Here is a 144,179-nt window from a genome sequence, read left to right on the forward strand (position 1 = left end):
TTTTCTGGAAGACCAGAAATGCTTTGGGCTTCCCATGTAAAGGCAGTATAGTCTACAGGGTTCTAATATAAGACAGACCTGGGTTCGACCTTGATCTGCCATTTTCTGCCCATGTTTCAAGTTATTTCACCTGTATGCACCAGGCCATAATACATGCTAAATCAATTGTTACCATAATGATTACGGTTGCTTACCTTCTCTCTGCATCATACTTGCCCCATCCCATCAATGCCAAAATAGAATCAAACCCATGGAAAGTAGTCAGCAAACTCTTCTTGCAAGTTGCTTAGCTAGAGGTCCAAATTGTAGTGTGTTCTATCAAATACATTCTAAGTGTCAACTTAGTATGTGTGTGCATGTGCTTTCATTCATTCATTCATTCATTCAATTATTCAATTGATTCAATTCAATTCACTCAATTCATTCAATTATCTAAGATGAACTCCTCTTAGTTTGCTTGTAAGTGAGCTAGTAACTATTCTCAGTTTAGAGCTAGCCAAGAATCAATCTTGACCTGGTTGCTAGGAAACTCTGTCTTTGGAGCAGAAGTTAAGAATCAATTTCCCCCTGCTTTAAAGAACTTATATTTAAGCAAATGACTTTCTCAGAAATATTGATTCGTTCCAAAAGCATTTAAATAATATAGAAAACAAGAGGAATTTTATGTGAAAGCTGCATCTTGACAGCAAAGTAGACATGCGCTTAAGAAAAACATATTTACACATATAATCTACATCTTGTTCAGAGAGAAAAGAAATTTAATGTAGTAATAGGACTATTTATGTAATGAACTCTCAGGGGTTGCTGCATAAATAATGATTCCTGAACTATATGAATGTTTTTATGTGAAAAGTGCCTTGCGAAATTTCAAAAAAATTTGGTTTTGTGATTACATCAAAGGCTGAATTCATATTAACAAATGAAGCTTTGTGAAGACATGAAGACATTTTCTAATGGAAACACCATAATTAGAAGCACATTTTCTCAATAGATGTCTCTGGAAGATGCTTGCGCCTCCTCATGGCCTCAGTGTCTTGCAAAGGATTCTCTTGGTCAGCCACTGGCTTCGCAAGCAATTCTCGGACCTCAGCGAGCCCTGCTCCAGGGAGGAATGCCAGCCAGCCTGTGAAATATTTCTGCAAGAACTTTTGGCTGCCTTAACTGCCTAAAGCAAATGTTTGTTTGCTGCAGTACGTGAATCAAATGCTTTTGTGTGAAAACACTTGCTAGAGAAACAAATGTTTGTTTTGGTAATCGACATTTGGACTGTTGGAACATTACCACTTAAGATATTGGTTTGAGAAATATACATTTAATTTGGAAAGCACCAGTTAGGATGTGACACAAATCTAGGCTGTAAGGAAATGAGGTTGAAATCGGACCCCAATATTTCACTTCCCCTTGTCAGATCTGACTAGGAAAATGGTGCCTTGTTTGACATGTTGCTGTATAATGTTACTGAGCAACAGCATAAAAGAAAAAAGTGATTTACTTCCTTCTAGAAGTGTATGACTTATAAATTATCAAAGATAGCAGCAAGAGTGTATTTATCTAGTATTAATATTTAAATGCCATCTTCCTATTGAATGTACCACATGCTCCATATTAATCTTTTAGATTAGACTTAGTACAAATTGATGTTTCCTAAATGGAAGATTTCTCCTTACAGTTCACTTTTGATTATCCATGCTAACTGGCAGGAGGAAAGGTACAGATACTCCAAAACAGCAGGTGATACAGAAATAAGCTTTGGCTTCAGAGAGCATTAAATTTTTTAGTAGCAGAAAGAAACTAATTACATTTTAAGGGAGAGAGATGTTCAGAAGGGAGTTTGATGGCAAGAAGTAGTTTTAATTTTAAATATATTTGGTCACAGAAAATCCATAAATAGAAAGTCAAATGATAGGATACTGAGCTCTAGTCTAAATACTAGAGTAAAAAATCTTAATTAAATATTTTATTTATTTCCCATACATTTTAAATCATATTTTTAGTTCTGACAAATGCAGGATTATATATAAATGTATTTGATTTTTTCCCCACTCTATTTGAGTTTTTCTATTTTGCGAAAGTAAACTACAGGACCCAGGTTCATCGGAAAATTTATGAGCTGAAACCTATAATCAAATCACTATGTACTTAATAATAAAATAAAATTATAGCCCACATTCTTTGCTGCTGGTCTTAGTCCTACTTGATCTTTAGCTGAAAAGAGAATCATATTTTTAAGTAGAAAAGGAAGCCAGTATCAGTTCAGAATAGCCAAATAGAAGGATTATTCACTAGAACATCAAGAAACACGACTTTGTATCCTGAATCTATCCATTGCTGTTTCCATTTGTAAATTTCATTCTACCATTGAGAAAGATAAGTGATATAATTCATATATATTTGAAATACTTTGAGCTCGCCAGAACTTAATAATTCAAAGTATTACAGTAAATTCCCATTTATTCTGAATCCAAACTACCAGAAAGCTGAAATAATGAGAATTTTTTTGTGTGCAATTTATAAAATGGTAATGTCCCTGGAGCATTAAAACATTCTAAATTCTTCTGAACAGTCATAGAAAGATTAAATTTTGTTCAGCATAATTTTGTGGTAAGATGTTTGATAGAGTTCTAGTTCTTTGAAGATAGTAATTAAACCATGCGTAGCCTATGGCAATTCTTCTTAACTTCAATATAGAAATAGTATCTTTGCATTTCCAGGAAACCTTGGCTTTGTCTTTCTAGTCTAATCATGCTCTAAAATGTAGCGCACATCATAAACTTTACAAAGTTTGATAACAGATCACATATGGCCTACTTTATTAGCTATAAATGATTCATGTGATTTCAAGTTAAGAGACAGCCACCCACTCAAGCTAGCTAAAGGAAAAGATATTCTTTATTTACTCTGATACTGGGCTCTTCCATGGAACCCACACTTGTGCTCAGGCACAAACAAAGCAAGGACTAGAGGTCTGTGGGAAACCTTGGGAATTTATATTTTTGCTTTGCCTCCCATCTCTATTCTCTTTGTTTATCTGTTTCATTCTCTTCTTAGTCTGCAAACCAATACCTGCTCTACTCCCTCCACTAGATGGAAAATTGGGCCTGATATGGTAACAGACATCATGTATTATGGGATCAGGCACTGGAGAGACACCAGAACTTTTTAGGTCCCACTTGAATTATAAGAGAATAAGATGGGTATCCACTCAGTACTCCACTTCCCAACCCTTCTCACCCCCAGGATACTGATGGGGAGGAGGGAAAGGATCACAGCCTAGGTAAATAATCACAACCCGTGGACAGAGGAAGGGGCAGTTATCAGAGAGGCAGGCTCAGTGTAAGCTGGGAGATATCACTACCAATCTCCTCTGAAGAATTTTAAGTATCAAGAAACTGTCACATTCATGGTGACAGATACAAGTTTTCTAAAATTCTAATTTTCACTTGAAAGCTTAAATTTTAGCATTGGCAAAAAGTACTGTCAATTGCATGACTGTGGTGACAAGCTGACTTCATTCATTTTTGAGAATATGTCTGCCAAATAACCAAGTCTAAATAACCATAATTTGTCTGTCAGTTATTCTTTTAAGTAAAAATGTTCCATTTAAAAAAGAGAGAGCGAGAGAGGCTAGTTGGGCTCACAACTCAAGCAACCACACTCCTGAAGGCAACCATCATACTTCGGTATACAGTGCTTTATACATACTTCCTATTTCATCAGATAGAATATTAAAAAATACATGTAATCAAGGGTCAATATTTAATACAAGTAATAATTTTTAACTGATCCATCAAGGGTGCTAAACAAAACTGTCTTCTTTTTCCCTCCACATGGTGGTTAAAAATATAATGACTATTAGCTGGTGTTCCTGCTAAGATGCCAGTTTTATCCTTTTTTTTTTTTTTTTTTTTTTTTAATTTACCATCAGTGCAAATGTCAATATAGTGAAGAAGGCAAATTATCTTTTTAGTGTTATTGTGAAAATTGCTTTGCTTTCTCATATTGCTGAAAGGGTCTCAGAGATATCCCCACTACCTCCAATAGCCAGGGATCTGTGGATCACACTTAGATAAACCTACTAAACATACATTCATATTAGCTGAAATCATTGAGCAAGAGAATCTTATTCTTCTGCTACAGTATTTTCTTGGCAACAAGAAAATGTACATCCATATTACATGGGACAATACCACATTTAAAAATTATAAACAAATTATAAGTTTTAGTAATCAATTTTGGGGAGAATTTTAAAAGACCAATAAAGTTGGTTGATAAAAACCACAGAAATGATGGAGTTCAACCTAACATCCAGTGGAAGAGTATTTAAAACAATAAATACCATGATTTTAGTTTGATGGATTACTTTCCAGGAACTGAGAATTTCATGCATGGAGACATGTGATACGACAATTTCCCAAATCATAAAATTAAAAATTCAAGGAAGTGCTGGAAGTCCTAGCCACAGCAATCAGACAGGAAAAAGGAATAAAAGGCATCCAAATTGGTAAGGAAGAAGTCAAACTTTCACTGTTTGCAGATGACATGATACTATATATACAAAATTCTAAAGACCACCAAAAAACTATTAGAACTAATAAATGAATTCAGTAAGGTCACATGATACAAAATCAATGTAGATAAATCCATTGCATTTCCATACACTAATAATGAAGCAGCAGAAAGAGAAATTAAAAAACCTTCCCATTTACAATTGCACCAAAAATAATAAAATGCCTAGGAATAAATTTAATCAAGGAAGCGAACGAACTGTACTCTGAAATCTATAAAACATTGATGAAAGAAATTGAAGTTGACACAAAGGGAAAAATATTCTATGCTCATGGATTGGAAGAACAAACATTGTTAAAATGTCCATACCACCCAAAGCAATCTATAGAGTTTTTTAAAGATTTTTATTTATTTATTTTAGAGAGACAGAGAGAGAGAGCACATGTGCACAAGCAGGGCGAGGGACAGAAAGAAAGGGAGAGGCAGAGAATCTAGCGACTCCATGTGTGCATGGAGCCTGATGCAGGCTTCTATCCCATGACCCTGAGATCATGACCTGAGCCAAAACCAAGAGTCGGACACTTAACTGCCTAAGCCACCCAGGTGCCCTACAATCTATAGATTTAATGCAATCCTTATCAAAATCCCAACAGCATTTTTCACAGAACTAAAACAAACAATCCTAAAATTTGTGTGGAACCACAAAAGACCCCAAATAGCCAAAGCAAACTTGAAAAAGAAAAACAAAGCTGGAGGTATCACAATTCCTGATTTCAAGTTATACTACAAAGCTGTAGTAACCAAAACAGTATGGTACTGGCACAAAAATAGATATATAGATCAAGGGAACAGAATAGAAAGCCCAGAAGGCAAGAATATCCAATGGGAAAAAGTCTCTTCAACAAATGGTCTTGGGAAAACCAGACAGCTACATGCAAAGAAACACCATACACAAAAATAAACTCAAAATGGACTAAGGACCTAAATGTAACACCTAGAACAGAGAACAGGCAATAATTCCTCTAACGTCAGCCATACAAACATTTTTCTAGATCTGTCTCCTGAGGCAAGGGAAACAAAAGCAAAAATAAACTATTAGGATTTCATCAAAACAAAAAGCTTCTGCACAAGGAAGGAAACAATCAGCAAAATGGAGAAGATATTTGCAAATGATATATCAGATAGAGGTTAGTATCCAAAATATATAAAAAAACTCCTGCAACTCACTACCTAAAAAAAAAATAATAATAATAATTCAGTTAAAAAATGGTCAGAAGACATGAACAGATATTTCTCCAAAGAAGACATCCAGATGGCCAACAGACACAGGAAAACATGCTCAACATCACTCATCATCAGGGAAATGCAAATCAAAACCACAATGAGCTATTTTTTCACACCTGTCAGAATGACTAAAATAAAAAACACAAGAAACAAGTGTTGGTGAGGATATACAAAATAAGGAACTCTTGCGCACTGTTGGTGGGAGTGTAAACTGGTGCAACCACAGTATGGAGGTTCCTCAAAAAATTAAAAATAGGACTACTGTATGATCCAGCAATCACACAACTGAGTATTTACCCAAAGAATATAAAAACACTAATTCAAAAGGATATATGCACTCCCGTGTTTATTGTAGCATTATTTAAAATAGCTAAATTATGGAAGCAGCCCAAGTGTCCACCGATAGATGAATAGGTAAAGAAGATGTAGCATATATAAAATGGAATATTACTCAGCCATAAAAAAGAATGAAATCTTGCCATTTGCAACCACATGGATAGATCTAGACAGTATAATGCTAAAAAAATAAGTTAGTCAGAGGTAGACAAATACCATATGATTTCACTCATATGTGGAGTTTAAGAAACAAAAGAAATGAACAAAGGGAAAAAAGAGACAAACCAAAAAACAGACTTTTAACTATAGAGAACAAACAGATGGTTACCAAAGGGGAGGTGGTTGGGGGGGATGGTGAAATAGGTAAAGGGGATTAAGGTAAGGGTACACTTACCTTGATGAGCACTTAATAATATATAGAATTGTTGAATCAGTATATTATACACCTGAAACAAATATAACACTGTATGTTAACTATACTGGAATTAAAATAAAATTAAAATAGAAATAATAAAAATAACTGCATAAATAATAAAACACATTATAACAACTTAATTATAACAAACATTAAAAAAATTCAAAGAAATCTTTGATGCTTAAAATACCATAAATAGGTTCGTGAGTTAAAATAATAACAAAACAACACAAAATAAAATTTCAAATGAAGCAGTTACCATGATTTGAGATCACTACTTTGAATTTACTAAGATTCAGAGAGCCAGGGTTAAGGAAAGAGTGGTTTAATTTACTAGCTGTGTAACCTTAAGCAAATGTCTGTGAAATTCTTAGGACTGTTTTCACAGTTTTGTTGTATTGTATGAGTAAATGTATTTAAAATGCTGAACACTATGGAACACATAGGAGACATCCAAAAATGTAATTTCTGTAAAAGTTTTAAGAGATAGGCATTATATAGCAGAGAAATCCCATTGCATATCTAAAAAGATGGTTTTTACTATGCAATCTAAAAGAATCACTAAAACAAGAGTTACAGCTCATAAATCAAAAAGCATAATAAAATGTAATAATTATTGTTATTATAATACTCAGTTAATCTAAAATAGGGCAAAAAAGAAGGAAGAGGGGAACAATGAACTAATGGAACAAATAGAAAAGAACAAATGGGGTTAAATGTACAAGGATGTAAAAGGCTAAAAAGAGATGTGTCATGCTAACATTAATCGAAAAAAGCCAGAGTGGCTATGTTAATATCAAATGAGGTAGATTTCAGAGCAAAAACAATGACAGGGACAAAGAAGTTCATTTCACAAAGCTAAAGGGATCAGTTCATCAGAAGGATATGAAAATACTAAACTTTTATGAATCTATTAACAGAATTTCAAAATATATGAGTAAAATTGATAAAACTACAAGGAGAAATCCACAACTATAGTTAGGGATTTCAATATCCATCTCTCCCTAATTGACTAAACAGGTAAATAAAAGGTAGATGACAGGTATATAGAAGACTTGAACAACACAATCAACCACTGGACTTAACTGACATGTAAAGAACATTCCATCCAATGACAGAGGATAGATGTTCTTTTCAAGTGCACACACGTGAAACATTAATCAAGAGTGACAACATTCTGGGCCACAAAGCAAATCTCAATACATTTAAAAGTATTCAAACTATACAATGTATGTTTGTTGACACAGTGGTATTAATTAGAAATCAATACCAAAAAGATCTATAGAAAATCTCCAAATGTTTAGGAAATTAAATAACACTTTTCTAAATAACTTATGATCAATGAAGGAATAAAACAGTAAATATAAAAGTATTTTGAACTGAATGAAATGAAAACACAGCATGTCAAAGTTTGTAAGATGCTGCTAAAGCCAGGCTTAGAGGGGAATTCGTGCACTAACTGCCTATAATAGAAAAGAAGAGCAGTCTCAAATTGGTGAACCCAGCTCCCACACTAGGAAACTAGAAAATCAAGGGCAAATGAAACTCAAAGTAAATAGAAGGGAAATAATAGAGAATTAAGTGGAAATCAATTATCCTAGAAACAAAAATCAATAAAGAAAATCAATAAAATAAAAGCTGGCTTTTTGAGAGCAATAAAATTAACAAAGCTCTAGCCAGATTAATCAGGAAAAAATCAGAGAAAAAACAAATAATCAATATCAGGAATGAGAAAAGTGACACTAATAGAGTCTACAGATATTAAAAAGATAAGGAAAGAATATTACAAACAATGTTATGTCAATAGATTTAACAATGTAGATTACATGCCTAAATTTTTTGAAGGACACAAACTGTGAAAGCTCTCAAGAAGAAATAGATAAGCTGAGTAGCCCTGTATTTATTAAAGGAATTAAGTTTTTCAAAGAAACTTTCAAGGGAAAAAAATCCAGGCCCAGAAGCTTTTATTAGTGAATTTTATGAAACATGTAAGGAAGAAATAATGCAAATTTTATACAAGTTCTTCCAGAAAACTGAAAAGGATGTAATACTTCCCAACCCATTGTCTGAGTCCTCAAATTAATCTATAGATTAAATGGAATCTCAATCAAAATGCCAGCAGGGATTTTGTAGAAACTAGCAAGCTGATTCTAAAACTCATATGGGATTGCAAAGGATCTCAAATAGTCAAAACAACCTGGAAAAAGAATAAAGCTGTAGGACTAACAATCTGATTTCAAGACTTATTACAAAGCTGGAGTGTGGCCTTGGTGTAAAGACAGAATAGATCATGGAACAAAATAGAGAGCATCCAAGTCAAAATGACTTACAAATGCATGGGCTGATTCTCTACAAATGTGCAAAGGCTGTTCAGTGGAGAGAGAGTAGTCATTTCAATAAATGGTGCTGGAATAACAGGAATATGCATATAGAAATGATATGTCACACTATATACAAAATAAATCATAATGGATCAGAGACCAAATGTGAAACCTAAAAACTATTAAGCTTTTAGAAGAAAACATAGGAGAAAACCTCAGTGATCTTGGGTTAGGCAGACTTTGTAAATATGACACCAAAAATATGATTCATAAAATTAAAAAAAAAACCTGATAAATAAACTGCATCAACACTTAAATCACTGTTCAGAGAATGAAGAGACAAAGCACAGACTGGGAGAAAATACTCGCAAACCAAATTATCTTGGGAAAGGCTGTATCCAGAGTATATGAAGAACTTTCAAAACATAAGAAGAAGAAAACAAACAATTCAGTTTTTTAAAAGGGCAAAAGACTTGAACAGATACATCACCAAAGAAGCTACACTGATGGCAAATGAGCACAGGAAAAGATGTTCAATATCTTTAATCATTAGGAAGATAGAAATTGAAACCTCATTAAGATACTACTACCTACTCATTACAATGATTAAAATTGAAAAGATGGGCTGCCACGATACACGTACACTGGAATTGAACAATTACGTTAATTGATGGTGGAGGTGGGAGCCAGGTTTCTCACTATTTGAGTGGGAGGTTACAAATAATCAAGGGGAAGTGGCTAGACTGATCTCTGAGGTAATGGTTTTGAGCTGGATATGTAAGTTTAAACTCAGGTTGAGCTTACTATAAATACATGATTACAGATAGAAATATTTATAGGTATGGATACATTCATGTGTTCCCATTTTCTTGCTCTGTCAGCAGAGAGATCTAGAAGCAAGAATACTCAGTAACAATGAGCAAAAGGAACCAGAGTTCTTTGAAGAAATGGCTGATTCTAGGACTAGGGCAGGAAATACACAGATAGCCTGGAGAATTCTGTAGTACCAGAAACTAAGAAAGCACTCATACAAAAACACAGGCACTGGGGTGTGTCAAAGAAACACAGGGGCCAAGGAAAAGAGCTCACATGGCTGAGGTAGAGTTTGTCAAGTCTCACAACTGTGAAGTTACTCTCTTTCCTCCTCTCCATACTGTTCTCTCTGGAAGAAAGTCACTCTGTGTAGCCTCAGCCTAAGGAGTGAAGGGTTATGCTCCATCTCCTGGAGAAGGAAGTATCTACATAAGTTGTATACATGTGTGTGTGTGTGTATAAATATATATATAAATAAATATATGTATCGCATAAATGAAGATATATTAGAATTCTTCTCTTGTTATTTATTTATTCAATCATTTATTGATAACAGTATGGATTCATGAATATTTATTTTATATTTTGTGTTATAATCTAATTCTACTTGGTTTTGTTGCTCACATGGTTCCAGCTTTGGCTGTTGGGACACTTCCATACTTTCTGGTGCAACAAGGTGTTCCAGACTCATCTTGTGCTGTCCCTATCCTAAACAATAGTGTCAGCCATTTCTACAAGGAACTCTGGTTTCTTTTAGTGGAGAAGAGTATTTAGAACCAAGAGCTGGGCACCAGGTATACTCACTGATACTGGTATGTCATGATATCCAGGCCTTCGCAGTGGATAGAACTAGGATATAGATACACATATGTAAGAAAAAGGAGTTAATTGTGATACTTCCAATTTCAATCCAACAATGCAGGGTATATTCTACTCTTCCCCTTCTCAGACTTGTAACCCAACAGTAGAAACCTGGATCCCATTATCCTCAGTATTTGTATAATTTGCTCAAGCCTAGAATGCATAAAAGATAGTTTCGAAATTGCTGGCTTCTTACTGCAATGGACCATAAGAGTGTAGCCCTTAAAGATAATGAGTTTGGTATCTGTGACAGAGGCAGTAGAGGAAGGAAGTTAAGAGTTCAAAGTCAACACTTTGGACAAGTTATGCTGCCTATTCAAGCCTCAATTTCCTCATGTATAAAATGGGAATAATGATGATGCCTACCTCACTGGGTTGTTGTGAGGATTAAATGGGCCATGGCTATAATAATATTCAGTACATGGAAGCTAAATGTTGTTTTAGACACATTCTGGGAACCCTCTTTTAATATACTGTGTAGAGGGAAAGCAAGTAACAAAATAAGGTGAATCTTAAGGGTTAACTTGTGCCTACACATTATTTTCTAGACCAATTACCAAGGGAACTGTTAGCAGAGGGATAAAACTGAGACTTGCTACCTTGTTTCAGGCATTATTGTAGGCAGTGCGGATACAGCAGTCAACAAAAACCAGTAAAAATCCTCGTCCTCACAGAACTTAACATTCTAGTAGGCATGTTTTGTACATCTACTGCTGTTTAATAAACTATCCCAAAACATGGTGTCATCAAACACAACTTTTTATTTCCTGAGTCAGGAATTCGGGGCCCAGACTGGCAGCTCTGTTCCAGATAGTGTTGGCCAGGGCATTCACTTGGCTCCATTCAGCTGATGACTATGATAGGCTAGGAAGGTCAAGAAGGCTTTATTTACATGTCTGGAGCCTTGATATTACCCATATGTGGCCTTGCAGCACTTGGCTAGCTTGAGCTTCCTTCGGGCTTGCTGGTCTGAGGGTAGTTGATCTTCTTACTTGTCTGTTGACTTCCAAAAGGAAGCACTCCAGACATCAAAAGCAGAAGCCCAGACCCGAGTGAGAGGAAGCAGACTCCATTTCTTGATGGGGAAGTGGCAATGTCACCTCAGAAAAGAGCATATGGGATGGCAGCTAATGTTGTAGTCATCTTTGGAAGCAATCTACCTCTGAGAGAGATAACAAAGATAAATCAGCGAAAATAAACTGTAGGAGAGAACTAAAGCAGGGAAGGGTGTAGTATGAGTTGCAATCGGGACTCATTGAGAAAGTTATGTTTACATTAAAACTTGAAGGAAATAGAGGAAACTGGGGCAAGAACATTCCAGGCAGAGGAAACAAGTGCAAAGGCCCCAAGGAGGAACATGCTTTGCATATTCAAGACAGCAAAAAGACTGATTTGTCTGAAGCAGAGGGATGAGGGGTCTCAAGAGTGGGAGGAGATAAAATCAGAGCGGTAAGGGGTCAGCAGTTCATATAGAGTCTTGTAGGCCATTGCAAGAAGTTTGGCTTTTACTATGAGTTAAATGGAGAGCCTTGGTTGTTTTTGAGTAGGGAAGAAATACATATTGTATGTTAAATTGTCTTTTCACAGGATCCCTCTTTCCACTACCTGAGCACACACAATAGGAAGCTAAAAGAAGTAGGGAGACCAGTTAGAAGACGATTGTAATAATTCAGACAAGAGATGATGGTGGCTTGAATGAGGGTAGAAGCACTGGAGAGGTGATAAGTGGTTGGATTCTGGACATATTTTGGACCTACATCCAACAAGGTTTACTGATGAACTGGACATGGAGTAGGGAGGAGCTAGAGAAGCCAAGGATGATCTCAAGATTCTTGACCCTCGCACCTAGGGGGATGGAGTTGGTATCCTCCAGATGAACTGAGAAGATCAGGACTGGGAGACAAGAGTAGAAGGTCATGTTAAGTTTGGAATGATTATTGGGCTTCCCAGTATAGCTATTTAATAAGAAGTGGGAGATGTAATTGATACATGCACCCACTTTTAGATACATAAGACATTTTTGGAAATATACATCAAAACAGTTAACAGCGGTTACCTCTGGGTAATAGGAATCTTCATAAATGGCACTGGGATATAAAAGGAGAGACTAACACATGTCTTTTGTTTGTTTTTAAATTTAATACCCTTCTATACCATGTATTACATGAATGTATGTATGCGTTACTGTGTCCTGTATTACTTTTATAACTAGAAAATCATACACAATTTGTGTGGTTGGTGAAATGAATCAAGTCATCACAAATAAATCTTATCAGAAAAGCCCACATTGGACCAGGGTCTTGGCAATGTCCGTTCAAGCTCTGACACTGATTTCTATGACTGGGAATTAACTGCTAATTCTTACCTTCTCTTCCTTCTCAGAGCTCTGTGAAATTTGGTGTGTAAACAGCCTCTCTAATTCACTTGCCTAATCTTGAAAACAGCACCAAGAGCTCTCAGCACTTACCTACCTCACAGGAAATTTGAGGTTGGATGAGATAAGGTGCTCAAATACTTTGAGTTACCACAAAGACAGGTGCTCATGTAGGAAGGTTATCATGAGTCCTGGAATATCAAGACATAGTAAAAAGAAGCTGTTTCTGCCCTTTGATCACACAGGCATTTTGATACTCTTGAACTATTACTCTTCATTTAGTCTGCCGTAGAATGAGTGTTTCTCCCCAAACAGTATTCATTTTAGCGTTTTTGTTCATGCCTTCTGTCAAACAAGATTTCCGCAGCCTTTGATTTTTATCAAGATTTACTTGACTTTATTCTTCAAAGCATTTAATTCAAAGTTCACTCTATCAGTGGGTGGATTAGTTGAGTAACTGAAATATCAGTGTTGAATGCCATAAGAGTTTGTTAAATTATTTCTCTTCACAAGAGATGTACTTACCAAAGTCATGTACTAATGAACAATGAAGTGACTGTCTAAATAGTAGACATCGTTAAAAGAAGTTACTGGTACACAGTGAATGAAAAATAATAAACAGTGACAGCTCTAACAAACGTTCATTCAATGCCCCTTAAGTATTCTTTTAAGGCCATTATGTGTCAGGTACTGTATTAGGTGCTATGAATACGAGAAGAAAACACATGTCTTTTCCCTCATGAAGCTTATATTCTGCCAGAGAATTGCCACATTGTGTTTTAAGTTTGGCGTCACCATTTTAATGAAGTATTTGAGATGCTATGTGAAGAGGAATTTGGAGGTTACAGGCTGTACCCGTTTCTGGAAATTGTGTAGTTGATTACTATTACTTTGAAAAAAAATCACCTTTAGTCCCACAAAGGTAAGGAGAAACCCAGAAAATCACCACCGAGCAGAATCACAAAGTACAGTCAGTGGAAAAAGTTGCAAGTCTCAGGAAAGATGAGCCATCTTTATATGTAAGACCTTTCTTAGAACTAGAACTTACAAGAAATTAGGCTGAATGTTCTAAAAACAATGTAAGATTAAAAAAAAAAAACACCCAAACAAAAACTTACGTCAAATACAGGCTAGAAATTCACAGATATTATGGACTCCTGGGAGTGGCTTCTGTCTCTGGAAGGTGGTTGAAATAGATTGCCTTTGAGATTCCTTCCTAGCTTGAAGGAACCTAAATAAGTACGATTGTGAAGTTGTATTTTCTCTAGAGAAAGATTTCTCAACAGCCAAATACACCCAAGATGCTAAGATCCTATTTATATTTTATAATTATTTAACAATGATCTCAAACCAGAGATGGAGCTAAAGAAAACAAACAGGCCTTGTTAATTACTGAAGAGAGTTAAATAAAAGTATAGATTTTACCAGATACTTTTTTGCCTTAAGTTCATTAGAAATCTTATCATTTGCGGGCCACATGTCTGTCAAATTTCATTGGTAAACCACCAAACTGGTCAACGATCAGTCCAGGGTCCCCTGCCACCACCAGCATCCCCAACTCCCCAGAAATCTTGCTAACGTCTTTCCCCTCGCTTTTGCCTCCTTGTTCTAATTAATTTTCCACCCACATTTCTGATTTCAGTGCCAACTTCAGATGACTCTTGTTTCATCTTAAAATTTAGCTTACCGTTCCTTGCTTCTATAATTATTCTTTAAAAAGACCTCCATAGTAAAAATAAAAACTCACATTTTTGATCGGCAGCTTCTCCAAGTTGACTGGCACTTAGGTGCACATCCTAAGCTAGTGAGCATTTGATTGCAACGGTTCCTCTGGCTCTGATTCAAAAAGGGCTCCTGGCAAAGCCATTGTCTCGCTTTCAAATGGTGGTGAGACATCAAAGGAGGAGTTCCTGCAGGAAGAGCCCGGGTTAACCGAACATGGGAATTCATGTTAACACAGTTAACGCATGACTACTGGCTCCTCACCTTGCAGCCGCCCCAAGCTGGGTTGTCTTCTAAGCCGTCTATCAGATGTTTCTTGTGTTTTGAACAACTTCAGGAGTTGGGACGGTAAGAATAGCCTTAGCAGCTAACATTTGTTGGACACGTACTATTTCCTTGGAACTTTGCAGATAGCTTTATGTGTAGTTTCCTCATTGAATCCTTGCAATGACCCTCTGAAGAAGGACCTATCATTACCCTTTTACAAGGTCTGCAGCTTAGCGGCCTTACGCTGACTGGCTTAAGGCCGGTGGGTGAAGGCAGCACCCCTCCCTGGGACTCAGTCCTCCGCTGGGTTCCTTCAGCACTGCGCTGGCCAGACTGTGGAGTGGGATTCCCTGTGGGAGGGAGCCGGGCCATCATGCCTTTGCTTTCTCTTCTCCGTGCCTGCCTCCCCTTCTAGGAGAGCTCATTCTTACCTTTTCTTGACTTGTACATTGTATCTTGTCCTTATTTTGTTTCACTTTGGGAAATCATCTATAATTCAGCTAAAGCTTGTACTTAATGCATGTAGATACTGTGAAGTTCCAAAAAGAGATCCCTTCTACGTATCTCAGTAAAGTTTTGTTAAAGAAGGACAAGTTAAGTGAGCAATTTACTAGAAACAGGATTGATGAAGGAACACTATTTTGATTTGAGGGGGACAAATACAGAGACCTTATGGCCATGGAGGAACAGAGCACACAGTGAACCTGTTGGCATCCTTCTGTCTCTTCACTGGGATGGGAGTTGGCACAACAGGGACTGTGGCTATCAGACCGTGAGGAAAGGACATGTGTCGTTTAATGACATATGTTCTCTCCTTAATTCATGGTCCCAGGAATCCGTTCAGGGCTCTTTTAAGCCCTTGGGAGACATGGAAGATTTGGGTGCCCCCTTCCCTCCACCGTATAGAATTCAAAAACAGGAGTACCATAAAACCCATTAAATTTAATCTTATATGGGTGCTGGAATTAATATAGTTTCTTTTTTTCTTATTGAAAAATCTGCCTCTCTCTCTCTCTCACTCTCTCGCGCGCGAGTGTGTGTGTGTGTGGGGGGGGGGTGTTGTTGGATTGAGATTTGCTGTTTTGTAAACTGAGTAATCCAGTACTGAGCAGTCCAAATGTAAGTTTCTAGAAGGTCCCAACTAACTGCAAAAAGGAGAAAGAGGAGTTAGTCTAAAGCTCATCAGTTTCTAATTTGAATGTCTAGCAGCACCTCACGAAGACTCAAGGAATGCATTAGACTAATGGTTTCCAAATTGCTGTGGGAAAGCCCAAGGTCCTAGAGAGCAGCTTCTGGGACTGCAAGAGTGGGATAGGTAGGAAGCAGGATGGGGAGGCCATGCGCTCCTTACTCCCTTTCCACTCCAGAGTAGTTGCACTGAGACCTGTTTTATTATTAAAAGACCCACATAAGATTTTGCTTGGAAATGGGGTCCCGCTGCTGCAACAAAAGCATAGTATTGTGTACTTGTCATTTTAATGCTGGTTAATGATCAGAAAAGTACTTGTGTTTTTTTCTGGCACTGGAACTAAACCCCATGAATCAATTCAAGTAATCTATAATCTCCTTGAGGACAGAGACTAGCCTTCATCCTCATCTTCCCCTGCCTGGGCAGCTAGCAGAGCCCTACATATGATGGGAACTACTAAAGTGTTGGCTGAATGCATGTCGTGTTTTCCCCATTACATTAATAATACAAGTCATCCGCTACTTCCCAAGAAGTTCACGGCAGAAAATTAAACAACAGAGTATTTTCACTGGTGTTGATCAGGTCTGTGGTACATTTAGTCCAACACTTTCTGGGCTCTCCACTCGAAGCATTTTATTTTAGTAATTGATTTGGGTTGAAATCAGTCTAAAGCGGCATCATAGCTCTGCATTTTTATTGAGTTTCATTTCTTGGGATGCTTTGCTGCATGAAATAGCAAAGGTGTGGAAGTATCCTGGGCACACCATTCTAATTTCCTGAAGAAACTTTGAATGACTCATTTGGGGATGATGTCAGCATTGCTCTCATAATTGACTATTTAAAAAGCACTTTTGGTATCACAAATTACAGAAAAAAAAAAAAAAGTACAGTTGCATTTCCCACAGAGGGGGGCAGGAATCATGAACTCCACTCAGAGGGCTTGGTATGGATGGACGCACGAGGCTTGCCCTGGGCCCGTGAACGTTTCCTGCCTTCAATCTGTTCATGGCTCTGGGTCCCTCTTCACAACCCTTCAGGCCTCTCCTTCCTCTTGCCTACTGAAAAGAGAATTTGATAAACTCAATCATGCTCAGATGTCGCAGAGAGAAGCAATTTAATGTGTCACCTTCTGCTTGTAAAGAGGCTGGTAGGTAAGAAGAATCAAGTCAATGGTGTCACGTTAGTGACCTGGATACATGTGAAAAGTTATTTTATCTTCTTAATTTTTTTTTTAATCAAGCCAGCGGAAGCTTGATCCTCTGAGCACCTTTGTATTGACAAAGCAAGACTCAAAACTAGCCCCTGCCATCCATGGACTTCACAGGTAACAGTGGCATGTACAGGCTACCGTTTTTCTTCTTCTAGAGACATGGCGAGCGTGCTCCCCCAATTCCAACTGTCACCACTCCTGCCCTCCTGCTCTAAAGAGAGTAGGTCACAGGTGATCTGGATGCCCTCAGCCCCCATGGCAGAGTTCTTCAGAAACTAAATGAAAGGCAAACACTTCAGTTCATCTGACATTCAAGGCAGTTCATCTGACCCCACTGCTTCATTCACCTTATTTCTCACTAATCCCCAGCCATGTGCAATTAAACCATTTCAGGCCCTTGGCATACCCTATATTTTCACGCTTTTTAAGGCCATCTATTGCTATGGAAACAAAGCCCCCAAAAGTTACTGGTTAAAACAAGCAGCATTGGGGCACCTGGGTGGCTCAGTCGTTAAGCGTCTGCTTTCGGCTCAGGTCATGGTCCCAGGGTCCTGGGATCAAGCCCCACATCGGGCTCCCTGCTCAGCGGGAAGCCTGCTTCTCCCTCTCCCACTCCCCCTGCTTGTGTTCCCTCTCTCGCTGTGTCTCTCTCTGTCAAATAAATAAAATCTTAAAAACAACAACAACAACAAGAGGCATTTATTATCTTACTATAAGTTTTTGTGGGTCAAGAATTTAGGAAGCACTTAGCTGATGGTTCTGGCTTGGAATTTCTCAGGAGGGTGGTCATGCCTGGGATCTGCTCCTGAGATGGCTCACTCAAAAGGTGGTGCTTATCACTGGGAGGAGGGCTCAGTTCCTCTTCAGCTGTGTCTCTTCCAGGACTGTCTGAGGTTAGCTGCTGGCTTTTCTCAAAGTGAGCGATCCAAGAGAGAGTGCTCAGGGGCAAGCTGTCCTTATAATGACTGAGCATCACAAGCTGCTGCACAGCATCACCTCCACATCGTCTGTTAACTAGGGCTGAATCATGAAGTCTACATTGAAGGGGAGGGGAATGAGGCTCCACCTTTGAAGAGAAGTGTCAAAGAATTTGTAGATGTATTTTAAACCACCATAATGCTCCTGCCCTACCATTTGCTCTGTTCCTTCTGCTCAGAATGCCCTTCCTATATAGGCAGGGCCCCAAAGGACATGACTTAATAGTTAGCAGCATCCTGGTCTCTTCCCAACAGATCTGAGTGGCACCCCAAATCCCAGCATGGCGATCAAAACTGTCTCCAAATATTGTCAAATGTTCCATGGTGAACACAAATGACCCCTGGTTTGGAACCACAGTTCTAGATGTTAAAAGTTCTGTGATTTATTTTTGTAACCCCGATACTAAACAGCTTTAATACGCTGATGTATTCACTACTCTAAAAGATGGTTCTAACAATCTAGAACGTGACTTTATTCTTTCAACTTTATGTTGCTGAGGACTCTGACTTGTCCTGTCCAACCATTTCCGGGCTTCCTTCACGCCTGACTCCAATAGCCTTTCAATAAATACCCCCACCTCCCCTGTTTTTTTCAAGGTCTGGCTCAAATACCATTTCTTCCAGTTCTCCCTGATTTCCTTAGATGGAATTTATCTTTTCTTCCCCTTCATATTTCTATTATAATGCTTTCCAGAGCTTAGTAGTCGATTCAAGTTTACACATACCCAAAGCAGGTCCCTCCTGAATGCCTCCTGGGGCCAAGCATCACGTCCAGAATAGTATATGCTGGATCTTATTGTGAATGAAATGGATTTTCATTTGGGGCTCTAATACAAAGGGATATACCCAGGGACCACATCACTAGGGGAGAAGTTTGGAAGCTAGTCTGGCAAAACTTGCCCTTAATGCTTTTTTGCTATTTCACATTTATTAGAGGCTGGGAGTACAATGAGGAAGTTGAGCACTCACTTTGGATCATGAATGATGACGTTCAAATCCTGTCTCACTCCCCATGAGACTTTAGGCAAGTTACTTAATTGTTCTGTGCCTTAAATCGCTCATTTGTAATATGGTGATTGTTATGATACCACCCTGAAGGGATAAAACGAGGCAGATCAACTTGGAGCTGCTCTAGCTGAATTAGCAGAGGGAGAACCAGAGGCTACTCTCTTGGCATCACTCTCTCTGGGTCTACCTCAAAGGTTATCAACTCAGGAGCCTAGGGCTCTCTAGATTAGTTTGAGATAAATACCATCAGCCATTCCAGTGGTTTTACTGATAGGAAAGTTGAACAGATGAATAAATAGCTTGCCCAGGCAACATGGCTAGTTAATGGTAAGCGAAGGACTAGAATCCAATTCTCCCAACTCATAAACTGAATACTCTTTCCACTAACTCTGCCAACTCTATTGCTGATGTCAACTATTCCTATTTCAGTTTGTCTTATTTTCCTGAACTGGCATTCAAGGTCCTGCACGTGGTCCAACATACCCTACCTTTCCCCTATTGCCAATTTTACTTTAGCCATGACAATCTTCACCATGTTCTGTGGATTCTTACCTTAAAAATAGTCTCACTGCCTTATCTAATCCATTCTTTTCCACAACTTTCATGACTACATTCCCCCCTTAAATTTGAATGCTGTAAAATTAAACTCCTCCAGGAACCTACTGGATAAACTGATTTCTATTTTACTTATTTCTCCTAGATTTGAAAAATCTTCCTATTACGACTTGCTCTCACATTGTCCCAAGATACTCATAGTACATAATTTTGCATTGCTTAACTCATTTTAGTAGTAAAAAGATACAAGGCATTTTGCACTTGTTGAAAAATTGCTTTGTAAAAGTTCTCATGCCTCTCTCTGATCTCTTATAACACTTAAAGTTAGATGTTTATGTTATACTGATACTCTTTTATATCGCCTATTGTTGTTTTATGTATTATCTTTTCAACTAATTTCTCAGGTACACTGGTGGTAGATAGGGATTGTTTTAAATGTCTGTGTACAGATATATTACTGTTAGATATGCAGAATGCAAATTCAAGCAGTAATTCACCTCAATATTCTCTAATATGGTTGATCCTACAAACTCTTACATGAACTTCTCAAAAATAAGTATTCTTTTTAATTTTGCAAACCCCAATGGTGCCTAACATAGGGCTCTAATATAGGGACAGTAAGTATTTGGATACATTTTTAGATATCTCTTAAAGTCCAATATTTTCACATGAAGTAAAAAAAAATGGGGCTGGGTTAAAATTCTTTTAAGAATATATGTATGTATGTGTATATATTAGCTAGATCTTCTCATTCCTTTCTTTATACATTTGTTATAATTTTATATGTCACACTATAGAGACAAGGTAAGAACTTATATGCCAGGCCCTGGGCTTTATGTTTGTTACCTGCATTATCTTAATAATCATGGCTATCGGGGCGCCTGGGTGGCTCAGTTGGTTAATAATCATGGCTATCCTATGAGGTAAATACTATTTTTACCTTAAAGATTAGAAAAACCCCAAATCCCAAATTTAGATAATGTTAAAAAAAAAAAAAAGTCCCAAATTACAGTGAGGTCGCACAGAGCTAGAACTAAATCCAGGTCTAATTCCAGAATCCACACTCCTAACTACCATGCAATTATGACCCCAGGCAATTCTTCTGTGTTTGCTTAGTGCGCTACTGAGTTAGTTCATATGCTTTGCACAATGCCCTACACATATTTACCCGATATTATTCCTCCATCAGCATTTTGCTGTGACAGGATTAAAAGGTCAATAAGACATGCTCCCTATCCTTGAAAAACCTAATTTGTGATAGGTAGAATTCTAAAATGGCACCCCAAGATGTCCTGCCCTATGAATATATCATGCCCATGATATTATATGCAAAAGAGATTTTTCCAGATGTAAGTAAGGTTACTAATCAGTGGATCTTGAACTAATGAAAAGGGAAATTATCCTGGTGGGCTACATCTACTCACATAATTCCTTTAAAAGTAGTTTTCCCCAGCTGGTAGTGGATGGAAAAGTCAGACAGATTTGAATTAGGTAGATTCAACTCCTCCATGAGGGGGATTTAATTCAGCAGACTTAATGAGTTGTTGCTATCTTTGAAGAGGGGGCCGTGTGCCAAAACTGGAGCGTGACCTCCAGTTGCTGAGAGTGACCCCTGCTCAATCCACAAGCACTAGGAACTGAATTCTGCCAACACCCGAATAACAGATAAGCCTAGAAGTGGATTTTCCCCAGAGGCTCCAGATTAGAGAGCCCAGGCTGTCCGGTACCTTCAATGTCGGCCTTGTGGGATCCCAAGCTGAGAGTCCACTGAGAGCCCATGCAGAATTCTGATCTAAAGAAATGTGAGATAATAAATGTATGTTGTTTTAAGTTGATAAGTTTATGGTAATTTGTTATACAGGGGACAAATTCACAAAACTAATATGTAAGGGAACACAAAACTATAAACAAGGGCTTGGGCTGTAGAAGTAGGAATAAAACACAAAGAAAGGAGTGTAATTATCCTGGTGGAGAGGTTGAAGAGGGCATGAAGTCTTGAGGAATTTAGAGGTGCTACCATTTTGAAGAACGAATAAAATTTGCTGGCTGTGGGCTGAGGGAAGAGTGCATGAAGAAGAGAGGGAGGAGAGATATTCTAGGCAGAGAGGAGAGCATAAGAAAATGACGAGCAAGCAGAAACTTGTTGCGGCCACGTCCAAGTGCTGAGAGCAGCAAGAGAAACGCGCCCAGCAGGGCGTGGCAAGTTGGAAGGGGGCTGTGAGGCTTTCCGTCAGCTGTGGAGAGGTCTGGACTTTTATCCTGCCGGCACTGGCAGCACTTACAAAAGAGTCCTTTAAAACTAATTGAAAATATCTGGATTGAAGACTTGATGGAGTATAGGTATGTGCCTACAATTTTATATTATATATATATAAACACATGGTTTAATGTTTGAGGTAAGTGGGTAGATAACTCTTCTTAATACTTTTTCTCCTCTTTAATATAAAACGAAAATTACCACAACTAAGTAAATTAAGATTTGTTTATTAAGATGGCTAAATTCAACAAAAATGTATCTACTCACAAAAACAGAAAGAAAATGGTTTTTGAGTAAACAAACATAAAAATACAACACTCAGAAAAGTACCCATTTTCAACAAAACCATCTGTTTAAAAAACACTTTTTTGAGTATAGTTGACACACAATGTTAATTAGTTTCTGGTGTACAACATAGTGATTCGACAAGTCTATAGGTTATGCTGTGCTCACCATCCAAGTGTGGCCACTGTCTGTCCCCATACAACACTATGGCAATTACCACTGACGATATTCTCCGTGCTGGGCCTTTATACTTATTCATTCCATAACTGGAAGCCTGTATCTCCCACTCTCCTTACCCATTTTGTCCATCCCCCCTGGCCCTCTCTCCAGTGGCAACCATCAGTTTGTCTTCTGTATTTACTGGTCTGATTCTGCTTTTTGTTTGAAACATTTTATTTTAATATCTTGAAACATGCTTATGACAGGGCATAATTATGTATATACAAGATCTTTTCAATCTCTCCTTCAGTAGTACATTAAGAGATTACCATATCTCTGAAGGCAAACTGCTGCGATTTAAAACACAATTTTCAGTAAGATTTGGAATGATTTTGCCTAGTTTTCTAATTATCAAACATGCCAGGACTGGTATTTTTCCTATATTCAGATAAACAAAAATATTTATGTAATAAATCTCCTCAGAGCATAGGAAGCTTTTTAAAAAAAAGAAATGTTAAATATTTCTGGTCATGTTTCAGACTCAGAAGTAAAATATTGAAATAATATAATTGAGCCAGGATTGTTCATTTCTCTCCCCCTCCCCTGAGGAGCTCCATGGGAATAAATTAAGCACTGAGGGAGGTACATTAGAATAAGGAGTCTTCTTGTGGCTAACAGCAACTGAGTATCCTAGGTCCCTAATTTATTATCAGAGTGACTTAAGCTCTGGGCAAATTCTGCATCAGTAACCTAAAACTAAGTTTATAACAGTGAATTTTTAAAAGAGTAGACTGTAAGAAAGATTATATGTAAACATTTTAACGATTATTAGTTATAGCAAGGTTATCTAATATTAGTCATAATAATTAGCAGCAGCTTTGGGTATGTCTTTCTCTGATTGAGCTGATTTCACAACAGTTTACTTCTATCAGTCTAGCACAGAAGAGGGTACCTAAAGAAAAAGCTAGCAAATGTCTTCATGAATCAGTTCCTTTAATGTATAGAAATTTTAATCACATGACATTGGCTTCCTTACCAATCTTTAAAAAATACATACCCATAATAGAATACTTTTTTTTTTTTTTTTTAGAGAGTGCCAACAGAGTCAGGGGGAGGGGTAGAGGGAGAGGGAGAATCTCAAGCAGGCACCATGCCCAGCATGGAGCCTGACGTGGGGCTCTATTCTCAGGACCTTTGCAATCATGACCAGAGCCGAAATCAGGAGTTGTACGCTTAGCCACCTGAGCCACCCAGGTGCCCCATGAATATGTTTTAATCCATATGCTTGACCTACATTTAATTAAAAAATAAAAATTACAAACAATGCCAATTATACAAGCATGTTATAAAAAATAACACCCCCTAGCGTATTTTCAAATGCAATCTTGTCTTTTAAAAATTCAAAGGTAACACCTTTTCTAGTGTTAACTAAAAATATGCATAATCCAAAATAAACTTTTTACATAGAACTATTATCAGCAGTGAAGCAGTTACATTAAACATGTAAACATTTAAAAATAGTGATGCCTTTAAAATGTAAGGGCACAAAGTCAACTCTCTTTACTTTATAGTTTAAGACTAACAGAACACTATACAAATGGTCATCAGTTAAAGTTTAATTACTGTTCAATAATTCATTCTTTAAAAAGACAAGGGCTTTGATAAATTCTGACCACAGGGACAGATATTTTCCCTGCCAAAGCACTATCTTCTTGTTCCTGGTAGTGTTCTGTCTGTATCTAGCACAGTTGTTCCTCATTCATGGTAACACAGGTGATTACATTCAAATGGCATTTACCATAAATTGAGCCAAACTGCCCTATAATTTCATTTTGGACTGAATTAATTAACTTCTCAGTAGGTGACTGAGGTGCTGAACACAAGCCTAAGGAAATACTTGACTGCTTAACCTACCTTATATGAATCTTCTCTAACACAAGGCAGCTTCCATTTTTAATAAACAGGACCAGAAAAATTTACTTAGTAGGATCTTAAAGGGTAAAGATAAGGCATTTATAATAAATGAAATTAGTTTTCCACATACATGCACATCCATTTAAAAGAAGTCAGGGGGCACTGCAGACAGTTAAGGAGGATTTAACCAAACTCCCCAAGAGTTGGCACACTTGATATTCTGAAAGACTGTGTTTACCTTAGGAGGTGTGTGTTTATAATAACAAAATGCCATCTTTGTCCTTGGAAAGATGTTTAAATAAAAAGCTCACCACTTTGTAGCAAGTAAAAATAATACTATCTTAATGCTGTTGTAAGTAATTTATGTCCCAGAGCTTGAAATGTAAATGTAATTTTCTAAGACATTATCTTCAGATCATCAGAATTATCATAATATAAAATATCTATTCTTTCTCTAATTATAATATTATTATCAAGATCTGACAGCTAACTCTTTGTTTTCGAGTTTATAGTCTTCATATATCAAGAAACAAATTAAAAGGACAAACAAGGAATGTGAAAAGGCAGCTCATAAAAAGCTGAAACATCTTTTATTACATGACATATTTTTATCTGTCATAAACTTCCGGTTTAGGAAATGAGAAAACAAATACTTCTTTTGACGAACTCCTTGACAAAGTGTTTAACTAAGTATTTTTAGATTTTTTTTAACTGTGGAAGGAAGGAAGGAAGGAAGGAAGGGAGTAAGAGGGAAAGAAGGAAGGGAGGGAGCCCTGACTTTGTATTATACCTTTTGGGGGAAGTGAGCTAACATTTAATGAACACCACGCTACAGGAAGTGAAGCTGAAGCCTTCAGCCTGATCCCAAAGTCTCTGTAGCATACAGCTAGATGGGCCCCCAGAAATAGCCTGAGTAACTGTGGTCCTTGGTCAGGCTTCACATAAATATTTCTAGGAGGAAGGACCTCAGCCTTGTTTTCAAAGTATCCCACTGAGGGCATGACTGCTAGGTAGTTTCTCTATGAATAAATTCTCTTTCCAGTACACCTTAAATCCTTCTTGATATAATATGCATGAGGAAATGACAAGAATATAATTTGGAAGTTTTAACACTGGTTGTTATAAGGAAGGCTTCAACTAAAAAAAAAAAAATGCTTAGATACCAGTTTCAGAAACAATTTTGCCTGCAGCATCTTCTAGCTCAATAATTTAGTGGCAATGACAGTCACAAACACTGTCAGAAACAGCAGTGAGGTTCAAAAAATAAACAGAAATTCAAACAATAATATCCTGTAGATTTTTAATACGTCATTTACTGAATTGGCAACCACAACAGAATTTATGAGAGCCTTCTCGTTAGAAAAACGAATTAATCCTACCTTTGCAGGTTTTCATGCATGTGATTGTCTCTACAATCCTCTAAGGCAGGCACATGGGGTTTCCTTCTCATCAAATACTATGTCTATCCTGGTGTCGCAGGTCACAAGAGACCTTTTGTGTCATTACTCCCTGGAGTTGCAATTCTTACTAGGAGTCCCCCGCAAACACAAAAGTAACCGGGCAGTTACATCATTCCATATAAATGAAGAAAGACTGCTATCTAAAAATAATGAAAGGCTCCATTTAAATTAATGTTACTTTTTTGTCAAGTGTTCATTTTACTTTGTAATAATGTAGTTCTGATCCAAATAGAGTTCTTGTGAGCTTTAAAAAGATCTCCAGAGATTAAACACAGGGCAGTAATTTAATTCTTAGATTTTTATTTCTTGCAATGACATTTAGGGTTCAGTGTGATTTCAGATTTTTTGTGCCGTTGCTGACACCTTATGGAAACTCTTTTATTTGGAAATTCTGATTTGATTTTTAAAACTGTTCAGCTCTTGTTTACAAGAAGTATTATTATTTAAAAAATGGATTTTTGTTCCTTTAAGGTATTCATCCTCTTGCTATTAATTCCTCACTTGATTTCATAATCCTGTTTGGGTCACTATGATTAGTTGCTATGGAAATTACCTCCTATGGAAATGATTCCGATGTCATTGTTGTAAGAATATGACTTTTAATGAATAATATCAATAGCAGACATCAACCCTTACTAGAAAAAGGAAATTTAATTAAAATGTTTTTAAAGGATTCATTCTGAAAATTATTATCATGGCTAACTTTTCTGATATTTTTGAATTGGCCATCTGCTTTTTAAATAAGTATTAAATGAACTTTAAGGTGTTAATCAGCTGCTCACTTCCCCAAATTCCAGTGTCACAATTGAAATTAGCACCATGCATAGAAAAATGGAAATAAAAGAACATTTCATTTACCTTTTCTCTAAACTAATAAATGTTAATGCTTCACTTACGAGAGTTGATGTCAACAGGATTTCAGGGCTCATCAAGGAAACAACTCTGAATAGCACATTATAAATTCCCTTTAAAGATGAAGGATTTAATATTCCAAAATTCATCTCAGGAATTTGAAAGGTCAGTGAGTTAACTAGTGAGTTAAACAACAGATGAGAGCCAGTGAACCATTAGATGAGAATTCCAGAATCCTAAGAAGAAATTTTCTTGGGTGGATTCTATAATTTGTGGTTTGTATAAAACTTTTGAAACATTCCATTACTATTAAAATTCTCACAATGAGAATATGGCTCATATTTAACACATTTTAAATTACTAGACAGTCTCTCCCCAAAGAAATTTTAATGCCTTCTTCTGCCTAGTGCTTGCTCACTGCTGGCACTAATTTAGGAATAAATTAACCCTTCCAACAAGTAGGATATTGTCTAGAAACTGCCTTTTGCACTCTACCAGGGAAATCACTTATATTCTGAAGATCAGAAGTAAAAGAGAAATCCATTTCTTCATTATAAAGCATTTTAATACCTAATAGCTTATTAATTATTGATGTAAATCACTATCATATTTACCAACATAATTACATATTACCACATCTCTAGTGCTTCTGAATTAAGCCCATTTGTTAAATGCTTTATACATTAAGGGTCTTCTATACTTGTGCCTGCAACCATGATCTAGGGTCCAAAATGTCTTTGATAGACTTCTGCCTTGGAGCTGGCACTGGCTTGGCTTCAAAATTGGTTTTAGTGTCTATGTGTTCACCATCATTTAAATGATTTTTCCTGGCAGGAAGAAGTTTTCGAGGAGCAGCCATCGGTTTCTGTAAGTGATGCATTAGGGTTGATAATTTGGTATCCAAAGGCGAGGTCCAAGACACACTTGTTTTCTCCCAGTTGTCCTTAACCAATTGATCTGTGTTGCTCTGGGTTTTTAAGCTGAATGGAGCTTTATCAGGAGGAGGAAGGGGAGCGCGTCTTTTTTTCCCTTTCCCATCATGTAACTGCTTGCTTGAAGGAGATAATACCTTTTTCTGGATAACCACTTGATGATTATCATCAAAGAGGCTGGCCCAAAGAGGTGGTGAGGATTCTTCATGCTGACTAATAAGAAACTGTCCATTTGTCTCTTCAAGTTTTTTTTGTATTGCATCAGTTAAACTTTCAAGTTTTACAGGTGAATCAATGCCTGTAATAATTTTGAGAAAAAATACATGGGGGAAAACTCAAAAGCTGTGTACATTTTGAGTTATTGTTTTCTAAACCAGTATCTGTAAGTCATCAAAAACACATTGGATAAGCAAGTGGTTTTGGTTTAAAAATAACCCTACCAACAGAACCAAAAAATAAGATCGTTCACTATGCACTGCACACACACACACACACACACAAATATATTCCAAATATTAAATGAGTAAAAGCCAGTTTTCAAAGGAGCGGAGTTACATCAGGTTTTTCAATCCTATCGATTAAATATTTATTAAATAACTTTTCTTGGATTTAAAATCTATTCTGGGGGCGCCTTCGTGGCTCAGTCGTTAAGCGTCTGCCTTCGGCTCAGGTCATGATCCTAGGGTCTTGGGATCGAGCCCCGCATCGGGCTCCCTGCTCGGCAGGAAGCCTGCTTCTCCCTCTCCCACTCCCCCTGCTTGTGTTCCCTCTCTCGCTGTGTCTCTCTGTCAAATAAAGAAATAAAATTTAAATAAATAAATAAATAAATAAAATAAAATAAAATCTATTCTGACTTCTAGGTAAGAGTGGATTCCCTTTTTATAAAAGCCTGATATGTAAACTTGGACAAGGGTAACTGGATTAGCATCCTTTCCTGTAGACTAGCAAAGTCTCTGTTAATAGGGGAAAATTCCAAAACCAGAAACCCAAGGAAACAGAGTGAAGCCCTGATACCAGTTTGGTGATAAGGATGCTGGATGAATTTTTCCTTGGGAGAAAATAAAAGAACAGAGATAAATGTCTATGAAATGAATTACCTGGTATTAAATGAATCACTGGTTGTATCATTTTTAATCTAACATTTTAAAGTGTGTATAAAGTACATGTTGTGGCAAAATAAAATAGAATTTAGTGTTGACCTGTGTTTGTTCACAGCACTGTTCACTCAGGCAATCCCACAGAGAAATAAATACCCTTCAAAGTGTGGGAAAATGGAATATTCATGAGTCTAGAAATTTAAAATTTTCCAAAGTGTTAAACTTAACCAGTTTTCTGACCAGAGATGAAAGCCTCCATTTATTAATACTCATTTATCAACATTCTTTAAAACAAATTTAATAAAATACAGAAAAAATTACAGAACATGATTATATTTTAGAATCTGCAAGTTTACATTTTCAGAATTTTCATCAGCTACTCAGCTAATATTTATTTTCAGTGCACCCTTATTCATTTTGAAGCCTTAACGTTTTGTTTGATCTGAAGCATTCAAACTATGAAAAATGTGTATTCATTAATTTTGTATTAATTCATCTATTAAACATGAGTTCCTTAGTCTATAATCATAGTCTTTTTTCATTCATTTTGACTGTGCCCTGAAAATTTTAGCATTTTAATGTCAATAGAATAAGCTGCTTGAGTATGGACAATGTTGTTTTTGTTACCCTGCAGCTTAGAAAAGACAAACCCCACTTACTCATATCATGGTAGACTGAGGTCGCCTCTTTTGTCAAGAACAAAGGTGGTTTCCGTGGTGACATAATCTCAATTTTCATAAGTTCTTCACAACAATGCTTCCATTGGCCTAAGAAAGACAGAAAAAGGCAGGCTAGTTTAAAACATAAATGTGAAGACATATACTTCATTTTCAATAGATATCAACATATTTTTTGCTGTGAAAAGTAAGAGTGAATTTATAAAGCATTGCCTTAAGGAAGCCACAAAAACCTAGTACTACCTATAATTTTAAAGTCCAAGTCTAAGCATAAGAGTAATCTATTTGGAAAATAAAGTTCTGTGCACAGATATAAGAAGCTAAGATCTCTAGGCTATTAAATACTATACTATTTCACTAAATGGTCCAGTAAATGAAATTTCTATTCATGGCAAAAATTTGTACAAGTTCTCCTCTTTTAAATATTAAATAAAAATATCCAGTACTTAAGACAGTTGAAAGGTAAAAATCAACTGAAATAGAGTTACCTAGAAGGAAACAGTGCTTCTCAAAAATGGTGTTAACTTTGAAAATTCTAATTAAGAAATAATAATTGTTTATTTAACAATTATTTCTTCAAATGATTATGCTTTTCAAAATTCGTATAACTAGAAAAATGCTGCATTTTCATTCAAGTAAAAGGTATATAAGAGCCTATTACACATCAGTCAAAATTCTAACTGAGTCTAATTTATTTTAAGAAGGACACTTTAATTAAAGCCATTAGTCATTTGGAATTAAAAAAATACTCTTAAATAAGTTGTTTTGATTTTTAAGTTAAAATTTGAGAGTGTGGACAACAATTAATTTTCTTTTAATTATGTTTTACTATTTTCATCTTAAAATGCTTAGGCTTTTTTCTTCTGAATGGATATAAAAACTTTAACCTTTCCATGTTTATTGTGCGCCTGTGTGCTGGATAACAACTGTGCCAGAGACTATGTGCCTCTATATCCATGTTATAAAAGTGGGTTATTGCACCTCACTATTCTTATACTCTATCTTACATCTGTAGAAAAGTAAATTTAATACACATGTGCCTTTTTGGAATGATTTAAAATCTATATTTCTCTTCCCTTTTATTATATTCTCAGTCTCCATAATCAATATCCAATTTAGTTATTTTCCATAGCTTAAAAATAAAAGACATTTCATGTTTGGTCAAGTTATCTATTCATTTTTGTTGTTTTAAATCTAATATACAGCCATGGTTATATGGTAATATGCATAAATTTTAAATCCATCACCTTAAATAGCTAAGAAACATAAAAAACCTTTTAGTATGTTTTATTACAATGCTAAGTATAGAATATGGTAAAAATTTCAAAATAGCCCACGTAGCATCTCATAAAGGGAATGAAATCTTGAGTTTGAGGCTTCAAAGGTTGCTCTGCAGAATTTAAATCTAGTAGGATCTGAGATCTGATAACTTATTCCTCCCCTCCACTTCCTTTTTTAGATAAATATATAAAAGCCAGCTTTTCCTTCTTGGGGGCAGAAAAAAAATAAGGTCTTATCTAATAGAAAAATAATGAAATACTTTGAACTGGCAAACATTTCTCCATCAAATCTTAGGCAAATTATGAAGTATAGTATTTTCTCTACATTGATAGATGAAAGCTTTGCATTGTTAAACTGGTAGCAGAATACTAATCATGTTGAAGACTGGAATATAAAGCCATATTATCCCATGCATTACTGAAGTCAGAGTCATGTGGTATGTTCACTGATCAGTTTTACAATGGAAACATTTATTTTATCAGTGAATAAATTAGTATGCGCTGTTATACCTGATACCAACATGCTAATGTAAAAATAAAGGCCCCGTATGAAATATTAAATGGCTATGTTGTGTTCACATAAAATCTGTACACTGAAGATGCTTACCACAATAATATTTGCTATAACGTTCCCAGTCAAAATGATCTGTTATGCTAAGCTGCTTATGTAACTCAATATTTATATTATTAAATACTTGGAAAAAATGTATCTTTGAGCCACCATTCCTAGCTCTACCCCTTTTGATCAACCAAAACAAGTGTCATTCCTCTTTTACATGTTCGTTAGCTCTCAAATATTAAAAATTAGCTATGACATCCCCCTTGCCTCCAACCTCCACCCCTCAGGTTGTTCTTTGCCAGGCTAAACAGACCTAGTACCATTAATGTTTTTTCTTGGTTTTTAATTTTCTCATTCTCCTGATTTTCTACTCTTAATCAGAGTCAAGTAATTGAAATTTGTTCTAAATATTAAATTACTCTGAGTTTATTCTAACCTAAATATCTATCCTCTACTTTGTTCTACACATCAGATTTCACCTAAGATCACAAGAGGCTACACTTACACTTACCACTTAAAAGTCAATCTTTAGGATAGTATAAACATTTCCATCTTTGCTTCATATCTTCATTCATGAATTCTAAAGTGCAAATCTAATAGAATTTATACTTTAAAGATTGGCAGATTTTATCCACAAATCATTAAATACTAAAGAATATGTAAGAACCTACTTGTCATCCCTTCCTTATTTTGGCAGTAATATCATGAGATTTGTATCCCTCCAACTCCCCCATTTTAGCATGATAAATTATTTTACCTAATCTGGCAAATAAAAACATAATACCGTCTAGTAGCAGTTGATATCCAGACCATAATATTCTGCATTTTTACCTCCTTTCACCCCTCGTTCCTGTTTTTATACACATAAAAAGTGTAAAATAGCAGAATCACTTCTAAAAATAATATAGTCTTTGTAAGACAGACTCTCTAGAGCAGAGCATTTAGGAAAGCAGTTAAAATTTCAGATGTGATCAGCAAACGAAAGGAAGTTGTTATCTTTTAAGTTACACATCTAAGATCAGCTGAAATTAAAAAAAAAATGTAGTGCATGCTGATAAGCATAGAACAAATATTTAAACATCTATTCAGTGCCTAGGGGGTAGTGCTTAAGGGAAACAAGTCCTAAAGAATTCCAGAAGGCTACGGAGGGAGTCCTCTGGTTTCCCGCAGTAAACCAGCAATCTCTTCAGGCCTCAATTTTCTCAACTTTAGAGCAGAGGGAAATCATTTCTGCCTTGCTGGGCTGTTGTGAGGAAAAAATGAAGCCATGTGGTATGTGGAAGGTAATCAATAAATTTAGTTCCCTTCTTTGCCCCCAACCCAAACATCACTATAATACTTGACCAGGCCATGGATCACAGTAGGCTTATAAAAATTAATCTTAGGACAGCAGGTATTAACTCTTTTATAAAGTTCCCCAAAACAGATCTTAAGAAGTCCTAAAATTTCTGTAGGATTATTTCTAGGAGTTGCAGAAACAACTTTGTATCGTTTGGAAATGGCTCTCTTTTGTAATTCTGTAAGAAAAGCATTCTGAAGACATAAAATACCAGTTGAATCTAATGGTGGGCTTAGTTTGACTAGAAATAGCCATTATCAATAGTCTACATTTTCAATATATGACTTCAATATTTTCTTGTTGATAAAATTCCTCCTTAAATTGAGGTATTAGGACCTCACATATTTTACATAGTAGAACTCTATTATTATATTACTATCACATTGTTTTTATAATCATGGGCTGTATTATTGAAACTGAAAAACCATATGTATGGTTTAAAAGAAATCTTTGGATGATGTCCAAGATGATAAAACAAATCTGGAATTAACAGAAGGTTACATGAATCTCTTGAGCATTTCAAATTTTAGGATCATCACTAACCTAGACAAGTTCTTCACTACTCAAATAGCTTCTTATCCCTTTGATCAAACACACTGCCTTAACTAGTTAAAACCCAATATTTTGAAAAAATGTGGTCTAATTATTTTAGGGACCAGAGAAACTTAAAAATAATAGGTAGGGATACGAGGAATTCAAAGGTATAATAAACTATAGTAAATCAGGCACTGGGGAAAGGTTGAGAGAAAAAGGCATCAACGCATTGATGATATATACTATCATTTTACTCAAGAGCATAAAAAAATCTTGATACAAACCATAAGATTATAATTTTAATATTTAGATTGCTTTGTGCATCCTTTCATGCTTCATGAATACATTACTAGCAAATCCAAACATCAACTTACTAAGATCAAAGAAATGTTGCCAGAAGGCTTCCATCCATTTCTGAAGATCTTCTCTATTGTCCACTGCAAAAATATGAGTTACAGCCTGTCCGGCAACAGGGTTGATGACAGAGAAATTATGAATTTTTTTCTTGGCATCCTTATCCATTGCCCGAATTCTGGTTTCCTAAAAATTAAGACAAAATTGGTGTTTTACAGGAGAGTATTTTTGTATGATCAAATAAATGTTTTACTGCTTAGCTACCATACTTACACCAGATGCAATTATAAATCTTATTGCTGATCATTTAAAATATGTAATTTTGAGAACTTTCAATATTCAGACTCAAATCGATAAAAAATGCTTTGTATGAAAAATACTGAGTAATGTTTCAAAGTATGCTATGTAGCGAACTTACTTTAAATTACATGAGATTAAAACATAACCTGTTTTGATCTGTTTAAGTAGGAGTTTGCTGTCTTTTATATACATCTTAAAATTTGCAATAAAACAAGTATAGCGTGTCATAACTGTAATGTGAATTATGTTAACTACATTTCCAACAGTAATAAAATAAAAGAATCTGTAAAGTATGTTTGTTATTCTAATATTCAGGCATTAGATACAGTGTTATCACTTAAAGCAGTAAAACCATAACTTAGTGTTTACTGCAGCAAAGCAGTTAGGTTTTCTCCATTAACATTTATTTCATATGTACCATTCATTTACAAAGCTCATAGCTAAAGATCCATGAAGTACTATAACCTTCGTGATAGTAACAATTATTTTTTTAAACGCTGAATGCACCGATCTACAACAAAGGCAATGGTTTCATTCATGTTGGTAGTTTAAACTTTTTCTGCATGGTACTAGGTATGACAGTGTGGTGCTTACTGTATCTACATGTAGAAAAGTCTTGTTCCCAAGTCATTCAAGCACCACCACACCGCATGACAAACTAGCATCTACATGCAGTTTCCAAGGAGTTTTGGGGAAAGATGTCTGGAATACAACTATCTATTTATGCAACAATAGGGATTTGGCTGCTTGGATAATGACTGATGTTATTCTAGAGCAGTGTTGCCCATTAGAAATATGTGAGCCACATATGTAATTTAAGAGTCTCTAGTAACCACATTAAGAAGGTAAAATGAAACTGGTGAAAATCATTATGTATTAATTATTACATTATTTTAAAATCATGTTTTTATGTAACCAACACATCCAAAATATTTTAACATGTGAGCAAAAAACATTTTTTGAGATATTTTACACTCTTTTTCATACTAAGTCTCCAAAATCCGGTCTCTATTTGAAACTTACAGCATATCTCCATTTGGACCAGGCACATTTTAGGTGCTTAACAGCCACTGGTGGCTAGTGGCTCCTGCACGGGGTTGAACAGCTCTAGACTCCTATGTGTAAACCTACTGTAGTGTGTGTAGAAGAGTAGTTAGCTGGCAGTTACAAAAGCTGATTAGGAGTGAGAAGAAATTCCTCACTTCTTTCAGTATTGAGTGAAGAGAGATTGTATGTATAGTCATACCCCAAAACCAACATACACATATAACGATGTCTATGTGGACTTACAGAAGTAGCAAAGAGTTACAAAGAAACGCTGTACGTTCCCTGAAGAATGGGTAACTACGGGCAGGTGAACACCATATACACCAGCTCCCCCTCATCCTCAGTTTGTGGCTTTCTGCAGTTTCAGTTGCCTCCAGTCAACTGCAGTCCAGAAGCAGATGATCCTCCTTCTGACATATGGTCCCCAGGTCAGTAGTAGCCTAACGCTACGTCACAGCGCCTACGTCATTCACCTCACTTTGTCTCATCACTCAGGCATTTTACCATCTCCCATCATCACAAGAAGTGTCAGTACAGTACAACAAGGTATTCTGAGAAAAAGACCACATTCACATAACCTTTATTATGTATATTGTCAGAATTATTCTATTCTACTATTAGTTACTGTTGTTAATATCTTACTATGCCCAATTGATAAGTTAAACTTTATCAGAACTATGTACGTATAGGAAAAAACAGCATAGCACAGGTTCAGTACTATCCACAGTATCAGGCCCCCACTAGGGGTCTTGGAACATATACCCTGCAGATAGGAAGGAACTACTGTATACTACAGAAGTTCTTTCCTGAAGGAAGGAATTCTTATTCAAGAATCACATGAGGAAAAAAATGTATGCTGCATGAAGTAGCAACATAACTTTGAAAGTTTTGAGCATCACAAAAGGTGAGGATTGCTAACCATCTTAGAGACAGTCTATCCTGTCAATTTTAAAATGTAGGAATGTGAATGTCTTCTGAGGGTTATAATGCACTTATGGTCAACATTGTAATTTAAAAGAACAGGGTCTTTTTACATTCCTATGCCATGGTAATTTGTGAATTAACTCTTTTAAGTAATTATTTATACAATATAAAAACAAAATGGTGCCCTAAATGGCATCCTTGGAGGCTGAAAATACATATAATCCATGTCTTTAAATAGAAAGCTTATTATCACTAGCAGAGAATGACTTAAGCTCTAGGAAGAATCTTTAATATGCTCTCAATAAGATTTATTGAAGGCTGACTCAGTGGGAGAGGAGGGCAAGAGAACCCTCCTTGCGGTTAGTATTAAAAACAAACAAACAAACAATGAAATATGAAGTATTCCTGTTGTTGAAATTGTGCTTCCCTCCATCCAAATCTATCTTTTTTTTTTTTTTAAAGATTTTATTTATTTATTTGAGAGAGAGAGAATGAGAGACAGAGAGCATGAGAGGGAGGAGGGTCAGAGGGAGAAGCAGACTCCCCACTGAGTAGGGAGCCCGATGTGGGACTCGATCCCGGGACTCCAGGATCATGACCTGAGCCGAAGGCAGTCGCTTAACCAACTGAGCCACCCAGGCACCCCATCCAAATCTATCTTAATGCAAATTTCTGACTACCTTTTGTATATAGGATTAAAATGGATTCAACTTTTAAATAAGGAAAGTGTGATTTTTACAGATGAATATGTACATTTTTAATAACACCAAGATATCATTTCAAATGAAAATAGCTATGTAGAAAATCTGATGAACTGGATCATTTATATCCTTCTAAGAGAATATAATGCAATAATATAAAAATACTATACATTATACACTCCATTAACTCTGAGAATCTTAAATACCACTAAATTTTTAAAACATGAGAAGCTATTAAAAGGTGCAAATGAAACACAAAATAGACCATTTGAATTAACTTACTATATTTTATCACCCAAAATAATTTAACTAATGGGAATTTTTTCAACCAAAAAACTCCATGTCAAAGAAAAAGTCATTAAACAAATAAAGTTTCTGATAATATCAGAAAGTCTATGCAAGTTGTTTTTCATTGTGGACAAAGTATCAATAAGAGTGCTTAAAACTGCACTTCTCAAACGAAGAATGAATTAGAAAACTCAAGGTGTGTTTTAGGGTATGAAAGCAAGAACCTTGGGTATTTTCGCTCCCCCTACTTCAGCCGCCTAAAATATTGTCTGTCACTCACTGTATTTGAAATATTTTTGAAGAATAAGTGAATGAGATAGGAGAACAACTCAGATAATGACAGTTGTAGGTTGACAGACTCCAATCCCAGAGATGATCCTAATCCTACTCTTTATAGATGAGGACACTGATGTTCCGAAATCAGTTTTCTATCCAAAGTCAGAGTTTTCTGCCCAAACCATCTAGTTGATTTGGGAGGGGTTTTTTTGTTTTTGTTTTTGTTTTTTAAGATTTCATTTATTTATTTGAGAGAGATCACAATTGGGGGGGCGGGGCAGAGGGAGAGGGAGAAGCAGGCTCCTGGCCGAACAGGGAGCCTGATACGGGGCTTGATCCCAGGACCCTGGGATCATGACGTGAGCCGAAGGCAGAAGCTTAACCAACTGAGCCACCCAGGCGCCCCTGATTTGGGAGGTTTTACAGTCAACTTTTATTGCTTTGTGGATAGATTTGAGACTATTCACTGTGAAATTTTAATCCTTGGCTGGATCTACTTTGTCAGTCAGCACATACCGAACTGCAACCTTCCACTGCGTGAGATGGTGGGTACTCAGAGAAGGCCAAGTGAAGTCAATAAAAATATAACCTGAGAAGTCAATTTTGTAACAAAATACAGTTAACTCTGAAATCAAAGGAAAGTTTCTTTTAGGTTGTTCATTATTTTGAATTAAGACTGTACTTCAACCTCTCAATTTCTGTGATAATGGAAAATTACTAAGCCAGGACTAGATTTATGAACTGTTTCTTACCTTACTTTTTGACTATATGATCTTTAAAAGACTACTATGTACCCAGATTATGGTTTCTAAATACTCTTTCCTGCTAAAAGGAATCAGATCTCTTTACAGAGATGCCTGATTCTCACCCTGGGCCAGGAAATGTACAGGATAATCCCAGAACATGTTCTCCTACCAGAAATCAAAGATTACTAGGGTTGTATCAAAAGGACTCAGGAGCCAAATTGAAGAGGCTTCCAGTAGCCAAAGATGGGACCATCTGATGTCAGTAACAATGGTAATGAATTGATGCAGGAAATGTCTTTAAATCTATAAATTCATAATGATATTTAAAAATGAACTCATTTGTCACTTTTTAAGGATTCTAAGGGAACTACCTCACTATTTTGGTAACTAGTTAAAGTCTTTATTCTGTCTTCCCTATAAGAATTGTACCTCAACCAAAGAGCTGATAAAGTAGAAGTTTCCCAGCTAATAAATAAAGAATATTAAAATATCACCAGTTTGCAATCCCTAATGAAATAAAGGATCTAAGCAATGCTCATCTGTGGATGTTAATATGAATAGAAGACTCAGACATATTAAATGCCTCCCAATATGGGATGCCTGGGTGGTTTAATTGGTTAAGCCTCAGACTCTTGGTGTCAGCTCAGGTCATGATCTTGTGGTGGTGAGATCAAGCCCCACGTCAGCCTCCACACTCAGTGCAGAGTCTGCTTCAGATTCTCTCTCCCTCCTCCAACTCATGCCCTCTCTCTCTTAAAAAAAAAAAAAAAATCTTTAAATGCCTCCCAATAAAAGTACAAAATATTTCCTAAGACATATTGTTACTAACCAACCAACCAACCTAAATCTGAGTCAAAAATAGAAGGGAAAAGGAAAAAGACAACTCAAAGATGCAAGCAACAAAATCCAGACTATGGAAAAACTCTGTAGGATAAATGACCTAATTTCTTCAATAAATTGTGTGTGTGAGAGTGTGTGGATGTGTATATGTGTGTCTGTGTGAGAGAGAGAGTGCTAGAGCATTCCAACAGATTTAGAGATTTAAATGACCAAATCAATTAACTGCAATATATAACCCTATTTCAAAATCCTGATTCAAAAACGAATTTAAAAATTACAAGACTGGGAAATTTGAATACTGAAATTTTGATGATTGACTATATATATGACTATATATTTTTCTAAAGTATGATAATTGTTATATTTACAAGTTAAATCATACAGTCTCCAAGATTTGCTTCAAAATAATTCTATGGTGGGGGCAATGTGTGAAGGCAGAGATAATTCTACCTTTCTCTTTATAGATTATCTTTAAATTTTTCCCCTCAAAAATTGAAAATAAAATACAAGTACAAAAAACTAAGTGCCTCCTTTCCTACCTATAACACAGAGATAACATTATTTCACTCACAGCTTCCTCATAAACATGTTGTAAGAATAAATGAGTTCTTTGAAAGGTGTTTGGTCTAAAGTCTTGTTAATCAGGAACAAAAACAAAATGTTGCTGGTCAAAAACAACCTTTAGACCTTATATATACTCTAATGACAAAGAAAGTATACCTTCACAATATGCAGCAAGGAATGCTTGAAATATGTAAACCATAACCATAAATTAAACCAAGCATTAGGAAGGATTAGTATTAGTGTGATATAATTATTTTCAATTTATGCCAATTAAATCAGATGTAAATTCCTAAAGGAAGAGGTTTGTTTAAATAATTATTTTTGCTATATTTAATAAAGGACAATCTAAATCATTGGTAGCATTGAGACATTAAAGGACTAACATAATCAGAAAAAAAAATCCCATGTGCTTCATAATAATCTGCTTGCTAGGGTCCATGACAAACATAATGATTAAAAGCAATTTCAAGACAATTTAACAAAGGCCTATAACACCAAGTAGTGATACTGATTTGTTTAGTACAACTTTTATTATTCATTAAATTGAAGTGATATGTAGTATTTAAATCAAGAAAAGACTTTTGATCACAAAGACCCACACCACTTTTCCATCCCACTCCCCACCCCACTGGCAATGAATAAAACTTTGGCTAATAAAATGTTTTCTGCAGTGTATAGAGGATTCAGTGGCTCTGTTAAGTACCCCTGATTGGGAATGTCTTGCTCAAGAACATTAATAGGGAAGTTTTTTGAAGTTGAAGCAATCACTTTGAAGTAAACCATCCTTTCAAATTTGGATTGAAAAGAGGAGGGGAATAGCTTAGGCTTTTCTTTCCTTCATGTGACTCTTTCCATAGATGGCTCCCTATGAAAATTAATAAACTGACTTAGCTTTATAGGAAATGCCATTTAGAAGAACAAAAATTATGGTTAGAGAACAGATCCTGTGATCAAAATAACAGAACTATTATTTATATATACCTTAGCAACTGCAAAATTTATGTTTTTACATAAAGTGGCATTAAACAAAATTATTATTTTCTAAATCATGAGAGAAGAAGAAAGACAACCAAAAGAAAAGAACTCTGATTTGTATTTAATACTTCACATTATTAAGCATAAAAAGATCTTAGAGCCCCAGCATTGAAAATATACTAAAAACTGAAACAAAAGCACTATTCTTTAAAAGTTTTATTTGGTGCTTACCTGCTCCAATACCAAGTCGGCATTTATCAAAGATCTTGTTTATTTGAGAATATACTAATATCATGTGTCCCTTAGAATATTTCCAAAGTAAGCCAAACAATGAAAACATCTACCTTATATTTAAAAATCAAGTAATTTAAAACACTGAATAAATAAAACTCTATGAGTTTATCATTGATACGGGGAGAACACAACAGACACAACACGCATTTGCTTCTTCTGGAGGGAGGAGCAACTGCTCCAGTACAGCCTGTCAATATCAGTACAAGACCAGTAGGAAATACCAACTCCTTACTCTGAAAACTGGTCGTTAAAACAATGAGCTTTCATCCTGTCTTTTCAGGAGTGACTGGGATTCATTCATTCCTACTTGACGAGAAAAAGTCCTTCTTTACAAAAGAATGCCAGCGAATCCACGTAGAATGAGGGATATTATGAGAACAACATATGCAGTCTCCAGTGTAATAACCAATTCAGACAAGGGCAATCAGGTCATAAAACCATTATGTGAAAGACTATTGGACGACAGATATTCACACAGTTGCAAACTATCACCTCACTGACTACTTGCTAATAGTAAAGAGGAAAACTTACCTTTATGCTGAAGAGAGCTAGTGGTCACCACCTTAACCAAGTCATTAAACGTGACATTGCCAATAATGAGACAACCTGACATCATGTGCCTCTGAACAGAATGCCCTATAGAGTATTTGTCATTATGCATGAAACATGGTGGTGAATGATGTTTAAGAGTGAATCTAATCAAGCCTCTAGACCTAATTTACAGTTTAGTAGAATGCATAATCCTTGAACATTCCTAGATTGAAAGCAAAAGCTAAAAGGATGTCTTAGGGAAAATGGGGAAATGGTGAATATGGGCCAGATTATTAGATGATATAAGAGAATTACTGTTCATTTGGTTAGCTGTGATAATGGTATTGTAATTTCATTCACACACACGCACACTTTTGTTTTAGTTTCCTATTTTTAAGAGTTGCACGTTGAAGTATTCGGGGATGAAGTGTCAATGTTGGAGACTTATGTTCAAACGGGTCAGCAAAAAATATAGATAAGAGGCTTTACAGACTCACAGCTATAAGATAAATAAGGTCTGAAAGTGACTATAGTTGATGACACTACTGTATAATTGAAATTTGTGAAGCTTAAAAAACCTATAATCCAATAATGATTGTAGTAATGATTACACAACTGTATATTATCTGTCAAAATTATCAAATTGTACACTTACAATTGGTGAATTTTATTTTATGTAAGCTATACCGTCATAAAACAAATTAAAAATGAAATACAAAGAGCTTCAACTCCCCCCCGCCCCCCGAAGAAGAACACTTAGAGAGAAAGCAAACTGGACAGCAACAGTAACTGCTGAATCTAGGTGGCATGAGTGTCACTCCAGTATTGCTTCAACTTCTTCATAAATCTGAATCATTGTCTAAGTTGAGAAAAAATAAGTAAAAATGACTTTAATATAAGATATAACTACATAGCAGCCAGGCTTACAGAAGTAACAAACAGACTTCTCGACCCAGATAGTCATATTTAAATAAGGTAACCAGGGTGTTTACTGCTAAAGAGCAGTTTTCAGGTGAATGGAAGGGCTCAAGGGAAACCTGAGGTAGGAGTAGGAACTGCCAACAGGAGAGCTGCTGTAGAGAGAGGGCAGGGATCAGCCCTGGAGAAAATAAAGAGAGCAACATCACAAAGCTAGAGAATGTTGCACCTTGGTATCAGTTCAATCTTTGAGATCAGCAACTAAATTCTATTAATCTTTTCAACCTAACCCTTACCTCATGGTTTAATCTTAAAATCCTCTTTTGTACTTGAGACAAAAGTCATGCACAATGACAGTTTATGTCATCAGTCCTCAGGGTCAAATATAGCCCATGGTTGTCCCCAAGTCTAAGGTCGAGTCCATACAAATTACTAGATTAATCATTTTCCTGTGAATTTGTAATGGTCAGTTGTGAAACCACCACTGGGATTTCTAAGTATGGTGACTTCAGGCATCTTAATAATGGAGCTGATTGACTACAGAATCACATCAGTCACCAGGCCATCAGCTTTTATTAACACAAGGAAAAATGAATCAATTGAAAAAAGGTCAATTCAGCTGGGCCATGTAAACACTGTTAACTGCTTTTCTGGAATTACACCCTTGTCATCAGACAAGAAAATACACATACCCTGGTTACAGTAACAGAGGGGTTCCACTATAACTGCCCTCTTACATTTAAATGCTAAAGATTCAACACATGTCTAAGCCATTGCCAAGAGGTAGAAACTGTGGCTTCAGGCTCACAACCTCATTTCAGAGATACTTCTTACTTTCAAAACTTATTCAGAGTGGGTATGGAGATAGGAAAAAGTCTAATTTTGTCTTCCAAATCTAGTCTAGCAGTATGTCTGTAAGGAAACAGAAAAACAGTGAGCCATATAATTTTACTTACTAGCTAGACAAGTTCTATCTGATCTGTGAGTCAGTTTCTTCACTTATAAAACAGAAATAACATACCTATAAAACAGGGCTGACTTACCGGCTCTGCCTGCCATAAAGGACTGATATGGTAAAATGAATACCTTGAAAACTGTTTTCAAATAAAACAAATGAATTTTAAAATATCCTTTGTCTAGATTACATTTTAATTTGTTTTAGGACTATCCATATTCTATTGTATAACATGTAAGAGAAAAATTGGTAGAATTCTATTTTTACTACCTAGGTACCTAGTGAAAAACAGTTTAGACAAAATCATCTATCCAGAACTCTTGTCAAAAGCATCTACCTGAATCCTAGTGAAACAATTAGTCAAAAACAGATGTGGGGACTGGCATGGACTTTTCCAAAATGTCAATATAATAAAAGACAAAAAAAGAAAAAGAGGCAGTGAGTGATGCGTCCAATTTAGAAAAAAAAGGAAACAATCAAAAGACATGGTGACCTGCTACAATTTATGATCCCTAATGGGGGTCTTGGATCAAACAATAAACAAACATTAGCAAGAACACTGTAGGGACAACTGGGATAATTTGCTCTATATATTAGGTATTATTATTTTATCAACAATAAATTTCTTGAGTGTGGTAATAATATTATGGTTATGAAGGAAATGTCCTTGTTTTTAGGAGAAACATGCTGAAATATTTTAGGAAGAAACGTTATGCTGTTTGCTATTTATTTTCAAATGGTTCTGAAAAAAATCTCAAACTACGTAAAGAGAAAGCAAATATGATAAAATATTAACGATAGCTGTTCATTATTCTATTCTTTCAACTCTTCTGCACATCTGAAATTTTCAAAAGGCTAAGGTGGGGAAAAGTGGACACTGCATAAACAAAACAAAACACTGGCAAGTAATGAAAAAATTATATCAATTTTCCAATAATAAAAATATACTTTCATAAACCTAATTATCTAAACCAAAATAAATTCACCGTGTTGTAACATTGAGGTTTATTATTTAAGAGCAGCACTAATCTTCCTGATGCACAAAACAGATAAATTAAGTGGACTTAATTTAAAAGGTCTCACTGAAGAAATTCCTTCAAGAAAAAGCAGTATAATTTCCAAAAGCAGGATAGAAACAGACCAAATGTTATTATTGGAAAAGATCAGAGAAATTAACTCAAGTCCTTATAGATTAGCAAACTAGTATCCATATGTTTCTCAGGACATACAACTTTTTTTTTTCAAAAGATAATTTAAAGTCAAGTAGAACATGCACAGTTAACAGATGTGATGGCTCATACTTTACCATTGCCTTCAATTCAATCACTCCACAAGCAAGCAAAGTAAAACAACTAGAAACAATTAAGTACAGTCTATGGAGAGAAAACATGATATTCTGCTCTAGAAATGCCATTAAAGTACTCCAGAGTAGGAATGCCAAAAAGGGGGGGGGAGGGGGAAGCACTAGGCTTGGATAACAGATGAAGATAAATTTAAGATGATGGTATAAGTGTGTGTGTGCGTGTGCATGCATGTATGTATGTGTATGTGTGCTTGTGTGTGCATGTGTGTGCACACGTGTGCATGGCAGGGGGGTGGGGTGGGGAGGGATCAGGCTTTCCTGTTCTGACACAAGGCTGGACAACTGCCCATCAATCACATAAGAAATCAGGAAGTAGTCTCAGGAATGTCTTTTTATGGGTTCATTTGAATATTAACTACAAAAAGCATCACTGTAATATGAACTAACGATTTATGTTTATATAATCTCTTAAATAAATTCATGAAAAATTTAAATATCATGTTAATGTGGAGTTACATTCTCTGCTTTAAAACCTATTTACTGGTATAGATTTCCAATTACTATGTTTTCTTAGGAAATTTACAGTATTTCCTTTACTGGATAAGCTCTGTAATGGAGGAAAAATAAGAAGATCAATTTATCTTTATGAACTATTTTTAACTTTTTATTTTTTGTTTTTATTTTTTTAAGATTTTACTTATTTAGTTAGAAGAGAGAGACAGAAATAGCGAGAGAGAGCATGAGGAGGAAGGAGAGAGAGAAGCACACTCGCCGCTAAGCAGGGAGCCCGACTCAGGGCTCGATTCCAGGACCCTGGGATCATGACTTGAGCTGAAGGTAGATGCTTAACCAACTGAGCCACCCAGGCACCCCTGAACTAACCTATTTTTAGCAGTCCTTCCCTTTTGTCCATAAATGGTAACAATGTGAATTGTATAGAAAAGAACAAACTTTATAAAATGTTATATCTTTATTTTTAAAATAGCATTTTATTTACCTTGTTAATGGACACTACCAAAGCTGGTTCCACTTTAGCTTCAATTTCTTCTGGAGTGTAAAAACAATAAAGTTTACCCCCTCTTAAAACACAATACAACCTTCTCCAACTAATCAGGCTTTCTTCCATTTGCTGAAAAAAAATTCAAGAAACCATCAACCTTAATCATTATTTATCATCATTAAATTCAACAAAATACTTCAATTATCAAAGTTACATTAGTTAAAAAAATTTTTAAATGTGATAGAGTTACCCATTAATTTAGTGTGCAATAAGTCAACAGTCCAAAATCAGAGTAAGTTAATATCACAGAAGAAAGGTTTGGAATTCTCAAAAGCATTAAGCAAAATGGAGGTAAAGATTACCACATAACTTTTACACACATAAAATCATAAATCAATGCAGTTTCAGAAATGCTAGTCTATTCAAAATTAGTGCTTTAAATTCCACAGCAATCCATCTAATGACTCAAAAAAATTATAAAAATAACTCAATACTCAAAATGTAATTTCCCCTTACTGTTCTCAGAACACTGGAAAATGTTGACTACCCTGTAGGAATGCAAAATTTCTTTCCTCTTAATGGAATCTTTTTTTAAAAAGTTATTGATTCATTGAAGCCCATAATTAATTATTTACTGAATATAAATAACTCTGGTTATAAATAAATCAGGAGTAGGTGGCACAGAGGCAGCCCTGGAAGCCCAGAGGCCTAAACTGTGCCAAAAGCTGTCTGCCAGAAAGGCCCTTCTATGAAAGGTGTGGAGCAGTCGTCACCCGCTTCCACAAGGAGTCCTCCGCTGCTGACTATCCGGTTCCTGCGCTTCTGAAGCAGAGGAACCTGGAGAGGTAGCTCCTTAGCCATCAAAACTGCATCAGACCCCATGCTTCCCCCCTTCTCACCCCCAACCCCGTCACCCATCATTCTATGTCTAACATGGAGGAAACTGTCATTTAAAAGAAGACTTTAAAAAATACTTATTATCAGAAGGCAAAACAACTGCCAGTATATTAAGATCTAGATTGTAGCTATAATTGTAGGATATTTAAAGTCCTCCAACCTGCTGATTAAGAAATCCTGCAAATGCATCCTCAGCCATACAAGCTGGCTGGGCGACTAGGCGGCAGCACATGTTGCCATATAAGGGAAGCCAAAATGAAGACTCCTCTATTTAAACAAGATAGAAAAAAAAAAAAAATCAAGTTACAAACATGTTTATTTAAGGTCATTATACATTTTTATGTTTTTTCTTTTTGCAACTTTTTTTGCTTTATATAAGAACGTTCATATGTAAAGGTTCATCCTACTCATATACAAGTGCCATAGTTAATGACAAAATCAAATATGAGAAAGTAGATAGGATAAGATGATATTAAACTGTTAGTTTATAAAATCTTTCCCTAGAATAGACATAGAACTTTTAGTTTCTTGATCTCTCATTTGATCTTAAAGTATTTAATCAATGGAAGTAGTTCAGGGCATATAAAGAAGCTCATCTAATATAAAAAACATCTAATAAAATGATTTTCATACATCAAATTCTACTTTTTGCTCTGATTTTCATTATAATAGCTAGCAAAGTGATCCTCTAAATAAAACACTTCAGAGCACCATTTCATGATAATACTTTAATAAGCCTTTTGGCTCTTCTTCTTCCCCTTTCCTTACTGAACATTAGGAGAAGCCCTCCAACATGGGCATCTGCGCCAGGGGTTGTGGGGGGAGCTGTGGTGCGCCAGAGCAAGGTGCTACAGCAAGGCAGGATGGGGAGGGTGAGTAGGAGAGCTGCCAGGCACGAGGTGCCAGAGCCTGAATGGGCTGGGGAAGATGGGTGACGTGGGGGAATCTTTCTTCAGGGAGTAGCCTGGCGTGGGGGGTCAAGGCCCAAGCAGAGTGAGGAGTGTCTACATGGTGTGGCTGCCCAATGCGAGGTATCAGAAGCCAAAGAGTAAGGAGAGTGCACACATTCAGCAGGTGACTCAGCCATGGGAGTCAGAGTCCGAGAGCTGTGAGGACACAATCCATACATTCAGTGACCCAGAACAGTGTGTCAGAGCCCGGTGACAAGGGCATCTGAGAACAGGCACTGGGAATGGGGTATCAGAGCACAGGCAGGCTGAGGGGGGTGTCCACATGGCGTTAAGGGAAAGGGCAGCCAAGCATGGGAACTGAAAGCCTGAGGACAGTAGGCCTATGTGGGCTGTGTAAGCCTCAGCAAGGTAAGGAGTGGCCACATGGGGCAAGGGACAGCCTAGAATGAGTGAGAGCTCCAGCAAGGAGGAGAGAGCATCCATCTGGGGGAGATCGAAAAATGGCTGCCTTTAGGAAGACTGATCAAAGAAAATGCGTTTTTAAAGGTAATAGAAGACGGTTTTCTCTGTCAGAAAAAGGAGTTACAAATGTGTAGAATGAACTCTGCACTGTTGGGATTAGAATTGGATGCACTGGTGTGGACTCATGGTTTCCAGCATATAGAGATTAAGAAATACAAGACCGCATATGTGCATATGTGTTGCTGTGCCCGCTGAGAGGGCCTGGGGAAAGCAGCACCGTAATGGTGGTGCTCTCATAGCAGGGAGTGTACCTAGAGCCCAGACCATGTCTTCTAAGTATTACTTCCATTAAAAAGAACTGGCATTCCTTGGAGAAATGACTGGTTCCAAGGCTGGGGCACAGAAAGTACCTGATGAGATTGAAATATCTTGTTATGCCATAAAGCAAGGAAACTACTCAATGAATGATGAGAACACTGTCAAAAAGACAACAGAACCCATCTTGAATGTGCTCCCCGTGGCCAAACTGGAGACAACCTGAACCTTAAAATAAGCAATATTAACCGATTTTGATGCACTGAATAAAATAGGAAAACATGAGTCCATATTGATATAAATAAATCAATGAGTAAATTGGAAGACTAATAAGAAATACACCTACATAGTTTCAAGACACTCCCCTCCTCCACACAAAATATGTATTAATTGCAAAGGGGAAACAAGAATGACTGTACAGTCGAGAAGGTGGGCAGACACCACACTAATCAAGTGATCAAAGTGAAAATCATTAGTAATGGGATGAATCGAAATTATATGCCATTTGACAGAATGCAATGAGAACTTAGCATCACTTCCGTGATATTTCTGCCAAAGATGCATATCCTCAATCTTATCCCAAGAAAACATCAGACAAACCCAAATTTAGGGACCTTCTACAAAATAACAGACGATGATGTTTAAAAATGTCAAGGTTAAAAATGCCAAAAAAAAAAAAAAAAGAAGAAGAACTGGTCCAGTTTGAAAGAAACTGAAAGAAGCATGATAATTAAATGCAATGCAGGATTCTGCACTGGATCCTTTTGTCATGAAAGACATTATTGGGACAATAAGCAACAGTTTAATAGAGTCTGATGATTAAAGGTGGTAATGTATTAATATTCATTTCCTGACTTGGATAGTGGTAGTGATGTAGCCCATGTCCTATAGTAGGAAATACATACTAACATATTTGGGGCTAATGGAGAATCATGTAAACAACTTGCTCTCATGTATTTTCGTGGGGGGGGGGGAGATCTTGACATTTAACTTGTAATTTTTCTGTAAGTTTGCAATTGTTTAAAAAAGTTCTTTCAAAAAACATTAAGATATTCCTTTAATGTAGTGTGTAGGTGGGCATGGAGCTTTCACATTTGCACAATTCTCTGTATTAGGGTATAAATAAAAACCCAATATATGGCCTTTTGCCCACACTCGACCACACAAAAATGATTTTCAAAGTTTTTACTGCATCCCTGTTGGTTGACTATAAAATGGCTAGCCATCGGCTTTTACTATTATTGACCCAAAAGTCTTAATAATTCTGGAAAATAAAACATTTTTAGGTAAAAATACAATTATATTATATATAGATGCCATGCCAAGGTTTGGTACATCAGTTATATGAAAAAGACCAGCCGAAATGAAGTATATAAAGTAAAACAAAAAAGTTTTTAACAACCAGCTTGCTCATCATTCTACTATAGAATGGAGCACAATAAATTGCCTGGGACTATTAAAATCTTTTTTATTAATACCTTGGTAAAGCTGCTATCTTTCAGAAATAAAGGGTTTGACCTGGGAGAAATAAATGCATAAATACAATAAAGGCAATGATTCTAAAACACAGACATGAATAAATAAATATGTGAGAATCTCTTTTCCTAAAATAGACAGGAAATGAAATAAAAATTGCATAAAAGCAGGCATCTAAGTAATACATCTGAAATCAACTTTGTGAGTTACAAATTTAAAGTTTAAAAGCAAATTTCTTTATATAGCAATCCCAGATTTATGAACGGCTTATGTTCTAAATATCTGTAAGCTAGTTGTATTTAAGTTAAGATGCACTTTCTAAAAAAATAGAATCATAAATTATGATTAGTTTTTCAGATGAGTTCATAAAGTTTCTCCAATCAATAATGTATCTGGAACCTAAATACCATATGTAACAATGGGCTTCTCTGGTAAAATAAGTTTAGATTTCATAGCATGCAGAGAAAAATAATTTCTTTCTGATTGCAGTCCTTAAAAAGGGATATTGGATGTAGAATTCCTTTTTCTCCAGACCCCTTGCCACATACTCTGCAATCACCTGTCCCTTTTAACCTAGGTTTCTTTACAGCTCAGGACCCCTGTGGAATGAAGTGTAGAGTCACAGCTGCTTCTCTTGACTTCTGACAAGAAATATGGCATCTAGGCTAGTCACTTCAGCTACCTGAGTATCAAGTCTTCATTTTTAAAAATACTACCTTCTTAGGTAGGAGGGTTGTTGTGAAAATCAAGTAAGATAAAGTGTAAATGGCATCTATCATTGTGTCTGGCACACAGTAGCTGCTTCTCATAATTTCATATCCAGGGCAGTCTCACTCTCAAAACTACACCCTTTCCATTTTCAGAGCTGTCTCCATCCTTGTGCAACATATCTAATCAAAATACTTAATTCTTCTTTTCTAACCAAGGGCGGCATTAGGACAAGATGAAACAGGAAGTGAAAAAGCAATTTGACTTTTCACTACTTAAAGATTTTATCTAATTCATTTGTAGTTTCAAATGGGGAACAAAATGGTGTTTAAAAATGACAGCAACAACAAAAACAAAACACAGGCAAGGGAAAGAATCCAGATAACATCTCAGTTCCGTGTGAGTCAATCTTCACAATGTGGTTTCATTGTTTTATAAAAAGCATAAAAATTTCTTGATGACAAAGATATCATTTTAGCTTTTCCTTTCAATTATCAAGAATAATAAAACTGAGTTACAAATTTTTTAAATTCTAGTATTTCCTCTTGATTTTATAGACATATTTAGGAAAACCCACTGTATTAACGTAGATTTATATTAATGAATAAATTTGAGGATGGCTTTTTGCTGTATAAAATTGTTTCCTTTAAATTACAATATTTCTTATTTTTCAAAATATGACTGATTTCCAGGATTTTAATTTACCCACACTCCTAGGAATATACATACGTATTACATAAAGAGTTAGACACATACGTTATTATTTCTTAAAATTTTTTCTGTGGAGGCTAAAAGTTCCAAAGTCAATAGTTTTTGGGTGTTATTATTTTAGGCAATCTTTACATCACAATCTTTAATATGTTAGTCTGGACTGTGTTTCTCTAAAACAGAGCCATACCAAACAGTTCCCATGCTGATCTACCCATGAGCATTTTATTAAATAAGAATCTAGTACTATCTTACAAAACACTGAAGACAACTGAGGAATCACTGCTAAATTAATGCTTCCTTTATGAATTGTATTCCTTTCTTTTTTTTTTTTTTTAAGATTTTTTTATTTATTTGACAGAGAGATACATAGCAAGAGGGGAACACAAGCGGGGGAGTGGGAGAGGGAGAAGCAGGCTTCCCACCGAGCAGGGAGCCCGATGTGGGGCTTGATCCCAGGACCCTGGGATCAGGACCTGAGCCGAAGGCAGACGCTTAACGACTGAGCCACCCAGGCACCCCAAGAATTGTATTCCTTTCCACAACTTTTCAGATGATCTGGTTGAAAGAATGGACCCTTTCATCATCAATTCCATTATTCACACATCGATAGTATTTTGAGTCTTTAGGTGCTTTAGCAGTCATCATCCCTGACCAGAAAGCATAGCAGAAAGAGCACAGCCTGTCCTGGATTATTTAAAGTCTGGCTCACCCACTTCCTAGCTACATGATCTAGCATGTTATTTTCTCTAGGCTGCAATTCACCCATCTGTAAAATGTAAATGACAATAAAATGAGGAACTTGTGAAGGTCACAGAGCTAGCCAGTGGTAGAACTAGAATAGGAGTCCAAGGCTGATGGCTCCACAGTCCAGACTATTAATCACTTCATTGTAACATATCTTTATAGATATATCTCACAGATACTAGGAATGAAAACTGCTACAAAGTATTTATTTATTTACATTTGTTGTGGTAAGAACACCTAACAGGAGATCTATCCTCTTACCAGATTTTTAAGTGCACAATACAGTACTGTTAACAATAGTGCATTATGCAGATCTCTAGAACTTATCCACCTTGCATACCTAAAATTTTATACCCGTTATTTAGCAACTCCTTCTTTCCCCTGGCAACTGCCATTCTATGCCTGCTTCTTTGAATCTGACTATTTCAGTTACCTCATATAAGTGAAATCAGGCAGTATTTGTCCTTCTGTGACTATTTCAGTTAGCATGATGTCCTCAAGGTGCATTCATGTTGCCACATATGGCAGAATTTTTTTCCTTTTTAAGGCTGAATAATATTTCACAGAACAGTGTCTGACGCATAATAGACACTCAACATATGATGGTAATTTTGATAATTTGCAGAGAACTGACACAAATGAAATGACAATAAACTCCATCTGCCAGATTTTCTGATGAAACTGATAATGCTAATACTATTACAGACTTCAAGTTTTGGGTGATGGAAGTCTAGATTGTTCAGACCAAACTTCCCACTGAAAACTACTGAAAATGCTGAATCAATATATTTAAAATTTTTTCCCAGAGCAACAAAGAGGTAACAAGACTATAAGAAATTACCAGTACAAATTTGATAGATAAGAACCAGTGAGTTAAGTGAGCACAGAAGCTGTGTTTGTCCTGAGAGCATTTGCCAATCCCAGCAAGTCTGAATTTATGATTTAATGATCCTGCAAAATGAGGAAGCAGAAATCAAAGTCTAGGACCTGAACAATGTAACTAGTTTAATGGGAGATCCTCCTCATGCTAGGCTGATATCCCGAAGGAATCACCAACAGGGTAGTGGTGAACTAGAAATAATCCAAGCCCAGGATTCTTAATGCCTAGAGGCGGGGGGATAGGAGGGGCCAAGAGAAACTCAGACATGATCTTTGGATAAAGCGGGCCTAGATTGATAGTCCCCCCCGCAGGTGCCTGCCAGAAGCAAACAGAAACATTAAGCGTCAATTTATTCCTGTATGTAAACTTTTGATTATGATAACAAGTATATGAAGACATTCAAGGAATTGAAACATCATGAGAACCACTAGAAAAAGACAACAGAAATAGACCCAGAAAGACATTATATATCTGAATTATTAGTCATAGACTATAAAAGAGCCTTTTTACTAAAAACCTAAAAGATAACATTGACAATGCATGCAGGAAATACAAAGTTCCAGAGCAAATCTGAAAAAGTCAAATAGAACTTCCAGAGCCAAGAAATACAAGAACAGAGATGAAGAACTCTTGGGAGGCTGGGTGATAGACATTGGGGAGGGTATGTGCTATGGTGAGCGCTGTGAATTCTGTAAGACTGTTGAATCACAGACCTGTACCTCTGAAACAAATAATACATTATATGTTAAAAAAAAAAAAAAAAGAAGAAGAAGATAGCAGGAGGGGAAGAATGAAGGGGGGAATCGGAGGGGGAGATGAACCATGAGAGACTATGGACTCTGAAAAACAAACTGAGGGTTCTAGAGGGGAGGGGGGTGGGAGGTTGGGTTAGCCTGGTGATGGGTATTGAGGAGGGCACGTTCTGCATGGAGCACTGGGTGTTATATGCAAACAAGGAATCATGGAACACTACATCAAAAACTTATGATGTAATGTATGGTGATTAACATAACAAAAAAAAAAGAAATGAAGAACTCTTCGTATATAGGTTTAACAGCAGATCAGATGGAGCTGCAGAGAGAATAAAGGAAATAGAACATAGTTCATAAAGCAATCCAGAAAAGCATTAAAGACAGACAAAAAGATGAAAAATACATCATAAAGGGTAAGAAACATAGAGGATAAAGCCAGAAAGACGGACACAGGTTTAACAGGAATGCTAGGAGAAAAGTAAGAGAATGGAACAGAGGCTCTCTGAGTAGAAAAGTGAGATTTTTGTTCAGAACTAATGAAAGACACCAATCAGTAATTTTAAGAAGTTAAAGGAGTTCCAAAAGCAGCATAAATGAAATTATATTCTACACCTATATCATAATGAAACTTCAGAAAACCAAAGACAAAGAGAAAATAAAGTTACCTTCCCGGAAGCGACACACTGACAAATGATTTTCAATAGCTAGTAAAAGAAGCCAGAAGAAAGTGCAATTATGTCTTTAATATTCAAAAAGAAAAAAAATTGAAACTGCCAAAATCCTATATCCTATAAAAGATACCTTTCAAGAATGAATCAAAATAGAGTCATCTTCAGACAAACACAAGAACAAAGTAGTATGGTACCAGTGGAACACACTAAATGAAATTCTAAGGATTATACTTCGAGCATAAGGAAAGTAATCCCAAATGTGAGATATAAGGTACAAATAGTACACAGAAACTTACAGGTAAATCTTAGTAAATATAAAATGTATAAAACATCTTGTGAACTTTAAAAATCAAATAGAATTATAATATATAACAATAGCACACCGGTCAGAGAAATGGAGTTTAACTGTTCGAAAGTCCTTGCATTGTCTAAGAAAACAGTAAAACCATCTTTTAATTTTAGACTTTAATAAGTATGATTAATGACATTTCTAGAAGTAATTTCTGAAAGATGAGAAAAAGAATTATAACTTTACTTAGAACAAGGAAAAAGTGAAATGATAAGATTATCCATCCTTAAAAAGGCAAGACAGAACAGAAAAACACATGATATGTGTAAGATCAATAGCAAACACAGGATATAAAGGGAGATTTAAGCCCAAATATTTAATATCATATAATATGGCTTATAAACTATTTGGTATTAAATGTAAAATGACTAAATTCTCCATTAAAAAACACAAAGATTAGGGGCGCCTGGGTGGCTCAGTCGGTTGAGCGACTGCCTTCGGCTCAGGTCATGATCCTGGGGTCCTGGGATCGAGCCCCACATCGGGCTCCCTGCTCCGCCGGAAGCCTGCTTCTCCCTCTCCCGCTCCCCCTGCTTGTGTTCCCTCTCTCGCTGTCTCTGTCAAATAAATAAATAAAATCTTTAAAAAAAAAAACACAAAGATTGTCAAATTGGATAAAAATTAAAATCCAGTATATAATCCTGTTTGAAGAGGCATATCTACAATATAAAAATAAGCACAGTTCAAGATAAAAGAGTGGAAGAAAATGCACAATTTAAAAATTGTGCATCAGGGGCTCCTGGGTGGTTCAGTCAGTTACGTGTCCAACTCTTGATCTCAGAGTTGAGTTCAAGCCTCACATTGGGCTCCAGTGTGGCATCCCCTTAAGAAAACATTGTGTGCATCAAATAGCAAAGGCTCAAATAATATAAAGCAAAAATAGATGTAACTGTGGGAACTAGGAAAATCTACAATCACAGCAGATTTTATCACACCTCTCATAGTAATACAGAGTATATAGTCTACAATAATTACTTCTAACAAATAATTAGAATATATAAAACAGACAGCTGAATAAAAACACCGACAAGCCTACTGCAAGAATGATAATAAAAAGACAAGAGAACATACAAAAAGCCAGTATCAAATAGAAAGGAGGAACATCACTATAGATGCTGGGGAAATTCAATAAAACTATCATTAAGAAGTTAATGCTTATGAACCTCAAACTTTATTTTATTTAATTATTGTTTTATTTTTTGAGAGAGCATGCACGTGTGCAAGTGGTGGGGGGGAGGGGGAGAGGGAGAGAGAGAATCTTAAGTAGGCTCCACTCTCAGCAAGGAGCCCAACACGGGTACAATCTCACAACCCTGAGATGACCTGAGCCGAAATCAAGAGTTGGATGCTTAACCGACTGAGCCATCCAGGTGCCCCAATGAACCTCAAATTTTAGATAAAATAGACGCATATATATATATATATATATATATATATATATATATAAAACTTACTAAACCTGACTCAAGAAAGAGTAAACCTAAAGAACCCTATAACTATTAAAAATAATTGAATAGTGATATAGTGATATAACCATACAATGAAATACTATAAGCAATATAATACTGAAAGAACAAAAACCAAGTTGCTAAAAAGACATAATGTGATTTTATCCATATAAAGTTCAAACCAGATAAAACTAAATTGTATTATTTAGAGAAGCACACATAGGTGGTAAAACCAAAAATAAATGCAAGGAAGTGAATACCATAAAAACTGGGATACATTTACACCTAGAATAATTAAGAAGTAATGTTGGCAATGTTCTTTCTTGATATGAAGGTAGTTATGCATATATTCATCTCATAATTATTTGTTACACTGTACATTTACGTTTTAAGAACGTTTCTGTATTTTTAATGTAATTTTTAGTGCAAAATCTAAAAAATATTGTTGTAAAATCATCTATTTCATCAGTATGGAGTCACCCATCTTTACAACAATAAGTATAAGTAAGGTTGTACATAATTTTATATATTCTGCTTCAGAAAATGGACAAGAATAACCCAAGTTATATTTCTAAACTACTTTGCCATCACCACTCTGTATTTTTCCTCATAGGTAAAATAATCTGGGAGAATGGACAATACTCTTGTTAAATTTTACAAATCTTTCTAATCACTTAGCTCCCTTCTTCAATTTGTTATATTATTTTTTTAGATAAACTACAACTACCAGTATCATCCAGAGAGAAAAGGGTTCAGATTAATTCAGCCCTACCTTCTCCTATATTCTCTGTTTCTACCAACAGGAGGGTTGGCTTCCTCAATTTCAACATCAAAAATAAGACAGGTCTTTGATTGCCAACTAGAAGGGTGGTAAAGTAATCAATTTCAAGTCAAAGACAAAGATTCAGAATACACAAAACCTTTCTATCCTCACTAAGCTAGCCTCACAAACAAATCTCTGGCAAATGGCATGGAAAAAGGAAAACAATTTTTTTTTCTCTTTAGGGGAAAAGGGATAGACATATTAGAAAGAACCCACAGATAAACGCATGCCTATGCTATTTAAGCCAACATCCGCTTCAGAGGAGCATATTAAAATTAGAAGTTATTACTGTCACCACATTATCTATTAACACAACATATGTAATAAGTAAAATATAGACTATACTCACCATTTCCATTAATAGACAGATTATGGGTCTTGAAGCTATCCTCAGCACTTTCCAAGGTCAGAGTAGCATGAGCCAGCAAATTATACTTTGCACCACTAGTAATAGGGAGAAATAAGACATACTTTGAGTATTTTAGTATATTTTCTACTACATAAAATATTTAGATGTTCAATAACAGAAAATAAACAACCTGATTAAAAAACAGGCTAAGGTCTTTAATAGACATTTCTCGAAAGAAGATCTACAAATGGCCAATAAAAACATGAAAAATGCTCAAGATCACGAATCATTAGAAAATGCAAATCAAAACCACAATTTGTGGGGCGCCTGGGTGGCTCAGTCAGTTGAATATCTGACTCTCAGTTTCAGCTCAGGTCATTATCTCGGGGTTGTTAGATTGAGCCCCGCATCCAGCTCTGTGTTCAGCACAAAGTCTGCTTGAGATTCTCTGGCTCTCCCTCTGCCCCGCCCCATGTTACATACAAGTGCGTGTGCTCTTTCTCTCTCTCTCAAATAAATAAATATTTTAATATTAAAATAAAAACAACAAGACACCACTTCACATCCATTAGGATAGCTTTTATTAAAAAAAAAACCAAACAGAAAATAATTGTTGGCTAGGATATGGACAAATTGGAACCTTTGTGCATTGCTGATGAAAAAGTAAAATGCTGCAGCCACTATGGAAAATGTATGCTGGTTCCTCAAAAAATTAGAAATAGAATTACCATATGATTCAGCAATTCCACTTCTGGGTATATACCCAGAAGAATTTAAAGTAGTGACTCAACTGGATATGTGTACACACCTGTAAAAATAGCAGCATTACTCACAAGAGCCAAACAGTAGAAGAAGGTCAATTGTCCATTCAAAGGATGAAAGGATAAATAGTGGTACATACATACAGTGGAATATTATTCAGCCTTAAAAGGGAAGGAAATTCTGACACATGCTACAACATGAATTAACCTTAAAGACCTTACACTAAATGAAATAAGCCAATCACGAAAGGACAAATACTGCTTGATTCCATATGTAAAGTCCCTGGAGTGGTCTAATTCATAGAAACAAAAAGTCGATTTGGAGGGGGGAACAGGGTGTTATTTTTTACTGGGTAGAGAATTTCAGCTTGGAAAGATTAAGAAGTTCTGGGGATGGTTGCACAACACTAGTGGTGAATGCACTTAATGCCATTGAACTATACACTTAAAAATGGTTAAAATGGTAAATTTTATATTATATATTTAACCATAATAAAAAATGAAGAAAAGCCACATTTAGATGTTATAGATGACAGATTATAAACATAAATGAATTATCAACTTAGTATGTTTATCTCTTTATGCTATTTTATCATAAGAAAATCTGCAAGTTATTTGGTTTAACTCACAAATGTTTCTCTGAAAGATCTCCATTCATTCAAAAATATTAACTGAACACCTAAAATGTGCCAAGTCCTATGCAAGGTGATGGGCATTTTGGTAAACAAGACTCAGTATTATATTCTGATGCAAGGGGGAGGGGGAAAAAAGTAAGCAGAGGGATAAATAAAATAATGGCATTTGTAAGTTATAATGCAACCTTTTCTATAAAACAAAGGGGATAAGAAAACTGAGGACCTGTTAAGCAGGAGAAACAGGAAAGGACTCTCTAAGGGGTAATGGTGATGATCTCATAAGAGGATGGAACCAAGCAAAGAATGCGGGAAAACATTCCAAGCAGAGAGGACTGAAAGAAGAGCAGTGTGGCTAGAGCATAGGGAGCAAGTGGGAACCGCCACCTTAGGACACAAGGTCAAAGATAATGGCAGGGATTAGATCCCTCAGACTTTGCTGGGAGCTTTGGAGAAGAGTGGATTTGATTCCAAGTGTAACAGGAAGTCATTGGAGAAAGTTAATAAGAAGATAGTGATGGGATCTGATTCATATTTACTTCCTGGGAGTAAGAATGAATCTTCTTCTGATTTACCAACTTCAAAGATTTGGGGTTTTCATCCATCATATGGGAAAATGGAGGACGTCATTACTAATTCCACTTTTTTTCATGATAGTCCCCCTTTATGCTACTTGGGTTAAAATAGCACTCTTGCCAAAGTATCTAAAAATTCTGATGCTAAATTTAATATCCTGCTACTTTGTGGTGATAAAAAGTGAATTTTCATTCAATAATAATTCTATTTTCTGTGCTAGTAATCTTAATTTTATTTCAAGACTTTTTCTTGGTTTTATTATTTATTTTCCAATTAGTAAGACCTCAACATCCAAAACATCAGAAAGCATGTTAAAATGAGACAGACAGACAGACAGTAATATAGACAAACTTTGGAGAAGAGAGAAGTATGGTGGGAATTTTTATTAATTGTGCCAAGTGATATGTTTCATAAACTTTCTTTTCCTCATACTAAATCCTTAATAGAATCTCTACTACAAAGAAAAAGTATGTATACATGTAGTAGGTGTGTAATGCATACTTCACAGAACGTTACTCCCTTGGAGAACACCTGTTGGTTTGTTTTCTTCTCCAGTTTTATTGAGAAATAATGGAAATACTTTATAAGTACAGCATGATGGTCTGATTTACCTTGGTTTTTAATATACAACCACCATAAACTAGAGAGATCTCTCAATACCCAATGTCTTTTGTCACTGTTTATATAGGGAAATTTATGTTTCTGTCTCTAAAACTCAACAATGCATGACTAAAATTTCAAGCTACAGTCTGAATAAAATTGGTATAATGTCAACTACTATGCAGACTTCTGGAAAAATTCACTAAGCACCAACAAATCTCCACTGTTGCAAGAGCTAAAAGGCACCAGCCTCACACTCAGTGTGGGCCATTCTCTGCTACTACTCACTTATCCTGGGTTTCTATAGTACCTTCCATAGTTAGCTCCTACTTTTCCCTAGCATTACACAATGAGTCCCCCCACAAAAGTTGAGAAAGTATGAATGAAAACTATGGAGAAAAAAGTCAAAGCAATTGAGAACAGCAGTTACAATGGAAGAGCAAATATGAATACATACAAAGTGCCTACTAATAATCACTAACTGTCTGGTGATCAGGGCCCAATATGTTAAGCATTATCTCAACATGATAATTTGTCCCTGACATATAAGTTTTACAGAACTACATTATAATTTCTCCCACTTAGAATAAAGGGGATTAGACTCCCTACCGGCATTTTAATGCAGCATGTTATCTTCAGGAACAGCTGATTGTCAATAAGCAGGGAAGTGGTGCGAGAGAAAGATGCTAGCTAGATGTATGTGACAAACCACAAGCCTGGTGTGGCTGGAGTACGATGAAGGAGAAGGAGAGATGTCCCAAAGGTAAGTAGGGGGCAGACACTGTACATGGCAGTGCTTTGTGGGGCATACTAAGGACACTGGATTTTCTTCTGAGTGAGATGGGAACAAATGGTAGGTTGTGAGCAGAGGCATGTACTATGATGTGACTTGTATTTCTAAATGATCCCTCTGTCTGCCATGTGCAGAACAGACAACAGGGGCCAAGAGTGAAAATGGACACCAATTAGAAAGCTTCTGCAGTTGACCTGACTGGAGGTCAAAAAAGCTGATGCAGGACTGGAATAGGGTGTTAGCTGGTGAGCTGGTGAGAAGTGGCAAGATTCTTGATCTATTCTTAAAATCGACCCAATGTGGACATGGGAGGTGAAAAAGAAAAGAGCTGAAAACAACTCCAAAGCTTTTGGCCTGAGCAACCAGAAAAATGGAATTGTTATTACACTGCAGTAAGGCTGACTAAGAGAAGAATAGATATGGGAAATATGAATTTAGTTGTGGATGAGTCAAGTTTAAAATTGTTTTAGATATCTAGATGGGTTGTAGGGTAGGCAGCTGGACATATCAGTCTGGAGTTAGGAGAAAAAAACATGGAAGAATTAAATTTGGGAGTTACCAGTAAATAAAATGAAATTTAATTAAAGTTAGAAAGTCAAGTGAAGTCCAAGGACTGAAAAATGAGACACACTTCATCATTTCAGATCAAGATGAAGAGCAATGAACAATGGAGGCAGGTGAGGAACACAGTCAGAGGTAGAAGAAAAAACAGGGAAGTGGATCCTAGAAGGCAAGTTAACAGAAATTGTCCAAGAGAGAGTAAGAAGAGAGGAAGTAGAGGTAGGGAATATAGAAAACTTTTCTGTAAAGGGTAGCTGTCAAATGGGGCAGTACAAATGGGAGATATTTCAGCATGTATTGTGTTGGTAGCAATGATGCAGTAAAAAAAAAAATTGATGATGTAGGGGAGTGGGGGACATGCGCAGGAGCTTACTTCTGAGTAGTTCAGAAAATGGGATCCAGTGCACAAGAAGGTGGCCTTAGATGAGGCAGAGTTCCCAAAGAGGGAAAGCAGCAAATAAAGATACAGATGCGGACAGGCTGACAGATTTGGCAGAAGGAAGATATGCATGTTCTCTCCTGACTGCTTCAGTAGTATTAGTGATAGGTGAAACAAAGTCATCAGCTTTGAATAAGGAGTAGAGAGGAGGGGGAATCGGAGTCTTCAGAGGAGACAGTAATATGATGTGACATGCTTTCCCTGAAGAGAGGTAAAGTGTAAGGCTATGGAAACTTAGTAGGATTGCTGTCACACTGAGAACTCACTTAAGGTTAGTGATCATGGGTCTAAAGGGAGACCAGTCATTATGACTGTTTTTCTCCAGCTTCCTCATCTATTTCTCATGAGTGCAGGTGCAGAGGAACTCAAAGGAGGATTTAACCAAGGTTGGAGTTTTTTCCAAGGTAAGTATGACATGAGAAAAATGCTAGGAAAGAATAAGTGGTAAATCATGGAGTCCAGGCTAATTTTGAGTCAGAGTACTGAAGGGAGCAAGCTGGAAATGTGGGAGGTGGTAGATAGAGTGGGATACTTGCTATAAAGATGGTAGAGGGTGTGAAATTATTCATAACAACAAAGTCTAGGGCACAATAATAGGTTGGAGGACTGAAATAGGCAGAAGGACAAGATCACTGGAGGCAGGGGGTCACAAAACTGATAGGTCAAGGTATTAGATGGATAGACTACATGTTTTTCTAAGCCATCAAGAAAAATATCTGAAATAGTGGGAGGCCAGGAGAGGGAGAGAAAGAGAATGAAGATACTTTTTATTTTTTGGAGTGACACTGTAATTTATTCTTACTAACCACTAAAAACATTTGACTATTCTTCACTTCAGGAATAGCATCATTTCAATACATAATATAATATAAAATACTGCTATTAGTGTGCACAGGACACAGCTGGTTATAGGCTGTGCATTTGCACCAAGTGCACTGGGGAGGCGGCATGTTCAGAAAGCAACTTCTGTGGCAGAACAGGCTAACATTATGTGATGAGCGAGGTATATGTTCGAATTTTTTTTCAGACCTTAAGAAATAATTGTGTAAGACTGATGAATCACAGACCTGTACCTCTGAAACAAATAATACATTATATGTTAAAAAAAAAAAAAAAGAAGACAGTAGGAAGTGAAAAATGAAGGGGGAAAATCAGAAGGGGAGATGAACCATGAGAGACTAAAGAAATAATTGTGACTAAGACATCTTTTCCTCAGCTACTTTCAGGTAAACACGGAGCATATTTGCCTCTATTTTCAATAAATAACACATCTGAAAATAACAATCTGAAGAAAGTTATTGATAACTTCTAAGAATGGTTAAATAAACTATGATAGAGCCAAATGATAGATAATGTGGTCATTAAAATGATTATGTGACGACTCTAATAACTCCAGAAAAAAAGCTGAATGTGTAGATAACTATGAATATCTAACTATCCCCCCAAGCTAGGTACTTAAAAACCTGAAAAAAAGTCAGTCCATATATAAAAAGTATTTGAATTAGAATGAAGTATGAATAACTGTTTTTTTTCTCTTCTAGATTCTATTTGATAATTTTTGTAATCAAATAATGTGGTGAAGCAGTAGTATGATGGAACTCTCCCGTAAAAATCAGAGACAGGTAACGCATTATAATACCACATATGTACAGTCTAAGGCATTTTGACAAGCAATATCTTTTTAAAGATTCACAATAACTACTTGAGGTAGGCAGAGCAGATAGTTTGGTCCATGTTTTCAGAGGAAGAAACTGAAGTTCAGAGAATATAATTGACTTGCCTCTGCTAGGCAAGTAGTATATTGGAAAGAAAACCCCACTATACTTACTACCTTTATACTTCATTAAGAAATAGTTTAAAATTATGGTACTTTTTTCTGTTAAAACAGATACAAGGGACCATATTTTACCACCGCAAGAATTTTGAGTTCAGGGAGCATGACTTATTAACCTTGGAATCCAATGTGCCATATGATATAACTGCTGAATAATCCTTTCTAAGATGATTAAATGAATGAATAATGAAACTACACCCAATGGCTGAGGAGCTCCTTAGTTACATGTGAACTCTGCATCATCTTTCACACAATCAAAACAGTAACTTCATTGTCCTCAAAACATAAATAATCCATTTATGCTGGACAAGTATTAAGATACTTGTTTTATAACTTCAATCTAATTTAAAATGCAGTATAGTCGCTTATTTTTTTAAAAAAATTAATATACCTTTTTTGTCTAATAATCACTCTCAATTTTACCAGTTTTCTTGAAATGATTGTTTAAAATGATGTATACTTACACAGTGATGAATAATGTACTAAATAAATAGTTCTCAAGAAGCATAAAATAGGGAACTCAGCTATTAGAGACACTGGAAAAATCTGACTAAAGGAATTTCAGTAAGTGAAATTCCACGAATAAAATGAATAAAGGAATCACATCAGGGAGCATGCTAAAAATTACCAAAAATGTTCACTGTCTTCTTTTGGATCAAACAATACTTTATGATGATATTTCAAGTTACTTCATTTTTAAACCATGACTAATTACAATGCCAATGCTTCCAAAACCAACAATGATCTCACTTTTAAAACATTCTTGTCAGGATAACATTTTCTTACTAAAACATTACACTCATTCCTTTTAGCCAACCCTAATATTGAGTTCCCAACAGTTTAATCAGCTACATTTTTTTAATCAAATAGGCCAATTGTTATAACATTGTGTGGGGGGGTGGATATTGGTCCAAAAATGTTATGAAAAAATAAATGACTACTTTAAATGGTAGTCTAAAAAACGCACTCTTTTGTCAGAAAGAACAGCTATATTTGGTCACATGCCATATTACTAGAGAAGATATATACAGCCCAAGTTTGATCTGTTATGACCATTTTGGTTGAAAATTAAAAGCTGTATTGGGAATCTTCTCATTGAACTAGATCACTATTAAAGAAACAAAACTGATCCCCTTATGCATTCTGATCACTAGTGCTATTCTCAAACTCCTATCATGGTGCTGAAGCAGTCAGTTAAGGAATTACTAGTTAAGAGTCGTCCTGGGCTATGAATTTAACCTAGAATATGCTGAATTCACACCTGAAGCTCAGCAGAATATAGGTATTAGCAGAACATGATTCAGTGAAATGTAAAAGATTTTACTCTTCCTTTGACCAACTTTAATTGGTATAAATAAGCAAATGACAGGCAAGTTGCATGGGGAATGTTCATAAAGAAAATTAGTGTTTGGATTCAGGTATAAACCAAGTAGAACAACAAATCTAAATAGAATGAACACTTCAAGACAAATAAGTCAGTTGTTATTTAAAAGAACTTAATACTGGGGTGCCTGGGTGGCTCAGTTGGTTAAGCATCTACCTTTGGCTCAAGTCATGATCCCAGGGTCCTAGGATGGAACCCCACATCAGGCTCCCTGCTCAGCGGGGAGTCTGCTTCTCCCTTTGGCCCTCTCCCCCACTCCCCGCTAGTGCTCTCTCTCTCTCACTCCCAAATATCTAAAAAAAAGGAACTTAATACCAACAATATTATGCTCAAAAATTCCTCCAGGCTTCAAAAAGAATATAGGTTAAATGTAAGTTCTAACATCACTTAGATTATGTTCTATGAAATTATAAGTAATGGTTTTAAATTTTAAAGTATCTGTCTGTATTTTATAATCCTATGTTGTTTTTAAATTGCAATGCTTTAGCATGAGTTTGAAAAAAAGTTAAGGAAAAGCACTAGTCTCAGAACAGTAAAAATAGCAACAATAATGGAAAGAGCTACAATTATTAAATTCCCACTATATTTTTATTTTTTTCAATTATTAATTTTTGAGGAAACCCCCATACTGTTTTCCAGTGGTTGCACCAATTTACATTCCCACCAACAGTGCACAAGGGTTCTCCCTTTCTCCACATGCTCACCAACATTTATTTCTTATTTTTTTAATAACAGTCACTGTAACAGGTATGAGGTGGTATCTTACTGTGGTTTTGATTTGCATTTCCCTGATGATTTTTGATGTTGACCATCTTTTCGTGTTTCTGTTGGCCATCTGTATGTCTTCTTTGGAGTAATGTCTATTCAGATCATCTGCCTCTATTCTAATTGGATTTTTTTTTTCCACTATTAAATCCTAAGAATCCTTTATGTATATGGATACTAACCCCTTAACAGATATATGATTTGAAAATATCTCATATCATTCAGTAGGCTGCCTGTTCATTTTGTTGATGGTTTCCTTCACTGTACAAAAGCTTTTTAGTTTGATGTAACAATTCCACTACTGGTATTTATACAAAGAAAATGAAAACACTAATTCAAAAAGGTGTATGCATCCCTATGTTCACTGTAGCACTATTTATGATAACCAAGATATGGAAACAACCTAAGTACCCACCAATGGATGAATAGATAAAGAAGATGTGGTATATTTATACAATGGATGACTACTCAGCCATAAGAAAGAATGAAATCTTGCCTTTTGCAACAACATGGATGGACCTTGAGGATATTATGCCAAGTGAAATAAGTCAGACAAAAAAGACAAATACCATATGATTTCACTTATATGTGGAATTAAAAAACAAAACAAATAAAACGAAACTAATAAATATAGAGAACAGACTGGTGCCTGTCAGAGGGGAGGTGTGTTGGGGGGTTGGCAAAATAGGTGAAGGGAGTCAAGAGGTATAAACTTCCAGTTATAAAATAAATAAGTCATGAAAATGTAATTTATAGCATGGTGACTACAGTCAATCATATTGTATTAAATATTTGAAAGTGTAAATCTTAAAAATCCTCATCACAAGAAAAAAAATCTTTAACTTGGAATGGTGAACTAGTTACTAGGCAGTAACTGGACTTATTGTAGTGATCATTTCTCAGTGTATACAAAATTGAATCATTATTTTGTACACCTGAAGCTAATATGTTAAATGCAAAATAACCTGCCCTGGGTCACACAAATAATACATGACAGAACAAAAAATTAAGTATTCACTGCCAAACAATAAGGTTTTAAAATGAGGCTTGAGGCCCTCCTTTTTTTTTTTAACACAAGCTTTAAGGTGTATGAAACCCTAGAAATGTCTCTAAGGAGGCTCCTAATAAATGATTGTGTCTAAACATCCTTACCTTTCATATGAGAAAACTGAGACCCAGGGAATAATGTAACTTCTCCAGGACATTACTGGTCCTTTCGTTGTTTTGAATAAAGCAAAATAAATTTTGCTGCTTAAAAAAGTTTTAAAAACTACTGAACTCAATGGAAAATTTTTGACATATCTTAATCTAGAAAAGTTTTAAGAAGGCCTTAATTCTAAAGGAAGAAAATTAAAGGGTCCTTTACCTACTTTTCAATGATATTTATATGAGAAAAGACTTAACATCTTCTATGACTATTTTTCAGTGGAAAATGGGGGGGGGGGAACCCATCCAATGGATCGTGACCTCAACCTATGACTCATAAACTGCATTTTTAAAAACTAAAAATAGGGCGCCTGGGTGGCTCAGTTGGTTAAGCAGCTGCCTTCAGCTCAGGTCATGATCCCAGGGTCCGGGGATCGAGCCCCACGTCGGGCTCCCTGCTCAGCGGGAAGCCTGCTTCTCTCTCTCCCTCTGACTGCCACTCTGCCTACTTGTGCTCTCTATCTCTCTGTCAAATAAATAAAAACCTTTAAAATAAAAAAATAACTAAAAATAGAATAAAAAAGTCTGATACGTGTATTATAAATAGCTAGCGCCAAGTATTGCTTCATGAAATCTATGTTGCTTATGCTGCTGTACACTCAGTAATGATGTAAAATGTATTTCTTAGCATAGGCCTCAATCAAAACAGACTGAAAGCTACAATGCTAGAATCCCAAGACATTTTCCATATGTAATGTATCTGACATGAAAAGAGTTATATAATTATGTTGTGATGATTGACATTTCCAGGGTCTATATACCTGAAATATTTTGCTTTTTGTAATCATAGTAAAGTTATTGACATGCTGAAGAGCCAAATCTATCAGAACATGCAAAGAAATTCTAAGAATATAGACTGATCAACAGTTTTCCCAAGAAACATAAACATAAAACTTTGTGAAGGAACAACACAATGTTTAAAGAAAGTATCTGAAAGAAACCATGGCTCCTTGAAGAAATGGTTACTCCAAGTCTGGGTAGAAAAATACAAGATAAATGTGGAACATCTTGTGTCAGAAAGCAAAGAAGCTATCAGAGATTAGGTTATGTCAAAAGCTGCAGGAGTCAGCTAAAAAGCTTCCCCCTGATCATAGATGGGACAACTTGGCTTCAAAGAGAATAATAACTGTAACAGATTGAAACACAAACATATACAAAAATTCAAGAGTTCAAGTAAAAGAGTACACTGATTACCTCCATGGTTGCTGGGATATCAACTCATTATTCTAAAATTGGGTAAATAAAAGAATCCAGCCTTTTTTCTCCCTTTCCTCCAATTTTTTTTTTCATTTATATCCACAGTTCATGAAGGAAAGTTCCTCTTTGAGAAAATTCAAAGTTTAAAAAAAAATGCATGACAGGGGCGCCTGGGTGGCTCAGTCATTAAGCATCTGCCTTCGGCTCAGGTCATGATCCCAGGGTCCTGGGATCGAGCCCCGCGTCAGGCTCCCTGCTCCTCGGGAAGCCTGCTTCTCCCTCTCCCACTCCCCCTGCTTGGGTTCCCTCTCACTCTGTCCCTCTCTCTCTGTCAAATAAATAAATAAAATCTTTAAAAAAAAATGCATGACAAATTTAGAAAGTCACCAAACTATAATCCCTAATGAAATAATTATCAGTAATAGCTGTTAAAACCATTAGATAAAACATTGATAGGGAATGTTATAATGGATGAATTAGGCTGGCAACACCTGAACACACTGATCAATTTTAACATAACTGTAAGTGGGACAAGGCCTCCTAATGGGAGACAGTAGGAAGTACCCATAACCAATGTGAAGCATTACTGCCTAAAAAAGAACCTGAATCAAATCAGGCCTCTAGATTTACCAATTGTAGGAAACGGGGGATAGAAAAAGATGTTTAAAAAAACAAAGATGCAATTAGCTAAATTAAAAATATAGGAAATTCTACAAGATCTGATTTCTTCAATAAACAATGGCAAGAAAAAAGTAGACAGGAAATGATTAAAGATTAAAAGAAACTTAAAAGATTCACTTAAATGCAACACTGTAGACCTTATTTGGATCCTGATTTGCATAAACAAATTACAAGAGGACATTTTCATAATTGGGGCAATTTGAATACAGACTGGATACCAGATGATATTAAGGGCTTATTTTTTATTTTGTTAGACATGATAAAGGTACGGAGGTTTTGTTATACAGAGATAAAATATTTTTTAAAATCTGTAAGAATAACGCATGACATATATAGAAATCCAGTTAGTAGGCTGACAGGCAGCAAACACTTTGACAAATAGTTCCTTTTCAAGAACATTTCAGCTTTGTGGTAGGTACTGGAATTCCAAATCGCTAAAACACACTTCCTACTTTCAAAGGAAGGTATTAAGGATACCTCAACTGGGTAAATGTCAGTTTTGTTTCTGCTTCAGGATGTGTCTTCCATTTAAAATGTAAACTTATACTCTACATACAATACTTTAAAATGTCACAAATACATAGTAATACTATGTCACTATAAATGCTGTATTAAAAAACTTACAAAATAGCAGAACTGTAAGACGAGCATGTTTCATGATCTTCTTGAATCACCAAATTTATTTTCTTCCCTGTAGCTTTACTTATAGATGTCTTCAGTTTCTTAGCTAGTTTTTTTGGTGTGTTGGTTATAGAAGATTCTTCTATACAGCAGCTATATACCTCCACCTTTATCTGAAAGTCTGGCTCTGCTTCATTACTAAAATCAAGAGCATTCATAACGTTAGAAACTTAACTCAGTAGAAAATAAAACTGGAACATCCTTTGGTGTTTTCAGAACATTTAAAATCACAATTTGAAACAGGCTTATGTTAATATATGTTAATGAGACAGAATCTCCCTGTGTTTATTTAGTATCTAAATGACCTCAGAGAGTCAGTGTAACTTCCAGAGCTACCAGCTTCTAAAGTAGGGCCAAATTAACACAATGCGATCAATATACGTAGGCACAGTCCTAAAGAAAAATGATAATATGCCCTGGTCATCTTGTTGCCAATGCTATTTTCCTGATGTCATGTCTTCAGTTATACCTTTTTGTAAGGCATTTACATAATATGTGTGATTTCCTGAAATAACTATTCCTCCAAAAGGAAAAGACTTATAAAACGAAAGAAAAGGTTTTTTCTGCTGAAAACTTCAGTGTTCATTTCTTTTTCATAAAGATTCACAGTCCAATCACTACCATGCCCTCCCCACCCCACCTTTGTACCCAATAACTCTAAAATAATGCTGCACTGTTTGGTTATCTAGGGGAAAACAAACACACAAGCAAGAAGCGATACAAAGAGCTATATACTACAAGGCAGGAACTCCTTGAGGGAGAGTGCTGCCTTGGTAATCTCTGTATTCTTAACCTTGCATAAAAGGTCCTCAATACACTATTACACTCATATGCAAAAATTTTGCACTTTTAGCAAATGCTAAGTTTGGCTTTGCACTTTTTCAGACACAATGAACTACCTTTACCATAAAAGACTGTGGTGGTATTACTAACAAAATTTACTTAAAACCGCAAGAGATCCATCAGCAGTAGATGTTGCCTTACATGGAAGATCCATCAGTCTCAGAGATTTTAAATGGCCAATCTATACTTTGGATAAATCCAAGGAATAACTCCCAGATATTTTTATAATTTACTTGGCAACCTTTAAACATACAGTATTACTGGTAATGACTAACAAATGTCAATATTTAGAGAAAAACCAGAGATTCATAAATATTGAATACTTATTAAAAACAATCATAACAAAAGCACATTTTTAAACATTTAGAACATTTGTCAGCAGTTATTTTTGGAACAATTTAAAATATTTACAGAATTTTTTAAAAATTATAAATCATGTGGTGTCTTCCAAAGTAACTTGCATTGTTCTCTCAATGAAAAAAAATTATGATTTTGTCTTTGTGGTAAAAGCAAAGAATAGCAAAGTGATGTGAAGAAAAGAGCCCATTAACAGGACAGTTTTGGTAGAAAAAAATGTACTAGCAAAAGTTGATTATGGAAATAAAAGTAGTTAGATAACCAAGGAAAATTATTCTTTTAGTCTCAATTACATAAGCATTTGGTGATATTTTGAGGATCCTAAATAAATTCCTTTGGTTCAATAGTTTGTAAGAAGGCCTGAACAACTGCTAATAACTCAGAACAATGTGTTTTATTTTTCTGTGCTACACAATTATTTATGGCATACTGGACAGAAGCCACAAAACATGGTTTGCAATAGTTTTTCTAATGTTATGTGAGTGGCAAAACTACTCTCCAATCTCTACTGTTTAGCTCATAACTGAAAATGGCAAAAACCATGTACATTCAGTTTTATTTTAATAGTTAAGTAGCTATTAATATTGAGATACAAAGACAGTGTTTTTGAAACCCTGAAAGAAATACAAATCACACACTGATTTAGGACAATAGAACCTGTGAAAGAGGCCAGGAAAAACTTATGTTGGTTAAAAGTGATTTCTATGGCTACCTGAGGAGTTCCTTCTGGTTCTGTATTATGACCACAATAAAATGAGCCTGTAAAAGAGCAGGGGCAATAAAAACAGCCCTAAGGATCACCCAATTTTTTATTGTTTTGGAGTACATGAAAGAAGTACACCGTAAGAAAAAGAACATCTCGAAATTTTACCAAAGTGCTTTCCCTATGGTACATATTTCAGGACAATCTTATAAATAAAGTTGTTATAACTATTTTAGCATTTCTGTAACTAAATATCCTCTATGAGATGTAAGAACCTGTTTTATGCTCAAATTCACTTTATATAAAATAATGTTATAATGAGATTCCATTGTATTCACAGCTTGGTTAATAATGAAACTATCCATGTTTAAAGAAACTAATAAAAATTTATCATATCCAATGAGTCAAATATTTACTACTAATATTACATGATTTCCACTTTATTTTACATTGAAAAATTTCAAATGCAAAAGTGGGCTTCTTCTGAATAAAGTAATTTTCAAAATCAATTTAAACATTTAAAGATCTTAATGCTTCAAAAATAATCCAAAAACCCAATAATTTTGCCTTCCTTTAAAGGTAGAATTTTAAATTGTTCTCATTCTCTAAAGATTTAAACATACTTACAATATAGTTACATTTTCAAAACATAGATCTGTGACTGTTTTATCCACAATCACCATGTCAGTATCAAAAACTTGAGCTCCCATTTTGAATAAACAGAAAATGGCATACTGCTGTGATCCTAGGGAAAAAAGAGTGCTCCATGAGATGAATCATGCCTATATCATGTTAAAATCTACTTGAAAATGACAAATTAGCTCTAATATTTGTTAAAAGATTCTTATTTTTATATATGTTTTACACTGTAATCGTTAACTTTTTATAGGGATTGCTCTGTCAGTCTATGTTAACACCTTTCCCAACCAGAACAAAGCAATTAAACCAAGGAATATCAAAAAATAAAGCTGAAAATACAGGCCTCTCAGCAGCCTAAAGCAAGCATCACATTCATAAATTTTATTCCTAGAAACTCTTTAGACTTTCATTAATAGCAAATTTATTATTGTATATATACTATTACCACTGTCATTTTGGTTTCCAAGTCTATTTAAGAAGAAGTTTTCTATTATAAGAGGTTGGGGGCAGGCACGTTAACAACAGCAAAACATTTTCCACCAAACTGAGAGCAAGGGAGGAAACCACAAAAACAATAAAAAGTAGGCATGTGAACACAAAAAACATAGCTGCTGAGCCTTTTAATTTGGTGATGTTTTTTAGAAGTATTGGGTGATTAAAGGGCTAAAACCTCATTATTGAGAAAATGTAGCTCTTCAGAAAAACTTATTCTCTATAGTAATCAGAAAGATACGCTTAATCCCCACATGTATTCCTTTGTAAAGTAAATTATATTTCCTAATTGAATAACAAATATACTAACCTGACTTTGGATTCTTCATATAAAACTAATTATGCTCAATATGATTCAGTTTTTTAAACTATGAGGAACAAAGCTTTCACAATAGACAAGAAAGATAAAGGATTATCATAGCTTTTCCACTTTGCCTCTAGAAATCATTTGAGGTTAATTTCTATGACCTAAGCAATACACGGATTTGTGAAAATACATGGATTTGTAAATGCTGAAGGGGGAAAATCAGATCAAGCTAAAAATCTTTCCCTCTTACATCCTGTTAAATAATCTGAAGTAACAAAACAAGGCAGAAAAGATCTCCCAGATTCCGGTCAAAAAGAAATGCTGCCTTTACCTTTACTCCTTAAACATTTTCTTTTGTTGTACCTTCCCTTCCACACAACCTGTTACAGTCCTTGCATGGGTTCCAATGAACAACTAAAAGTACATTAGGTAGGTATTATCTTAATTAATATCAAGCAATTACAACATATTTGTACTAAAAATAGGAAAAAACACAGTTCAGCAAAATACAGCTTATTCTGCCAAATGACATCAATTTATTTCATGTGGAAGCAGCTTTTTCTCCCAATAGTCACAAATTTACTATACCCTAAAGAAAACATTTCAAATATAAATTAAAATCGTACATACGTTCCTTATTGCTGAAGTGATCAGAGTCTTTCCACATTAGTGGTATACGAATATCTATGAAGGAGGGGAAAAAGAAATGACAAGTAATAATCTTGATAAATTCCATTTCTTAGCGTGAAATGAACCTCTGAATTCCATAATGGATTCTGACCATTAAAGCCAATATAAAATTTATTATTTAAATATTCTAACACAGGCAATATTTTCTCAAAAATAGCTTAGACTAGGAATATAAAATCTCTTATAGTTATTTAAATAATATACTAAAAAACCCTACCAACTATTACTCAAGAAATTATTAAGTAAGGTCTGTAATAAGCTTATGCCATAACATTTTCATTTTGTGATTTATTGTTTTTGCAATAGATGAAATAGTTGAATTTCTATTTTGGGTAAGCGGGAGCAACAAATGTAGTTAAATACATTTCAAAATCATAAAATAGTAGGTAGAAAGGATGTCAGGACTTCCACTATGCAAAAGATGAAGAAAATTAAGTGACTTGTCTAAGATCATTGTTCATGACAAACAGATCCAAACTTTTTCATTAAGAAGATTTAACTTGTCTATGAAAGAATTTGCAGCTCTTTGTATATTCATGTTACAAACTATGGCATTTCCCTTAAGAAATAAAACTAAAAAAAGTAATGCATTCCTTCTTCAAGACCAAGGAAAGGGCATATGTTCTAAAAGTGATCAAAATGTATTTTCTCTCATTCACACATTCTTCAAACCTTAAAGTAATTATGTTAATGATCCTTACTCCAGATGTTAATCTAGACCTTCGACACAGTCAAAATTCTTCCTTCCTAGTTACCTCCATTCTTCCCTTTACTTTTTTTTTTTTTTTAAAGATTCTATTTATTTGACAGAAAGAGACACAGCGAGAGAGGGAACACAAGCAGGGGGAGTGGGAGAGGGAGAAGCAGGCCTCCCGCAGAGCAGGGAGCCCGATGCGGGGCTCGATCCCAGGACCCTGGGATCACCACCCGAGCCGAAGGCAGATGCCCAACGACTGAGCCATCCAGGCGCCCCCCCTTTACTTTTAATACTAGATTAACAATTTTCCTCTGACATTCTAACAGTATCTATATATTTTCAAAGAGAATCAAAGTTCTACCAAGTAGATTAAGATGTATGAATTACAGCATAACACAGCACAGTAGAAAGCTCAATGATAAAGTGAAATTAGTTTTAATTACTCAGAGTATAAATACCTCAAACTTTTGTGGAAAATTGCTCTGTTTAAGACACTTCCCTATTACACTTAGGGAAGTGTAATATGCATATTTTCATACCTATTAATTATGCCACTTTCAAATAATTACAAATCTTTATGAACATAAGCTGCTTGGCTACATTTATGTTGTGCTTCACTGTAAGTCCTATGATTCTTTGTCTACATATTCATTTGTTTAGAATCCTTTATGAGGTTCTTAATGCCTATTTCTAATTTCCTTTCTAGACAAGCTTTATAATACGCCTTCACCCTTACCCGTGCAACCAGGTATGTGTGCATGAGTGTCCTGCCACTGCTGCCTTAGCAGTTGTGGTAAAAAAATATTACTTACTGGGCTCTCTCCATGTGCCCAGCTAAACACCTTATATATATATCTCATCTAACCATAATTTTTAAAATATATTTACTAATTTAACAGACAATTGACAAATTTAGATTTGCATTTTTTTAATTAACAAGAAAAATGTTAGTACATTTATCAGCCAGTTCAGTGAATGTTTGTATCCATGACCCACTTTTCTTTTTTTTAACATACTGTTTATGCTTTGTACTTTTAAAAGTTAACTATTTAATCTATGTGAGAATTTGGGGGTATATGAGGTAAAATATTCTTCTTATAAAAATAATTGCTCCAGCTCCATTTATATATCTAATAGGCATTCCCTTCCTCACTGATTTAATGATTCGATGGATCTTTATCATATATGCCATTCTGAGTATCTGTCCTTTGGCTACATGCTTTACAGATCTAATTGAATCATTTAACAGTTACTGTCTATCCTAATAGCAATACCATACTATTATAACTGCTGGATCTTTATAGTATACTTTACCGTTTGCTAGAAATATAGCCTTCCAAAACATCTTATTCTCAATTGCTAATTTCTTTATGTGAATTTTAGAAATATATTGTCCAAATTCCCCCTCTAATGTATGGTGATTAACATAACATAATAAAATATAAATAAATAAATAAATAAATAAATAAATAAATAAAATATTTTATTAGAATTCTATTATCCAAATTAATTTGAGAACTGGTAACTTTATAATATTCTGTCAATATATATTCAGTAGCACTATACAGTTACCCTTATCTTTTTATTAAGGTTATTCTTGGGCTATTTAATATTTTTGTTTTTTGTTGTTTTTATTGTAAAAGAGATCTTTCTGCCATATTTTCTAACTAGATATTATTGGTTTTGAGAACAGCTTACCACTTTTTGTATATTTACCTTGAATCTAGCCACTTCTACTGATTTTTTTATTAGTTCAAATAGTGTTTGAGTAAATTTCCTTAGATATTCTAGGTCTGCAATCTATTACTTTAAAATAGTATTCAGTTTCTCTATTTCTTTTCAGCAGTTTCATCTTTCATTCTTGCTATTTTAGCTGCAATTTCTTAAATTGTGTCAAAATTATATTGATAATAATAGACATTTTTACTTTGTCCTTGATTTTAATGGGACTGCCTTTATTGTTTTATAATTATTACTTGGCTGATACCCTGTCAAAGAGCCTGCTTCTTGCTTGGCCACAGTTGCTGACTCATTTCATTTCACAACTGTTCTTGTTCACAGCTGTTCTTGTCCTATTAGGGTGGTATTAACTATTTACACTACCTTGGGAGGAATATGAACCCTGACTTCCTCTGCTATATACCAATAGCCTATGGGTCAGTCTTGCCTTTTCCCATGCCTACCTACGTCAAATTCTCAAGAGAAGGCACACATTTCTTATCTATTTCCCAGGTGGTCAGGTACTGTTCAGATGACAAAAGATGTGTAACCTACCAACTGTGATTTTTAATTCAGCTTCAAATAGAAATTCCTTCCAGATGCTTGCAAATGGTTGACTCAGTTTTAGCTGACAGTGCTCTTACCTTTGTCTCTTTTTATGTCTTCATTGACACTTTTATGATAAACTGAAAGAGACATACATAACACAATGGCTAACTTGATGCTGTCAACTCCTAAAAGTCTTTCTATCATTTTCAAAAGTAAAAACCGAGGCACTTTATGAACTGATTTGGCTTTAGATATTGAATAAGCAGAGACAATTGCCACAATGCAATTATTTGATATTTAGTAAGAACGATCAGGATATATCTGACTTATCTTTTTATTTTTATAAGGATCTGGCCATGAGTGGTGAAACTGGAAATGGAAAACCCAGGTATTGCCTGGTAATCAATGTAATCTCAGAACATTAGGAACCTTTGTTGCAAATACTCATTTTGATCAAAAGTCATCCCAATGTCAAAAGAAAATGTATTTATAAATGTGAATTAGTTTTTAATTTTCTTTGTTTTTATTTCTTACAAATAAAGGGACATGATATAATTAAGTTGAAGCAAAGTTGAAGAGAAATTACATATGTATTCCATTTTCTGAGGCTTCCAGTTCCTTAATTTAAAATTATCTCTTGGAAAGAAGGAACACATGCAGAAATAAGTTTAATTTCTGCACTTGAGTATTTGTGGTCAGGAAAATAGTTTTTTTCTCTTACTTTAAATGTTTTTACTTAAGTACTCTTCTAAATGTGCAGTAAATGTTAATATCATGAATTGCTGTAGCAAATAAACTATTATGTCAATAGGTGTTAGCTCTATCATGTCATTTTAGTCTTCAACAGCAATTTAACATATCTTACTCGTGTACTTAGTGGCACTAAATCAGAAGCAAGAAATGGAGGATTATGTTTAAGTATTTTTAGAAAATCTCCCTTAAAGATCTCAAATATTTTATTTATTCACATTGAAATGTATCGAACATAGTGCACAACTACTACGTAAAAGTACTGTGTTTGGCATCAGAAGCATATAAGGAGGAATAAAACAAGTTTTATTCCAGTCTTATAATTGGAAATATGAAGACATGAATATAAATAACTATAAAACAAGCAACAGATTTTATATAGTTCAGTTACTTTCCTGAAGAATTTTTTGCTGAGGGCAATTCTTATGATTTAGGACAATTACATCCTGTAAAATTCAGATCTATTCTTCCTGCATGAGAATTTTGTTTATCCATAAAGACATTTCTAAAAACAGTTCCTTGGGCAAGAGAGCTGAAATGCAGCCGCATGTTCCCTGGAGCTAAGAGAACAAGGCTTCCGGCCAATGAAACAAGCTAGTTATGACTTAAGGGCTGATGGAGGTCGGTTGTTCCCAAAATGTACCGATGAGATAATATTTGTAAAAGGTACATTATCTGGCTAGTGTACACGAGTCAGCCTGTGTTCACTTCAATCTGTGGCAACTCCAAGCCACTGTCTAGTTTCCTTAACACTTTGGAGAAACTGAGACAGCACAGCATAAGTGCCATCTAGTGGTAAAGGGTCTCCCATCTGGATTAGGAATTCAAAGAAAGAAAACATTTCCAGCTGGAATGGTAACAGGGAAGGTTCTATAGATGAGCAAACAGATCCTGAAGATAATATAGTTATTTCAAGAGCTAATTTGGTGTCAGAAGTAGGCAGTGTATTGACAGAAAAGGGAGAGAAATGTCTGGCTAAGCAGACACTTTATGTACAGGAGTAGAAGATATGGCTAGAAAAATAGTTGGGTCAGAATGGAAAACTCTTGAGGCGGGAAGTTTGGTTTTTATCCTATGGAAAACAAGAAGCAGTCATCCATCCAATCAATATCCAAGGAGCAATTACTATGTGTAAGCACTGTTTTGGCTTCAGGGTATACAGTGATGAACAAAACATAGTTCCAACCCTCATGGAACTCTAGCCTGGACAAACATAGAAATGCTATTGAAACTTCTGAGCAGAAAAGGAATGGAGTCAAAGATTTGAGTCTGTAGCCCAGCCCAACCACTTACAGGAAGTCTGAGTCTAGAAAAAGAGAACTATCCTACCTATTTCACAAAACTTCACTGAAGAGAAAACTGCATAATATATATAATACATATGAAACAGCTTTCTCAAACTGTAAAATCTTACATAAATGTACAGCAGAGTGATGAAAACAGTGTTTTAGAACAACTATAGATAGAGGCATGCAAAATAAAATGAAGGAAAAAAAAATGGATGCAGGGAGTTAAAAGCCCACGAATTCTAAGAAGGCACTTAATAGAATTTATTCAGCAATATAAAAACAATCCATCTATAGCATACCTGATATGGCAATCTTTCCTTTACATGCTGTCCGTTCTTTACTGTCAAAATTCACATCACTGTCAAAAGGAAAAAACCTAATGAAGAAAAGATCTTTTCTAATAAGCAATGTTTTAACAATCTTTCACAAATGCCTAAATATTAAAAACAGACACCTATCCGAACATAATAATGACTTCCAGTTAACATAAACTACTTCACTCAAACTTCACCGTGTTTAGTCAACAGCTAGCTGCCTTTGAGAGAAATATATAGAGACATTCTCTTTCATTTTTCATATAAGCTTTACATTCCCTGAAGATTATATACTGGCTTACCCTACAATGAAAGCCTTCTGTGAACACTTATTTATAAGCAAGATGTGCAGTATTTGTCCAGGTCCTAGGAAGTGTAATACCTTGGATCACCTTTCATAAATTACATTTCTAGCTTACCAGATTATAGTTGCCTGAAAAAGCTAAAGAGCTTCCCAACCATGAATTTGCTGCTCAGTAGTACTTTATCCTTATAAAAATCTAACAAATATCAAAAAATTTATCTCTGCTATATATTTATATGCAGTAATATATATCATTCCTTTGAAATTCAAAAAACTATATACTAAAACAATAAATTAACTCAGACACTAAAGGAAGGGAGTGGCTCTGCAGAGAATAAAATATGGAGTAAAACATTGTCATGACAACAGAAAAAGTCTCAAGTAAAATTTTTGGTATATAAGACACTCCCAGATCTGACTTTAGAATATACTATTACCATAAAAAAAATTCAAAATAGTTATCTCCTGGTAAATCAAATCAATCCCACCCTTGAATATTTTTCCAGTATCTTATTTCCTAATATCCCACATTTAGAAATTTGCATTGCCATTTCTAGAGCAATATTTCCCAGAGTATTCTGCTTTGCACTTTCTTGGGGGTGAGGATGGGTCTCGACTTAATTTGGCTAGCTAATTAACTACTGGCTAATTTAATTAGGTACTTCAAATAATGTTATAAGATTAAAACTTTTCATCTGAATACACTGTTGGATTCTTTTTTTTTATTATGTTATGTTAGTCACCATACAGTACATCATTAGTTTTTGATGCAGTGTTCCATGATTCATTGTTTGCATATAACACCCAGTGCTCCATGCAAAACATGCCCTCCTTAATACCCATCACCGGGCTAACCCATCCCCCCAATCCCCTCCCCTCTAAAACCCTCAGTTTGTTTCCTGAAGTCCATTGTCTCTCATGGTTTTTCTCCCCCTCAGATTCCCCGCCTTCATTTTTCCCTTCCTTCTCCTAATGTCCTCCATGCTATTCCTTATGTTCCACAAATAAGTGAAACCATATGATAATTGACTTTCTCTGCTTGACTTATTTTACTTAGCATAACCTCCTCCAGTCCCATCCATGTTGATGCAAAAGTTAGGTATTCATCCTTTCTCATGGCTGAGTAATATTCCATTGTATATATGGACCACATCTTTATCCATTCATCTGTTGAAGGGCATCCCAGCTCTTTCCACAATTTGGCTACTGTGGACATTGAGCTGCTATGAACATTGGGGTGCATATGGCCCTTCTTTTCACTACATCTGTGAAAAGGTAAATCTTTGGGGTAAATAACCAGTAGTGCAATTGCTGGGTCATAGGGAGCTCTATTTTTAATTTTTTGAGGAACCTCCATACCGTTTTCCAAAGTGGCTGTACCAACTTGCGTTCCCACCAACAGTGTAAGAGGGTTCCCTTTTCTCTACAACCTCTCCAATATTTGTTGCTTCTTGCCTTGTCCATTTTTGCCATCCTAACTGGTGTAAGGTGGTATCTCAATGTGGTTTTGATTTGAATTTCCCTGATGGCTAATGATGATGAACATTTTTTCATGTGTCTGTTAGCCATTTGTATGTCTTCTTCAGAGAAGTGTCTTTTCACGTCTTCTGCCCATTTTTTGACTTGTTTTTTGGGTGTTGAGTTTGAGAAGTCCTTTATAGATCTTGGAAATCAGCGCTTTGTCTGTAGTGTCATTTGCAAATATCTTCTCCCATTCTGTGGGTTGCCTCTCTGTTTTGTTTTTGTTGACTGTTTCCTTTGCTGTGTAGAAGCTTTTTATCTTGATGAAGTCCCAAAAGTTCATTTTTGCTTTTGTTTCCCTTGCCTTTGGAGACGTGTTTTGAAAGAAGTTGCTGTGACCGATGTCGAAAATGCTACTGCCTGTGTTCTCCTCCAGGATTTTGATGGATTCCTGTCTCACATTGAGGTCTTTCATCCATTTTGAGTTTATCTTCGTTATGGTGTTAGAGAATGGTCGAGTTTCATTCTTCTGTAAATAGCTGTCCAATTTTCCCAGCACCATTTATTGAAGAGACTTTTTTCCGTTGCATATTTTTTCCTGCTTTGTCAAAGATTATTTGACCATAGAGTTGAGGGTCCATATCTGGGTTCTCTATTCTGTTCCATTGGTCTGTATGTCTGTTTTTGTGCTAGTATCACACTGTCTTGGTGATCACTGCTTTGTAATATAGCTTGAAATCCGGCAACGTGATGCCCCCAGCTTTTTCTTTTTCAACATTTCCTTGGCAATTCAGGGTCTTTTCTGATTTCATACAAATTTTAGGATTGTTTGTTCCAGCACTTTGAAAAATGCTGTTGGTATTTTGATTGGGATGGCGTTGAATGTATAGACAGCTCTGGGCAGCATAGACATTTTAGCAATGTTTGATTCTAAGAGAGCTTTTGGAGAAAGATTGGATGGGATTCTGAAGTGTAACTAATTTTCAGAAGAGTATGACACCATCTCATCGCATTTCAGTAGGCATGTTAAAATGATTGCATAGATATTCTTTATTATACATCAAGATTTGAAGACAATATATCAGTCTACTTCTCTTACTCTTACTGGATTAAGCACATAAGCACTTTAGGGAAATATAGTCCATATGAGCTGAAATAATATACTGATATACTTAAGTTGATAAACTTACATAAGACATGTATATAGTATTTATAGAACTACATGTGAGGTATAACTGAAGTAATGTAGTAGACTTAAAACCATAAATTTCTCAGGGCACCTGGGTGGCTCAGATGGTTGAGCGTCTGCCTTCGGCTCAGGTCATGATCGAGTCCCACATCGGGCTCCCTGATCCTTAGGAGCCTGCTTCTCCCTCTGCCTCTCTCTCTCTCTGTCTCTCATGAATAAATAAATAAATAAAGTCTTTAAAAAAAAACAAACCATAAATTTCTCAAGATCCTATCTAATTTCTTTGTGGTCACATTAGTATTTAAGTTAAAACAGGGAATTCACTAAGTAAAAATAAAAGTACTCATTGATTACTTAAAAATAATATTTCATTGAATCATAAATTTTAAGTCAAGTTCAATATTTTATACTCAAGTTTAGTTGGAGAACTGAACTTGTCATGTTGAAGAACATTAGCTTGCTTATTAGTTCATCACAGAGTGAAAATTTCAATTGACTAGCCTACTCTAAGGCACACTAGAAATCAAACACAAATCTCAATTTCCTCAAATTGGTATAAGAAATACAATATATATACAGTTGGCTGGCACTTGTAAGTAATATTTCTAAAAACACCTTCTATATGAGCAATGCATAATATAAATTCCTAAAATACTTATTTCAATGAAGAAACACAAGAAAGCTCTAATATGGTGAGTAACTTGAGTATTATGGAATAGGTCATAGATTATGCTAAAGTTGAGATCCATTAGGTATTACTAAATTGGATTAAATGTGATGCTTTTGCAGGTAAGTGAAATTCTGAAATATAAGAACCACCAAAAGCAAACTTGCTGAAAATTTACCACAAAAAAAAAAAAAAAAAAAAAAAATCCCCCCAAATGATTTAACCACACGGCAGAGTACATACGGCTTTCTTCTCTGTAATCATAATATACTTGCATAGGCATTTCCAGGGCCAGCCAACAAACTTATTATACATAAATATTATCAAACTATAATTTAAATCCATTTAATCATATAATCTTACAGAATAATTAAATCTGTTTTTTTTTTTAAATGAGAGACACACTGAACTAATTCAGCCTCATTTTGCTGAAGCCTGAATTATTTTCAATTCAAATAACTCCTCAAACTGTTATTTAGGGTGCTAAAATGTGATGTTTTCCTAATTAATCCAAATTGACAATAAAATTGTTAAACATTCTGTTTAATAATGTGCTACTGTAGCTAATAGTTTGCTACAGTTAAATAAATACTTGTTTGAAAATCTGCAATGTTAATGCCAATTCTAAACGCTACAATTAGAGAGCCAGCCTGAGGAAAAAGCAAATAACCACAAAATTATCCAAATAGAGGCACAGCTAAATAGTAGTGTACCTTATTCTTATAAACCCAGTTTAGAGTATTATTTTGGTGAGACTTATAAATGTTAATTTAAAAGATAATGATAAAAATATTAAAGACAAACTTTTAATTTTGCTTTTTACTTAATTTCTGCCTGTAGGTAAATAAAGTGACCAACAGAGGGTGCCAATCAACCACTTTGTTGCTCAAAAATCTGTATTAAAATTGACTAAGTACAGATTATCCTATTTTATATTATTCAATATGGGAATTTAAAATAGCATTTATTTGCCAAAATTAACAAGGTATAATTAGAAATTAAACAACTATGGAAGTATTTTATATTTTCTTAATGAAGTACTAAGAGAATTCTAACTGGGATTCTATTATTTGGAAGCAGGTTATAAAATCCTTCACCTCTTATGCAAATATGTGAAAACTATGACATTCGGAAGTGCTTAATGTGGAATTTAAAACATCTTAAATTATGTGGTATAAAATTAATAACTTTCTAAGTATCTTAAATTGGGAAGATGAGGTTTCTATTTCAAACCTTGACATAACAAACTCAATCGACACAAAATAATATAAAGTTTAAAAAATAAAGTCAGCAATGTTTTTAATATACCATGTTTTATTGTAGAAATACCAGGAGTACACAATTTTCACTTGCCATCTATACTTTTTCTTTTTTCAGTTTATTAGTGTTTAAGCAATATATTAGGCAACTGGATTATAAGAAACTGGTTAGTGTGGCATTATTAAAATCACAATTACATTGAATGATATGCATAATTAGGTGCTACAAATGACTTTGACTAATAGTATTTTTATAAAACCAAATAAAGTATTTCAGAAGTTAAGACAAGAGATATATTTGCAGGATGGGATAGGAGAGAATATTATTGCTAGAATGTAAGCTCTGTAAGGATTTCTTTCATCTATTTTGTTCACTGCTGAATCACCAGTACCTGGTATACAGCTTAGTACCTTCTAAGACAATAAATGTTTAGTGAATACTGAATGAAGTGAAATATATGTGGCCATTTTGATGGATGAGGGAGTATTTAGTAGATTCAGTCTGAATCTTTGGTCTGATTCTTACCATCAGTAACTAGTTATGCTAAAGAGTTGCTGTTAACCTCTTAGCCTCAGCATCGTCATCTGTAAAATAGGAGAAATATCTACTTACCTCATAGGTACTGAATGAAATAATATTTTAAATGTATTCTATGTCATTCTTAGATATGTTACACAAATATAAGGATTACTTTGTATTTGTATTTTTGGCCTCAGTATTTAACTTGGAGCTCATGTGGAAAAGGCACTAAAACATTTGTTAGGGTGAGCAGAGTATGGGGACACCTGGGTGGCTCAATCGGTTAATCGTCTGCCTTTGGCTCCGGTCATGATCCTGGGGTCCTGGGATCAAGTCCCACATCGGGCTCCTTGCTCAGCTGGGAACCTGCTTCTCCCTCTGCCTGCTCTGCCTGCCGCCCCCTCTGCTTGTGCTCTCTCTCTGACAAATCAACAGATCAACAAGGAAAGCAAATAAAATCACCTGTGGCCCATACTTTACAGCATAACTACAAAACAGAGACTAAACAAACTACAATTTACATATACGTGGGGAAATTGACAACTGAAACCGTCAAAGCCAGCTCCTGGAGGTCAGGTACCCATTGCAAAACACAATATCAACTTATGATCTCTCCTAGAAGAAAAGACAATGGATATAAGACCTGATGGATACCGTAGCCCTGGCTCCTAGAGAGTTGAAAGGGACTCCAAAAGAATTCTGGTTCAGAAATTATTAGTCTTATGGAGAAGAAAGACACACAGTGAAACAGGTATCCTTTAAAGGTTTGGCCATGAAAAAAAAGAAGAAGAAGAAGAAAAAGAAGAAGAAAGCAATCGAAGTTAAAAGCCTTAAAAAACAAAATACTATAAAAAAAATCAGGAAACCAACTAACCAACATCTCAAAGGCATCATTTATTAAAGAGACTGCTCTCACTTGGCCATAAATCATCACTTGGCCCAGGAAAACTCTACATCCTGCATATTTAACTAGGGACGAAAAAAAAAAAAGGACCCAAACATCCATAGAAAGCTACCACAAAATGAAAACAGGAGGAGTCAAAATGCTTCAGCTGATAAAAATACTCCATCAACCACTCTCCAAAAAATATAAAGTAACAAAAACATGATATTCCAAAATGAATTAAGTGCAATTTAATAAGCTATTATAAATATGAGGAAGTGAGGAATCTGAAATCTTTATATCTCATACTAATAAAGGATAAACAATAGGTAAATATGCAAAAAAAAAAAATGAGAGTAAGAACAGGAAAGAAATTGGAAAAAGGAAAATAAAATCATTTCTGAAATGAAGAGTAAAATACCAAGTGCCCAAGGATGAAGACATAAAACTGAAAGTACATTAAGGGACATAGTGGATGAGAATGAAAAGAGCCAAAAGACAAAAATGAGATAAAGATTTTTAAAAACATCAAAGAGAAAGTGATAGACATAGAAGACAGGCAAAGAAGATCCAACTTATGTGTAATTGGAGTCTTTGAATAATAAAAACAAAATAATGAGACAATTAATGCTTTATTCTAGAGGCTTTAACTCTAGGAAAACTGAAAATAAAAGAACTGAATCTACATACTGAAAGAGTCCTAAGCGAGCCAAAATGCTCAGCCTTTAAACATACCCCAATAAAATTATCTGACTTTAAGACAGTGAAAAGTATTTTCAGCCTCTAGACAAAAAGACCAAGTCATTTACAAAGGAAAGAAAATTAGACATTAGATTTCCTGATAAGACAACAGAGGAGTGTGGTTTTTAAGAAAAAATGCTTCTTTCAGGAAAGAAGCATTGGCCAAGTATTTTGTATACAGCCAAGCTGTGCTTTTAAGTTCAAACACTAAAGAAAAGCACTTTAAACATAAAAGAATGTGAAGAAAGCTATGCTCACATTGAAAAATCTACTAGATCATAACCTTTCTCCAAATAAGAGATGATTTTGGAAAGTACAAAAGGACAGGTAGTGAATGTTATACATATTTAAGAGTAGATCAGAGACTAAAAAAAAGGTGAGAGACAAGTACAAGATTAGCATGTGAATAGTATCTACTCAACCAAAGGAGAAGACAGCCTAGAAAATAATAATAATAAACCAAAATAAAATAGAAAGATAGAGAAGGAAATAAATGGGAAAATAAGTTCACTGATCTCCCCACAGATGATAAGTGAAAACAAAATGATATCTTTTAAAGTAAAAAACAAAATAGTAAAAGCCTAAGTCAGGGGGAATTATATAATTTTTTTTTTTTAATATGAAGTTCCAGTAACTACTATAACCAGTAAAACTCTTCTTAAATTAAAAAAAATTAAAAAGAGCAGAACAAACCAAATACTAAAAGACAAACCACAATTATAATACACATAAGTTAACATAACATAAAAGAATATGACAAAGCTAAAATCAAGTATATCAGTAATATAAATGTAAATAGGCTTAAACCCCCTAGTTAAAGGATTTTCAGATACGCTCATAATGTAAAACCCAACTCTGGGATGAACACAGGAAACACACCTCCAACAAAGTGATTCATAAAGGCTAACATAAAGAGATGGGCAAAGATAAACCAAACAAACGCAAACACTAAGAATGCTTGCCGTTATGATCTTCTTGTTAAAAGGCAACCCCAGAGTTCAAGTCTAAAAAAGCACTATGAGACAACAGCAACAAAAGGACACTTTATAATACTAAAGGCTGCAATTGACAATATGTATGTAACAAGTGCAAAGATACCAAATGTTTCATAAAACAGAAAGTATCAAATATAAAAGGCGTAAGACAGAAAAACCTTAATAACAAAAATCTCAACCTATCTTTCAGTCCAAGATAGTTCAAGTGGTCAAAAAATAAGACTATAGAAGACTTTATTTTTTTTTAAGATTTTATTTATTTGAGAGAGAGAGAGCACAGCTGGGGGAGAGGCAGAGGGAGAGAGAGAGAAGCAGGCTCCCTGAGATCAAGGAGCCCTATGCAGGGCTCGATCCCAGGACCCTGGTATCATGACCTAAGCCGAAGGCAGACGCTTAACCAACTGAACCACTCAGGTGCCCCTATAGAAGACTTTAAAAACAATCAATAACATAGATCTTTTGAACATTAAACTTTGTATCATGGTAAAAAGAAATATAACTTTAAAAGCCCATGCAAGTTATGAAAATTGACTATATTAAGTCAGAAAGAAAATTACAAAATATTCCTTAAAGTAGAATTAAAAAAAATCTGTTTGATCAAGATATAAAATGAATTCCTCTTTGGTAATGTCCAAGTACCTCATATTAGAAAAACTCTACCTCTCCCTCTTCTGTTTCCCATAGAAAACAACATAAAATCCAGAAAAACTACTTAAAAAACAACTAACTGAAAGGATTGGCAAGCAACCAAAAGTAAGAAATTGGAGAAGAGTCAACACTACAAAGGAGTGGCACCATGGTATAGTCATACAATGGAATACTACTTATCAATAAAGAGGAGCAAATCACTAGTTACATAATGAATCTTAAAAGTATGATGCTGAAGGAAAAACGAGTATATACTAGACAATTCCATTTATATTAAGCTCTAGAACAGGCAAAACCTATGGTGGAAAAAAAAATCAGTTAACAATGCTTGCCTCTTAGAGTGAGGGGCAGAGGTAGGTACTACTAATTCAGAGTTGGAGAAAAAGAAACAGGACGTATCCAAGAAGTATCATTTATTCCAAGGGTAAAAAAAAAAAAAAGGCAAATTCAAATTGAAACAATAGATGACTCTGTTTATGAAACTGTTAACATAACCATTCAGAAAGAAAAAGATATTTTTTTTATTCTTATGTTAATCCCCATACATTACATCATTAGTTTTAGATGAAGTGTTCCATGATTCATTGTTTGTGCATAGAAAAAGATAATTTTTAAGTAACTTTTAATCATGGTCTCCTGCCTGTCCACAGGAATGTACACATGTTTGCCTGTACATAGACACACACACACACACACAATGAACTTTCTTTGAATTACATCACAAAAAATAAGGTGAATTGATGGATTAACAGAAGGATGAATTTAGAATAAAGCAAATATAGTTAAAATATTAATTGTAGAATCTAGGTGGTGGGTATATGAGTCTTCATTGTACAATTCTTTTAACCTTTTTGTATGTTGGAAAATTTCATAATTTCTATATGTTGGGAAAGAACTGCAAAGAAATCCTGAACTTGTCTATGCCTATGATTACTGTCAGTAATCATATTAATACTAAAATTATGAAACTACTTTACATAATTATATAGTTAAACAAATAAGGAAAAAGATTACTGTTACTAGGACTTAAGGTTTTCAGAATAAGTAAAAAGATAAATATAAAATAATTCAAGAAAACAAAAACCTACAAATATCAATTTAAACTCACAATTTTTAAAAAAATCTCTCCCATAGCTATGTCTACTAAAAAGGTTTAAAATCAATGATCCCCAGTAACAATGGGCACACCCAGTGCCCAGATCTTGATTTCAAAATACCATTTGCCAGTGAAGGGAACCAGGACCCATTAGATAAATGGCTGATTCTAGGTGTGAGGCACAGAAAATACAAGGCAAGCCTAGGTCATCTTTTTGTGCTAGAAAGTAAGAAAGTTCTTAAGGACTAATAAAGGCAAGTCAAAAGAATAAAAATGTCAGTCTGAAGGAACTTCCATCAAACAAATTTGAGACAATTTATCTGTCAAAAGACTAATGACTATAAATGATAACACACTGAATAACAATCCATGAATCTATGGAGAGAGAAAGGAGAGCAATGCCCTTCCTTAAAGAAGATTAACTGCAAAGTGTAGAAAAAATAATAGGGTTAGATAATCACTATTTGCAAACCCCATTATAATAATGTAGGTGAGGATCATAAATGTATATAACCACTAAGTGAAAGCTAGTTAGATAACAGAATATTCTCCTAGTCCCAATATAATGTCCCAAAGATTACTTAGGAATTGCAAAGGAAAAACCATTATATTACAAAGGAGAAATCAAGCAACTGCCATCCAAACCAAGGGATCAAACTGCAGCACACAGAGTGGTAAATCCCATCACATTCACATCGACAGCACAGATCCTACCCAACCTCCCCTCAAAAGATTCTAGCCAAAAAAATATTTAACCTGAGTCTTATGAATAAGCCTTTAAACCCAAATTCCAGATACAGCAAAAACAGAAAATAGGAGAAAAGTTTCAATGATACTACAAAGAGCTAATTAAATAAATAGAAAATGCAGGATATTTTTAAAGGATATTTTTTTAAAGTGTAGACTCTGCAAAGCATTAATGGCAAGAAGTCTTTATAAAAAATAAAATGATTAAAAGAAAATAAAGAGTCATAACCAAATGTACTACATGAACTTTGATTGAGTTCTGGTTTGGGAAAAACAACTATAAAGGATTTTCTTTTAACAACTAGCTGAAAGTGAATTCAGACTGAATATTAGATGATTACTATGGAATTATTGTTAATATTTTACATATGATAATCATATTTTGGCTATGTAGCAGAATGCTTGTTTTTAGAACCATTGAGATGTACATGCCATGTTGTCTGCAAATTATTTTCAAATGGATCAATACAAAAAAAGAAAAATGTATGTGTGTGCATGTGTATGTGTGTACATCTAATACAAAGACAGAAGGGAGAGCAGATGAACCTATACACTATTAACTGGTCCATCTAGGTAGAGAATATATTATTCTTAAAATTTTTATCATACTATTCTTACTATTTTTTTTACATATGAAAATTCCATAATAAAAAGTTGACTAAAAAACTGAACAAAGTAGGGAATAATACTTGACAACATTTAACACAGCAAGCGTAGAGGACAACAAAAGTCAGAACTTAAGAATACGCATGAAGGTGACAAAAAGAATGCTGGGAAGTTTAAGAAGAGGTTTATATCTCTCAGTTTATAATGTGACATTTGCAAACACCTTAGCACAATTATCTGGCACCTAGAAGGCTGTCCGTTAACCCCCATTAACTTCCTCCAGGGTGAGGAGTCCTCAGGCTTTTGGGTCATCTGGGTTCATGTCCTAGCCACGTAGTCACTGTGTGTCCTTTGAAACAGTTATCTAATATTGCAAAGTCCCATTTGCCAAGTCTTTAATAGAGGTTTATGCCTCTCTCAGTTTATAACGTGATATTTGTGCACACCTTAACATAGTATCTGGCACCTGGAAATCTGTCAGTTAACTGTTCACTTGCCAGCTAGCCTTCTAAACTTTCCTGAATCTTGCTTCCCCCTTGCTTTTCAACTTTTGGCTTCATCTTGAGCCTCAACAAAACACAGCTCATCACTGCTCTTAAATAATCCATGGTCATCTTTCACCCTGAGCTTTTATTTTGCTATTTTTCTTTCTTGAAATGCTGCTTCTCTCTCCGCCTGCCACTCCCCCTGCTTGTGTTCCCTCTCTCACTGTGTCTCTCTCTGTCAAATAAATAAATAAAATCTTTAAAAAAAAAATTACAATTTCCAGTTACATTTGATCAGTGCAGATCATATCTGCACATGACAAAATGCAATTGTAAACAAAAGAATTCATAGGGAATATTCAGATTTCTTTAAAGAAATAATTTTATAATTAAGGGAGACAATTTTTTATAGGAATTATGAACAAATATATGTTAGTGCAAAGCTATTTTCATCTAATGAAGATAATCCCTAAAGAAACTGAAAATCATACACATTTCCAGTTGAGAGTCCCAAATATTTTTTCCTATCTTTTTTCTATCAATCCAATAAGGATTAAGTTTATTTAACATTTTTATAAATCAGTAACTTTAGAAAAGTCATACTACCAAATTAGGAAAACGGTCAATTCACAATTCACTAAAAATATGTAAAGAACATACATGTGGAGAACAGATAGGATTCCCAGAGGAGTATTTCATGTAACTGGGAGAGATGATGTAATAGCAAGGTTTTAGTCCCACCCTGTACTTTAACCAGGGCTTCTCAAACTCTTCCACTGAAACAGCCCCCTCCTGACAAAATGTCCTTAAAAAGGATGGAGAGGGGAGAACATATATCTTTGTGCGTAGAATAATTCAAATTATACCACAGTTCCAAATTTCTCATGTTTTACCCTAAAAATTCATGGTTATAAAGAAGATATGCCATATTTATCATGGCTTTTTGTATCTCCTGACACATAATCACGTACTCTCAGTGATATATGTGACCCAGTTTGAGAGGCACGGACTTAAACCAAGGTATGTCCATCTGAAAAAATATTTTCCTAAATTACGACACAAGAATAATTTCATTTTATAATGTCAGGGATAAATAATAATGAAAATTATTTGACATTTGTTGAATAACAATTATGTAAAAAGTATTAGATTAGGTTTTTAATATAATCTTAGTTTTAGAAAGATTTTTTTTTTTTTTTAAGATTTTATTTATTTATTTGAGACAGAGAGAATGAGAGAGACAGAGAGCACATGAGAGGGGGGAGGGTCAGAGGGAGAAGCAGGCTCCCTGCCGAGCAGGGAGCCCGATGCGGGACTCGATCCTGGGACTCCAGGATCATGACCTGAGCCGAAGGCGGTCGCTTAACCAACTGAGCCACCCAGGCGCCCAATATAATCTTAGTTTTAAAAATGTAAATATTATCTTGCCAACCGTAATGAAGGAACTGAGGCCAAAGAGATTAAATAGCTATCCAAAAGCAGTACAGTGAATAAATATTAGTTACTTCGTACACAAGTCTTTATTATATCACAATCTCATCAACATTTTATTTTTACAAATATCTTTTTCTGGGGCGCCTGGGTGGCTCAGTTGGTTAAGCGACTGCCTTCGGCTCAGGTCATGATCCTGGAGTCCCGGGATCGAGTCCCGCATCGGGCTCCCTGCTCGGCAGGGAGTCTGCTTCTCCCTCTGACCCTCCTCCCTCTCATGCTCTCTGTCTCTCATTCTCTCTGTCTCAAATAAATAAATAAAATCTTTAAAAACAAAAACAAAACAAAAATCTTTTTCTGTAACCTGTGTTTTTATCTTATGTATCTATTTAGTGGAGGTGTACTGTGAACAGCACAACGGCCACTAAGATATAAAAAGAAATTCTTCACTAGTGCTAGAGCTTTAAGACTAATCAACAATGGGTGATGTAAGACCATTTATATTAGAAAAGAGACCAACAAAGTTGAGTCAATTCTTAGGTTCAAGAAGACTTGGCATTATGAAGCACTGGGTGTTACATGCAAACAATGAATCATGGAACACTACATCAAAAAAAATAAAATAAAATAAAAATAAAAAATAATAAAAGTCAAAAAAATTTAAGAAAGAAAAAAGGGGATAGATGGATCAGTACAGCAAAATATTGAAAATTATTTAACCTAAGGATGGATATATGGGTGTTAATTACTCAACAGTCTCTTCTTTTGCGCATGTTTGAAAACTTTGATGATAAAAAGTTGAAGTAAAAAAAAAGACTTGGCATTGTAAATGGGATAGGATGTAAATTTTATTTACAAATAAATCCTAGACCTGATCCAAAATGGCAGCACAGAGTAACCGAGAGAACAAGGACCAGAAGGTACTCAGCAAATCCTAAGCAACCTCTCGTTAGCATGTCACTAGCCAGTGACATGTCCTTGAGTAAGTTGCTTGCCTCTCTAGGACTTATGTTCACCATATGAAAGGAGTGTGCATTTCAATTTCTACACTTAAGTTTCCATTACTCTCAGCTAGCACCTCTTTATTAGCATTTTTAAGCAATTTTTTTAATTCACATTTCTATATACTCAACTATCAGTCTTGGTCCTTTTTTTTTTTTTGAAGATTTATTTATTTACCATTTGAGAGAGAGAGAGTGAGCTTGTGGGGAGAGGAGCAGACCGAGAGGGAGAGAATCTCAAGCAGACTCCCACTGAGTGTGGATCCCGAGACGATGCTCACTCTCACAACCTTGAGATCCTAACCTGAACTGAAATCAAGAGTCAGAGGCTTAACCGACTAAGCCACCCAGGGGCCGTAGTCTTGGTCCTTTTTAAAATATTCCCTCAATTCTTGCTTCTTAACCATCTTATAATCTGGAACACAACAAAACTGCCTAGTGAAAACTGCTAATAATATTAAGTTTACTCTGAGTTCTACTGCCAAAATGTTTATAATATCAGAGACTACTTTGGTATATTTATTTTTTAAAAGCTTTTGTGACTTGATAATTGACATTAAAATTAAATTATATTGTGTTCTTATTCAAACACTTGAGTGCATTAAAAGCCATAAGAAAACTATGCTACTAACCATCTTCCAGTTTGATTTGCAACCTGTTCTTCTAATTTCTGTAGCTCCGATGTGTAAGCCATTATTCGAGCATTGCATACCATGAGATTCTTAACTGCGTGCAAGATCTGGTCTTTCTGAGTGCTCAGAGAAAGGAGCTTCCATATTCCTTCTCGCATTCGAATTTCTAAATCTATTTTTTCTTGAATGCTGCAATCCTTAAAAAAAAGGAGAGAAAATATTCTTAAAAGATAGCAAAAATTCAAAATTATAACATTTATTTTTACCCCAATAGATGGAAAAGGTACTAGACATCATTTTAATGTTATAACATATTGAGAGAGTAACAAAGTTTTAATGTATAATAGCACAAAAGATATAGCTATTTGAAAATGCTCTTTGCAAACCTTAATTTCTTATTTTATTAGGAAGTCTTTACAATCTAGTGGAGAAACAGAACAGAAACAAGGGTGAGAAACATTACATATTCTTAGCATAATTTCACGAGGTTGGATAATGTCCCCCAAATATTCCTGTCCTCCCAGAACTGCAGAATGTGACCTTATTCGAATATAGGGTTTTGCAGATATAATTAGCTAAAATGAGGTCATACTGTAGTATGGGCCCAAACCCATTGGCTGGTGTCCTTATAGGAAAGCACATGAAGAAAGAGACACACACAGAGAGAACTACATGCAAAGACTAAAACAGAGATGGGAGTAATGAGTCTACAAGCCAACGACCACCAAGCAACCACCGGAAGCTGCAAAAGGCAAGGGAAGATTTCTTCCCACAGCCCTTAGCAGGAATATGGGCCTGCCAGTAGGTACCTTGATTTCATACTTCTGGATCCCAGAACAATGAGAGAATAAACTTCTACTGTCTAAAGTCACCCAGTTTTGGTAATTTGTTATAGGACAACCTCAGGAAACTAATACAATAATATAGTAACTAATGTAAACAATATAGCACATGCATATATTATATAGTTGTATTGTGGAATGGCAAGATGTGGTTGATGATTAACCAAGGGAAAATTTTCTAAAGGAGAAGATGCTGGAAAAGGGACTAAGGTTTAGCGGCTGTGGTAAGCAATGTAAATAAAATCTCAAAAGCAAGAGTGAAAACACTGTGCCCAGAAAATGTCAGAAGCTTTAGCTATCAGATGGAACAGAGATTCAGAATACATTTTGGATATGTTTACTTTAGTTTTAAGAGTCATCATGAAACTACTAAATCACTTTAGTACTGAAAGTCTTTTATTCCATACAATGATCTTGTAATGGCCTGGTTCTATATACAAGTTACACATGTAACATTAAAATTCTATAAACTGTATTGCTTTAATTCACAGTGGCTTTTTAAAAAATTAAAAATCATTGGATACTCTTTACTATACTACAAACATAATAATGCTCCAGTATGTCTATTTCTAAAAGTAAAGTGACCATCCTGGCTTCTGTGGTAAAAAATGAATGTTATAATTTACCTTTTAATTAGATCAAAATCTGTATCAAAAAATGTAAACGGAATCTAATAACAGAAGTTCCAGATATTAAAAAGACGATCTTTTCAAAAGGAAAACCTAAAAGTTAGGAGGGCAAGTCTATGAAAATAACCCTAAAAGAGAAGTTGCAGTAGATGATTTAACTTGACTATCCAAATCAATCAAATGCACTATTCATAAGCAGAAAAACAGATCTGTTTAATGACCTTCTGTAATTACATCATGTAATTACCACAAAAAAACCTTCTTTAGTAGTAGAACTCAAAACTGGTATACTATATAAATGTAGTTGTTTGCTTGTTTCCTTCTTTACACAAGGCTGAATTTCAACAATTCTGTTTCATCTTTTTATGACTTTGTCAGTCCCAAAGTAAATTCTTCTTTAATGTAATTAATAATTAATTATAAGAATTGTCCATGGGACCCATATGTGTATAGAAATAAGCTCTGGCAGACTGGTTAGTATTGGAGAGTGCATGCAGAGAACAATGTGAAACCAGGATGAATAGCTTTATCCCACAACTCAAATATAAACAAATACCATCTGCTGCCATTAAATTCAATTTTGCTTTTTAAATGTTACTGTGAGGCAGCCAGTTCAACCAGCGCAGCGGTTCTTAAAGCTGGCTGCACATTAGAATGTGGGGAAGGGCCTTATAAAAGTACCTAAGTTAAGACTCACCCCAAAACAATTAGACTCTCGGGAGGTGGAGCCTGAGTTTTTGTTTTTGTTTTGTTTTGTTTTTTTAAAGATTTTATTTATTCATTTGAGACACAGAGATACAGAGACAGAGAGAGAGCATGAGCAGGGAGAAAGGCAGAGGGAGAGGGAGAAGCAGGCTCCTCGCTGAGCCGGGAGCCCGATGTGGGGCTCGATCCCAGGACTCTGGGATCATGACCTGAGCCGAAGGCAGACGCTTAACCGACTGAGCCACCCAGGCGCCCGAGCCTGAGTTTTTGTTGGTGCTGTTTTTTTTAAGTTCCTCTGGTGATTCAATGTACAGCCAGGGTAGAGATCCACTGCTGTAGTACTTGAAATTCCATAGCAATCTGGAAAGTTGCAACAACCTCAAGGAACCAGCAGGTGGCCACAAACACATTAAAGAATCAGTTTGGGCTTCTAAGGTTTCCCTCTTATAAATGAAGATTATCTTCTTTTCATCACTTATTGATAGACTATAAAACTATAGAGGCTTGGGAAATAGTGCAGAAATGAAATGCAAAGTTAGGGCTTCTTTTTTTAAATCCCCTTATTTGTAAGGTTAAATATTCATTAAGGATATATGATAATGAGATATATCTAACATATTAACATTAGAATTCTATCCTTTAGAGCAGGGATTAGCAAACTATAGCCCAGTCAATGCTTGTCTTTTTGTAAATAAACTTGTACTGGGGCACAGTCACACCCATTTGTATTATCTAAGGCTACTTTCAAACTACATTGGCAGAGGTGAGTGATTTCAAATAAGACCACGTGGCCCACAAAGCTGAAAATATTTACCTACCTGTTCTTTTACAGAAAGAGTTCGCTGATCCCTAACCCAGCCAAATTAACATTCATAGTAAACTAGCTTACCTCTCCTATTCTACAGTGAGCAGATGTGGATCTGGGAGGGCTGACGTGAGTGGCATGAATTGTTAAGTGTATGTATGCTTTCGCATGTACTGCGGTGTAAAAAAAAAGAGAGAGAGAGAGCTGTGGTGTTAGCTAGTTTTGTGTTCCCCATGCAACTTTAGTACACATCTATACTTCACACACAGAGAAAAACCTCTCTAGTCAAGTGCTATTACTCCAGCCAAGAAAGTCTTTATGGAGTCAAAGAAGTTAATTTTAGTTAGTAAGGGGTGCAAAGTGCTCCTGCGGTAAGAGTTGATGTGCTATCCACAGTGAGAACAATGATCCTGTAATGAGAGCACAGACTGAGTGCTCAAGGATGATGCTTACTCAACCTCAAAGTGGAACAGGAGGAAGTTAAAATCCCTACTGCCGCTGCCTCAATCATAATGGCAGAGTTGAGACTGAGTAGGACCCCAGACAAAAGCATATACCCATATGAAAGCAAGTCTCCAGAAAGCAAAGAATGGGGGGAAAACCCCCCTCTTGCCATTTCTTCTTCAATTTTCTAAATGAGAGCTTCCTTGTAATCAAGTCAAATGAAGCTCATGACACTGTCCTGATCATGTAGGTATCTAAAGTCAGGCTAATAAAAATATACAGGGCAAGGCTAAAAATGAAATAGGGAAAGGACTTAAAAGTGCAATTGTAAATTATGTAGAAAACAGAAAGATACTGGGTTTGAAGAGCTAGAATGGGACAAAGGAAGTGCAAAGAAAATGGCCTTAGTTTTGAAACTAAGCACGGACTTTAAAAAAAAAAATGAAGTTGGGCTGCTAGTAAGACAACTGTAGTAATCCAGATAGAAACTATCACCCACACAATGGATATAGTTAAACCATGTTTGCTAAGTGACCATGATGAAAAAGACTGCAAAAGAGGATATATAGCATACATCCTTCTTCTAAAAGAAATTGCGTGTTATTTTAAGTATTGTTTATGTACAGAAAAAGTCTGGAAATCGTCAATAGTGGTCATTCTGGGGAATGGCATTAGAGAAAGAATTCTTAAATTCATGTTTCTGTATACGTTTACTTTGCTGAAATGAGATAATGAGACAGGGAAACTGAAGAACTCCATAAAAAATCTCCTTTTTGCTCCTTTTCCTGCTTCTATTCTTGCTAGGACTTGCACCCACACCCCACTTTACATATGCCTTGTAATGCAAAGAGTATTTCCTCCTTGTAAGGGACAAGGAGTTCATGATTTCTCTAGAACAGATAACATCTAAGGAAGACCCAGATGAGAATGACTGGAGGGATCTACCATATGTGTATTCCAGACCACCAGCGCTAGACATCTAGACGCGCTAGACATCTAGACACGAAGACACCCCCCGCCCCAACCCCAGCTCCAAGCAATAACACTTGGGTCCTCCTCTTTGTTCTAACCGGTTCTTGGATGCCTGAGAGGACACATACACCAGACCATCATCCTCAGTAAAAACCCCCAGACCCCAAACTAAGACAAGACTCATGCTCCTTGTCTTTCTGAGTTTCCTGGGCATTTGTCTGTATCTGCTCTCTCTATATCTTCAATGAACTTTTTCACCTCCGTGGGCTCATGTGAGAGTTCCATCCTGCAGGAAGCTAAGGACCCTCTGGGCTGGTCTTGCGAGACACCCCCCCACACACACACAACAACTGGGTCTTCTGACCCGGCCTGCTGGCACCAATAGCATTACTTCTTGAATTTCATTTTTATTAAGATTTCAAAAGCTTCAGTATTTGTAAGAAAAGGTAGGTGCCCCAACATCTCAGATGAATGGGACAGAAGATGGTAAGAAAAAGAGTTTTCTCTCAAGCACATTCTGAGTGTTGGGTACTATGCTAAGTATTTTAAAGAAGTTCTCAACTCCCAGCAACTTTCTGGAATAACCATCTTACCCATTTTACAACTGTGGAAACCAAGGACTTAGAAAAGACAGATAACTTATTCAAGGTTGTACAACAAGCAGAGTTGGATTTGACCTTAATCTGACTCTAAAGCCAATACTCTATGCTGTGTGTACTCATAGATGACTCCAAGGTTTGAGCAGAGGTGTTTCATAGTGTTACGACCACCCAATAATTTTTGGTCCTATCCTTATTAGATGGCAGGTTCATTAATATCAAAGGAAAAACAGCAAATAAAAATTCAGTTAGTGATGTATAAAATTCTCTTACTGACCCTCAGTAATAGGTTAAAACCTATTACTATTCTGCAGTTTTTATCCAAGATCCGAACAGAAGGAATTCCACAACTCGATTATTTGCTTTTCTTACTGCCTAAGAAAGCACTAAATACTGTACCTTTTCACATGAAAATAATCCAGCCTTGTGTATTTTTAAACATTTGTTTTCATTCCATGTAGCTAAACTTCTTTCATGACCTTACCCTCTTCTCTCTTTTGTGTAATTCCTAAATATTATTGCTGAACACAACAAAATAAATATACTTGAACGACTATACAAACACCTATGTAATACACACAAGAACCTCAACAGATTGCCAATTCACTAGAAATCAAGATTCTGTTAACAATCGGGACAGCCAGGGCGCCTGGGTGGCTGAGTCCTTAAGCATCTGCCTTCGGCTCCTGGAATTGGAGCCCCATATCAGGCTCCCTTTTTCAGCAGAAAATCTGCTTCTCCCTCTCCCATTCCCCCTGCTTGTGTTCCCTCTCTCGCTCTCTCTTTCTCTCTCTGTCAAATAAATAAAATCTTAAAAAAAAAAAAAAACAGAACAGAACAATTGGGACAGCCAAAGTACATAACGGATAGGACAGAAAAAGAAGTATTTTACATTAAAATGTTTGAAAATTTTGAAAATACTGGCATAAAACAGCATTACTAATAAAGGAGTTGGACTTTTCTGCATAATGATTCTTAATGTCTTACTTATTTTTCTCAGTGTTATTGAAGATTTACTAACAATGTTGCATCTACTGAGACTTCTAACAAAGACTAAGTTTCTAAGGAAAGGCTCTGCCAGGTTTCTAAGCAAAGATAATAGGCTGGACCATATAAAATTGCCACTAGTCTACCAATTTTGACCTACAAAACTGGTATTTTCATATGGTTTAATCTATCTCAGAAGTAGGTAAAAGAAGGTGGAGATTAAAACAGAAGTGAAGATCCAGCTTAAAGACATCAGTTTTAAGACTTTAAAATTATGGTTAAGGGGAAAATATAGCATTTTAATAACTGACTTCCCTACGAAAAAATGTTGGTCTCTATTAAGTAAAAAAGGTTTCTAACACACATTTTACATGGCGAAATAAAAACTATCAAGCTTCTTTCTTACCAATTCAAAAAGAATCCACTATCAAACCAACTTTTTCTAGAGTTCCAAGGTTGCACTTTGCTCCTCCACCCCGTCCCCTCAAGTTTCTGTCGTGCGTAGACAGCGCGCCAGTACTTGTGTTCCCGTCAAATCGAGTAAAAGCAACCTGGCCTCTCCTGGCCTCGAGGGCACTTCTCGGAAATCGCGGGGCCTCCCTTCCCCCGGCATCGCCTACACTGGGGGGTCCACACCCTGGAGGGTGGAGGGAAGCCGCGGGCAGGTGCGCCCGGAAACGCGCGGCGGAACTCTGGCATCGCTTCCCGATTCGGGTCTGCCTCCTCCATAAGAATCGGGGGCCGTGGGGGGTGAGGAGATTCCTAAGCTCCCTCGGGGCCTCAAAAGTCGGCCTCCTAGTCCTTCCCTTTGTTTCTGGCCACGGCTGAATAGGAGACGCGCGGTGGGGGTTTCTCGACGACGAGGCACAACGGTGGCTTGAGGACTCGAAGCCGGGCCCTTCCTCACTCACCTGCTGGGCGGGAAGGCCCGCCAGGCGGAGCTCGGGACCCCTCACGGCCTGCCCCTCCATCTCCAGCGCCACAGCCAAGGCCGCCGCCACTCCTCCAAAGGTAAGATTTGAAAAGCCCGCCGCTCGCTGGGGCCGCGGAGGACGCCAACCGCCGTCCCGGCCGCACCAAGTCCGGCCGCGGGGGGAGGGGCGCGGGGGGCTTGCCGCCGGAGGGCGCACGCGCAGTGGGAGCGCCCGCGCCCGCGCCTCCCGAGCTGGAAGCGGGCGGGGACCCGAGCTCTCCGTGCCCGCGGAGAAGTGGGAGCCGAGGGCCGACTTAAGGCCGTGACTGGGGCGTGGGCGGGCTTGGGACGGGAGTGGGCCGGGCGGTGGGGAGAGCGCCGGCCACCAAGCGCACCGGGCCCGGCACAGGGTTTCTGCTGGTGGCGTTCGAGGCACGCCCTTGGCGCTGAGTGCATTTTGCCTGCATCCCAGTGCAGGCTCTCCCTCCACAGCCCTCGGGCTGGCTGCAGTCCCTGCGTTCTTACGGACGACTCAGGGACACACGGTGTCACCAGGAGCCTATGGCCTCAGTCCCAGAGAACCAAGGGACACTGCTCCCAGCGCTCTCACACAGCACAGGGTCACTCGGAGACCAGGGCCCTATAACCCCGGCTGGTGAGATACCAAGGTCTTTTCTTTTGTCCCCAGTGTTTCTTTATAATTCCAGAGACCCCACCACACACACCCAAGTAGTCTGTTCTTCTTGCAAAGACTTCTTTCTTGAAAGCAGTTTATTCTTTTCTTGCAAAATACTTATTTCATTACTCCTTCCCCACCAGCATCCAAGGTGATAGCCGAATGACGTATTATTTTCCCAGAGCCCCATTTTTTGCTGTCCCTAAAGACCAATACAAAGACTGTTTTTCAAAAAAAGATTTTATGTATTTATTTGAGAGAGAGAGCGAGAGAGAGAGCCCGAACAGGGGGCAGGAGCAGAGGGAGAGAGAGAAGTAGACTCCCCACTGAGCAGGGAGCCCTTTGTGGGGCTTGATCTGTGGACTCTGGACCATACCTGAGCAGGAGGCAGACGCTTAACGGCCTGGGCCACCCAGGCACCCCCCACCCCAATACAAAGACTCTTTTTTAAAGAGTTTTATTATTAATCATAATGGGAAAGTATGGAATCTTTAAAAATAAAAATTGAAGTGCTAAACATTTCAGGCCCTTGTAAGATCCTTATAATCCATTGTCCTGGCCTATCCTGACTTACCCTTGAAAAGGCAACAGGACTCCTCTTTGACTTTTGACATTTTTTTCTCCTAAGTGCAAAATTAACCAAATAACCCTCCCACCATCACCTCATAGAAGGCCTTGGGCACTTTTCCTTCCATAAATTATCCACATTATCCACAAGGCTCTTTTTAAGCAGTTGGTTTGAAGATTTACTTCTGAAAAAATGAAGAGTGCCTGTCCCTTCAAATAGGTTATTTGAGGCCCTCTGGAAAAGATGATACTAGAAGCTTCCCAGCTAGGAATGACCCTCCCCTTACATTAGGAATGTATGGGTCATTAACAATGACCCATATCCTTACACACAACTATAAAATGTGTATAGCTCAAAATTACCAACAATGAGTTCACCTCATTCTCTTCAAACACAGATCTGAATTCCAAAGTCATTAGGTACCCTTCCCCCAATGCACACCCCTCTCTTCTGCTTACCACTTTGTGGTATAATTATCCCCTATTCAAAATGAACTGCATGAGCCTAGTAGAGTACCTGACTCATAAAGGAAATACACACAGGGAGCTCATCATCAGACATATATTATTTCTCATATAACACACACAGCTCTCAGACTCAAACCAAAATACTTATAGAAGCCATCACTTTATGGAAAGAGAGGCAAGCCAACCAATTTTAAATTGGACATGGATGTAGGAATATTTGATGAGTAAATACTAACTGGAGATGCATTTATTTATGATACTCGAGGAGAAGCCATATTTAGTAATTACCTGTGGAATTGACAGTTGCTATTAAAGACCTTTCTCTTTGGAGAAGATATAATGTAGTCCTATCTCTTTATTATTCATCAAGGGATGTGTCCAGGAAGTGTTTAAGATATAACTATTACCTGGTGATTAAAATACCTCAGAGCAGGAATGCTGTTTCCTTATTTATCCCCAGGTCCCTCTGGTAGTTTCATCAAACATAGGTTTCTCTGGTGTATGTGATGTACATCAAAAGAGATGGAAACTACCAAAAGCTTAAAGATTTCACATGAGTAGTTTGGTTAGCTTGAGAATGAATGAATGGATGGATGAATGAATGAATGACTTTAACAACTCCCAGAAAGTAAAAAGTATGACATTTTACCATCTCAACTGTTTGAAAAATAGCATTTGGTCATCTCTCATTTGAGAGCTAACATCCCACCCTCCTTGGGCTCCCACAGTCAATGGATGCCTACCCAATTGCCCAGGTATAAAAGCTTCAGATGAATTGTGAATGATGGGATTACTGTTCTACCAATATTACTTCCCATGATAAGTTCAACATGCAAGACTAATTATAAGTATTTGTTATCTCTAATATAACAAATAGATAATATTTAATAATTAATAAATATAAAATCAGTATTTGACATAGGACAGCCAATTTAGATAATACTAATAAATGTTAAAGCAAATTTTTCTTCTCTTAATCCCTGCATTCCCCTTTTTAAATCTCTAAAAGGTCAAAAGAAAAGAAAATACTGAACTGGAAATCAGCTCTCTTACATAATAGACCTATTATGTTTAAAAATGTGATCTGCCCCAGAACAGATAACTGTTGTGGTTTCTAATATCCTCCTAGACTCTCTTAAAAAACTCCTATTCAAAAATTCTCTTGATGATTCCTCTATTCATCTGTTATCTCATAGGCAATGCATTTAAAATGAACTTCATAGACTAGAGCCGTATTTTGAATTATATACAAAAAAAAAAGAAAAAAAGGAAGAAACAAGTAAAGATGCCAAGGAGAGGTGCAGCATTTGCTTAAATGAATAGGCCATAATCTACAAACACAGAAGCATCATATAATCATAAGGAGGATATGGAATACAGAATCTGAGGACTTATTAGCTCTATGACCTTGGGCAAGCCACTCAGTGTCCTTATCTATAAAAACAAGTATAATAATACCTAGTTAGTTTTTTTAAAAGTTGTTGGGAGACTCAAATGAGATAAGATTTGTGAGAGTGCTTTGTAAACCGGTTATCCACAAAAACATGAGACACTGCTACTGTAGGAAGGAAGCATCAGCACCTATGATGGGCCGATGTACAGGACCCACAGAACACTGAGATCTGAATGAGAAAAGTTTATATGAATAGGGTTGAGTATATTCAAGATACACCACCTACCACTGAAAAATAATTAATACCTCGATTATATTATAAAGAAATACAAATCAATAAATATCTGACTGGAAAATAGTCAAATGTTATGGTAGGGATATTGTAGATTAAACCCAAGTGGCAAATAAAATGTGAAAAGTTGCTCAACTTTATTATCAGTTTTAATCTGTAAATTTGCAAATTTGTAATTTACAGGTTAAGACCCGAACAAGGTAATATTTTATAGTTACTAGATTGGTAAATATTAAGAAGTTTGATAATACTAAGGACTGGGGAATTTACAGGTCAAAAAGATATTATACACTGATAGAGGAGATGTAAATTTGTGCAATTTCTTTGGAAAAAATTCAAAACTATCTTGTAAAGTTAAAAATGTATATACCAAGCCATTCCACTCTGAGGTACATATATCCTTAAGGAACTTCTTACAAATGTGTGCCAGCAACACGTTTGTAATAGCAAAAATATAAAACAATCCAAACGTTCATTTCAAGACAATGGATAAAAAAAATTGTGGTGGTGTACCCAATGACATATGTCAGTAAAAATGAGTAAACCATAGATATATGTAACATCATGGCTGAATCTTGGAAATATTGAATGAAGGAATCAGTTGCAGAGGCGTACATAGACTATGTACTTTTTACAAAGCAGAATAAGATATCTAAACAATATTTTGTTTAGGAACACATGTAATAAAAAGCTTATATTTTAAAAGGAAGAGAGTACTAAGAACAAAACTCAGAATAGTGACTATCTCTGGGAGAAAGGCAGGGGGATGGGAGGGAGACAGAGCATACAAACACAAAGCTACTAGTAATGTTTTAGTTCTTAAGCTGGGTAATGGGTTCCCAGGTATTTATTTTAATGTTTACCTAGTAACTTACATATATATTGCATATATTCTTTTGCATACCTCCAACATGTCATAATAGAAATCATTCTAAGGTATTTGAAATGTTCTTGTACAAGTTAAACAATGGTGATAACGTACGGTCTTTTAAAAGATTGTTACCTGGCAAAATAACAATACATTTTTTGGCTTCCAATTTTTGACTTACGTTTGATTCGTTTCCAGTACATTTTAGTATGTGAAAGTGTGAAAGCACAGCTGTAATGCGCTAGTGCCTATGCCCAGCAAGAGATGAAAACTGGCCATGTGGGTTTATCTGAACACTTCAGAGCCATTGCTTGGGCGCTTGGATGGCAGGTGAGGTAGGTAGATTTTGCAAAGGATGAGAGGTTTGTCAGCAGGTGGGGATGAAGTGAAGTGCAATTTGAGTAGTTACTGTTAATGTGACCTTTATATTACACATAGGCCTAGAGACATTCAAATGACATTAAAATCAAAGGGCTCCTTACTGAGCAAGAAAATCAGCCAGAGGAATTAGTTACATGACTTGAATCCATGGTCCTCAAACAGTGGCACACAAATCTTTCCAAAGTTTTATAGGCTTGGACAGTGTTAAAGGAATCATTGCTAAGATCTTCAACTTACATTCCCCATCCTAAAGCTGATTACCTAAGGTGCCTGTTGTCTGGGCCTCACATTGATGCCCTTTCACAGTCACCTTCTCCCACTTGTGTTAGCCATCCGCACTACAGCATTGCCCCTCGGTATAAAAACCATCTGGGGGCCAAAGGGACAATTAAATTCATTGGTGTTGATGTTGCTACAATCAATGAACCAGGGGCTCAGTTGCTTACATAGCAGAAGTAGACTTGATGTTGAGAACTGTCTCATTCTAGCATTAGTATTTGTTCATGGATACATAAATCAATTGGAGGAAAAAAGGGCTCGTCTATCTGATTATGAGATTCATTTCCAGGAAAATTTTATTCTCAATCTTTAATATTGATCTGTTACAATTCGTCATAGGCTTATTTTGTTATCAATTGTATACTACTAACAATTTTAACAATGCAATCTAAAAGAAAACTCTTGACCGTTAAATCTTATAGTCACGTGAAATGTAAAAATGTATAAAATTCCAATTTATGCTTATATGCTTGCTGGAGAGAAGCATGATAGGATGAGCAATGAAGACCTCAAGCATAAAAATATTTTATGTAAGTAGAAAACTCTGTGGGAAAGTGGAATAAAAATAGAAGTTCAAGTAAAATAGGAACAATGTAAAATTTCTGATTTAGAGATAAAGTGGCTCATGTCTTTTCTAAATGGAAGATGGTGGCTGAGTATCAAATCTTTAACATTTGGGATTCCATTAGATACACTTAGTAAATATAATGATTTAAATTGTACATTGTAATTATTTTCAATACACCAGCTATTACATCCTTTGTAACTATTTAAATATATGCTAAAACATAATAGATGCCACCTTGAAAAATACAGAATTTTTAAAAATTCTTTTCGGAGTTTTGCACTAATATTTTGGAAAATTGCTGATTTAGATCTCTAATAACGTTGCACTGCAAAACTTGGATGTGTCTGTCTGACAGAGAGGCATGCTTGCAGACTCACTTCCCCCAATTTTTCTCTGATTCCTCTCCTACTTCCCACCACCCCTCACTGTCCCTCCTAACCACTTCTGGTTTCCCAGACAGACACAGCTCCTTCAGGAATTTTTTTTCTTCAGGTGCATTAATACCATCAGTTAGTCTAAGGACAAATTCTTCTCTTCCCGCTCTTGTTCTGGAGATGTTCTGTCTATAGCTATTCACCATTGTTTTCTCCTTTCTCTGTCTTGGCTATTACGGGGCCTTTGCTCTCTCATGGAAAATTCTGAATCCGCTTCTCAAGTTCTGAAGCAACAACAAAGAAGCTTGTTGAAATTTTTATCGGAATTGTATTGACTTTAGAAGAAACTTACATGTTTAGGGTACTGAGCATTCCTCTCCATGAACATCACATATGTTGCAAATTTAGATCTTCCTTAATGTCTTTCAATAAAAGTTTTGTACTTTTTTCCACATAGGCTTTGCATATCTTTTGTTCCATATATTTTTGGATTCCTTATATCTCTTCTTGTTGTGGTAAATAATGGCTTTAAAAATATGTCTTCTGTTTGTGACTAGTGTATAAAAATAAGCCTGATTTCTGTTTGTTGGTGTTATATCCAAATACCAATTTATCCTTGATAACTTAAATTCTCTTATTATTTCTAATAAATGTAGGTTTGCCGAGGGCAGGGGGTGTTTTTCTATGTAGACAACGAAGTGTGAATTAGAACAGTTTTCTTTCCTTCTTTTCTAATTCTTGTTATTCTTCTTACCCAACTTACCGCTGTGGCAAGAACAGACAGCTAATACAGTGTTAAATCAAAGCTGGGAAAGTGGGCATGCTTGTCTTCTTCCTGATTTTTAAAGGAAATGTTTCTAATGTTTAACCATTTCTTTATCTCACTACATTATATATCTTTTTGCTTGGGATTTATGCCCTTCATTTTTAAGCATTAACTCTAAAAATTGCCTCTCCTCTCTTCTCTCTGTTCTATCATTTAAGGACTACAATTAGACATAGGTTAAATCTTATTCTATTTCTTTATCTCCTAAACTTTATTTTATATTCTCCATTTTCTTGCTTTTTGTGGCTGAATTCTGAGTATTTTTCCATCTTGCTATTTCTTTGTCTGTGTCTAATTTTCTCTTAAATTCAACTACTGTGTTTCTTTATTTCAACAATCATGTTTTTCATTTATAAGAGTTCCATCTTACTTTTTTGATCTTCCTTGTCCTTTTGGGTAGTCTGTTGTTGCCTGTGCATTCGTGGGATTCTATTTTTAATTTCTTTCGATCTTTTTCATACTTCACATTCTGTATCTAGTCATTCTAATATTTGTAGTTTTTGAGGACATTAATTTGATGTTTCCACTGACATTTACTCATGGTGACTTGTTTCCTTGTGTTTTGTAGCCTTTAATTGGATGTTCATATGTAGCTAATCTCAACTTTCTTGCAGAGAGGATTTGCACATTCTGCTGGGAGCCATAAGGCTCTAGACATGTAAGACCACCCAGCCCAGATTCCTAGGTTTAATGTCAGAATCTCAGGTGCACGTCCTTCTACATGCCACTGGCAGAGCAAGACTGTTTGTTTGTGGCCACCGCATTTGTGCAGGTATAGCTCGCAGCTCAGGTTTCAACTCCTGGTTGCTTTGTTTGTTTGGGGGGCTTTGGGGTTGTTACTCGATTTTTAGTCCCTTAAAAGTTATTTCTTCTTTCCTGAGATTTCAGCAATGCTACAAAAGTTAGACTTTATGCAAAATTTATATTTCACGCAAACTTGTTCAATAACGAGAGGAACCACTATTCATGAAGTCCACCCCATTGCTGATATAGAAGCCCCTAGGAAAGGGTATTTTTAACACCAAAAATATAAGAAGTATATAATATTCTTCAGTGCAGTCTTACACTGCACACTTTTGGTTTTAAGGGAAACTTGCCACATTGTCTTTGTTTTTTTCCTTCCACCTGAAAATGTTCAGTATCCCAGTAAGGTCAACACTGTTCATCTTTGGACAAAGATGGAATTTTTCAGAGGATAGAACAAAGATCCATAGAGAATAAATGCATTGGAGAGCCCCTTGTAGGTCTAAAAAACAAAACAAACAAACAAACAAACAAAAAAAAACAAAAAAAACTTTTCTCTTCCTTTGGTCTATTAGAGGATCCTTAAAATATATGCCCCTTGGGATTTCACACCTGCTATAGACAAAAGTGCTGTGTCTCCCATTCTTCTCTTTTCTTAATAGGAATCGTTACTGAAGTTACCCTGAACATGTTTCACCAGAGTATACTGGATGTTTGGCAAGCAGATTACTTGCCTTTTTAGTTCATAAGTGTTTTGGTTCAAGAGGAGCCACACCCAGACATGAAGCAGATTTCTCCCTGACGTAGAGACTACACTGTAATCTCATCCATAGATCCTGCTCTTTGTGCTTGTGGTCCTCACTAAATGGCACTTTTGGGTTTTCTCCTTCAGGGAGGGATGAGTATATATTGCCTATGGGAAGGAGAATGAATCAAATGTTTGGTGCCTTGAAGGACTATTGTAATCAGTGACATTCACAAAATATTTCTGGTTTGGTTCACTTCCTCATAGGCTTGCCCATTTGCAGTTAGACATGACTGTGAGGTATGCTTTGACTGATGAACCATGAATAGAAGTGTCTGTGCAGCAACTTTAAGAGCAAGTGTGTGATTTGCTACCATTTTCTCTCCCTCTGTCCCAGTGACAGGCAACTTTCCAGATAGTGGATGGTACAATATCCTGGGTTGCAGAGGGAGAGAACTAAAGGGAGCCCCAGATATCTTGTGATGAACATGTATTAAGTGCAAGAAATCCATCTTCGCTGTTTTGAACCTCTGGATCTGGAGATTGTCTGTTGCTACAGCATCATATAGGCCATACTGAGTGATGCGAGTACAAAACTGAGGGACAGGATTTAAAGGATGGTCTTAGCCCTGCCACCTAGTATCCACATGCCAAGTCACTTAGGGTTAGGGCCTCTAAACCCAAGTTCCTTCACCTGTCAAGTAGGACTAGTAATTCTTCCCCTGTCTGCTGCAGTGGCTTGGTTTTGGTATCCAGCATTTGTGAAGGTGTCTGAAAAATGTAAAGGAGGTGCAAATATATTCCAGTAGTGTCATTAACAACATTGAATTGGTTTATTCCCATCTATATAATGTCAATTCCAAGAAGAAAACATTAAGGAAGTTATGAGAACTCAAGACTTAAATCAGATAATGGTGCAATGAATGACTTGATGATTTTAGCATGAAGTACTGACATGTCCGTCTAAAATATCTAAATAACTACACACACTTTCTTTTGTAAACATAAACTTCTTTAAAGAGTCTTTAATGCTTTTGAAATTTTATTGTAAGTTAAAGAGTTATACCTAAGAAAAATAAAACCAAAGGTAATTTTGGAAGAAAAAGAAGTTTATCTTGGCCTTAAAAATTATATTTTTTTAATGTGCTATCAAAGTGAGCATTGAGTTGGCTTGCTTACCATGAATTCCAGAACCAAGCTTATTAAACTGCTTTGTTTTCAAACTTCTTCAGCCATTTCTTCACCACAAAATTGTGAGTTCTCTTGAGTTGACCCTTATCTTCCATTGAAAGAACCACATTAGAAATAATAAATCATAAAGTCTTATAAAAATGCCCTTCCTGGGCACCTGGGTGGCTCAGTCATTGAGCGTCTGCCTTCAGCTCAGGTCATGATCCCAGGGTCCTGGGATCAAGCCCCACATCGGGCTCCCTGCTCTGCGGGAAGCCGGCTTCTCCCTCTCCCACTCCCCCTGCTTGTGTTCCTGCTCTCACAATGTCTCTCTCTGTCAAATGAATAAATAAAATCTTAAAAAAAAAAAAGTTAAAAAAAAATGCCCTTCCTATTATTTTCTGAAAACTAAAGGCAGGAAAACATCCTGTGACCACTTTCCAGAGTGTGTGAGCCTGTTTAGCAGCTCTGCACTGGTTAACAAAGACCATGAACACTGAAGTTGTCCATGACAAGGAATTCCGGGTCTTACAGGATTGTTATTTTTGGCTTGCCATTTGCTGTCTTATGATGGCCAGGCAGGTAGGGCGGGCTTCATGTTAATTCTGTAAAGTGCTGTGTTGACTCGTGCTGTCACAATAATGATGATGATGTGTGATGAATAATTATCCACGAAAATCTGAGCTCCTTCTCATATATAATACACCTGGAATGGATTACTTATCTCTGTCCTTTCTAGTTTTGCAATGGGAAATCTAAAAGATTTAGGATTCGTTTTGAGCTGTATAAGCTTTACTGATCTGTTATGCTCAAATTGAGTGTTAAATAATAGCTAATGCTAAATGAAAGCTTACTTTTTGATGGCAACTGCTCTAATTCTTTCCATTTGTTAATTCTACCATGAATATAATTTAATTTCTTCAAACCATTTCTTTATTACTTACAGAAATCATTCATTTATCAAGCACGCACTAAATTCTTCAGTTGAAATAAATAGTGTAAGATAGTATACAGTATCAGTAAGAAACTTGTCACTGTGACTCAAAAATGTGGCTCTGACTTCTTGAAAGGATATTTGTGTAAGCTTGAGAATACAGTCATCCAATATACATCTTTATTTTTTTATGTCCTAACAATATCTTCACCATTTGGAGTTTCATTTCTTTGTTTGGTGCATGTTTTTATAACAATGTTACTCTTTCTCCTTAGCATGGTATAAATAAAATATGAGATTTTACCTGCAGGTTTAATGTGTCTTCCTTAATGTGTAACACTAAATACTTTGAAGAATTCTATGCACAATCATACACCAGATTCATACTTGAAAAGTGTCTAACCAAAATATTCCTTTAAAATGTTGTACCCAGAAAAAGATACTCATATAAATAGAAGGAAAAAAAAAACCCGAATTTTCTTCCCAATGCCCAATATCTTGTTTTTCTTTTCTTTTTTTTTTTTTTAAGATTTTATTTATTTATTTGAGAGAGAGAGCAGAGAGAGAACACACAAGCAGTGGGGAGGGGCAGAGGGAGAAGGAGAAGCAGGCTCCCCGCTGAGCAGGGAGACCAACTCGGGACTCAATCCCAGGACCCTAGGTTCATGACCTGAGCCAAAGGCAGACACTTAACTGACTGAGACACCCAGGCACCCCTAATATCTTGTTTTTCTGTATAGTTTTTATTTAATAGAATTCTACTTTGCTTCTCTGCTTAATAGTTTCTTACGTTCAGGCTAATTGTAGAAATTACATCCAAATTATATGTATTTTATTATCTAAGGTGCAATTAGTTTCCACTTCGGGACATTACTTATTTACTGAAACTAAATTGGCCTCTATTAGCTGTGTTTCCAATTCATAAAATTAATAAAATAAAAAGAATGGCTATGGAAATCTGGATTATCATAAATTATTTTTTAACATAATTCAGTGTTAACAAAAATGAATTTTATAAGTTGAAAACATCAGTAGAAATGAGGAAAAATATTTAAAAGTCCTTTGTGTATCTTATTGGTTTTTTCTATATCTTAATTCGTTATTAGAGGAAACAAGTTCTTGATTAAGTGTTTAACCACCTTTTATTACTCAAACAAAATATTTTCCCCTGAAAAAATTTTGATTGTCCCAGACATTGTCATTAATGAATGACAGGTTAGATTTGTTAAATAATGGAAGATTTTACTATATATATTTTGAATATGAGAATGGTTTAGTAATCATCACCATGTGTACAAGGCAGATGCTATGCTGTGTTTTTCTTTTTTTTTTTTTTAAAGATTTTATTCATTTATTTGAGACAGAGAAATGAGAGAGACAGAGAGCACATGAGAAGGGGAAGGGTCAGAGGGAGAAGCAGGCTCCCTGCCGAGCAGGGAGCCCGATGCGGGACTCAATCCAGGGACTCCAGGATCATGACCTGAGCCGAAGGCAGTCGCTTAACCAACTGAGCCACCCAGGTGCCCGCTATGCTGTGTTTTTCTAAGGTACAGAGTAAAATCTATTGTGTAACAATGGTAGCTAAAAAGGATCTGGGTTGATGTCAACTCTTTATGGCTTAATCAGGTCAGAATTTTTATGACTATTGGCAAAATGTATTACAGGACTTTCAGAGCCAAGAAGATTCCATCATAAAATTTTAGAAATTAGAGCAAGTCTTAGAGAGTACCTATCCAGTTCTATTCTACAGTTTTATAGAAGAAGGTAGAAACAATGTAATCATTATAAAGCATTATAAAAATAACAAAAGAATTTACTACATATTAAGTACCTTTAATATACTACTGGGGCATATTGGTAATCTCTTCTGAAAGATCTTTCATAATATGATACATCGCCAGTGTTTATTATGCATTTGTATAAACATTGATATATATTATATGGCATGAGGTACAATTCCAATATATGATAAAAAAGATTTTCACAAAGTGGTTTTCTGATGTGGCCTTTTCCATGACAACATTTACTTAAGGACCCAAATTGGTTGTTAATGATGAGCTACCACAGTATCTTTTCCATCATTTTAAAATGACTGCTTACAGTATTGGCCAGGGTTTCACGCAGGTAGCAGTATGTGATCTCCCCAAGGGCCATCTCCGTATGCTCATCTTGCTAGGACAGTTGTGAAAGGCTCTTTCTCTGGTCTGTCTTTCCAGCTGTGAGCCTAAAAGTTATAAATGCTGTTGGACGTGTAGACAGTTAGTTCAATGGGGAAACAAGAGTGTGAGAAAGAAAAGATGCCAGCCCTGAAGATCCTGCCGTGCTTCTTGTTTTCCTGCCTCCCAGATCCAATTGTCATAGTTTAGATAAGACAAGACATTAATCAACCAGGAGCTCAGTGGTCGTGACAGTTGCAATGCCTTTTAAATAAAATGATCCCTTGATTGCACTATGCTACAGCTGGACTGGCCACAGAATAAATATAGTCATCCTTCCACTGAGAAAGAATTTTATTTCTTCCTTGTAGTAGCAGCAATTTTTCTCTTCCTATAAAAAGCAAAATCTAGCTTTTAAGATAGAGCTCTTGAACGATCGTCACATTTCTCTGTCTAAAGCCAAGAGTCAGCCTCAATGCTGTTGAATTTCTTTGCAGTTTTAATTGGAGAAAAGTTGGAGGTTTAACCACACATAGGATTGCATCTGTTGAATATTAAGTCTCTAATTTTTCAGATGAAAAATACAACAAAAAGCCTTGCCACCTCCACCCTCAGCTTCAATGCTCCCATATACTTTGTAACATTAAATAATTTCTCAGGCTCATCATTATTTATTTCTGTGGCTACATTTCAAACCTCAAATTAACAAGATTAATATCAAAAGGTTATACAACACTAGGTAAAATGTCAGTCTGATGCCATAGTAATTAATTTAAAAAATGAGACTACATATTTGAATCTGTTATTATGATCATCATATTTATGATGGTATGAATAAAGTCATTCATTCCAGAATGTTAACAAGATGTCTTTCATGTATCATTAAAATAACTTATGTCAAATACTTGGCTAAATTATTAAAGTACTTTCAATATTAATAATTTCATACAAATGTCTAGCAAGAATAACCAGTCAAAATTAATTAATGATCAATTAGGATAGATTATTTCTCTTGGCTCTCAATTGCTTTCCTAATAATCAACTTGCTTTTTTCTGAAATAGGTCAGTTAGCAATAAGTCTTAGTCATTTCACACTTCTATTTTTTAATAAACCAAAACTGTTTAAAGAAATAAGTGATTCTCTTGTAAGTTGTTAATCCTTATGGACATTATAAATCATGTTTTTATCCTTTAAATCTGATGTGCTCATTTTCTCTTTAATTATTGTATACTAATGTGATAATACTGCAGTAATTTTATTAGTTCTACTTCTAATACATTTTGTAAAAATTGATTTATTCTACAATTAATTATATTTGACTTCATAGTATAAACATTCCTCTCATTATTACACTATTGATTAGGGGAAAATTATTTTCAAGATGTTTAGCTAAAAGTGTAAAAGGGTACATTAACATCTTTCATTTTTTAATTAATTTGAACCTGGTTTGGATTTTTGTGACCCTGTGTTTACTACACAAATCTCTTAATAATTTAGGCTAGAACCCAAGAGATTAAGAATCAAACTCTTTGATTTATCTTTTAGCAAAAGATATAATATTAGCAAGAAACATTACCTGCAAGCTATACTAAAGAATAAGGATCGAAATGTTGAGTAAGAATTAAATCTTTGAATCGTAGTCATGTTGAAGAGATGCTGGGTTTCTGACAAAGGGTTAGGTTCTTCTATGGTTACTATATTTGAAAAATGTCATTCCCTTTATGTATTTATAGAATTTACCACTTCATTTAGCAATTGTTAAGTTACAGATGAATATTAAAATGGAAAAAATGTGAAAATAACTGCAGAATAAAGATAAGCAGAATCATTATCCTGAAAACACAATTCTTGAAAATTCTACTAACCAATTATTCTGAATGTTAAGTTTATCATTTAATTTAATTGGGGTCAATTCCTTTCTTACCTGCATTACTGAAAAGTAGTATATATTTTCCTAAAGGCTTTGATTTCATAGCTTACACTACTCTTAAATTATTTCTATGGACCTTAGTATACTCACTAAATTATGTGCTTAGGTAAGCCTTGCATTTTTTCTGTTTTCTGTGCCTTCTAAATATTCTCCCCATTTGAAAATGGAATTGAAGTCTGTTTGCTTAGATACTCACTGAATCTTTTCAGTAGCCCCATGATATAAAATATGAATTAGAGACTTTACATATAGTAATAACAGCAGGAGCAGCTAATATTTACTTGGTATTTTTGTTCCGCAGTGATGATACTTAGTGCTTTATATGTTCTATCTTATTTAATCCCCACTATTCTGAGGCAGGTGAATACAGGACAGGAAGGGGGGAAGACTCACAAATTAAGGAACTTGCTTCATTCACACAAGTAATTAGTGGCCACTCTGGCTGGGACTTAAACCAGATCTGTTTGACTTTAGAGCCTACTACACTACTTTTCCACTTGCTAAAGAATAGAATAGAATAGAATCAAATCGGAGTACAATAGGAGAGCCTGTGTCTGATAGGATTAGATGTTTTTTGCTATAGAGAAAAAAATGTCAAAACTCTGGTTTCTACCACAGACACCACTTTCAAACTTGATACGATTCAACTGGTCAGGGGAGGTGAAAGTGGGAGGAGAAACTAAGAGAGCTTAGAGACTATGTGTCCCTGGAAAAGGGAAATCCCAGACAGGCTGGGGATCCAAGATCAAGAGGACCTGGGCCTCACTCCTGGATAGAGATTGGAGAAGCAGTGAGGCCCCAGGGAAGGGATACTTGACTAGGTATGTAGATGTGCTGGAAAAGGGCTCCACAGTTTCCCTTGCCTCTCTGTAGAAGCAGAGAAGAATTCCCACGCCCCCTCCCATGCCCAGAAGGAAAGGTCTTTGACAGCCCTCCCAGAGCCCAGCATAGCTCGGGAGCAGCATGCAGATCCCTGTACGCCTTGAGAATGGCGCTGACTTTGCAGAGAGAACTGGACCCCAGAGAAGGGATCTTGCAGTGAAGGGACACTCTCGGCAACTGGTGGGGACCTGTAATTAAGGAGCAGGCAAGTTAATAGCCAACTCCGCAGATATCACTGGAAGTAGAAGTTGCTGGGGCCACCCTATACAAGTCACACTATCCAAGACTGCCACCCCAGGGACAGAACAAAGCTGAATTGACTGATCGCCACAAAATGAAAATGTTAAACTTATTAGATATATGGAGACCTGTTCACATGAACGGAATCTTTAAGTAGAAGCTGAAACAAGGGTTGCTGGTAATTCCCACTGGTCACCCAAGTGTCACCCTAGATTGAAGGATTTACTTGATTTCATTCGTTTGCTATTTAATCCATGACATCGTCAGCCCGAGGATTTTAAATATTCATTTTGCCAATTTGGGGGGCAGGGGAGGGAGAAGGTTGCTGATTATTCTCTGTTCATCTGTGCCCATCAACCATCCGTTGCCTGGGTTCTGCTGTGGAGACTGCCTGGCGACCCGCATCTCCCAGGTGCCTCCTTACGGTTGGTTCAGCGGGCGGGAGACACTGGCAGTACTTGAAGGATGGGGGAAGACAGGGGTCCCTGCTTCTTCCTCATTCCCTCATGCTTTGAGTGGTGGCTTTATGCCTCCCCGGCTCTACCTCTACTTCGAGGCTCCAACTGCCTTGGGTTTCAGTAGTATTGCTTCCTCTCTTTACCCTTCTAGGCATAGGGACACCAATGGCTTCCCCTGTTGCTGGACGCTAGGTGCCTCACCATGCCGCGTCGTTTCCCGTCACTCAGCTCACGTCTCAGGGAGGAGGCCCTTCTTGGAATCTCTTCAATCTTCCTGAGTTGACTTCCCTTCCCTCCACGTATCCTGACTGGTATTTTAAAATTTTTGAATTTAGAGAGTCTTGAATTTAGAGTTAATAGAGATTCAAGTGGGAACTAAAGCTTCCATAGGCCGCACCTTAGTAATAGTCTGGGCATATGGTTGTGACTAAACCATATATAATTCTTGACCTGATAGGGCTTTTAGGTGGAATGAAATTTCTAATGTATAAGGCCTCATTTCTCAAGGTGTGGTCCTGCCTCCAATGCACTGGTTTGTTTATTCAAAGCTGATGCCCAGGGTTTTTTTTCCACATGGACATTGATATTCAAACTTCTTGCTGTAGCACCATCATTTTTTCAAATGTGTAAACAACTCAGGACTTGATTAGCATAAAATTATTTTATTACATTTACAAACATTTCTATAGTATTACATTGATTCAAAATAACAATAAACAGGGCGCCTGGATGGCTCAGTCTAGATTAAGCATGTGCCTTTGGCTCAGGTCATGATCTCAGTGGGCAGTCTGCTTTTTCCTCTCCCTCTGTCCTCCCCCCCACCGCTCTCAATATAAAGAAATAAAATCTTTAAAAAAATAACAATAAACAAAATATTAATATTGGGTATTATGATTGCAAGTTGCAGTCATAAAGTACTTTAGACTTTCACATCTTGGGAGTGGGTTAGAAAACATTGAAAAAATTTGGATTCACACAAACTAGTAATGGAAATTACACTACTTTTCAACCATTCACCTTGTACTCTCAGGGTGCTCTTTACCCAATAAAACAGTGATGGCAGAAGTAACCTCACTCTTAGTCTTAGGAAAATCGAATTAACATGCACACATGGTAACAGGTAGATTTCCAAATTGAGTCTTTTAAATGGCAGTTTTAAAAAATAATTGGAAGTGTTTAAACCATGAAATTTGAATCAGGTATTTCTGAAAGCACTTCTGTGGAACCTCAGGAGTGGTGAGGCACACTACCTGAAAATTAATGTACTGGGCATTGTGTCAGATTTTGCTCTATTTAATATAAGATAGTGACTTAGCAATACTTAAATTAATCAATAGAGCCACCAAATTTAGATTAAAGCAAATGTATTGTGTTTTTCTCTTGGCAATTAACTTAGTAACTAATAAAGTTTTTTACTGAGTACAGTAAAAAAATTAAAAGCTGCTACTGTAAGGATGGTGTATGAAGCTAAAACTGTTAAAAAATGTTTAAATATGTTTAAATTCTTCATGATGGCATATATTAAACATAATTCTAAGTAAGAAGAATAATTTAATGAGTTCTCACGAATCCATCACCTGGGTTCGACACTATCAAATCATAATCAGTCTTGCTTTATCTAAGTTGCCCCCTCCTTCCAGCTCCAACCCTGATTAATTGGAAGCAAGTACCAAACAGCACATCACTTCTTCTGAAAGTATTTCAGTAGGCTCTCTAAAAGACAAGATCTCTTTTTAGGAACATAACCATAGTCCCATAATTTAAATAATTCCTTACTGTCATAAAATACCCAGCCAGTGTGTTCATAGTTCTTTTATCATCGCATAACATTTTTATATTTCGTTTGTATGAATCAGGGTCAAAATATGATCCATACATTGAAAATGATTGATATGCTTCTTAAGTCTCTCTTAATCCCTTTTTTACTCTTTCTTATGATTTAGTTGTAGGAAAAAACCATGTCATTTGATCTGTATATTTTCCACGGTGTAGGTTTTGTTGATTGCATGTCCTGTTCCTCTGTCCTCTGAATTTCTTATAAACTGGAGTAGGATCTAGAGTGCTAGTTCTCAATCCAGGCAGTTTTGACCACAGGGGACATTTGTCAATACCTGGAAACAGTTTGGGTTGTCACAATGAAGGGGAGCGCTACTGGCATCTAGTGGGAAGAGGCCAGGGACGCTGCTAAACATCCTACAGGACGTGAGATAACTCCTTTCCCCCAACAAAGAATTATCTGGCTAAACTGTCAATAGCACCAAGGTTGAGAAACTCCAGAGGCATGGTCACATTCAAGTTTTATTTTATCCCTAACTTTTCCCAATTTGTCCATTTTTATCATCTTCACATCTTAGATACAAATCGTTTACACTAAACAAATAGTAATTATTTCTAACATATAATTTGAAATATACCATAGATTAAAAGAATATCGGAATGACTTTAGAGAGACTTCTAAAATACCCTTAGGATTAGCCTTTATCTTGGTTCCCTGATCAGATTATAGTTTTATTCACTAATCTGTAGTTATACTCAGAAGAATTTGATATCTCACTACAATTGTGGTTAAAGTACAAAGCTCATTTTTTTTGCAATACTCATTCCTAATTAGTCCACCTGCTCTTCTGATATCTGTTTTCTAAACCCATTATGAAAGCTGAGGAAATTTAGTATTCACTAAATTGTCTGAAAATTTTTGAGAAAATTAATACAAAAAACAGTAACAATTTTGCTCCTCATATGTACAGCTATAATTAAATTTGAAAATGAACAAGCCATCTGTCCTGGCTTTTGAAAAAATTAAGCAACATCATTTAGCAAAAATTGGAAAGAATATCTAATTTACAAATGATTCAAGTCTTTAAAAGTTAATCACCAAAAAACGCACTAAAGAAAAAAAATTTTCACTGGAAGTAGCCTAGTTTTTTTGTGTGTGTGAAGAGAAGAAAGTTTTTGAGTCCCAATTCTGCCAGTCATCTGAGTTCAACTTTTATGTCTTTATGCTCTTTGGTCTTTTTCTGTAAAAAAATTTTTAAACAGTGAGCAATGGAATGACATGCATTTACAAAATGTGTGGTGGATAAAAGAGCACAGTAATCTTAAATTCCATAAATATTTTTATCTCAAAGATTGAGATAGATTTCAAAGATTGAAATCAAGATAAAGATGAAGAACCCTATGAAATATTAAGTGACTTTATGTTGCAATTGTTCCAGGGCCCTATTTGTGAGATGATAGCTCAGTTACCTTCTCAGTAAGTACATGAGTGGTCTACTTCATACACAGAAATGTTTGGGTCACCGGTATGAAAATATGGACAGCAAATCCATCTTCTAAAACTAAATAACCTTTATAATTTCTTACTTCTTTGGTAATAGTACACTAATTTATAAGAAATTTCTCTTAAATATTTTAAAATTTAAAATAAAAAGATAAATTTTTAAAATGGAATATTTTATGATACACAATTAGTTGCAAAGGACAGAAGCTCATTCAGAATAGCTTAAATAAATGAACTATTTTTCCTCAGGTACTTGAAAAACCCATGGAAAATCAGTGTGGTAGACCCTACTAGTGGTTCCCCCCCACACACACCCTCCCCACCTCCCACCCCATACCATTCTTTCCCTTACCAGAAAGCCTATCTCTCACTGTGCAAGTGGAAATCGACAGATCTGCACCTAACCAGCCTCCCAGCTTCCCTTGCAGCTAGGGTGTGGGCATGTGACCTAATACTGGCCAATGAGACACAAGGAGAAGTCAACATGGAATCCTTGGGAAAGACTTTTCCTTCCTGTCTTTAGTCATGGTTGTGTGAGAATGTGATGCCATAGTGGTTACACAAGAGATGTGGGGCAAATCTGGAACAATCTACCCCTGAACTCTTTGTTAGATTAAATGCAATGATCACTTCTATTGCAATGTTTAGTTATGTGTAGCCAAAGGCATTGTAATTGATAATACTGATTTCAGGTATGGTTAGGTTCAAAAGCTTGAGGGATATTATCAAATGTTTATCTGTTTTTCTCACAATTCTTTTGCGCTCTTTGTTGGCTTCACTATCAGGCTCCAAGTAGTGACTCCAGGCAGGTATAAACTAACATAAATTTACTGATACCAGTTTTAACCTAAGGAGAATTTCCTCCAAAAGAGTCCCCAAAGTGTCCTAGGATTTAGTGAGATTCATCTGGTTTGAGTTCTGTTTTCTTCCATGGAACAGTTTCTCCAGCCAAAGACATGAAATATAGCAATCAGGTCTCCTGAGACCCCTGGAGCTGAAGGTGGGGTCCACCCTACCCAACCACACAGAGAGTAGAACCATTTCCCAATATTGCTAACTGAAGATGGAAATGGATGCTATACAGACAGACAAAATAAATACGCAACAAAAAAATCCAAATGTTTGGTGTAATAATAAAAATAAATGTTTACATGGGACACCTGGCTAGCTCAGTCAGTGGAGCATGTGACTCTTGATCTCAGGGTTATAAGTTCGAGCCCCATGTTGGGTGTAAAGATTACTTAAAAAATAAAATCTTAAAAAAAATAAAATAAATGTTCGCATTGCCTAAGTATAGAATGCATAGAGAAAAATGTAGTCTTAGAGATAAGGAGACTATTAAAAAAAGAAAAAAGAAATAAGGAGACTATAATTCTACTGATTGAATCTTTTAAATACATAGATCATTAAGTTCCTAATATATTCTGGGTATTATGTCGGTGCTGAGGATACAGAAAGTCAGACACATAATACCCGTCCTCCCAGTCTAATGAAGGAGATAGAGGGAAATCAGCAATTATATCATAGCAGACAGATGCCATGTACACTGTGTATCATGGTTTTGCAAAGGAATGGCAGAGGAGGGGAGTAAGGTGAAAGTTCCCACAAAACTTTCCAAGAGTTGGTAAGATGACGACTGCATTTTAGAAAGTTGAGATGGCGGGAACTTCCTGAGCAAAAATCAGAAGCAGGTGAACTCTTGGTGCATGTGCTTAAACCTAGGCTATTTCCAACTCCACTGGTGGCCTTCCACAAGCTTTCTGGCCTGTCTGTTTTCTCATCAGTAAATAAACAGGGAGTGGGTTGGGAAGCAGGGAGAGTGGATAAGGTAGGACTTTTCCAAGATTCTTTACAGAAGTAGAATCTGATTATTCTATCTCGTTAAAAATATCTCCAATGGATGTGAAAAAGGCCTAAAAACAAAGTTTTTAATTTTGACCCATTATGAAACTGACAACTGCCCCAGTTTTCTAATTATTGCCAAAAAAAGACTTTAGTTTAATACTGCATAACAGATAACAGAGTCATCATGTTTGGAAAATGTTCCCCTAAAATTAACTGCCTTATAGTTAACAACCCATTTTCTAGGGATACATTTAACTGTTTTTTCTCTCAGTGAGTTCACCAAAAAAGTTGTTTTAAAGTTAAAAGTTCATTTGGTGCTTTCCTGAGTAGTTTTGTTTTGACAATATTCATTTCTTTTTAAAGCTAAAGTTCTCTTGGCCTTCTTTTGAGGCTTCAGGGACCCATTCACACTCATTTACTGCAATTATTGTGAAAATCTGAATTACTAAGCCCCCATTACACCCCCATTGAATACTACAGTAAAATTCAGAAAATGAAAAGGAGAAAGTAAGGGAACATAACTTACCTGGGAGGTTAAAGTTGAGGAGAGAAAATTTCTCCTGGGACAGGTCCTACGATGAGAGGATAACCTGCATCAGATTAGTGATTATCCTGAACCTGACACCTATAATTCTTAAAAAAAAAAAAAAAAAAAAAAAGCATCATTTATCTCTTAATATCTTTTGTTTAATAAATACAGATTTATTCAAATCCTCCTCTTATAAACCTACATAATTCTAAAGTGTGTCCTAATGTTAATATTAACTTGGAATGGACCTATATTTATACACATCTTGAATTTCATCTTAGAAAGCACCTTGCCCTATAGAAATGAATGAGATTCTCATCTCTTTTCCATCTTCTTCTCACTTCTCTAAACCACATCAATAGCAACGGAAAATTCTAATGTCTGTTAAAGCCAACTTCTGAACATTAGAGAGAAGCTAATATTTGTTGATAAATACTGGAAGATTTCAGTTTTGAGGCTTAGCATTTTTAGTGTCCTATATTTCTCACTAGATTCAGGAAGTTATATTCAAGAAAGGAAGCACTTATTATGCTTCTGTTTTTCTTTCAGGAATTAGAATGGAAGGAATAGAAATGAGCTTTGAAAATATTTGAGACCACATAGATCTATTCTCTAACTATGGACCTGTTTATTTCAAAGTTTGACAGCAAATCTGTAAGAAAACGACAACGTCATACATATTAACTGTGTAGTACATTAATTTGAGAATATTCATTATGACAAGTAATGAGAGGAACAGAACGCTCTATTTGTTTAAGTGATCAGAAAACTCATTTGGAGGAATAATGGGCTTTCTCTGGGAGTCTGACATAGAAAACTCTGGGAGAGCACATGCAGCTTATTTAAAGTATGTCTTTGTATTTGCTTTTATTGGAGAGTTTCAACCTTTTGTAGATGAACCCAAGTAATTATTCTAGAAGACAGAGTGTTCTTAGGTTGTACTGAGGTAACTGGATCTTCAACTTGCTGCAGTCAGGGCAGTGGAAGAGGAAAAAAGCACAGAGAAAAAAAATTACTACAATTTAATATATTTTGGGATAAAAGAACTCCCCTTAATTTACCACTCTGAACAAAAGAGATCTCCTCTTCTCTGAATTCCACACCATTAAGGGAAGTCCTGTTAAGATTTGTCACTCCATAGGGCGCCTGGGTGGCTCAGTCGGTTAAATGTCCAGCTCTTGATCTCACTCAGGTCTTGATCCTCACATTGGGCTCCACACCCAGTGGAGCCTACTTAAAAAAAAAAAAAAAGAAAAGAAAAATGTCATTCCATAAACCCCAGATAGTATTGCTCCAATTGGTTTTTCACCATTGTTTAAATATATGGATATTTAACCAAATGGAATGTATGTTCACCACACATGTTCACATATACTTACAGGGAATGGAGCAAGGGATTGGAGACATTCCATTCAAGGGTGGTGACATCAACTTATTCTATGAAAATATACACATCATTTCTCCTCAGTGGGGCCATCAATCTGTTTATCATCTTAAGACCAAATGAGTATAAAACACTTTAAGTTTGTTTTGAAATCCAATGTCAAAATGGTGATAAAAGGTTATTTAATCTTGTACAAAATTTCAAAAGGAAAGTCCCATTTGCCAAGAGAAATTTGTTTTTACAGAGCATTCTATTTCTTTTGAATATTAAATACCCAATTATACCTCAGAAGTTGGTTTATCGCGCTGTGGTGAGCCTGATTTTCCATTTAATATAAAGGAACAGATGTTCCGTGCATGCCAGGGATGGGGGGAAATCTGTCCCCCTTTCCCTTGTCTCCCACCCCCAACCCCACTGGCTGTTCTCCACATGGTAGATATATCCACTCTCCGAATTGTGCAACACAGAATTAGGGAGAATGCTACAAATTTCCTGACATTTGATCATCATTTTGCTAAAAAACAATTTTAGACTAATAATAGAGGTGAACTCCTCACACAAGTGTGTAACAGCCCCAGGGCGGGGGCGAGTGGAGGCGGAGGGGTAAACTTTAGAGGCAGAAAACAATTTGTGAGAGTTAAAACAACAATTTGGAACATGTTATTTTGAATCTAATTACATTGCCAATGGCGATCAATGACCAAAGACTAAAATCTTGATTCAAATTAGTAACAAATAGAGTGAGAATTTATCTTTAAGAAATGCAACTTAAGTAATTTTGAAATTATTTCGCTACTAAATGTTTTATTGCATGTGCCTTCTAAGACATTTTGTTTTGAAGTATCTGATAGATTTTGTTTCAATTTTGACTGATGTAGTTATTAGGGTTTATTTTTGGTTTGCTTCTTAGGAATTTATGGTTAAGAGAAAAAGAAGAGTGGTTTATTTGTTTGGGTCCCATTTTCAAAGGCTGGGGGGATTAGAGGGTAGAGAAGCAGCTACCCACAGGGCAGCCCTGGGAAGTGGAGATTGTCAGGGTTGAAGGCGGACAGCTAAGAAGGATCCCAGGAGGGTCATCCAACTCAGCAGGGCAGAGGATCAGGGTCACCAGCACTATAGAAGAGGCAGGGCAAAGGCGAGCTAGGGAGGCAATCATCTCAGTGCCCAGGAAGGATTCTGGATACTATAATTTTGGTGTTTGTTTGTTTGTTTTTAAATTGGGTGGAATGAAATTTGGTTTTCAATATTTCAATTTCCTGAGTAAGAGCCTTGTAGCAGATGCTGCCTATTACCTACTTGTCAGCCTTTTCCTCCCTGCTGAGTCAGACCGGTTCAGTTAGAGAGGGGAGATCTCTTGACCTTAGGAAAGGTAAGCCTTTACTTCAGGCCTAGGGGTGAATCGTGAGACTCCAGAGACCGCTATGGTCATTCTTCCCTTGATTGGATGTATCATCAAACACCTATGAGCCAGGCACCGTCCTAAGCATTAGGGATACAGCAATGAACAAAACAGACAAAGCTCCTGCCTTCAAGAAGCTTATATTCTAGTGGTAGGAGACAAACAGTTACTATCTACATAAGCAAATACGGTATGCCAGGTGGTGAGCTAGGGAGAAAAACTGAGCAAGATGAGGTAGGAAGTGATAGGCCATGGTGGAGAATGGTGGTTACTTTACATAGAGTGGTTAGAGACAGCCTCAGTGAAAGGGGAGTGAGTCATACTGGCATCTGGAGGCAGAGGATGCTGCAAGCATGGGGGCCTTTAGGAGGAGGCATCCTCGGTGTGTTCAAAGAACAGCAAAGAAGCCATGGTGTTTGGACCAGAATGAGTGAGGGAGAGAATGAGTAAGGAAAAGATCAGACAGGGAATACAGTGGTGAAGTTCAGATGGTGTAGAGCCAGGGAGACCTTGGCTTTTACCCTGAGCACAATGGGGAATCCATTGGAGTTTTGAGCAGAGGCATCACATGATCTGGGATTTGTTTTTTTAAACAGCTCTCTAGCTGTCTTGATGTCCCCTGCTCAGTGAGTGGTCTGAAAGTTGTTACATGGCCCACTTCTGTCTAACGAAATATAAAAGGACATCTATTAGGGAGGGCTTCGACTGCCAAATTTTTAATAAACTAAGAATTATGAATAGAAGGCCCTTCCCTGTACTTTTTCTGCCTGGAACTTGAATGTGATGCCTAGAATCGCAGTGACTGTCTTACTACCATGAGTTGAGGAGGAATCATGCTAAGGATGATGGAGCAGAGAGGTACAGAAAGAGCCTGGGTCTTTGGAGTCACCACCGAACCTTCATAGTGGCTCATGACTACCTACTTCCAAACTTTTGTTAGACCTATTTTAATGGGTTATTGTTCCTTGTAATTGAATTCCAAACTGGAACTGACATTGAAAAAAAAAAAAGAAAAAAGAAAATGACAACCATTACGCACTTGAAATGACATTTAAGTACCAAAAAGAGTGGGAAGAGCATAATCTCAGAATATGATACAAATTTTTAAATTGAATCAGCTTAGCTTTATAACAAATCTCATGATTGGATTTTAATTCTTTTTTCCCTAAGGACCAGTAAAATCTTCATCACAGACTAAGCTCTAAGGCAAAAGGACAGAACAGCTGGACAGCTCAGCAAACCAAGCCCTTAAAGGTCACGATCTTGATGCACATTACCAGGGTTTGCGTAAAACTTCAACGTTGGGTGACTATGTGTCAAGGTTTGCTAAGGACAGTCTTGGTTTATGCTTGCTCTCCCTACGTGACACTTCTTTCATCCTCAAAAGTGTCTTGATTAGGATAATAAATTATAAGAGCACACACACACACATATGTGCATGTATCCACATAGAGGAGTAAATTAATCAAACCTTTGGGAAAGGATTTACAAGGAACTAAACAAGATATTTTCTCTGGAAATGGGACCAGATTTGTGGAGGAGTTATTTTTAATATATTATTTGTTTGAGTTTTATATCAGGTGCGTGTTTTATTTTCAAAATTAAAAAGAAAAGCTTACAACAACGAAAGGAAGTACTTTCAAGTTTTAAGGAGTCTCAATTTTTATTTTTCCTATGTAGGAAATCAATCGCAGACAAAAATGTCAGATTCTATTGGGAACAACATCTGAATGAGATGGAAAGCTAATATTTGAGAATAAATGTCAGTTACCCGACTCAGAGTGCGATCAGTTCACAAAGATAGGATCTGAGGCGCCTGGTGCTGGTGCTGCCTGTGACTCCTCATTTCCTCGTGTTCCCTGCCACCCACGGTCAGCATGCTTCCTAGCGCTATTGTAGTTAGGGACTGAAGACAGAATTGAAACAATTCTGTAACTTTCAACAGTCAACACGTGTTTTTTGAATGCCTGCCTGTTCCCTGAATGCCTACTATGCCAAAGGCACTGGGCTGAGGTCTGGGTCATGAAAGCCACCGGCTCCCTGCTCTTGTAGAACTTAGAGTTTAGGAGAGACAGACAATAAACAAGCAAATACACACATACATAGGGAATTACAGATTGTGTAAGTATTGTGAAACAGATGAGAAAAGCACAGTGCTAGAGAATAAATAGAACACAGATTTATTTTGCTGGAATAACAATAATAACAATCAAAACCTGAAAGCTTTTATTTCCTCCTTCTACAAGGGGAACTAGGTCCATGAATGGCAAGGAGATAGGATTCTGTCAAAAAAGTCCAGTTCTGGTTCCACCACAGAATAATACCATGACGGTAAACGTGACAAATATTCTAAGCCTCATTTTTTTAGTTGACCTTCTTTTGTCATAAGGCTGCTGTGAAAAACAAGACGAAATTAATCAATGTAGGTGAGATGCTATGAAGTACTATTTATTATCTACTCTGTCAACAAACATTTATTGAGTCCTGTCTTTGGGAGGGGCTTCTGTACTAACAGCATGATATATAAAGCTTCAAGAAAAAAAGCTGTAGTCACAAAAATCTCTGATTTGGGGGGATAGATAAATATATGTAACTGTGTGTGTGTTTGTGTATGTGCATGAAGTTTTTTTTTTATTTTTAAGGATGCTTTTTAAACCAATGGAAGTAAAAAGCTCACATAGATGATTGATTTTAAGTGTTTTCAAAGTTTTGCTCCTGCATTACTAGAGACCCAACCCTATATTTGTCATCATTTGTACTGTCGTAAACAAGGAGAATAAATGTTTAAAATGTGATGCTGAGACTCCATCTTTGTTGAGCCATTTGAATCACCAAAGATTAAATAATCATCAGCATAAATTTGCGTGAGAAACCCATGCATATATAGTCAATTAATTTACAATGAAGAAGTCAAGAATGTGCAATGGGGAAAGGACAGCTTCTTCAATAAATGGTGTTGGGAAAACTGAACAGCATATGCAAAAGAATCTAACTAGACTATTATTTTACACTGTACACAAAAATTAACTCAAACTGGATCAAAGGCTTGAACGTAAGACCTGAAGCCATAAAACTCTTAGAAGAAAACACAGGCGTAAGGTCCTTGACCTGAGTCTTGCTGATGATTTTTTGATCTGACTCAAAAAGCAAAAATAAACAAGTGGGACTATATCAAACTAAAAGGCTTCACAGCAAAGGAAACCATCAACAAAATAAAAAGACAATCCACTGAATAGAAGAGAATATTTGCAAATCATATATCTAATAAAAGGTTAATATTCAAAGCATATAAAGAACTTAGACAACTCAATAGCAAAAAACCCAAGCAATTCAATTTAAAAATGGGCAGAGGGTCTGAATAGACATTTTTCCAAAGAGGACATACGGGTGGCCAACAGACAGACAGATGAACAGATGCTCAACATCCCTATTCAGGGAAATGCAAATCAAAACCACAGTGAGTTATCACTTCAAACCTATTATAATGGCTGTTATCAAAAAAGACAAGAAATAGCAAGTGTTGACAAGGATATGGAGGAAAGGGAACCCTTGTGCACTGTTGGTTAAGATTGTAAATTGGTGTAGCCACTATGGAAAACAGTATGGAAGTTCCTTGAAAAATTAAAAATAGAACTACCATATCCAGCAATTTCACTCTTGGATATTTATTCAAAGAAAAAGAAAATAGTAATTCAAAAAGATATATGGACACCTGTGTTCATTACAACATTATTTTCAATAGCTAAGATATGAAAACAGCCTAAGTGTCCATAAATGGATAAATGGATAAAGTGATATTTATATATATAGGAATACTATTTTTCCTATATAACGCAATACTATTCAGCCATAAAAAATAATGAAATGTTGCCATTTTCAACAACATGGATAGAACTTGAGGGCATTATGCTAAGTGAAATAAGTCAGACAAAGAAAAACAGATACTGTATTATCTCACTTATATCTAGAATCTAAAAAACAAAACAAACAAAAAAATTACGCTCATAGATACAAAGAACAGTTTGGTGGTTGCCAGGGTGAGGGAGGGGAGGGGCAAAATGGGTGAAGGTACAACTTCCAGCTATAAAATAATTTAGTTCATGATGATGTAATGTTCTACATATGACTATAGTTAATAATACTGTATTGCATATTTGAAAGCTGCTAAGAGAGTAGATCTTAAAAGTCCTGTCATAAGAAGAAAAAGACAGGGCGCCTGGGTGGCTCAGTTGGTTAAGCGACTGCCTTCCGCTCAGGTAGTGATCGCGGAGTCCCGGGATCGAGTCCCGCATCGGGCTCCCTGCTCGGCGGGGAGTCTGCTTCTCCCTCTGACCCTCCCCCCTCTCATGTGCTTTCTCTCATTCTCTCTCTCAAATAAATAAATAAAATCTTAAAAAAAAAAAAAGAAGAAAAAGACAAAATTTTTGTAACATTGTATGGTGACAGATAGATGTTAACTAAAGTTCTTGTGGTGATCATTTCATAATGTTTACAAATATCAAATCATTATGTTGTATACCTGAAACTAGTGTAATGTTATATGTCAATTACACCTCAATAAAAATAAATTAAATAAAATACCAATTTTTAAAAAGAAAAAATAAATGTGAGATATTTTTGTTTATATTTTATGGATGTGAAAACCAATAATTTATACAAACTAAATATGATCACTTTCTGGAATTTTAGTTTGCAGTAGCATAATATCTCATGATGACAATGCCAGATAAATGAGCTTTTCTATTAAAAAAGAAAAATACCTTCAGTTTAAATTGTGGACTATGCAAAGTAAAAGATTTGTGGATGAACTGAAGATGATTTTGCCAAGAAGAAAATGTGTTGGAAAGATTGTTCTTACAGCTAGACTTTCTCAAGAGTTCAAGCAGAGCCTTTGCTTATTTAAATTTAAATTAAAATAAAAAGTTTAAAATATCTCTTTGCACCTTTAAAAGTGAAGAGTCCACGGTGTTAACTCAGTCATAAAGACTTATTTGGTTCACAAGTTCTATAACTGGTTTGCCTGAAGAGATTGAATTTTTGTGACTCAATTGATGAGGTATTTTGATATGTTATCTCTATGCCTGTAGATGCTCGGAAATTACCCACGTCCATTTACCCTCTCAAGTGGCCTATTTCTTTTTCAAAACTGTCTCACATTCCTACTTAAGTTTAGTTTAATCTTTATAAAGCATGTTATATAAATGCTACCTGAATCATGTAGTACTTAAAAAAATTCTTGGAACAGTTAAGGAGATGTTCTCAAACAAAACTGAATAAACAACTCAAAGAAGTGGATAAAACTTCTTGAAAATTCATTTTTGGTAATTTTGTAACAACTTAAAAATTCCAGATTGCCTTGTACTCTCATGCCCATGGCCCTCTCTGCTTAATTGGGACCTAATTATTACTGTTTCTGGATTATTATAGTTCCTGCATCCTTCCTTTTCTTTCTCTTATGTGACATTTCTCCTCAGCAAGAGACTAAATTATATGACTTTTAACATTTCCCTTTTGATTGCACTTGTTATGAATAAGATGGTGACAGACACCAAAGCCATTTTCAGAAAGGAAGCTTGTGGATTACTGGTTAGTAATTATTTCCTGTCAAGTGGTAACACCAATGGGAACAATGACCACGCGCATCATGATCAACACCACATCTCCACCTGGTATGGGAACTGGTACCTGACAAGTGTTCAGTAAATATTGATTGGATGAATTAACTCATCTCGGTCTTTGGTCTTGCTAATATTCATGACACACACTAATTGTCTAATCATGGTAAAATCACTTTGCTAGGAATCAGAATTTGACTGGCCATAACTAGATATAATACTGATGCTTTGTTTCTCAGGATGTGGCCTTCCTTTAATTGAAGTATAATTAATATACAATGCTATATTAATTTCAGGGGTACAACATATTGATTCAACAATTTCATACATTACTCAGTACTCACCACGATAAGTGTAGTCACAAGACTTGGCTTTTTAATTGTAAAATGAAAATTTCAGATGAGATCACTACTTTTGGAAACTTTTTTGTTTGACAGTTTTGTTTTGGTAATGAAACATTTTTTAAAAGATATCTTAAGTGGAATATTAATATGTTTTATGCGGCTACTAAAAGCAGAACAAATGTGGTTTGAAACAGAGCCAGAACCTCCCTTGCTTGGCAATTCTATCCTTGAGTCACCTTTTTTTTTGGAACCCTGAGGCTCCAGAGAACACAATTTGAGAGCCAGTGAACTTAGTCGTTTTTAATATTCTAGTTTGAAAATTTTGTGACCAACATGAAAAGATGTCATAGTGAAGAAAGAACACAGAGTTCTCAGTAATCACTGAAATCAAGCTCCAGCTCTGCATTACTGTATGACTTTGTGGTTCAGATTCTTGTCTATCAGCTAGAACTATGTTACTGAATAGTGGCATGCCCATCAGTGACTAGATAACTTAGGAGGTAATGATTCGGGCTATCTGTTGCTATAAAACAAACTTCCCCAAATTTTGGTGGTTAAAATAACATCTCACAACTTTGTGGTTTAGGATTTCAGGCAGAGGTTGCCTAGAGAATTTTCTGTTTGCTTAATGGTATTCAGCTGGAAAATTTGGGCTGGTCTGGAGGGTCCAAGTTATCTTCATTCATGTGTCCTTAGTAGGGATGGATGGCCGGGAGCCTGGACTCAGCTGGGACCATCAACTGGAATGCCTATTCTAGGCTTTCCCAGCATGGCAGGCTCAAGGCAGTCAGACTCTTACACGGTGGCTCAAGGCTCTAAGAAGAATGTTCCAGCAAACAAGGCTTACCTGCATGACCTTTTATGACCCAGACTTTTAAATCACACAGCATTCCTTCTGCCATACTCTCTTGGTCAAAATTGTCACTAGCTTTTCAAATTCAAAAAGGAGGACTGAGCCCCTATCTCTCAAGGGGAGGAGTGTCAAAGAATTTGCAGCCATGTTTTAAAACTGCCAGAGTTATTCTAGTCTTCTGTCTTATTACTGCAATAGTCAAGGAAAATTCATAGGCGTGGGTAGTACATTTCTCTCCACCATCACGGAGAGAGAATATTGCAAGGGATTCCACATTTTCTTGAAATTTTTATATTGGGATTAAATGTACCAAGCTAAACCAAATGACTACTGGGTTTCCTGAGTTCTCTGGTTCAGTCAAGCCTCATATCTGTGCTACAGAATGTTTTTGGCAGAGTTCTTTGCCATCACGATCATTCTGTATAAACAAGGCTTCTGTAGTTAGGATACACTACGCCACTCCAAAATTGTTTGGATAATGGAAACAGGACATGCATATTTGGAGGGCTGCTTTTGGAATTGTGACTCAAAGAGTTCCCAGCATGTAGGTTTTGTTATACAATTCAAACCATTTGGATTTTTTCCCCCTGCCTCCCAGTAATACCAGAAACAAAAAAGTTGAAACTATAGAATATATGTTGTCTGGGGAAACATACTGAATGCACTTTTGGACAAAGCGCTTTTTTAAAATTGTATTATAATGTGGGAAGAGAATGTAAAAGTGTTTAGGAAGCGAAATTACTTATTGTCCTTGATAATGATAAATGGACTTGGCTGGGCTTTTTCTACTCGAATGAAAGGTAACAGGGAGTATTGTTCCACCAGCAGAAATGATTTTCTTTTTTACCTCTGTTAGTTCCACATGTTGCTTGGAGAATTCCTCTCCTCATGTGGAATATATAATTCAGAATTTGTAAGGACACATAAGGGAAAATGATTTCAGGAATCAAATTACTTTGGTGGAGAATTGCCACAGAATTTTTTCATAAAACCAAACATGAGAGTTTTTCTAGTGCCTTGCATAAGACCACTTTGTACCATTGGGTCTGTGGTCAGTAAGAACATAACCACCAAAATATGTCTTTAAATCATCACAGCAGTCTCTAAAACGTCTCCTTTGTTTGAATTAAGGTAACAGGTCAACTAGAGTTCTTGCTACCCCCCAGAGAGGTAATAATTAATACTTAGCAGCAAGTGCTGTGGTATGACTATCTTGATGCCTTGCCCCTCCTTCCACAGGGAACATAACTATGGCAGGGGCAAGGAGCACTGCTGGTATGACAGGCCAGAGAGAGGCACCACAGACGGGAGCCTTGAACCCCAAGAGGGAGCACATGGTACTTTGAGCAAGAGGCACAGAAAGTAAAGCTGGGATGGGGAGCAAGATGGAGGGGTACACCCCTGCTAAATGCTGATTATACTGTTTTTGTATAAGGGTGAGCCTCTCTGTGTAAGATTCCTGGTTAGGAATATAAAAGAATCTAGTTAATAACTTGGTTATAGTTAAATTCTATTCATCAGCCTAACTTGGTAAAGTGTGGACAAGATTCAATGAAATGGCATACCTGGCAGTGTGTAGCACAAAAGGAGTTCTTGATAAATGAGAGCTGTGTCATCATCCCAAAAAGAAACAGATAGCACATTCCAGTTGAATTAATTTGAGAAGAGTTTTGGAAAGGAACTCTTCATAAAGGTCTGGGAAGAAGGTAGTGAGACCCCCAAGCTTAGTACAACTGGGCAGTACGACCACCGGAGGCCTGAACTAATAAGAAAAGGGGGCAATTGTGAGAACCTGAAGACAGAGAGAATAGCTGGAGAGGGCTGCCTGACAGGAGCTGTGACTTTCAGTAGAGGGATAAAGCCAGTTTATGAAAACCCCACAGGGAGGGAGCTGGGGGAAAAATAATCCAACTAGAGCCCAAGAGTTAGGGAGTTCACTGATAACAGCCAAGTGGGTCAGCCCCCCGGGGGCACAAAGCAGGATGCATGAAGAGGGGATTTAGAGGGGCAAGTGGAAAAGGGACTCAGCATAATATTCTTCATTGTTATTATTATTCTTTTAAAATTTTAGTTATTCCAATATCTGGTCCCAGAATACTCGATATTGAGTGCAGCATCTGGAATCTGGAAGCCCAATAATAGTCTGTTGATTAAATGAATAAATGAATGAACAAATTCCTACCCATGATTGTTTCAGGTAGGAATTAAGTCAAGTTGGTATTAAAAGAGACCCAACTACAGTGGTTTGAAAACACAAGAGTTATTTTCTACATAAAAGAAATCTGAAGGCAGACTTGCCAAGATTTCCAAGGAGGTAGTATTTTTGTGAGTACATTTTTACCTTAAAAAAAAGCCATTACTAAGGAAGAAGGTCAGCATTCTCTTGACCAAATGAATGAACTTCAAAATCCAAATTTTGACACCTGAGAAAAAATAGTTATGGAAGAGCCATGTAAACTATCTTGCCATATCTGTTTCCTAAGCTGGATTTGAACTAGCTAAATAAACTAGGGATTTAAAACAATTATCTGGATAGTGGAAGAAAACAACAACAACCAATGACGGACGAAGTGTGTGTGTGTGTGTGTGTGTGTGTGTTTACGTGTTGGAGGTTATCTTCCATTTTTAATTTTATAAATCCCCTCATCTCACCTGTGCAGTTCACAAACTAATCATGATGCTGAATCAAATTCCAGTTTGTCCCCCCCCCCAAATAGCTCTAAAAATGGCTCCAAAATATCATTAAATCTAGGGCCCAAATGAATTTTTTTCTTCAAATGAAAAAAAAAAAAAAAAGAAACCAAGAAGGAAACAAATTCAGGAGAGTACAGAGAATAATACAACAAACTCCCAAGTTCTCTCCCGTCAAAACAAAATTAACATTTAAAAAATATTTGCTCGGAGGCCTGGGTGGCTCAGTTGGTTAAGCATCTGCCTTCTGCTCAGGTCATGACCCCAGGGTCCTGAGATCAAGCCCTGAGTTGGGGCTCCCTGCTCAGCAGGAAACCTGCTTCTCCCTCTGCCTCTGCACTCCCCTTGCTTGTGCTCTCTCTCTCTCTGTCAAATAAGTAAATAAGATCTTTAAAAAAATTGTTTCTTTTAAAAGTAAAAATTATAAAATAAAATTTCCCTCTCTGGGCTGAAGCCAATTATGTAAGAAAAGTGGAAGGGAATGCTAAGGGCAGGAGTTTTCACTCAGATTCATATTTGGGTCTCTGGGGGAGATAGCCTTGCGAGTTTTCCACATACCAACCTGGGAGTTGGCCACATCAATGTGAATTGGGAAGTTCTCTCCATGGTAGATACAGGGAAGACAGAAGTATAGCTTTCCAAGAACTCTTCTAATTCCTGTGTGTCACCAATTGGTCCCAGGGTCTCCTGAAAGTGGAGGTGGGAAATGAGGTAAGGGATAAGGGTTCAACATGAAGATTGCTCTGTAGACATCAGCAGGCCTGAGCAGGATGGTCTTATAGCAGAGGCTGTGGGATCAGACTCATAGTAGAGCCAGATAGGAGATATGGGAGAGCCCCAGGAGGTCTTGAGTACCAGCAAGTGCTAAGATCAAGTCAGCCTGGTAGCACCACTCAACCAGACCCATTCAGAAAGACCAGACAGTAGAGGACAGCAGTTGCCAACTTCAGCTGCAGATGCCAGGAAGGAAAGCATGACCAGGCAGAAAAGAGAGATCACCAGCAAGGATCCCAGTTCCCCTCACTCCACCACCATGGGATGACTCCATCTATCCCTAACCAGAGAATTAGGGTAAGTCTGAAGGGACCAATCTTTTTACCCAGAGTCACTCAAAAGATACTATTTAAATCACTTTCATAGGTTGAATGTTAATTGCTTTTTAAAATAGGCTTCATTTTTATAACCATATAGTCACATGATCCATAAACTGAAACAATGTGCAGAGATTTACAGGAAAGAATCCCGTTTCCCTCCATCCCATTCCTACTCCCCCAAGAGCATTCCCCCCAAAGGACATTACTTTAGTTGGCTTCTGATGTATCTTTCCAGAGTTTATGCTACTACTAGCAAATGTAAATATATATTCTTAATCTGATTTTTCATTTTCTTAAATCAAAGTTGGCATCACTACTTTTTTCTCGTTTAAAATACGTTATTGGGATTTCCATATCTGTATAGTATATAATGTATTCATTGTTTTTTGGGAGAGTATTTCATTGTAAGGATGCTTCCTGATTTATTCAACTCTTTCCTTATTGATGGACATAGATAACATTTTGCTATTACAAACAGTGGTACAATGAATGACTTTATAAATGTGTTATTTCTGTCTACATGAGATATATCTTTAACAAAAACCTAAGGGGTTGAACTTTAAATGAATATATAAACTGGATTATGCCACAGCATGCTGAAACATTGCCAAGTTTAATGATCCCAGGCACCCAGTGATTAGTAACTTTTGGGTGATCAAATCAGTTAATGAAGAAATAAAGAAGCCATATAATCTTGGTACATCTAAGAATATTGTTAGTAAGTTTGTGACTCTACTTCATATGCATGCATATATGTAAGCACATATTAAAAATATAAAATTGGGCTCAATTTCATATTTTTAATATATATTTATATTGTAACAGTTGCAATTTAGGGAGCCACTGAGGCCCGACGGTGCAAAGAGCTTAATGACGGGATTTACAAAGAATGGCAAGGAAATTGTCTTGGAAATCTAAGAGCCGGGGTCGGCTTAGGGCAAGCCCCCTGTGGAACTGACTGGAGTGTGGGTCTGCATCCGAGGCAGCTGCCCAAACCTCCAGTGGCTGCCCTCCATCTGTCTTTTCACTCTGCCTTCAACCGCTCTCCTACTTGTTCTTAACTTCTGTGCCCCCACACTTTCAGCTTCCTACTTCTCACAGCAGCTCCTCCAATGTCAATTTTACCTTATGACCTTTTAACTGAGCTGTCAACCTTACTGTCTCATGATTTCTGGATTTTTCGTACAAATTTCAAATTTTGCCCTGCTCATTTTTCCATCAAGCCCGTACAGATAATGGGTTGTTGGTAAGTCTACTGTTGGGTTACTCTTCCATCTGTTACTCACTCCTCAGCCAATCAGCGGCCGTGGAGGGAGGACCACGTGGTCAAAAAAGCCCTAGCCCCGCTCCCCTGCGGCTAGAGGAGCTGGTGGGGCTGTTTCCCTTGCAACCCAGTGTGGTCAGGCGGGCAGGTTAACATTTCCAATGTCCAGAATCATTATTCATGTCCTCTAATATCAATTTAATATGATTATAAATGACTGCATAGTTGTCTATCATATGGAATTTCTGTAATTTATATTATGAATTTCTATTGCTAGACACTAGGGAATACACGTAGCCAGGGGAAAACGATGAAACAGTGATGAGCGTTGAAGGGAGGTCAAGAAATTGATCAAAACCTGATCAACATTTCCCCTTTATGCGTGGGTAGAAAGATACGATATTGAGGTATTAACTGAAGCGTGTGTCTCCCCCACCACCACCGCCACACCCCTACCATCCTCCTTTGCCTCTTGTGACGCTCCTCACCGCCGCTGGGACGGCTTCTTGGACAAGATGATACAAGAGAAAGGAGCACAAGTAGGCGATTCTCTGCACTTGAGTATTAAAATAGACCTTTGGAATGATAGCAAAAATAACTGTCTTGAAATGAAAGGTGTTTCGAGTTACAAGAGCCTGGATTCTGAAGACTTCAGAACAGAATAATGAAGAAAACGTTCTCAGTTCAAGACAATTTTTCCCATCCTTTCAACTACCGTATCCATGAGAAAGAAGAATCAGAGCACACTTAGACCCTGTTGTTTTCTGGAGAGAGAGCCTGTGCCTTGGTCCCCCCTGCTGGGCTGCTTCTCCCAGAGCCAGGAAAGGCAGCAAGCCTTATGGGTCCCCTTTCAGCATCATGGTGGGGAAGCAACAGAGTAGGTATGGGGGAGGGATCTCCGCACAGAAGAGCCTAAGTCAGCTCCCATGGTCCCCCAAACCCAGGAGGGCTGGGAAAGCAGCAGAATGCTTTCCTGAGAGACCAAGTATGGGCAAAGGCTGTTGATAAAGGGAGCTGGACCTAAGTGACTTTGTGGTCAGGAGGAAACAGGAGCCAGATGTACCCATGACCTGAGGCCAGGTAGGAAAGAGGGTATTTCAGATATTTCTGTCCAGGGACAGAAGAGGACCAGGGACCAGACCTCCGCCATGATGCCGTGGAATGCCCTACATCCCTTGGCTTAGACACAACCATGGGCAGAGGCAGGCTGCATTAGATATCAGAGGTAATAGGACATAAAAATAGAAATTAAGTTAGTTGCAGAAAAATGAAATACATTTTTAAAACATGCACTTGTGTCCTGACACTCTTACCTGGTACACAGATTTTTCATGGCTACAAATATTTGGGCTTAGATAGCCCCTTAGAGCTCATCAAACACTTGGGGAAAAATGTGATTTAAGAATAAACAGTCCTCTGTTCTTTTAAGTGTTTTTACATTTCATTAATAGTTGAACTGGTGTCTGGCCTCTAAGGTATTTTGATAAACATCTCAGAAATGGACACATGATGTTCACAATTTTTGAGGGGTGATTTTTCAGACTTGGCATACTTTAGCAGTAGAACCCTCTCTTCGAACAAAATATGAAGGACCTCAATATATAAACAGCCAGGAGGGGTGTTCTGGTGGAAGATCAGCGCCTCCCTTTCCCTCACTGTCCCCTTTCACCCCCAAGGTGGCCCTGGAGACACCGCCTTGTAACCCTGGTGACTCGTGCACAAGCTGGAAAGCCACCACTTGCTCAGGCTGCTTCGGTCCTGATGGCATCATAAGTAAGAAACGAAATGGTGACATCCCACTTAGCTGGCAGGTCCTCGGTCCCCACATCTGTTAAGGGAGCGGGATGGACTAGCTCAATAGTGTAATCATCATTAAATCTCCCAAGCAACTTTAAGGATATCTATGCTTGCTCCTCCCCCCACCCCCTGCTGAGATGAGTCTGAAGTGGGGCCCAGAAATCTGTATTTTTTAAAAGCCCCCTCCACCCCATTCTAATATGCAGCCAACACGAGAACCATTGAGGAAGGAACCATGGTATGATCTTTGAGGACTGCGACCAACAATAACATTCACATGAATAGGAATTTGGGGAGGAGTACCTTAATTTGACAATCCAGTTGGAACAAACTGGAGGGTGGGAGAGTCTTTTGAGGATTCACAGAAGTAGAAATAACACATTTTCAATTTCAGTGGTCTTAAATCAGACAGTGAAGCAGAACCAAATCTATTCTCTCTTTAAGAAAGCAAGAATTTCTCTGTAGCAAAAAAAGTGTCCTTGAAATAATTGTTTGTCCTTGGCTTGGTAAAATCATGGCTGATCGCCAGGTGGTGGGTATAAAAGAAGGATGATTTTGTTCATGTGAATGTCAATATTGCCTTCAGGAGGTAGGAATGTTAAAAACAGTGTTTTAAAATTTTGGAGCCTAGTTACCATATAATTAAACTAAATCTCAGCTAAAATCTTGCCTTCTCTGAGAGGAGTATTATCTGATTTTTGTTAAATATTTAAAAATTAACCCATAAGGAAATGAAAATCATCATTTTAATCTTGCCTCATATTTGTTTAATAATCTCAAATGATTAATTTTCTAATTAAGGAAATGGAATTGATTTTGGAAAGTTATCATGTAGTATTCATGGTTGAAGTGTTCAATATTTCATAATGACATTTAGCCCAGTTTAATAAAAATTCTGCAGTTTTCTAAAAAAGCATTCCCAAAATGCGTCCTATTGCTGCCGCAAGAGGTTAATAGAAGTCACACACACGAAATATTTCGATATAGAAAGAAGTTTGGGAAACACAGCCATCATCTATATAAGTTTGGGTTTGAATTTCAACACCTTAAAGTTCTTAGAAATGTCCTTTATAATAGGTGCTTTCACCTCAAGACGATTTGTAGACATAGAATAAAAGGCAAAGACAGATTTTTTTTTTTAAGTTGTTATTCCCAGCCTCACCTCTGCTTACTCAGAAAGCATAACAAGGGGGAACCCAATTCTGATTCTTGGTTATCCAAATGGAAATGTTGACAGATTATATGGTCATTCTAAGCAGTTCTCTGGGACTCGAGCAGATCAAGGTCTAAGTAATAAGGCTCCGCTCAGAATTCAGAGAAGGAAGCAGAAGAAAGGACACAATTTGGAAACGAGTTGCTGATTTTGATCCCTTGGTCAGGGTGAAGTCTGACACGTGATGTAGTAGCTGCACTGTCCAGTATGGTAGTCGCTAGCCACATGGGGCTATTTAAATTTGAATGTAATTCATTAAAGTTACGTAAGATTGAAAATTCAGCTCCGCAGATGCACTAGCCACATTTCAAGCGCCCAACAGCCACAGATGAACGTTTCCATCATCACACAAAGTTTCTTTGGAAACACAGGCCTCGATTTCGGGTCCTAGCAATTGAACCCTAACTCAGGCTCAGAGTTTTGTACTCTGCTCTTGGTCTGGGACCTTCCCCATCTACCTATGCTGAGCACCCTTGTCTTGGCGATTGGTTTTCATTTTATATTTCACGTGATTTTCTCTCTCCAGGTGCTCTCTTAGTCTCTACTGTAGTTTAGTTATCTTTTATTTTAATGATTCTGAGAGTTAGCCGAGCTCCGCTGGTGGATCTGCCCCTTGTCATGGGAATAACTAGGCTCCCTCGTGTGCCCGCAGGCAGCTGGAAGCGGTTTGTGACCTGGAGAGTCCAAGGTGGCATCAGCTACCTGCTGGGCATGTCAGGTAGGCGACTGGCATGGCTGTGAGCTGGCTGGGTCTCTCTCCTTCTCTCTCTCTTACATTATGGCTCAACTCTTATTTCACCCTATAAACAAGTGAAAGCAGAAGCCGCCAGACTTAAGGGCTGGGGCTAGACCCTGGCCAACATCGCTTCTGTTACCGAGACTGAGCTGGGAAAGGAAAGAAGCCTTAGTTCTTTTCCCTGCCGCCGTAAAGAATCAAAGGACAGCGAAATCAAAGTAAAGCAGAGCAAAGTTATTGTTTGCTTTTTAGATTTTATTTATTTGACAGAGAGAGAGAGAGAGAGCAAGAGCAGGAACACAAGCAGGCTTCCCGCTTGGCAGGGAGCCCGATGCGGGGCTCGATTCCAGGACTCTGGGATCCTGACCTGAGCCAAAGGCAGACGCAGACGCTTAACGACTGAGCCACCCAGGCGCTCCAGAGCAAAGTTTTATTAAAGTATACTCGAAGGATGGTGGGGGCCAGTCAAGAGAGACAAAGGTCCCAGAAACTCAGGGTGTGGGCTTTTATCAATTTTTTCTTTAGGGTGGGTCCTAGGGTGGCCACAGTTGAGCGACAGGACTGGATTATATAACAATTAGCCAACTGCGCATGTCCTTTTGCAAAATGCATTCGAAATGCCTGCAGGGGTAGGAAACAAGCGACATTATTTCTATTCTAGAGACATAGGTCAAATAAGGACAGGAGGCTGCTTTCTGCATAAGTGCAACAAGCACAACAAACTGAACTCTTCTGCAGGGATGCTGTAACCCCAGATCGACTGCTGGATGGGTGGAATGGGGTGGTCTTCCTGCGGTCCTGGGTTGGGGCTCTCCGACAGGACCTCTAAGGTCCATCCTCCTGCCACTCATGCCTAGCTTCCTGCCTAATACTTCCATTGCATTCTGTAGGTTACAGCAAGTCCCAAGAGGAACTGGAGTCAAGGGGTAGTAAAATAGTCTTCACTGCTTGATGGCAGGGATGTTATTTGTGCAGACCATCTATTATACTATCTAATCCCCTTTCTGCTCTTCACATAAGACAGTTCTTTTTTTTTTTTTTTAAAGATTTTATTTATTTATTTGAGACAGAGAGAATGAGAGACAGAGAGCATGAGAGGGAGGAGGGTCAGAGGGAGAAGCAGACTCCCCGACAAGCAGGGAGCCCGATGTGGGACTTGATCCCGGGACTCCAGGATCATGACCTGAGCCAAAGGCAGTCGCTTAACCAACTGAGCCACCCAGGCGCCCCCACATAAGACAGTTCTTAAGGACCAATATATATATAACACAACTGTGCAATGAATAACAGCAAATAAACTTTTACTTTACAGTTTTACACCCAGTAATACATAGTCATAAATAATATTCCCAAAGCATCTAAGGCCCAGAGGTGGAATCATTATAAACTGCTGTGGTAAGAAAGGTGGGGATAGGGGTTTGAAATGAAGATTCTCCTCCAAACCCCTCTTCCACCCTGCCTCTGAGACAGTCACAGTGTGCAAGAGTGTGCTAGAAAATCTGAGCAATCCTGCAGAAAAGAAGCTGCTTTTCAAAGCCAATTTGGACTTATCTCCCTTCATACTACACATCATGAGGTGATTTCCCCACTTTGCTTTGAGGTGCTTAAAAGATATTCTTAGATGGGCAATTTGTAAGTAAAAGAAATCTGCAATGCTAAAGTCCATTCATAATCTCAGAATGCAATTGAAAACCAAGATATCTTATTTTACAAATTACATTGTCCATAGTTAGAACATTAATAACTTTCAGGATGAGAATTTGTGTGTGGAGAGGGATGGGACCCAGAGTACTATACAGTTGTGGGAATATACACCGCGCTTATCCCACGGTACTCCCTCAGTAAAGGGTAGCTGCTGTCATTACACGACATATAGGCTCTAATGTCTTAAGAAAGTCTCAACTTCAGTTTCCACATCTGAAAACCGGAAAAGTTAGTACTTATTATATGGGCTATAAAGAGGTGTGCTCAAGCAATTGGCAAATAGTATTTTTAGTACTTCTGCACAAATGTCTTAAATGCTGCTGGGGGCTGGTTTCAAACTCATGCAATAGAGGTAAAATATTAGTTTCCATTTCACCCACCACACGGCCAGCCTATCAAAGTCACGTTGAGTTGAATGTCCTCACAATGGCCTTCTCTTCTTGTATTGGGTGGCTCACAGCCTTGTTAGTTGATTCCTGTTAGCAAACTTATTTTAGTCAGAAATCTCACCTCAGTCAGACCATGTTTTTAGTTTTGGGTTTTTTTTAATAAACAAAATTTTTCTTATGGGTTTAATTAGTCAGCATTCTCTAGAGAAACAGGACCAGTAGGATAAACATGGATATATACAAGATATTTATTGTAGGAATTAGTCTTATGGAGGCCAAGGCGGCCCATCATCTGCTGTCCACAAGCTGGAGACCAGGAAAGCCAGTGGTGTAATTCGAGCTGAGTCAGAAGGCCTGAGAATGAGGGGAGCCAATAGTGTTAAGTCCCAGTCCAAGGCCAAAGGCCTAAAAACCAGAGGGCCGCTGGTGTGCATTCCAGAATCAGAAGGCCCAAGAACCAGGAGCTCTGATGTCTGAAGGCAGGAAATATGGATGTTCACACTTGAGAAGGGAAAGAGCGAATTCATCCTTCCTCCTTTTTGTTGTATTTGGGCCTTCACTGGATTGGATGATGCCCGCCCACATTGATGAGGGTGGATCTTCTTTATTCAGTCTACTGAATCAAATGCAACGAACCCCTCTTCCAAAACCCCCTCACAGATACACTCAGAAATAATATTGGACCAGCTATGTGGGTACCCCTTAGGCCAGTTAAGTTGACACATAAAATTTACCATCACATGGGTTTTTAGTTTTACTCTGAAAATGTTCCCACCCATCCATAACTGTATATATTGGATTATTTTTCCCAAAATTTATGGTTAGTTCATATAGAAATAGAAAGAAAAATCATATATGAGTAGTTTAAAAAATGCAGTTTTTGTCTATGTTTGTCTAAGGCCTATGACAAAATATCAGGCTAGCTTTCCATGTCAAGCAGCTTGATTTATTTATCATATGATAAGTCAATCATGTCTTTATCATATCTTTGTAAGAAGAGGTCTCTGGTATAAAAATTTTAAATATATTTCTCAGTCTTCTCAATTTGCTCTATGAGCAAATTCTATAAAATGCTATAAAATTTAACCCATAAACCCTTTAGTCTGTTTCTCTAGTAGATATCATCACATCCAACAAATTTAACAATGATTCCTTAATATCATCCAATGTATAGCCTGTATTCCAATGTCCCTGGTATCTTAACACAGAGTTTTCAATCAAAGTAGAAACAAGATCTGTATACTGCATTTGGCTATATGTCTTTTAAGTATATAGAACAATACTTACAGACCTAAAAAGAGGAATATCCAAGTCCACAAGAATAATGAGAAAATTTACATACTTCTTTCACTAAGTGATAAAACAAGCAGTCAAAAATTCATTCCTGTACAATGTTGGTGGAAATGTAAATTTGTACAGCCATTATGGAAAACAGTTCCCCCGAAAATTAAAAATAGAGCTACCATATGATCCAACAATCCTTCTCCTGGGTATATATTCAAAGGAAATGAAAGCAGGATCTCAGAAGATATCTGTACTCCCATGTTTACTGCAGGATTACTCACAATAGTCAAGATATGAAAACAACTTAAGGCCCATGGATAGATGAATGGATAAAAATGTGGCATGCATATACATGGAATCTTATTCAGCCATGAGAAAGAAAGAAATTGTACCATTTGCAATAACATGGATGAAACTGGAAGACATTTTGCTAAGGGAAATAAGCCAGAGAAAGACAAATACTGTATGGTATCACTTACATGTGGAATCTACAAAAAATCAAACTCAGAGAGACAGAGTAGAATGGTGTTTGTCAGGGGCTGAGAGTGGGGAAAATAGGGAGATGTAGGTCAAGGGTACAAAATTTCATTTATAAGATGAATAAGTTCTGAGGATCTAATATACAGCCTTAGTGAGTATTGTTAGCAATATTGTATTGTATACTTGAAATTTGTTGAGTGAGTAATCTCAAGCATTCTTACCAAAGAAGAAAGAAAGAAAAAAGAGAGAGAGAAAGAAAGAAAGAGGAAAGGTAAAATAAACTCATCAATGTAAAGAAGACTTAAAAAATAGGATTAACAGATTTGACCTAAATGACATATATAGAGCACTCAACCCAACAGTGATAGAATTCACATTTTTCAGGGTGTATGTAAAATAAACCTTTGTTGACCACATGCTGGGCCATAGAGCAAGTCTCTACAAATGTGACAGGATTGAAAACAGAGAATATTCTCTTTGATCATGGTGAGATTAAACCAGAAATCAATAATAAAGAAAAGAAAACTAGAAAATACCCCCAATTTTTGAAGATTAAGCAAATTCATTCACATAAATTATGAGTCAAAAAAGAAGTCACAATGGAAGTATCT

The 144,179-nt window shown here is 36.4% G+C and overlaps 1 protein-coding gene across 1 annotated transcript; it reads right to left on the reverse strand.

Moving 5' to 3' along the window:
* Positions 1-25,595: 25,595 nt before the first annotated feature.
* LOC118019583 (rhotekin-2) lies at positions 25,596-99,801 on the reverse strand. Its single transcript, XM_035018954.1, has 12 exons — positions 99,714-99,801; positions 92,820-93,016; positions 78,140-78,198; positions 72,777-72,830; positions 71,336-71,453; positions 68,749-68,943; positions 56,696-56,790; positions 46,257-46,363; positions 45,197-45,328; positions 33,558-33,723; positions 29,454-29,561; positions 25,596-27,995 (listed from the first exon to the last, which is right to left on the reverse strand). The coding sequence occupies exons 1-12, from the start codon at positions 99,771-99,773 to the stop codon at positions 27,460-27,462; spliced, it is 1,827 nt and encodes a 608-aa protein (XP_034874845.1). The 5' UTR covers positions 99,774-99,801; the 3' UTR covers positions 25,596-27,459.
* Between the last annotated feature and the right edge of the window lie 44,378 nt (positions 99,802-144,179).

Source organism: Mirounga leonina, unplaced genomic scaffold, assembly GCF_011800145.1.
Source record: "Mirounga leonina isolate KUSES-001 unplaced genomic scaffold, KU_Mleo_1.0 Mir_108, whole genome shotgun sequence".
NCBI classification, from domain to species: Eukaryota; Metazoa; Chordata; class Mammalia; order Carnivora; family Phocidae; genus Mirounga; species Mirounga leonina.

Coding starts and splice junctions, on each gene's coding strand:
- LOC118019583 (XM_035018954.1), bottom strand. CDS start 99,773: ATGGAGGGGCAGGCCGTGAGGGGTCCCGAGCTCCGCCTGGCGGGCCTT. Junction 78,199..92,819: donor GCAAATCAAACTGGAAGATG/GTTAGTAGCATA, acceptor TCCTTTTGACAG/TGATGTGAATTTTGACAGTA. Junction 33,724..45,196: donor TGGTAGTGTCCATTAACAAG/GTAAATAAAATG, acceptor CTTAATTTTTAG/GAAACCAGAATTCGGGCAAT.